We start from the raw sequence: 141,635 nt of genomic DNA, 5'->3' as shown, positions 1-141,635 counted from the left end.
CACACTCACGATGCAGGAGGCCCAGTTTTGATCCCTGGTTGGGGAACTAGATCCCACCTGCCGAAGCTGAAGGTCCTGAGTGCTGCAACTAACGTCTGGCTCCGCTAAACTAATTAATTAATTTAAACAAGTGTTTATTCCATGCAGCTCAAGCCAAAAAAAAATTATTAAAGACATTTATTTCAGAAAAGGTTTATCTCTCCAGAATGTACAACATGAGAAAAGTCACTTCTTGAGATTCTCACCAAAAAAATTTCATGAAGCAATCACCTCAGCTCTGAAATTTCACACAGTGAAACATGCCAAATACAAAAGCGTGCTGGAATGCTTTTTATTAAGAAATGGCTCCCCTTTCCTTTATCCAAAATAAAAAAATAAAAAAACGCAAAAAACTCAGCAACATGAATGATTACAATAGCTAGATCTACAGAGATAACGTTTCAACGTAGAATGTTTTCTCATCCTCTGCTGGCCACTTTCTAAATATGACAAAAGTGCTTAACAATTTCATTTATGTCTTTTCTCAACAAACATAAGATGAGCTTCCTGTCTCCAAGCAATGCCCTAACAGAAATTAAACAATGGTGTCCTAAATAGAAATTAAACAATGACAGCAAGAATGACTACTTTCCGGGTCCCTTCAAGATCTCGGGAAGTCGCAGTCTAATGGCACTCTTGAAGCACCACCCATTGGGTGGCAACTTGGCTGGGGTTTGCTCCCTGAAGATCTCCGGACTCTTGAAGTCAAAGCAAGGCAAGTAGACATGAGAGGAAGTGTCCCCAAGTTTCAGATTCCGCAAAGCAATTCCCAAATTTGTTAGCAATTCAATTCTGAAATATTTCTTCCTATCTTTATGTCAAATTCCTCTATCCCCAAAGCCATAGGTTGAGTGACAAAGACTAAACAGGCAGAAAGAAAACACATGTGCTGCAAAACACACCCTGGCATGTGTTTTGTGTATGGCTCCATCGGAAACAAACATCTATTTAATTTAAACACACTCACACATACAGGGAAAGGCAATGGCACCCCCACTCCAGTACTCTTGCCTGGAAAATCCCATGGACGGAGGAGCCTGGTAGGCTGCAGTCCATGGGGTCGCTAAGAGTCGGGCACGACTGAGCGACTTCACTTTCGCTTTTCACTTTCATGCATTGGAGAAGGAAACGGCAACCCACTCCAGTGTTCTTGCCTGGAAAAATCCCAGAGACAGAGGAGCCTAGTGGGCTCCCATCTATGGGGTCGCACAGAGTTGGACACGAATGAAGCGACTTAGCAGCAGCAGCACACACACAAGTGATAGAGACCAGAGCAGTTCTATAGAGTGATTTGAGGGGGAAAATCTCTACTACTTTAACCCTTAAATCTTGACTAGGAAGAAAAGAAAGTATTGGAATAGCAATCATGGCAAACACAAGCAAGAGTCAAGAAAACTCCAGACATATTTAGATCAGACACCCAGGAGTATTTCAGTCACCAGCCTGGTCAGCTGAGTCTGCGGCTCCTACTTGCATAATTAGGTTTCGAGGTGAATTGCTGAGGCTTCTAGTGAGCTCCACAAAACACTATGTAAGTTCCCAGACAGACTGTGGGAACACATTTCAGATGATCTCAGGGGTGGAAGATTCCATAGCGTCTATCCTGTAGACATCATACTCTCACCCCTAGCCAATGACCAATCCCCTCCTCCTACCTAAATGCAGACACTATGAAAGGCAAGAGATTGGTAAAATAGATACTGTCTATTACTACGTGTCTGACACTATATTTACATTCACTCTTGTAATGCCTTTGGTTAGTTCTAAGTAACTGAGTGATTGCCACAATTTTTTTTTTTTTTTTTAAATTAAGGGGCTGAAAGTTGACCCTGGCTAACCTCATAGTTACTAAGTGGCATGCTGCTGCTGCTGCTGCTGCTAAGTCGCTTCAGTCGATTCCGACTCTGTGCGACCCCATAGACGGCAGCCCACTAGGCTCCTCTGCCCCTGGGATTTTCCAGGCGAGAATACTGGAGTAGGTCGCCATTGCCTTCTCCGACTAAGTGGCATAGCTAAGATTTCAACCCAGACCTGCAATTTTTTTCAGTATCTTTTCTGATATAAGAAAGAGCTGATCTTTGTATGGAGTTAATTCCTTCAGAACATTTCACACATAACTTTCACCTTGACCTCATAAAATTTTATGCGGTAAACAAAAAAGTTACCATTTTCCCTTTTTTATCAAAGAGGAAATTGTCCAGATAGCAGGCGGCTTTTCCAAGGTCATACCCCAAGTTATTGGAAGAACCAGATTCTTTTGACTCCTGATCAAGGGCTTTTAAAACTACAGCTATCTGTCCCGGTCCTCCTTCCTGTCCTCATTGGAGATGTAAAAGAACTGATCACTATCTCTATCTCTCAGTAAAAAAAAAAAATTATACACATAGATATAGAGAGACAGACAGAAACAGTGATTTCAGAGATAGATGATAGATAGAGAGATCTAGGTTTAAATAATCTTTTAGAAATATACAAACTAAGTAGAATTGCCCTCAGAACTCCTTCAGTCTTCATCCTGAGTCATCTCCATGTTGTGCCCAGATGTTCAGGATCTCATTTTGACTCCAGTCTAAAATCTCTGTCCTTGGACAAAGCTCCTTCCTTACTCTGAAGCAAACTTTGCCACACCAATAACCTCCTTTCTCGAATCTTAGCCATTTGGAATTCTTCTAACTGCCAAGAAGGAACTACCTTCAGTCAGATAGGCTGACTACCAATAATGCGAAAGTGAATATTAATGGCTTGTGATTTAATCATCCCAGGTAAGTGTACATTCTAACAGGAATTTCCCAGAGGCAACCTCTCCAACTTTGGCCACCTGATATGAAGAACCGACTCATTGGAAAAGACCCTGATCCTGGGAAAGATTGAAGGCAGGAGGAAAAGGGGACGACAGTGGATGAGATGGTTGGATGGCATCACCAACTCAATGGACATGAGTTTGAGCAAGTTCCAGGAGCTGGTGATGGATAGGGACGCCCTGCAGTCCATGGGGTCAAAAAGAGTCAGACACAACTGAGCGACTGAACTGAACTAAACCTCTCCAACAGTAGGAAGTAAAGGCCCCGAGCCTGGTCAATGGGCCAAATTCTTGGGCACAAGGATGCTCTATGATCCCAACCATACCCACAGAACTACCTCCTCTGATATGTTTATGTCAGTCCTCTGTTTTCTCCAGATGCCCAGTTTTTCAAACTTTCCATCAATTTCATTGGTTCCTCTGAGCCTTGGCAAGCTTCACTAACCTCCTTTTGAATTGCATGTTTTTCTCTTTATGCATGCAGATTTCAGGCCATGGTGAGTAATGAGTGACTCACACTGAAAGGTAAACAGCAAACAGGCACGAACATGGGTTGATGGCGTCCATGCAGGCACTTGGTAGAAGTGTACCCCAAGAACCGCCGGCCTCATGAGTCACCACAAAACCAAAGAGGGAATTTACTCTGACAGAGGCAGCTGAGATAAATTCAAGAGATCATAAACATATACAAAATTTGGAAAAGAAGCCTAAGTAACTAGGTAAACCCAAACTACTGTGGCACTGAAGCACTTCTGGGACTCCATCATATAGAAGTAACTTGAAGTACAGAAAAAAAAAACATGATTTTGTAAGTTTGCTGATCGTGCTTGGATAACATACAGTAGGTGGAGCTAATGGTAAAGAATCCGGCTGCCAGTGCAGGAGACGAGAGAGACCGGGGTCCCATCCCTGGGTTGGGGAGATCCCCTGGAGTAAGAAGTAGCAACCCACTGCAGTATTCTTCCCTGGAAAGTTACATGGACAGAGGAGCCCAGCAGGCTACATCCATGGGGTCACAAAGAGTCAGACACGACTGAGCGACTGCACACGTAACTGTCAAATAATAATACAGTGCATAGTAAATTCTGATCAATCTATATAAGGGAATATTGCACAAATATTAAAAATGTTTATGAAGAGCTTTGATAATATATTAGTATGAGGTAGCAGTGTTTTGTATATATACATATATAATTTTATAATAGTAATGGGAACGTCAGTCAATAGGGTGCAACAGTCTCATGAGTTATCTTCTTTGTGAACTTTAGCTCCATTTTATTTGACATTTGGTATTCTCTTATTTATACTGTGTATATATGAAAAGAGCTGTTCACAGCTCACACATATGGAAATCATGAATATTTTCTAATATAAATAGAAAGAGGAGAATGTTTCCAAACAGATCTTCAGAAACTAAAAAAAAAAATATATGGAGGGGCTTCCCTGGTGGTTCAGTGGGAAAGAATCCGCCTGCCAATGCAGGAGACACGAGCTTGCTCCCTGACCTGGGAAGATTCCGCATGCTGCAGAGAAGCTCAGCCTGTGTGCCACAGCCATTGAGCCTGTGCTCTAGAGCCGGGGGAGCTGCAACTCCTGAGCCCACAAGCTGCAACTACTGACGTCCTCTCGCCCTGGAGCTGGCGCCCCTCAACAAGAGAAAACACCGCACTGAGAAGCCTGAGCACTGCAACAGAGTAGCCCTCGCAGCAACGAAGACCCAGCACAGCCAAAAATTAAATTAAAGATAAATAAAACTATTTTTTTTAATAGTGAGGAGTTTAAAAAAAAAAAAAAAAAAAACCCAATATGGAAACAAGCATCACCTAACTCCTAAACCTGAAACGATATGTCCGTCCTGTTCAGCTCTGAGTTCCAGAAAAGAGACACTGCTTCTCCTGTGGTCCCTTAGCTGTCACATTCTTTCTTGTTCTCTGTGCCTTTTCTCTATGTTCACTTAGGTCTTGCTGGAATGTATCTTCTCAAACTTCTGTAATGAAGATCTTTGAGTGGTGAATCGTCTTAATCTTTCCTTCCTGAAGATTCCTGGGGTGAGGACTGGTCTGCCCAGCTTGGGTCAGCTGCCTTTCCCTAATCCAATCAGCTGTGGCCAGGCCCATCTTTCAGCTCCATGTGCAGTAAACACGGAAGACGTAGGCAGTTTCTAGAAAAGTGTGGGTGGGGTGAGGGTTTATCTAGGCAAAATGATTAATAATGTAATAATAATAATAGGTGTCCAATGTATTCCTCCAACAGAAATGCAAATTGAGTCCTCAACTGATGCACCTGAGAATATCTGTTGATAAGCCAAAGCCATTATTTCCTATTTTAGCTATTGTTCAAATTGTGTCATTGTTTTCAAAACACTCACTCTCTTCTAGAGAAGCTGAAAGAGACAGCAGCCCACGCCAGTAATTTTCAACTTTACACATTAGGATTCCCAGAGAAGCTTTATTTATTTATTTTAATTGCCAGCGTCTGGATCCTACCCCAGAACCACTGAATCAGAATTTCTGACAGTAAGGCTCAAACACTAATATTTTCCCCAAAACTTTTTATTTTGAATAATTTCATTAGTACTGAAAAGTTGAAAGAATAGTACAGTGAAAACCTACATATCCTTCACTTAGATTGCACTAATTATTAACATTTAGGGGTGCGTGGGTTTTTTTTAACTCCCCAGCTGATGTTAGTATGATGGGATGGAGAACACCCCTAACTATAAAACAAAAAAGAGCACAAAATGAAGTAGATACACCAAGAAAGATAAAGATTAAAAATGGCATCCTGGCGACACTCAAGATCCTGTATTTCATACCTGGGGTTCTATGAGCCACCTTAGTATCATCATCATAAAATCACCTTCAGGGCTTAAAGTAGCATGACATAGGAGTTTGTTTATTGCTATCAAAAGAGTCAGGAATAATATTCAGAGGCAATAAAATTCTATAACCTCATCCCTAAATTAGCAACAACAACAGAGGGTTTATTGACTTGAAAGATCAAGATTACATTAAGAGGAATGTACTTTTTCTTACCAACCCAAGAATTGAACAAGGGTCTCCTGCATGGCAGGCAGATTCTATACCATCGGAGCCATCAGAGAAAGACCTTTTAAAAACCAGAAGCTGTGTATTCCCAAGAGAGTGGGATTAAAGATAATTAGACCACAGGCTATGGTTTTGTAGAAGCAGCAACCCCTAAGGTAGCCAGTTGGTGAATCACGTCAAACCTTGCACATGCCAGGTTCCATCTGAAAGGGGAGGTGTGGGGAGGAGGAGGAGAGGGAGGGGAATGGTGTGTCCCCGAGGTGACAAGTATTATATCATATCATTGATGTGGTTTAGAATCACCAAAACCTGATAATAAAAGTAGACTGAATCTAAGTTCTATTATTCTTTTCAGACATATTTAAAAATATGATTGTCTATGGATACTGCATCCCATTATTGGCTGGACCCGGGCCAACCACTTCTATTCCCAACCCCTGTGCCTCTGCACCCATGTTCAATTTTAGAAAGATCAGGCGGTCACCAAGTTTGGAGCTGTCCCCTGATTACCTCATATTCGAATGACAGCCTTGGTTTCTGTTTACAAAATATCATTTATTTTGCAAAAAGACAATGAAGCTGTAACTCGATATCATGCAAATACTGTTGGAAAGGGGTTTAGGTCTGTATGACCTTAAGATATCTCTAAAGACAGAAAATAGTTTTTGCTGTCTTTTAAGTTTTGCAGGGTTTTTTTTTTTGTTTTTTGTTTTTTTTTGTCTTTATTGAATTTGTTACAATATGGCTTCTGTTTTATGTTTTGGTTTTTTGGCCTCAGACATGTGCAATCTTAGTTCCCTGACCAGGGATAACCTTCACCCCCTGCATTGGAAGGCAAAGTTTTAACCACTGGATCACCAGGGAAGTCCCAGTTTTACAGTTTTTAAAGTTAAACATTTGCCCAGAAATGTACCTGAAATCATTCCTGTGAGCTACAAATAAACAGATTTTTCCAAACTGTAAAAGTATGAATGAACTTTCTAGGAGAAAATTTAATAAACCCAAATAATGTGAGGTCTAGTCAAGCCTCATTCTTTAATTGGCAAGTTTACTTTAGAGGGGAAAACTCATTTTGTCAAAATTCAAAGGGAAAAAAAGTTTTTAAGCAGAACTAAACTTTCAAAATTCATACTCGACAAATACAAAGAATCCTTCAGAAAAAGGAAAGAATCAAATTAAGCACCAAGTTCAACAATATTTTAAGGAGGAACATGAAAATCAATGGACGTGGAGATGTTTGGGTGTCTACCACCTCTCCTCGACCCGCCATGCAAAGAACACAAGGCAAGAGAAATCTACCCAAACTTTGTATTCCTCCTGAGAAAGTCTGATCTCAGGAAAACAGTGTTTAGGATCAGGAATTCTTATTGCCATAGGTTAGTCATTAGAAGTGCAGGATTTTTGTGTGTAAGGGTGTAAAATGATTCCTCTGTATTCAAGGAGACGTTAAGGCTGGTGATGACTTGATAATAAGCCAAAATTATAGACAAAACATTACAAAGTGTGATGAGGGAAAATCATGATTTTAAAAAAGTTAATTAGCTTCTGTATCTGTACTTAATTACTGTCAAGTCATCAAAGAAAACTTCCTTTAAAGTTTCTAGTTTCCTGGACTCTATTTGCATGGGATCAGAGAAGTGGAGAGTAATACATGAAAACAAAAATATTTTCCTACCAGATTAGTGCTCTTATTGAATTATGCCAAGTGCCCCTAGGTTACCAAATTCCTTTTTAAGACTAACTCCCTGTATACATTATTAATGAAAGTCCACACTACACAGCCTCATTGGTTGCTCATCTCTGAAATTCTCCAAAGGAAGGGCTTGGACTGAGAAGGTCATGGGGCTACTCACTGTGGCTAGCCAACGACACGGGCAAATTTGTCACTGGCAAATTCGACCTACTCCCGGCAGCTGGAGACGCAGGTGTCAAAGACTTCCCTTTGCCATATCTCACAGCAAACCAGCAAGCTGGGCTCCTGTATCTCTGAGCAGTCAATTTAGCCCTGAATGGTGGCTCCCCTGGCTAGACAGTCAGACTGGGCTCTGCCTGACAGGCAACCAGCCCCATATGCCCTGCAGCCTAACAGGCAAGTCCTGCTTGGGAGTAGCCCTTGCCGTGGGAGGGGCAGCGTGGAGGAGAATAGATGAGTCATACACTAGGTGAACACACGCAGACTCTCACAAAAGGCCAAGGCTTCTCTTTCTGGCAAAGGATCCGGGACTATAGAGATGGCACAAGATTTGTGGTATTAGGACACAGCTACTAACATCCTCACGCATCTGCCTAAGCCTGAAAATGGGATACAGGAAACACAAACGTCTGTGCTTGGAACTCTGTCTTGGGTTGGCTTTCTGGTCACAAAGATTGTGGTTGTATGGTTCACTAATTGTCTCTGGATGTCCCTAGTTCAGGTACAAGGTGGCACTGCCATTCCCAACCTCCTTGTAGTTGGATGGGGCCATACAAGTTGTTCTGCCATGGGGACCAGCAATTTAAAATGGTAGCCACTCCATCCTGAGTAACAAGTATGGGGCCTGCTGACCTGTGATGGGCATGAGTAAAAGTTGACGATTATTTCTAGTTGCTGAAATTTGTGGGCTATTTGTTACTTCAGCATAACTTAGCCTCTACTGATAGATACAAGGACCAAGGCTCTTGGAAGATGACATAGATAGTTATACATCTTTCTAACTTTGAAACCCTCACAAATCTTTTTCAAATTTTTTTTTAGCATTTATGGACTTTTTAGCTCTCCCAAGTCCATGTTCAAAAACCACACTCACATTTATCTAAGATGTGGCATTTTTTAAAATCTGTATTAAAGGGTTCTTGTAACACAGAAAGAGGCACTTATTTTTAATCCCAGAGATCCCTCATCCTCATTTTGCTTTCTGGATCTTCTTTTGCTCTGGATCTTCTAGGGAAAGAAGTCTGAGAATCCCCTTTGGGGCCAAAACCCACTCAAGTTCCACCAGCAGATGGGAAAATTCAGTATTTTCATTGTATATGTACCATACACCCGAACGTCCCCTATATTAGTGGATATATGTAAATTATGTAAATTTCACCGCTGACCTCTCAGAGCTCACCGTCTTGTTGGGGAAAAAAAAAAGAAACATAGATGTGAGACTTCCCTGGGCTAGTTGGGGAACTAGATCCCACATACCTTGGAGCAACTAATGCTGTGTGCCACAGCTACTGAGCCCGAGTGCCCTAGAGCTGTGCTTCACGACAAGAGAAGCCACTGCAATGAGAAGCCTGTGCACCTGCTCGCCACAACTAGAGAAAGCAACTAAGCACAGCAACTAAGACCCAGCACCCTTAATCAATCAATCAATAAGAGAAACATAAATGTGGAAAATGCATAAGACCAAAGCAAGGATGGGTTGATGAAGACTGGTCCAGGGTCACTTGATGCAGCCTGCAGGCCTGGAAGGGCACCTCCAGTTTATAGTGTTGGCAAAGTTGTGGCAACAGGAGAAACTGAAGCTCATAGTTCATATGCTGGGTTAACTTTTCTTGAGCATCTACTAGAGACATAGAATATGAAAGATAGAGGTGTTCTTGGGGATCATCCAAGCCCAACCTCATACTGCCCACAGGAGAAAACCAGTTCAGCTATTTCTACCAGGGACTCTCAACTTTGGAAAAGGCAAGTCTTGGCCTAAACTAAATAAAGCAGAGCTCACCAGCATGGCTTGAATCTCATCACCAGTTTCTCCCTGACTCATACATGGCACACTGGTTGAAGCTTTTCATTATGTTGTTCCAAGTCTCCAAAACGCCAAACCCACTGTCTCTTTCTTGAGGAAGTCTCCACAGCTTAAAGTGAAACTGAGTGCCCTCCTTTTGCATATAATTACCTTATCATGGCTTTTGTAATGTTGGGATTGGAATCTTCCCATCTGAAGTCATCTTCACCAGGGTTGCGACCTAACCTGTCTTGTTCGTTTCGCTCTTGCTTACAAACTGTGTCACATTCCTTTTCCTTTCCATTGGTCTCTCCTGCCACCTGAAAGGCCTCCACCCATCTCCACCCAGAGCTTCACCTGGTGACTCATTCTTATCCTCAAGTGTCTACTCCACTTTTAGACCATCCGCCACCAGCTAACCTGGCCCAGGTCCCCCTCTGCACCACCAAGATATGTGGTACACAAGATTGGCACCACTTCATCATTTAGGTTTTGGCTCAAATGTCATTTCAGAGTGGCATCCTCTGATTTGGTAGCCATTATTTACCTAGCCAAGGTCATTCTGTCTTCTTTCTTGCCAAAAATCTAGACTTGATGACTCATCATTATTTTGAACCAACAGGTGACAGTACAAGTCCTCTTACTGATCACTGAATTAGATGTAGATGGATGCCATTTGTATTCAGTGAGGTTTAGTGGGAAGTCTGCTGGGGGATAAGGGAACTTCTAGGAAGGATTTCTCCTGATAAAATGAGAGAGCTACACTAGGGGGGAAATTTATCTTGCCCCTCTTCATCTACCCTTTTCTCCCTTCTGGCTTTGGCAGCTGTAAGAGGATGTAACATCTGTAGCTATAGAAGTCATCTTGCAACTGAAAGGGAAATGTCAATATATTGAAGATGGGGAAATAGAAAAATTGAAAAAGTCTTGGTCCTTAATGATACCACTAACTTACTGAACCCACCCTGGGATTGAAAACTTCTGGACTTTTTTGATAAATAATTAGTGCTCCCAGGATTGATATGATCATAAGATTTTCTACTTTATGTTGTCAGAGTAGCTTCACTGATACTCTAGTACCCTCCCCAAAGCAGCACCCCAGTCATTGTCTATGATATTCCATGTATTTTCTTCATACATATCACCAGTGCAAATTATCATGCTTATTGAAATATTGGTTGGTTTTCTTCCCCCACTAGAAAGTAAACACCATGGAGGCAGGAGCCTGTCCAATTTTATCACTGCTGTATTTTCAGCACATAGAACAGTTGCTGGTGTCTTGTAGTAGCTCAATAAATGTGTTACTCAAGTGATTGGATGAATAAATACCTCTGGTGACAACTCTTTGATACTTAACTATCTCTCATGGCAGATTGTGAGCTCTGTTAGATCAGAGACCTAGATTTAATTATTTTTATCCCCCCACCGCCAAACTAACAGACTGCTTGGCATACAGTAGGTAATTAATAACTATCTGATGGATAGAGAATATGCACTCTGGGACCTTCCTTCAATAACCATGCCTCCATTTAGGACACAGCTCCTGAGAATCTCATATTGGACACCTTGGTGAAGGAATTCTGAACTGTCATCTCAGGACAGTTTCGCTTACAAGAGAATTTTCTGAGAGTCTTAACCTGGCATAAAATCCTTGAGATTGGACTCATAGACCAAACTTCTGATGAAGTACTTCCAGTAATCAAGAGCTGATCCCCTCAGAAGACAGTGCTTACAATCACATCGCAATTGTATTATTCCCTGGGTGGACTCAAATAGGTCTCTTTGTGACTGACAACTATTGTCTTGTCTTTGAAATCCTGAACACCTGCATGCAAGCAGCTGAACCTGGCAGAAATGGAATTACCATATTTCAGTGACTCTAAGATGCTATTGATTGAAAGATGCGGTGACTTTATGGACAGCTCAGAAATAATACAGGTAACTAAACTCTAAATCAGTGCCAGGAAACCATGGAAAAATACCAGAGGGTATTTCAATTTCAGAAGTGCATCTTAGAATTGGTAAAATACAAAATGTATTTATAACTTTAGAGTAATGTACACAGAATTCCACAGCCCCTCCAGAGGTTGATCAATTTTTCTATGATTCCTCCTGAAACTTAATGATATATACTCGTTCTCTTCAAACCATGGAGGTAACTTCCCCCGCCAGTCCTCACATTACCAACCTCATCTCACATTTCACAGAGAAAGTAAAACCAGGAGATGAGACTCCATCCACCTCTCACTTGCAAACCCTCAAACCCACCATCGCACACCCCCCAGCTGCTCTTCCTTGCCTCCTGTCTTGTTAGAAGAAGCCCCTGTCTTCCTGTCAACACTTGTCTCTTCCCAGGAGCTCTGGCCTGTCTCTTCAGCTCTTCTCCAGGGTGACGTTCTGTTAGATTTCCTACTTCCTGCCTCATCAAGCTCTCCCTCTGTGATGGATCATCCCATTAACCTTCACATATAACAAGTCTCTTCTTTCCTAAAAAACCAAAAACTAGTTTCCCATTCTCCTACTCACTCCGCCCCACCACTTCCTTCTTAGCCAAGTTTCTCCTGTGAACTTTCCACAGCTAGCTGTGTCTCCTTCCTCATACGCAGTTCTCTTTCAGTCCTGTTTGCTCCTTCAGGCCACTGCAGCCAGCTGTACACGGGCCACCAGTGCTTGCTCTCCACCTTCGTGAACCTGCGTGTTAACTCTCTGCTCTCTTCTCGCTTGCTCTCTCGCTGCTGCTGCTGCTGCTGCTAAGTCGTTTCAGTCGTGTCCGACTCTGTGCAACCCCATAGACAGCAGCCTACCAGGCTCCTCCATCCCTGGGATTCTCCAGGCAAGAACACTGGAGTGGGTTGCCATTTCCTTCTCCAATGCATGAAAGTGAAAAGTGAAAGTGAAGTCACTCAGTCGTGTCTGACTCTCCATGACCCCATGAACTGCAGCCTACCAGGCTCCTCCATCCATGGGAGTTTCCAGGCAAGAGTACTGGAGTGGGGTGCCATTGCCTTCTCCCACTTGCTCTCTTGGTAGCTCTCAACTCAGGGGACCACTTCTCCCTTGATAGAAACATCATTTTTTTTTCCTCTTTCTTTCTTGCTTTTTAAATTTTGAAAGTATGTTAATGCATTTACAAGAGACTTGGAAAACACAGAACAGATTTGCATAGTTCTACTATATTTTACCCCTTTTTAAGCAAATAAATGAAGATTTTTAGTTGAGTTTCAATATCAAACTCTCAAAAACCAATAGAATGAATATCAGAAAAGTAGAAGGAAATAGTCGACCCGAATAGTATCATAAACCAATTCAACATAATTAAGATTTACACAACCTTCACACAACAGTAGGGTACAAATTAGATTCACGTTCCCATAGACTGTAAACTAGGAGACACTGGAAAATACCCAGGGACGTGAAACAAGGTGCAAAACCTTCATGATCTAGAGGTATTGAAATCATACAGGGTCTGTTCACTTATCACTATAGAACTGTTTAGAAATCAATCAAAAACTATTTGAAAATAAGCCACACATTTTTAAGTCCAATGAAACACCATTATTTTTGTTTTGTAGCTAATCTTTATTTTATTTTGTTTCATTTGGGTATAGTTGGCATAATATTGTGTTAGATTCTGGTGCACAGCAAAGTGATTCAGTTATTCATTTCTTTGACCATTGTCTCCAAATAAGTCCCTTCATCCTTCCACCTACCAACCCTTTAATCTTAAATTGTTGCACCTTTCTTCTTTCTCTTGGTTCATTTGTTTCAGTGTGTAATCATCTGCATGCATGCCTGCTGTGTGCTCAGTCGTATCAGGTTCTTCATGACCCCATAGACTGTAGCCTGCCAGGCTCCTCTGTCCGTGGAATTTTCCAGGCATGAATACCAGTCTGGGTAGCCATTTGCTACTCCAGGGGATCTTCCCGACCCAGGGATTGAACTCACATCTCTTGCATCTTCTCGACTGGCAGGCAGATTCTTTACCTGCGTCACCTAGGAAGTCGCATAATTATCTACATATTTATTTATTTGGAAGTTGTCTGTCTTTCCCTCCTCCTCAGGAAAACAAGAGCTGGGCACACACAGTAAGTGTTTGGTTTTGAATACATTTGATAGCCACAGTTACTGCAACCATCCTTGAAAGTACAGGGCTTCACATTCATATCAATCCCTGGTAACTTTCTTCTCCCTTTTGGGGGTGGAAGAAGAGGGAAGAGGGAAGGGGGATAAGAGTTGCCACAGGACTGATACTTGAAGTAAAGCTTCTGAGATTTTTTAATTTTTCAAAATGAAAAGAACTTAAGCGTTACTAGATCCAAGATTCTTGGAAAGATAGAAATCTGAAACACAGATGGCAGCGGCGGGCTGGCACACTAAGCACGGCCGAGAGCTACCCCACATCCGAAGTCAGGGACAGTGGCCCAGAGTGCCAGGCTGCGATGGCACAGGAACGGCCGGAAGGAGCCACCCCACGTCCGAGGTCAGTGGTGGCCGGGAGGAGACTCCCCGCATCTGAGGTCAGTGGCGGCCGGGAGGAGACACCCCGCGTCCGAGGTCAGGGGCAGCAGAGAGAAGCCACCTCGCGCCCGAGGCCAGGGGCGGTGACCCTGAGGAGCCACCCCGAGCCCGAGGCCAGGGCCTGCGGCCAGGAGGAGCAACCCGAGGAGCGGTGGCTGAGCAGGCACAGGAGGGCCTAGAGGAGCTCTCCCACGTTGAAGGTCAGGAATGGCGGCGGTAAGGAGATACCCCACCCCAAGGTAAGAGAAACCCAAGTAAGATGGTAGGTGCTGCAAGAGGGCATCAGAGGGCAGACACACTGAAACCATACTCACAGAAAACTAGTCAATCTAATCACACTAGGACCACAGCCTTGTCTAACTCAATGAAACCAAGCCATGCCTGCGCTGCAGGGCAACCCAAAACAGGTGGGTCATGGTGGAGAGGTCTGGCAGAATGTGGTCCACTGCAGAAGGGAATGGCAAGCCACTTCAGTATTCTTGCCTTGAGAACCCCATGAACAGTAGGAAAAGGCAAAATGATAGGATACCGAAAGAGGAACTCCCCAGGTCATTAGGTGCCCAATATGCTACTGGAGATCAGTGGAGAAATAACTCCAGAAAGAGTGAAGGGATGGAGCCAAAGCAAAAACAATACCCAGCTGTGGATGTGACTGGTGATAGAAGCAAGATCTGATGCTGTAAAGAGCAATATTGCATAGGATCCTGGAATGTCAGGTCCATGAATCAAGGCAAATTGGAAGTGGTCAAACAAGAGATGGCAAGAGTAAACGTCGACATTCTAGGAATCAGCGAACTAAAATGGACTGGAATGGGTGAATTTAACTCAGATGACCATTATATCTACTACTGCGGGCAGGAATCCCTCAGAAGAAATGGAGTAGCCATCACGGTCAACAAAAGAGTCTGAAATGCAGAACTTGGATGCAATCTCAAAAACGACAGAATGATCTCTGTTCATCTCTAAGGCAAACCATTCAATATCACAGTTATCCAAGTCTATGCCCCAAACAGTAACGCTGAAGAAACTGAAGTTGAACAGTTTTATGAAAACCTACAAGACCTTTTAAAACTAACACCCAAAAAAGATATCCTTTTCATTATAGGGGACTGGAATGCAAAAATAGGAAGTCAAGAAACACCTGGAGTAATAGGGAAATTTGGCCTTGGAATGCAGAATGAAGCAGGGCAAAAACTAATAGAATTTTGCCAAGAAAATGCACTGGTCATAGCAAACACCCTCTTCCAACAACACAAGAGAAGATTCTACACATGGACATCACCAGATGGTCAACACCGAAATCAGAATGATTATATTCTTTGCAGCCAAAGATGGAGAAGCTCTATACAGTCAACAAAAACAAGACCAGGAGCTGACTGTGGCTCAGATCATGAATTCCTTATTACCAGATTCAGACTCAAATTGAAGAAAATAGGGAAAACCGCTAGACCATTCAGGTATGACCTAAATCAAATCCCTTATGATTATACAGTGGAAGTGAGAAATAGATTTAAGGGCCTAGATCTGATAGATAGAGTGCCTGATGAACTATGGAATGAGGTTCATGACATTGTACAGGAGACAGGGATCAAGACCATCCCCATGGAAAAGAAATGCAAAAAAGCAAAATGGCTGTCTGGGGAGGCCTTACAAATAGCTGTGAAAAGAAGAGAGGCAAAAAGCAAAGGAGACAAGGAAAGATATTCCCATCTGAACACAGAGTTCCAAAGAATAGCAAGAAGAGATAAGAAAGCCTTCTTCATCGATCAATGCAAAGAAATAGAGGAAGAAAACAGAATGGGAAGGACTAGAGATCTCTTCAAGAAAATTAGAGATACCAAGGGAACATTTCATGCAAAGATGGGCTCAGTAAACGACAGAAATGGTATGGACCTAACAGAAGCAGAAGATATTAAGAAGAGGTGGCAAGAATACACAGAAGAACTGTACAAAAAAGATCTTCACGACCCAGATAATCATGATGATGTGATCACCAATCTAGAGCCAGACATCTTGGAATGTGAAGTCAAGTGGGCCTTAGAAAGCATCACTACGAACAAAGCTAGTGGAGGTGATGGAATTCCAGTTGAGCGATTTCAAATCCTGAAAGATGATGCTGTGAAAGTGCTGCACTCAATATGCCAGCAGATTTGGAAAACTCAGCAGTGGCCACAGGACTGGAAAAGGTCACTTTTCATTCCAGTTCCAAAGAAAGGCAATGCCAAAGAATGCTCAAACTACCACACAATTGCGCTCATCTCACATGGTAGTAAAGTAATGCTCAAAATTCTCCAAGCCAGGCTTCAGCAGTACGTGAACTGTGAACTCCCTGATGTTCAAGCTGGTTTTAGAAAAGGCAGAGGAACCAGAGATCAAACTGCCAACATCCGCTGGATCATGGAAAAAGCAAGAGAGTTCCAGAAAAACATCTATTTCTGCTTTATTGACTATGCCAAAGCCTTTGACTGTGTGGATCACAATAAAGTGTGGGAAATTCTGAAAGAGATGGGAATACCAGACCACCTGACCTGCCTCTTGAGAAATCTGGATGCAGGTCAGGAAGCAATAGTTAGAATTGGACATGGAACAACAGACTGGTTCCAAATAGGAAAAGGAGTACGTCAAGGCTGTATATTGTCACCCTGCTTATTTAACTTGCATGCAGAGTACATCATGAGAAACGCTGGACTGGAAGAAACACAAGCTGGAATCAAGATTGCTGGGAGAAATATCAATAACCTCAGATATGCAGATGACACCACCCTTATGGCAGAAACTGAATCGGAGCTAAAAAGCCTCTTGATGAAAGTGAAAGAGGAGAGCGAAAAAGTTGGCTTAAAGCTCAACATTCAGAAAACTAAGATCATGGCATCCAGTCCCATCACTTCATGGGAAATAGATGGGGAAACAATGGAAACAGTGTCAGACTTTATTTTTTTGGGCTCCAAAATCACTGCAGATGGTGACTTCAGCCATGAAATTAAAAGACTTACTCCTTGGAAGATAAGTGATGACCAACCTAGATAGTATATTGAAAAGCAGAGACATTACTTTGTCGACTAAGGTCCGTGGTCATGTATGGATGTGAGAGTTGGACTGTGAAGAAGGCTGAGCCCCGAAGAACTGATGCTTTTGCACTGTGGTGTTGGAGAAGACTCTTGGGAGTCCCTTGGACTGCAAGGAGATCCAACCAGTCCATTCTGAATGAGATCAGCCCTGGGATTTCTTTGGAAGGAATGATGCTAAAGCTGAAGCTCCAGTACTTTGGCCACCTCATGCAAAGAGTTGACTCATTGGAAAAGACTCTGATTCTGGGAAGGATTGGGGGCAGGAGGAGAAAGGGACGACCAAGGATGAGATGGCTGGATGGCATCAGGGACTCAGTGGACATCAGTCTGAGTGAACTCCGGGAGATGGTGATGGACAGGAAGGCCTGGCGTGCTGCGATTCATGGGGTCGCAAAGAGTCAGACACGACTGAGCAACTGAGCTGAACTGAACTGAACTGAACAAAATGTAAAGGTAAATTGGTATGGAAAAGTGGCCTCATTTCTGACATGTTACAATAACACTTTTGTTTCATAGCTTAGAGCAACATTTCACTTTTGACAACTGCTCAAAACACCACTAGAAAACTCCATTGGTCAAGCAACTCTAAGTCCATTACACCTTTTATACATAGTAAGAGTATACCACCGTGATGGCCTTCATAAGTTTCAAAAGAAGGAGTCAGGGGAGAATATGTAAAGGGTTGTTAGGTCTTTAAAAACACTGGGGAACTGGTGGGTTGGGCAGAGTTTGTGTGTGATGGCTTGGCTAGGTGTTTAAGACCAAGGTCTTCAGCAAGTCTCAAAGAGCAAGAGGTTACTGTTGATAATAAGCTCTTTTACATAGTCCAGAGCTTATCTTCCAGGAATTAACATTTCCTGGAGAGCAAGGTCTCAATCTATTTTTGCATATTTTCTGAGTTATTTCACACTGAGACAGGAAAGAATGCTCCTTTCCAGTATTGTTTAACACAGGAAAATACACTGAATTCTCAGCCATCACAAAATCTTACTTGTAAATTTTTAATACCCACCCTCCCACTTTTCACTTACAAGCCCTCTTCTTTGCCCACCCCTCATCTTTCCTCAACTCCATTATTTAAGTGGTCAATATTCTCACTTCCGATCTTAATCATTAAATAGGATTTTAGGCTCAAATTTGATCGTCAGGCGACCTTGTAGTGCCCTTCCAGTGTTATTCTCTATCCCAGAATTAGCCAGCTGGCTAACCCTGAGTCTCGTTGCTGGAACAGACTGTGATGTTGAATGTCTCCCAGGGGCAAAGTGTTTCCTTTTCACTGTATTCATCTATTTACCTCAAGCCACTTCCCTGCTTTCTTTTATGAAGGACTGTCCTTTCAGGTGTGTTCCTGTCTTTGACGAAAATAACTAATAAACAGTCTATAATAGGAATAGAAAAGAATTTTATTTGAGCCAAACTGAAGACTATAGTCCAGGAGACACAGATTCAAGAAACACTTGAATTTTGTCCCACTTGAATTGTGTTCCAAAAAAGGTGGCGATGGGGATAGGAGGTATGCATAGGCAAAAAGCCCTCAAAGTTATATAAATAGTTTGTCAAGAATTATGATTGGAGCCAGCTAGGTGCTTGTTAAGTAAGCGTTGTTGGTGTCCAGAATGGTTGCATAGTTACAAGAAAAGAGCTTGAGAACCATGAGGCTTCCCTGGTAACTCTGTTGGTAAAGAATCCACGTGCAATGCAGGAGAGCTGGTTTGATTCCTGGGTTGGGAAGATCCACTGGAGAAGGGATAGGCTACCCACTCCAGGATTCTTGGGCTTCCCTGGTGGTTCAGCTGGTAAAGAATCCACCTGCAATGCGGAATCCTAGGTTCGATCCTTGGGTTAGGAAGATCCCCCAGAGAAGGGAACGGCTACCCACTCCGGTATTCTAGCCTGGAGAATTCCATGGACTGTATAGTCCATGGGGTTGTAAAGAGTCAGACACAACTGAGCAGCTTTCACTTTCACTTCACCTTGAGACCACAAGTTTGCACTGACGGCTGCTAGCGGACATTGTTTTGAAAACGGCTGGTGGTGTCCTTGAGTCTGATACAGTTCAGAAAATTTAAGTTCTCAGTGATGCAGGAATGTGTCTGAAATCATATGTACAATGGCCATGCGGCTCCATTTTGCCTGAACCAGTTAGTCCATTTTGATTTCTCAGTGTGTTCTCTTCTTGACTGGTTAAAGTTGCTGTACGATCCATATCTGACAGGCAGTGTGACAGGCTGTTCTACTTAACATAAAATTCAAGTCAAATCATGGCTGAGCCAGAATGACTTCCCCATACCTCAATCTGTGAATATTTCTTTCTTCACGTGTGGCTTAATATTTACTGGTCACTCCAATTCATTTCACTTACAGATGCAGACCCCAGCACCCTTATTCAGTGTGATGCTGTTGTTCTGCTGGGGTTCTGTGGATTTTGGTCTCAGGTGGAAACCTCTAGACACACCTACTTCCCTGCTTTAAGGAGTTGGTGACCTTGCAGGTGGACACCATTGACTGTAGAAGTCTTCTCCAAGCTTAGACAACAGTAACCCTCTAAAGAGGAGAAATCACCATCTGTTCATGTACGTAGCACCAAGGACAGGAAGGGATAACACGAAACACACATTAGAACAGCTCTTAAAATTCAAGTTTTTAATTTTTTGTTAAAAAAATAGATCCAAAGATGTGATGACATCTACTTAAGTTCCTTGAGATGGAAAAAGCAAGCTCAGATTAGAATCCAAATTTCAACTCCTATCTCTTCATTCAAGAATGGGGGAGGGGGGAGGGAGGAATTGGGGGGAACTACTCAGCAGTGAATGAAAACACTGAAATGCAACCTTTCCTTTGCTCTTTGTATTGCCTGTAGATGCTTGCTGGCAAAACTTTATTTTACAAGAAACAGAAGACAGTTCTTACTAAATGTTGCGCCATCAAAGCCCTCAGAAAGCTGTTTTTCTCATTCTTTAGGACCTTTGTTTCCATTAAGAATCATAATCGGTAGTTCTTACTTGCTCAAAATAAGCCCTGAGGCTTTCCCAGCTGATACCAGCCCATGTGGAAGGCTTTGCTTTTCCCCAGAGTGCCCTGTAGGGCTTTCCTGTAGGCTCAGTGGTAAATAATCCGCTTGCCAATTCAGGAGACGCAGGTTCGATCCCTGGGTGGGTAAACCCCCTCAGTTCAGTTCAGTCACTCAGTCGTGTCTGATTCAATGCAACCCCATGAATGCAGCATGCCAGGCCTCCCTGTCCATCACCAACCGCTGGAGTCTACTCAAACTCATCGAGTCGGTGATGCCATCCAGCCACTTCATCCTCTGTCATCCCCTTCTTCTCCTGCCCCCAATCCCTCCCAGCATCAGAGTCTTTTCCAATGAGTCAACTCTTCGCATGAGGTGGCCAAAGTATTGGAGTTTCAGCTTCAGCTTCAGTCCTTCCAATGAACACCCAGGACTGATCTCCTTCAGAATGGACTGGTTGGATCTCCTTGCAGTCCAAGGGACTCGCAAGAGTCTTCTCCAACACCACAGTTCAAAAGCATCAGTTCTTCGGTGCTCAGCTTTCTTCACAGTCCAACTCTCACATCCGTACATGACCATTGGAAAGACCATAGCCTTGACTAGATGGACCTTAGTCGGCAAAGTAATGTCTCTGCTTTTCAATATGCTATCTAGATTGGTCATAACTTTCCTTCCAAGGAGTAAGCATCTTTTAATTTCATGGCTGCAGTCACCATCTGCAGTGATTTTGGAGCCCAAACAAATAAAGTCTGACACTGTTTCTACTGTTTCCCCATCTATTTTCCATGAAGTGATGGGACTGGATGCCATGATCTTCATTTTCTGAATGTTGAGCTTTAAGCCAACTTTTTCACTCTCCACTTTCACTTTCATCAAGAGGCTTTTTAGTTCCTCTGTACTTTCTGCCATAAGGGTGGTGTCATCTGCCTATCTGAGGTCATTGATATTTCTCCCAGCAATCTTGATTCCAGCTTGTGCTTCTTCCAGTCCAGCGTTTCTCATGATGTACTCTGCATGCAAGTTAAATAAGCAGGGTGACAATATACAGCCTTGACGTACTCCTTTCCTATTTGAGACCAGTCTGTTGTTCCACGTCCAATTCTAACTGTTGCTTCCTGACCTACATATAGGTTTCTGAAGAGGCAGGTCAGGTGGTCTGGTATTCCAATCTCTTTCAGAATTTTCCACAGTTTATTGTGATCCACACAGTTAAAGGCTTTGGCATAGTCAATAAAGCAGAAATATATGTTTTTCTGGAACTCTCTTGCTTTTTCCATGATCCAGCAGATGTTGGCAGTTTGATCTCTGGTTCCTCTGCCTTTTCTAAAACCAGCTTGAACATCTGGAAGTTCGCGGTTCATGTATTGCTGAAGCCTGGCTTGGAGAATTTTGAGTATTACTTTACTAGCGTGGGAGACGAGTGCAATTGTGCAGTAGTTTGAGCATTCTTTGGCATTGCCCTTCTTTGGGACTGAAATGAAAAGTGACCTTTCCAGTCCTGTGGCCACTGCTGAGTTTTCCAAATCTGCTGGCATATTGAGTGCAGCACTTTCACAGCATCATCTTTCAGGAATTGAAATAGCTCAGCTGAAATTCCATCACCTTGACTGAAGCAACTTAGCTGCAGCAGCAGCCACTAGCTTTGTTCATAGTGATGCTTCCTAAGGCCCACTTGATTTCACATTCCAGGATGTCTGGCACTAGGTAAGTGATCACACCATCTTGATTATCTTGGTCGTGAAGATTTTTGTACAGTTCTGTGTATTCTTGCCACCTCTTCTTAATATCTTCAGATTCTGTTAGGTCCATACCATTTCTGTCCTTTATTGAGCCCATCTTTACATGAAGAAATGGAAACCCACTCCAGTATTCTTGCCTGGAAAATCCCATGGACAGAGGAGCCTGGCAGGCTACAATCTGTAGGGATCACAAAGAGTTGGACACTAGTGAGCGTGCACACACACACAAAGTGCTCACACACAAAGTGCACACACACAAAGTGTACACAGTGTACACACACAAAGTGCTCACACACAAAGTGCAAAGTGTATACACACAAAGTGCTCACACACAAAGTGCACAGACACAAAGTGGTCATACACAGTGCTCACACACAAAGTGCTCACACACAGTGTACACACACAAAGTGCACACACACAAAGTGCTCACACACAAAGTGCACTGCAGGGAGCCTGCCATTGTGTGACTGGTTGGTGGGAAGAGCTGTGTGATCTCCAATTCCCTCCTCCTATAATGCGTGTTCCAAAGCTTCAAGTCCCTCAGATGATCATATTCTTTCTGGGGTAGCATGGTTCTCTGCTTTTGTGATCCTGTAGGCATGTCACCAATCACAAGATGGACATTTTAACCCCCTTGTGGAGAAAAGAGTCGTTTTCTGCTTAGAATTCGAGCAGAGTCTGGATTTGTCTTTTCAGGCACAGTTATGGCCCCAAGGACTCCCCACTGACCACCTGCCCTAGGGTCAGATCTCAGCTGTATGTGAATTGTACAAAACCCCTGCAGAGAAGACAGGTGGCAAAGTGAGAGGTATTTATGAAGCCCACCACATAAGCTCACTATTGTGTGAGGGTGTTATTTACATACGTGACCATGGAAGGATTTGATCTGGTTGATATAGGTACACATTGCAAAGGGGGGAAAAATGGAGAAATGGAGCAGTTCCCAGAGAACCAAGGGCAGGAAATGGCAAATCAGCTTTGATGAAGGGCCGAGGACACTGCAGACACCTGGGGTCAAAGGAATGACCAACAGACCAGAATGGTTTTGTTGCTGCTGTTGCGATGTGATTATTCTGAGAGCAGTATATGTAAGTATGAAGCGCTCTTTTAGGAAGGGCCCTTTTCCTCGCTCTTCTCTGAGTAAATGATCACAGGGAACGACTTTTATTTTATTGAGAATTTTTGATTAGTTTCAGGTGTACAACATAGAGTCAATATTTTTATAGATTACATTCCACTTAGAGTTATAAAATACAGGCTTTATGCCCTATGCTGTACCATATATCCTCACAGCTTATTTAAAAAAAATTTTTTTAAATTTATTTAATTGAAGGATAATTGCTTTACAATATTGTGTTGGTTTCTGCCATGTGTCAACATGAGCCAGCCATATTTATATGTACATCCCCTCCTTATGTTTTTAAATATTTATTTACTTATTTAATTACTGCATCAGGTCTTAGTTGTGGTATGTGGGCTTTTTTTTGTTGCAGCACCCAGACTCAATTGCTCTGTGGCGTGTGGGATCTTAACTGAACCCACATCCCCTGCATTGCAAGGCAGAGTCTTAACCACTGTACCACCAGGGAAGTCCCAAGGGAAAGGTTTTAAATTGTAACAATGATTTTTTTTCCCCCTAGATCTCTTTTGAATCTAGGGGGAAAGGTTTGAGCGACCTGCCAAGTTCACATGGCTACTACTTGTTAGAGCCAATTTTCAAAGCCAGATCGATAGGATTCCAAAACCTCAACTCTTTGCAGTTGTCTGTCACTTGGAACTTAGCAAGGAGGAGGGCAGGCTAGGAGAGTGTAGTGGCTGTGTCCTAGTTCTGGGGGAATTCTGTTGGTTGGAGAAGTCTGTAATATTTACAGCTTCTAGCTGTATTTGTGGTTTTAAGCAAGGCACCCTTGAGAAGCTGAGCTTTATTTGATTGCCATCTAGTGGTCATTTAATCTCTGTAGGGAAGCTAAGCACTGTAGTTTTTGTTTTTCATGTCTTTGCTGAAAAGCCAATAAAATCATTTAAGTTTACAAAAATGTATATCTAGAAACAAAGAATGTTTCCCCAAATCTTAACTTACACAAGAAATCTAAGCAGAATATGAGATCACTAAAAATGGACTTTGTAAATTATTTTATCTCTTACTGATAGGAAAATTTGAGAAATATAAAAGGTTACAAAGAATGTTCTTTACACATTATGTACAGCGAGCATATAATCAAGAGCACAGGCTTCGAAATTAGCTTGCCTAGTTTTAGCTCTATCCTTCTATGCCTTGGCCAAGTTGCATAACCTGTTTCCTCAGATGTAAAAGTGTAACAGAAAACAACCTCATATGTGAAAGTGCAACAGAAGAGGTGGCAAGAATACACAGAAGAGCTATATAGAAAAGATCTTAACGACCCGGATAACCATGATGGTGTGATAACTCACCTACAGCCAGACATCCTGGAGTGCAAAGTCAACTGGGCCTTAGGAAGCATCACAACGAACAAGGCTAGTGGAGGTGATGGAATTCCAGCTGAGCTATTTAAAATCCTAAAAGATGATGCTGTTAAAAGTGCCACACTCAATATGCCAGCAAATTTGGAAAACTCAGCAGTGGCCACAGGACTGGAAAAGGTCACTTTTCATTCTGATCCCAAAGAAGGGCAATGCCAAAGAATGCTCAAACTACGGCACAATTGCACTCATCTCACACGCTAGCAAAGTAATCATCAAAACCCCTCAAGCCAGGCTTCAACAGTATGTGAACTGAGAACTTCCAAATGTACAAGCTGGATTTAGAAAAAGCAGAGGAACTAGAGATTAAACTGCCAACATCCTCTGGATCATAGAAAAAGCAAGAGAATTCCAGAAAAAACATTTTCTGCTTCATTGGCTATGCTAAAGCCTTTGACCATGTGGATCACAACAAACTGGGTAAATTCTTAAAGAAATGGGAATACCAGACCACCTTACCTGCCTCCTGAGAAACCTGTATGCAGGTCAAGAAGCAACAGTTAGAACCGGACATGGAACAACAGACTGGTTCCAAATTGGGAAAGGAGTATTTCAAGGCTGTATATTGTCACCCTGTTTATTTAACATATGCAGAGTACATCATGCGAAATGCCGGGCTGGATGAAGAAGCATAAGCTGGAACCAAGATTGCCAGAAGTATCAAATAACCTCAGATATGCTGATGACACTACCCTAATGGCAGAAAGCAAAGGGGAACTAAAGAGCCTCTTGATGAAAGTGAAAGAGGAGTGAAAAAGCTGGCTTAAAACTCAACATTCAAGAAACTAAGATCATGGCATCTGATCCCATCACTTCACAGCAAATAAAGGGGAAGAAGTGGAAGCAGTGACAGAGTTTATCTTCTTGGACTCCAAAATCACTGCAGATGGTGACTGCAGCCATGAAATTAAGACGTTGGCTCCTTGGAAGAAAAGCTTTGACAAACCTAGACAGCATATTAAAAAGCAGAGACATTATTTTGCTGACAAAAGTTCATATAGTTGAAGCTACGATTTTTCCATATCACATCCAGTTATGTATGGATGTGAGAGTTGGACCATGAAGAGGGCTGAGTGCTGAATTGATGCTTTTGAACTGTGGTGTTGGAGAAGACTCTTGAGAGTCCCTTGTACTGCAAGACCAAGCCAGTCAATCCTAAAGGAAATCAACCCTGAATATTCATTGGAAGCACTGATGCTGAAGCTGAAGCTCCAATACTTTGGACACCTGATGCGAAGAGCTGACTCATTGAAAAAGACCCTGATGCTGAAAGAGAGTGAAGGCAGGAGGAAAAGGGGACAAGAGAATGAGATGGTTGGATGGAATCACTGGACTCAATGGACATGAATATGAGCAAACTCCAGGGGATACCTGGTGTGTTGTAGTCCATGGGGTTGCAGAGCCAGAAACCCCTCTAGCTCTAACCTTTGAACTCTGTTGCCTGTGCTTAATCATGTTGGCTTTGCACCTTTTCTAACAGAATATTGCCTATAGCCTGAATATACAGGATAGCCTATTCTCAAGGCTGTGACCTTTACACTTTTCCATTAAAAATTGTAGAACAGAGAATAACATTTGTCTCAGAGGTTTATAGACTGATTGCTCACCTTTGAATCAGCCTGTTATTAGCCGATTAGCACAGAGTAGAGCAGGAGATAACTGTACTTTTATACGTTTTCTAAAACACTCCATCAGCAAACCTGCTGTCTTTTCTGGGAGCCCCTAGGTTTCCTGCCTTCGGTTAGTGGGGCTCACAGTGGTTGGCTTCTTTTTCAGTTTCACAACCACTGCCATTTGGCCACAGAGGATTCGCATCTAAGATAGTCTGATGGACATGTCTTTATTTTGTTCCAAATCTCAAAGCACTTGGGAGGTATTTTTACTATAAAATTGTTGTGGTTGTTTATTTATTTGGGAAGGATGTTTTTACCTTAAGTCTCTTTCAACCTATTAAGTCAATTTTTCATTCTTTTATTGTTTTTGGTCGGTTTCAAGGAAGAAGTTAAGAGTGAAAAATGTTATTATTCTATCATATCAGACTATATTTGCATCCTGTTAACATTTAGTAATGTTTCTAAAAATACACATGAAATATTAACACGTGATTTCCCTTATTAAAGAACTAAGTTACTCAATGCACTTAAAATATAGTTTTACTTTTCCTAGCATTATTCACACAATTTTCTAGGAATTGACATATAGCTATTAAAAACCACTTATAAACTGATATGAAAGAATACCACCCAATAGCTGCAAAACGAAAAACCATACCCGTGATAAAAAATTATTGGCTCTATACAATACTGATACTTATTTCTAAATTTATTTTCCTTTTATGTAAGCATATTCACAATAAAGTTGTAAGTGGTAAAAATAAAGGCTATAATTGTCAGGGTTCAGAAAAAAAGTTTCACACTCCAACACCACCTAGACTCTTAAACCTTGATTGGGAAATAAAGTCAAATAGAGCCATTTGAGTTAAGCTGCTGCCAGCTTTTACTTCCTAAAATGGGGCTAAATTTGATAACTTTCCCTTCAACCATCTGCACAGGTGTTAGACAATGCTTAATGTCCTTTCAAACGTTTTAACTCTATAATCCAAAATTTTACCATCATTTACACCTGCAGGGCTTAATTTATCCCATGTTTATAAAGCCCAACAAAAAGCACAAGTTATCAAACTAAAAATTTTTAAATGACTTGCTACATTTAATTTTCTATATTGCTTCATAGTAGTGTCTTAATCCTTTTCTGATTCAGATCTTTCGGATTTCCACCAAGTCTGGAGTCACAGACGTGCTCAGCAAGAGTAAACGAGTCTTCATGTCTCCTGGACAGTAGTGCCCCCTTATCTGTGGCTTTGCTCTGTGCAGTTTCCGTTACCTGCAGTCAACTGCAGTCCAAAAACCATGACAATTTCCGGAAAGAATTCATAACCTTTAAAGTGCATGTTGTTCGGAAGAGCATGACAAATCTTGCACCATCCTGGTCTGGACATTAGTCGCTTAGGAGACACAGGGATGCAGTGCTTACATTAACCAACTCTTTGCTTTATTTAATAATGTCTCCAGAGCATAAGAGTAGTGATGCTGGCAATTTAGAAATGACAAACAGTGCTTCCTTTAAGTTAAACAATGACAGCTCTTGAGAACAAGGGGAAAAAAAAAAAAATCATCTGCTGATGCTGCTAAGGTCTATGGCAAAAAAGAATCTTCTATCCACAAAACTGTGAAGAAAGCAAATTCCCGATAGTTTTGCTGTCCCATTTCAAGCTGCAAGTTAGACCCAGCCACGATGCGTGGGAAGTTCTTAGTTAAGATGAAAAAGGCATTGTATTTGTAAAGTATCTTGAGAGAGAAAGCATACTCATGTGACTTTCATTAGAGTATACTGTTATAATTGTTCCATTATTAGTTCTTAATCTCTTAACTGTGCCTCATTTCTAAACTAAACTTTATCACAGGTGCATATGTATAGGAGAAAACATAGTATAATGCAAGGTTCAATAGAACGTACCTGCTATGCATAAGGACACATGACTGTATTTTCTCTTATTTACCAGGACATCCAGTTTTGAGTTCAGAAACCCAAAAAGTTTATGTTCAAGGTTATACTTAAGCAACTAAGCTACGGGTGGGTAGCTGGGGCTTGGGAAAACTGTAGTCAGTTTTAAAATCCTTCTGTATTCTATTCTTATATCTTTATACTCTACTTTGCTCTTTCAAATCAGCTTTTTCCAGATGACAGAAAAATGTAACTGTGGAGATCTTCCATGCTGAGACTAGCTCTTTGTTTCAAACGTTTAAAATCTCAATCTCTGAGTCAATAAAAGACTTCAATTGGGCAAAGCACTCTCAGCTCCATTTTGAACAGAAGACAAATGAAAGGAGTATTTCCTCCAAAGAAAGGGATGCTGCATTCAAAAACAAGGGGAGAGGATGTACTGTGCCTTTTTCATCTGCCTAATCCCTATCATCTCCATCACTGCAAGATGTTTTTAAGAAGAGGAAATTAACCTCTCCCATTTTTAAAAATCTACCCCATGGCAAACACTCCATAAGGTACTTCATATAAATCATTTCAAATTCTCCCAGTACTAGGAGGTAGGAATTATCTCACAGTTCCAACTGAAATAAAAGACTCTCACAAAGGTTCAGGAAACATCATACAAGTCTAGAACTTTTAATGCCTTTGTATCTTCCTGTTTGCACTGCTGTATTTGGATTGCAAAGAGCTGGACACGACTGAGCGACTAAAACGGTTTTATTTGGAAAACTCAAAGTAATATAAAATAATCTTCATCATACTCTGCAATAAGCATAAGCTGAAGTTAATGAAAAAATAATAAAGACCGACACAACTGGCAACACTATTCTTTATTTTCTTTTTGAAGGAGAAGCATGCTTTTTACAGCACCTGTAAACAAGTCAGTGAAGTCTACTGTTCTGAGTTTCCCCATAAATATATATTATTATTTTTTTGGAATGTTAGAATACCACAACACCAACTGCATTACATAATAGATACTGAAGGCGAGTTAGGCTATAACAAGGGTAAAATTTTATGGCTAAAAATATTCATAGCAGCAACTTTTAAAAAGATGATTTTATTAAATCAAGTCATTGCACCTGGTCATCTTATTGCTACAGCAATACAAGGCCATTAAATTTTAACACTTCTCATTGCTGATTTGAACTGATTGTCTCATTCTAGTCATACATTTCAAGTTTAAATGCAAGCATAAAATGTTTACCAATACATCTAGAGAGCACTTGGGTTGTTGTTGTTTTTCTCTGTGATCACAGTAAGAAGCATAAAAAGAGAATCCTCTGTTACACCAGGCCCATTCTCTCTTCCTATCTTCAGACTTAGACTTTGTAGAGAGGTAATAGCTTTACAGAATGACCGAAGCCTAGTGGTCGCATACATACACACTGTACATCTAATATTAAAATATAATTCCGAAAATTAGTAATATGACGTATTTCAAAGAACAGCAAACCTGAACGACACATTCACTAACAATTTGGCAATGACAGATGCCAAGCAGTTCACCTCTCCTCTGTCATTTATACTCACTCATTATTTTTAAAAAAGAGAAAAAGATTTATCCCCAAGTAAAAGCTATTATTATTACACAGCATCTTGTGATATGAACTTTACAGGAATTAATACAATCCCTATATCAAGAGCAAATACTGGTGAATTGCTAGATTAAAGTAATCGTTTTTCCCTTTGAATTTGTAGGGTTTTCTTTGCTATTTGGTCAAGGGCAGGAAAACAGATATGCTACTTTATTAATTTTCAATTCTAACTGAGGCAAACACTTTAAATGTCTTTCTGCATTCATGACCATCTTGATCTTATGCACTGGTGAGAAAATGATCAACAAAAACTTTAAGAACAGCCTCAAATCCTCTGGAAACTTCCCCTACCCTATTATTAGGGTGGGCAGGAGTCCCTTCATAAGACTTTACAGTCATCAAGCTGAAGGATGATTTCCAGAATACACTGTTTTTATTTCTACCTAAGAACTTTCATATTAAAAGAAAATTAGATGCAATTTATTTAAGAAGAAAGAAATCATTCATTTGACAAGTCATTTAAAAACATTAGATGAGGAATAAATAATTTTGTTCAGTAGTGGCCTCATCAGAAGAGCCCAAGGACTTTAAAAAGTTAAAATGTATTCACTCAAAACACAATCAGATTTCCCCCAAAGATGAAAGTTGTGGATCTAACATGAAGTAATTATGTATTGGAGTTTCTATTATTTTCTATTTCACTCTTTTTTTATTGGAGACAACATGACAAAATTTCATTAACACAAGATTTCAGTACTGTAAGACTAAAACTTACAGGAAAAATATTGGTTTGGGGGTTTAAACAAAACCAAATAGAAGCATGATAGATGGTACTTAAAATCTGAAAGTCATTTGCTATAATAAAGCTTAAAGTCTAATCTTTTTGCAAAAAAAGAATCAAATTTTTACTTTTAATATAAACTCACATATGTTGAGGCATATTATCTGCAGATAACATTTTAAAATGCTCAAGTGTTCATAAGTGACTCTGAAGAATCTGCTCTTCATCCATTTTGTGAAAATGCATTTTGAAAATGGACAACTATATTCCGTTTTAAATAAGCTTTATGATCTACTAGATACTCTTTTTAAAGTTGGTACCTAAATGATAGCCCAAAACATCTCCACCAGTTAGTTTAGTCTAGCAGGTAAATTACACAATGTAAAACCTGAGTATATACATAATGATAGCGCATCAAAGTATGAAAATGGACACTGAAGTTCTGAAATTTTGTTTTCTACATTTCCATTATTAAAAATCAGAGGCAGGGGCACGAAGAATTAAATCACAAGAACATGAAATGAGTTAATATTTGAGCCCGTAAAATAAGCAGAGAAGTACAGCAATAAGGCTGGTGTTTGCATATTATATGTGCTGTTGTTTGTAGGCACAACAAGTTAAGGGTTAAATTGACATTTTTAGTTCCTTAGACCTCATGTAAGCTTAAAACATAGCTCACATTTTCCCCAATATATTTAACAATCTGATACATTTTAACTAAATTCCTTTTATGAATCCTATAGTGCAAGCAATATAAAATATTCCCAAAGTTGAAGAAGTTATTTTGATTATTTCATTAGTTATTACTATATGCATGGGTGAGTAATCTGGTTCATAGCTAGGAAACTCCTATTTCATCACCCAGAGTACAAACAGCACTGCAAACAAACAGGCACAACAGTGTAATCCTGGGTTAAGAAGCTAAACATGAAAAAAATATATATACAAAGTTTATATCCCTTATGTTTTATGGGAAAAGTAGTGGCTACATTTACTATAAAGCTAAACTGTCCCTCTCAAATGATATATTTTACAGATTATTTGAAAAGATACCACCATATTTATAGTATAGATCTCTTTAAAAATAATACTACAATTTTGATTTAAAAAAAAAACTATTGTGAACTTTCTTTCCTTATTATACAGATTCAGTAGTATTTTAAAGCAAACTAAACAAAAAAAGTTTGCAATCCCAGCACATAAGAAATAAGGCCTCTTTTTTTCATATTGGCAAAACAAAATATATAAAAAAAAATTCACCCTCCCACCTACAACTTTTCTATAGATATAATATACTATATTCATATAGTATATGAGTTCATATACTCATATTCTTTATCACAACATCAGCATTTGTTATTTCAGTTGAAGTTCATAGTGTTGCTTCTGAATCCCTGGAACATTGAGAACACTGGGTGCCCGTCACCTCAGGAAGACAGGAATGCTTTTTTCAGCTTCTCTATTTCCACCTAAAATACAAGACATAAATTGAGCAACAGATAAAAGTCTTTACTTTAGTAAGGTGTGTTTATTTTCATCCTAAATCGAGAAGATCTGATCATAATTTCAAGCCTCCAGATTTTGGTTTCCAATCTAAAATCCAATTTCCAATGGTGTGATAAATACTTAAAAAGTTCAACAGAAGAAAATGTCACAATGCAAGTTCCTTAGTGGTAGGTAATAACAACAACAAAAGTACCTACAGCTGCTTTTATAGAGAACAATGTTAAGTAATGTATTTGAAGATCTGTAAGAAAATCTTTAGCCCTGCAAAGAACAAGAGCATCCTCGAAACCAAATTAAGAAATATACTCGTACCTGTAATTACACAAAGTGGGCAGTACAGAATTTTTTTTTTTTTCCCAAAAAGCAGGACCAGTTTAGTTCTATGTTCTTCACTTACTGCTTAGATAATATTGGTAATTCACAACCTCACTTGGTCTCAATTTCCTCAACTGTAAACAAGTATGTTCTAGATTAAGTTGCCTTTGAAGCCCAGGAATATATATAAATTTCAGTCAATGGGTTATAAATATTTCCACCATTAGGTAGAAGACATTCTTCACTTAATAGAAATTCATGATTTAAGACACTGAAAAGAAAGTTAGAAAAATTCACAAAATTTTCACAATAACTCTAGAGTTGTTTTTAATTTTTACATAATACAAATAACTAAGTTGAGGCTAAAAGAGATTCAATACCACACTTGTGATTCCATGCAGAACTTGTACTGGTAAAGTCTAAGGCTTTAAAAGCCACAGCTTTTGTACTCTCTTCCCAATTGTATCCCCTTCATGGATCACAGCCTTGTCGTGGAGAAGGGACTTGTATAACTCAATGAAGCTATGAGCCATGCCATGCAGGGCCACCCAGGACAGACAGGTCACAGTGGAGATATTTTGATTATCTCTGACCATTCACTGCATGTAGACACATTTAGGGCCTACCTTCTCCTTACAGCATCATCCTTCTCTCCCATCATCCCTTTCCCCCATAAGGCATAAAAATAATGCATGTTATGGCTAACTTCTGACAAACAGTTCATTACTAAACGATGAGCATTTTGCAACTGTCAGAAAGTATAAATTCAATAAGCTCACCATCTCCTAAGGGATCCTAACCATTCAAGAACAGTTTGTTTATTCCAGGATATTTCCTGGTATTATTCTTTGACTAATACGATTATTAGCTAAACATGTTAGCAGCACTGAATTGAGACAAAATAGCCTCAATCTTCAGCTAGAGTTTCTCTTGTAGCATGTTTATGTTCATTACTAGATTTTTGTATAACTCCACAGTATCATTTAATACTATCTGATGTTAATGTTAGCGCTTCCCTGGTAGCTCAGTGATAAAGAATCTGCATGCCTATCTATGCAGGAGATGTGGGTTCAATCTTTGGGTCTGGAAGATCCCCTGGAGAAGGAAATGGCAACTCACTCCAGTATTCTTGCCTGGGAAATCCCACCAACAGAGGAGCCTGGCGGGCTACAGTCCATGGGGTCACAAAAGAATCGGACATAACTTAGCAACTGAACAACAACAAATGTTAATCCTATAGTAATTCAAAGTATTATTTTTAATTTGGAGGAAAACATAGTTTCTCCTTTAAAACTATGATCCTAAAACTCTATTGCCTTTATTAAAGTACACTTTTGCAAATACAAGGGTCAAATTTTTCCCATTTAAAAAAATTTATAACATGGGTCAGTAAGAAGCTAAGTAACAGCTGATTTTGCTGGGAAACAAAAATTAGATGAAATTCTTCAAAATAAGAAACAAATAATTCATTTGGCTTTTCATAATTTTTATGACAAATTAAGTCATAGGTACAAATTTAGCATTATTAGTTCATCTTGCTAACATTAATACCTTATCTCCATATACAAATATTATTATGTATAAAAATATAAGGAACAACATTTAAGAAACATTAAAAAATTTTTTTCAATGTCTACCATGCTTTACACTGGGAATTTAACATACATTTGGAAGATATTATGTATCTCCTACCATTTATTAGTGTGACAAAAATTTGTCAGCAATCTAATATGTATACAGCACTGTACTAAGAGCTATGGGCAAAGATGAAACAGAAAAAGATCCCATCTTCAACAGTACAGAAATAGGCAAAATAAGTATATAACATAAATAGCAACAAGATAGAAAATTATTACTTATTCATCTCCTATAAAACTAAACAACATGAATTTGAAATAAGAAAAACTGCTTTTAATCAGAGGACTGGTGGCCAACTCAATGAATGTCATTGTTTGAGCAGGGCCTTGAGAATTCTACAGAACTTGGGCATGAGAAGATGAGACAAAAGGGACACCCATGAAAATACAGTAGGAGCAAAAATTCAGACCAGGGAACTTCCTGGCAGTCCAGTGGTTAAGACTCTGCATTTCCACTGCACAGAAGCGAGGGTTCAATCCCTGGTCAGGGAACTAAGATCCCACACACCGCACAGCACAGCCAACAATGATAAATACTAATAAACCAGGCAAATCAACTGTAAGGGACAACTGGGGATAAGAAGCAAGTGAGCAAAGAAAGATAAACTAGGACTGGGACATAAAAGACTTCATGAGAGAAACAAACTAAACAGAAGGTAAGAGCATGAGAAATGGACAGAAATGGTAGGAATAAGGCAGGAGTTTCGGAAATAAAGCCAGGAGACCTGAAAAGTCAGTGGGATGAGAAAAGACAGAAGTCCCACGTCTGCATGACTAGAAGGGCAACAAACTTTCGACACAAACAGAAAATCAGAATCTGAACAGAAGGTATCATGGGTAACAGGGGACATGCTAAGTGGAACATTCAGGAAGACTACTAGCTGGAAACACAAGAGAGAAGCTGGGAAAAGAACTAGACTTCAGTGGAAGATGCACCACAGCTGCTCGCCATACTCCTGGGCACAGGTGAGCACCGTGGATACACAGAGCAGGGCTGAGGATAGCGCTGCAGGAGCACCTCACTTAGGTGAGGGGGGACGAGAAGTCAGACAGAAGAATGCAGGGTCACAGAACCCAGAACACACTTTGAAAAGTAGAAACCTGAAGCGCTGGGGAAACTGAAGAGACACAGGAGCTGCCTTCAGAAACCCAAAATGCAAAGGGTTAAGGACTAAATTAAAAGCGAAGACTCACTGACTACAAGTATATGCTTTTCTTGTGCTTTTGCAACAAATGAATCACGAATGAAAAGAGAAAACTACAGATCAAGAGGGTAGCAAGACCTAAAGGGGGGCTTTTTATTTTTAGAATAAAGAGGAAAATTGAGTATTTTCAGGCAAAGAAAGGAGAGTACCAATAAAGGGTACATGTCAGATAAAAACAGCAAAAACGGAGTTTTGATAATCTGCCAAATACCTTCACATATAGTATCTCAACAAGTAAAGCTAAACTAGGTAAGTGACTTCCTCATTCAAGCTGTGTAACTTAATACCTAAGAGCAAAGGTTCTGAAGTCTGGCTGCTTCTGTTAAAAAATGTTAACTCCACTGCTGACTTAACCATTCTAAACCCTAGTTTCCTCACTCTTAAAATAGGAACAATGATGCTTACAAGTTGTTATGTGTCCAATGAGACAATGTTCAGGAAGTGCTACGTCTGACATATACGCAGTTCTGAACTGAAAGTCACAAGGCTACGTCAGAAGAGGAGCTCAAGTTTTCTTTTTTAACAAGTTCCATGTTTGCTGTTCCACAGTGAGAACAAAAAGAAACAGGCTAAATAAGAAGGTAAGGTAACATAGGGAGGAGTATGCAAGACTTAAATACAAAATGGGAAGAGCCTCTTCAGAAGAGGAGGAAACACTGAGATATGCAGAAAAACACTCAAACACAAAAAAATACAAATGAAGACAGAAGTCAGTGAGGATGGAAAAAAGGGAAGATAAACAAGTGAAACTGTCAGTCATCAGCAGAGTGAAGATGATGACATTAGCTATAAAGTAAAATTAATTCAGTGAGAAAGCGAAGTCAGCAAATCTAAAACCATTTCATTGCCATTACCACTATCCCTGCCCCCAAGCAAAAAAAGGGGAAGAAAGTATAACTGGGAAGAAAGCTACAGGTCAAGAGAGAAACAGAGCAAAAGATCTAGAACTAGACACTTTCAAGAGACAAGATCGATGTCTGCTTCATTCAAGAGCGCATCCCGTGTGCCTCGTGCTTGCAAGAGTGAATGCTCAAAAACATCTGCTGAATGAATGAATGGAATGTGGCAGGGAGTCAGCAAGAGATTAATTAAATGGTGACCCATGGTAGGGAGTGTCCAACCAAAGCAAGACAGCATAATTTGTGGTGGAACCAATCGCCTGGTTGGGTTGGAAAAAACATGCCTAGTTTATGCTGACTACAATCTCAATGCTGGAAGAAATGAATTACCTCTAGATTACTTCTCATTTCCTTCTCTTCTTCCAAATCTTTTCGTAGTTTATCCAGTTCTTTCCTAAAAACAAAGTTATTTATTGCTGTTAAGTCTTTCAATTAATAAATGTATTTGACTAAGGCGAACAAATCTGTTGGCTGATATCCCAGAACATAGAAAAAATTTTGCAAAGCAAACAACCATGTTGATTAGAAAAACTTCAAATTCTCTAGCTGAAACAATTCGAAATGACAGTTAAAGCAAAAGCAGGGCAAATCTGAGAGAAGGAAATTTTTAAGTGAATACAGGTAATTTTCCATATTCAGTTATCATCCATTTTGAGGCAGGACACACAGCTCACATAAGGTGGTAAAATGAATGTGAAAATATGTCACGGGGCAAAACAAGTTATAGTTTTTAATATAATAAACCTGAATTTTACATGTCTTTCTCTCTCTTTTTTAAACTTAAATATTACATTAAACTCCGAAATCCAAACCAATAACAAAAAACTTTAGCCAGCAATTCCTCTCCCTGTAACTCGTGTTTTCATTCTTCTAGGCTTCTATCTTTTTAGATAGTCATTTTGCCTTCTATTTAATTTTCCAAGAGGAATTCAAGACTTTTAAAATAGTCTTTGGAAACACTTCTAAAAGATCTGATATATATGCTTTAAAATATAGGTCATTAATATTTTTATTCATTCTACAGCGTATTTAAGAGCATCTACGGGCAATCTGTACATGTATTTCTTAGTTCTTAACAGCACACATGGCATCAAAAATGTAAGATGTCCCAACCCATTTATTTTATAAATGACCAACTCAACCCTAGCAAAAAGTGATCCAAGTCCTCGGAGAAGAAAACCAAATATACATGCAGACATATCCCAGATCCAAAATAAGATGAATCTTATTTGCTAGCACTTTTAAGACTAATTAACCCCTATGTTTGACATTTCTAGCTTCAAATTATATTTTTCAGGCTTATCTGTGCTATAACATGCATTACCAACTCACTTCTTCTTCTGGCTGTAGCCAGGCGCTCCACCATATGGATGGACCACAGCCTGTTTCTTCATTCCTTAACTGATGGACATTTAGGTTGTTTGCACTTTGGGGCTATTATGAATAACACTATATATGGTTTTTGTTTGAACATTTGTCTTCAATTCTCTTGGACAGCATTATACCTTGGAGAGGAACTGCTGGATCATATGGGAACATGACAGTTAACTTTCTGAGTCACAGTCAGGCTGTTTTCTGGAGTGGCTGTACCATTTTACATGCCACTCGCAATGCATGAGGATTCCAATTTCTCACATCCTTGCAAACGCTTGTTATCGCTCATAGTTTTTACTATAGCCATCTGAGTGGGCACGAAATAGTATCTCTCTGTGATTTTGACTTGCGTGTGCTAATATGACCAATGGTGTTGAACATCTTCTCATGTGCCTACTGGCCATTTTTCTATAATCAAACTGCTGGAACCTAGTCTATAATCGAGCTACTACTTCCTGTTTTCACTGGTTTTCCTTTTTCATAATCAGGCTAGGTTTTCTTATTCAAGCTCTCCAATTCCTAATCGGAATAATTAGAATAACTGAGTTTCTAATTATTCTGTTTTCTAATTCCAGCTTTTTGCCAAGAGGAGACAGACACTATTAAAAAATTTCTTCGAAAACAAACTTGCTCATACTACACACGTCTTTACTTGATATAATTTGGAAGAACTCTTTACAAGTGTGTTAAGTAGTACTCAAAGAACACAAAGGCTACTTACCCATGGTCCTTTTTCAGTGCTTCCACAACATACAGCAATTCAACAATCTGAGCTTTAAGTTCATCCAAGGAATTTTCTGCTTCTACCTTTGCTTTCATTTCTAATGGAGTTAGAAAAGTAGCTGTATTTGGTTTAGAGGTACTTGAAGGTGTTGGAAGGTGCACAGGCAGCTGAAAACATAATAAACAGAAATTTTTTAATTTTATTTGCATTTATATTTAATAAGGTCAAAAGATATTTTTTACTACAAGGAGATAAATAACTGAAGTAATACTTCCAAGATAAATGATAAACCTGAAAATCAAAAAAAGCAGCTTGATGATCACAACTGGAAAAAACCACTAAATGACCAAAGAATAAACCTGTAATTACTAAGGGTTTTTTCTGAGAAATGTCAAAGGTTTCATTTAAGAAAAAAATCCATTAGATTTATCTTATGGTTGCCGAGTGGAGCATCTAGAAGCAAGAATATAAAAGCATTATTAAGGTACTACTTTGATCTTTCATATTAGTTACTGTTTAGAATATCCAAAGAGCTCCAATGCAAAGCAACTATAAAGAATGCAGTAGTCCAAAGAGGCATTAAAATGAATCCATGGCCTGATACCCTTTTCCTATTTCACTTGGGTAACAGCAGGTATTGATAAAATTTCAACAGACTGCTGTCAGCTGAGAGAATCAGACTAAGTGTATCTGATAATCTGAATGGCAGTCAGATGCCTTGCAATGAATCTGAGGAGCAGGAATAATCTTCTCAAACATAAGATGTGTGTCAGTTTTTGCAATACTATCTTAAATTAAATGGCAAGGGTCTAGAAAAGGCCCTCAACACCATGTAACAGATGGAAGAATCCAGGTCATTCCCGTGTTCATTCAGTGTTTATTATGGTGTCAAGCTCACTATGATGTAAGGAGTAAAGAACTGTTGGCTTCTGCCGAATAGCATGGGTTTTAATGGGAAATGAAACAAATGTATAGATCCACGCCTTAAAAATTATGAAACATGTAGCATCTGTGCTACTCATTTAAAATAATGTGACCCTCCTAAAAAGAGATCTGCAGGGAATAATGCAGCATCAATTTAACAGTAATCACTTTATTTTTAGTAGGCATTATTTCTTGGCTTAAGAAATAATCCTTCCTGACAGACACTTTTAAAGCCAGTAATTCTGATGTTCACAAACACTACAAATTATATAAATCTTAGACCACAATGCACCTCACCTTTGGAGAGTAGCATGAATCCTTCTTGTGTTCAGATGGCTTTAGGTTGGCACTGTCATCTTCTTTTGGTAACTTCAAGGTTTTTTCTGGGCTGTGAGTTGGCTAAATGATTTTATTTTTTAAATCAAGAAACAGAAAACACCAAAGAAAGAAAAGGTAGTAAGCATCTGCCTAATAAAGTAAGCAACTTTTATCACTGTTTTCAGCAGCTACTGTTCCAGATATCCCGTTGTTGTTAACAGGATGTTACATAATTTCATGCTGAATAACATAGTTGCATAACGTAAGCATGGAAAAACAGCTTGTCTATTAGCAGCAAAAAATTTCTCTACTTACATTAACTTAAAAGCATAATAGTGCTTAAGAGGTAATATATGAATACTTAAAGTACTACCAGTATCCCAGGCGATGTACAGAAAGCATAAAAAGAAGTTATAGGGGGTGGGGAATGCTCTTGTTTTTTCCTGAAGTGAACATGTACCACTCAATTCTAATCACTGTTGTTGGACAAGTAGATTACACAGGTCCCCTTGTCTCCTTTCGACGCTGTGCTCTATGGTTATGGTCTTAGGACAACTCCACTTCTGATTCTGTAATCTTCCATTCCACATTCTGCGGAAATGAACAGGTCTCTTTCCTCATATCTCTTAAATACAACCCTTGGCCACTTATGTATAGCTGTCTTTTCTGATTTTTTAAACTTCACTGGAACTATAAATCCTCCCTCTTTCTTATCTTCAGAAGGACTCTGGACTTGCTAAATGGTCTGTGCTTCACAACAGTAAATGTAACTCACAGAATGTCCACCATTGAAGCGGCCGGGCAGTCTTCTTCCAGGCATCTTCGGTCTATTTGCAGTGAGATGTAGTAAGTTCTCTGAGGAAGCTATGTCATCAAAATTTACAAGATCTGGAGAATAAAAGTAAACATATCTATTAAGAGATAACTGCACATTTTAAAAGGTAAAAAAGAATGTCTCTGTATTTTCAACAAACTATAAAATTAGAAAGAGTACCACTAAGACTCACAAGTTGACCTGTGCTTTTCATATGCATTTGGAAAACAACACTCACCCTCAAACACTAACATCCTCTTTACCTGATACATTTTATATATCAACAATATAAAGTTCATGTCTTCAGTAGAGACTTAGACCTCAACAAAGTTCTCACTGAAGGATATAGATCTGTATCATAAGCTGTGTGTGTGTTAGTTGCTCAGTCGTGTCCGACTCTTTGCGACCCTGTGGACTGCAGCCTGGCAGACTCCTCAGCCCACAGGATTTTCTAGGCAAGAATACTGGAGTGGATTGCCATTTCCTCCTCCACGGGATCTTCCTGACCCAGGGGCTGAATCCAGGTCTCCTGCATTGCCAGCAGGTTCTTTACCGTCTGAGCCACCAGGGAAGCCAGTAGTATGAAAAAGCCTATCTTCCCAAGTTCTCACTTATTAAAAAAAAACCTACTTCAACGCAGAATTAATTACAACATATCAAAAAATTAACTCATGGAATGTGTATTAAAGTTCAAGTAATAGCCTAATATTAAAATTTTAAAAACTCGGTTTTATCTGGAACCCTGCTGCTTTCCAACTACATTTCTTAAGGTGAAGATAAAGTGTAATTTAATGTCTTTATACATGTATGTGCGTAGTATACTGTAGCTGGGCCTTGACCTGTTTATACTCCACTGCACTTCTGTTCAGACAGCATCCATGTGTAGGAATCAGACGACAGTCATAAATCTAAGGCAGATTCAGACAGCAAAGGAAAATGCTATACACATCACCCACGTGCTTTCCCATCACCAAAGGCTGGTTGACCTTTCATTCAGTATCTTGAGTTTAAGGACAAATCTAGGTTAATTTGCATCTCTGAAACAATGGTATATAATACCTTCCCTTTTGCTAGATGGTCCAGAAAACCTTGCTTAAGGACCTGATCTTTAATTTTGAAGCCCAGATATCTGTTAGTGGTATAAGAACCCTAAGGTTAATTCCAGACACTTCCACTATTATTAAAATCTCCCTCTGGCCCAGATTCCAAACAAAGAATATTAATCGCAGCCAATATGCCATCACTCATTTCGGCAGCAAGGCATCTTTCACCTTGTCTTCCAAGTATGGAATCATTTTTCACGCTGCCATTGCCTGGAAGTTTAAAATGCTTCCTGTCAAATATTTACATGCACAAATTCAAAGAACTGTTATTTCTTAAAAGAAGTCCAAAGACAGTTATCATTATTGCCCTTAAAACTTAATCAATTTTCATATTCTAAATAATTTAGAGGAATTTTTTTTAAAAGGGATGGAAGACACAAAGGTAAAACAGGAAGAAGGTTACTACTAATCGGCAATATGCATTCTGTAACAATTGTATTTGTTGACCTCTGTTAACTCTTTTCCATCTTCATGTTCTGGGGTTGCTTTATATGTTCTATCTTGGATCTAGTCACTAGGCTAATATATCACAACAGGCAATCTAATATGCTTGGTTTGATTTCTGTCTTGAATTTTTTGGTTTTAAGTGTCCACAAATAATTATAATATACACCAAAGCATAATAAGAAACACAGCGGCTTAAACGGAAAATGCATTATATAATGTGAGAGATCTTGAGTTTAAATATATATCTAAATAATTACTACATAAACGAAGAAAACAGTATTTTAAAAGGTGTTAAAATATGCTATAGTTTGAAAGGTTAGAAATTGCTTTTTACACTGATACATACATACTGACAACCTACAAAAAAAAATCTTGAAAAGCACAATCCAGTAATTTTTGCCTATGGAGATTATTTTCAAATGCATATTTAAGCAACATGCAAAAAGAAAAAGAAATAAAACACACGAAGAGATGAAGCTAAATGAAATTAAAAAGATAAATGAAAGGAAGATTTACAAAATTATAGATCATGCTCATGTAAAATGCCTTCTATATGTCCAGTTTTGGGGCACAACACCAAGACAAGTAATTTTACTATTCTAATACTCTCTCAGGTCCTCCATTTAAGTCACTGGGTTAGTAAAATGAAATAGTGCACATTTCTGATTCATGATATGTTTGAATGTTTCTAATTTTGCCTAAGAGTGGTATCAGTGAATCTATATTTTACACATGGCATAAAAGGCACTCTTGCCATCACACGGCCACTCTGCAGTCCGTGTACACTTCTACACACTGCCGAAGACATGGAATTTTTAAAAATCAAAATGAAATATAAAATTTGGGGAGAAAATAAACTGACTTTTATGGTTGTCAATTAAAAAAAGCTTTTATCAAAAGAATATTTTAAACTAACTAATCAAGAAAAAGTTTCCAATATGAATTTCATTTTATTTTAAAATGGAAAACCAAAAGGGTTAGAATAGACAGACAAACATGTACACTTTAGTAAAATCACAAAGAAAACTCAATGTGCACCACCTATTTATAGTGAATATATTATTTTGATTTCTTTTATAAATTGTCATCTTACCAAATGGAGAAAGGTAGGATAATTTCCTGACACGTAAGAAGGGAAACATGGCAAACAGGCTAGGAAACAAAATCTGGAAAGAAAAGGCAAGGATAGGAATGTCTAGAAAAAAGACTAAACCAAAAAAATTATTTTACAAAGCAGGAAAAAGGAACAGTCGTAAATGAATAGAACCATTTCATGTTTAGCAGATATTGCAGTTTATCTAAACTTACATTAGGATGTGTATTAGATTTTAGATTTATTCTTTTGTGTTTCATAAAGAAAAACTATGATTAGTATTAATTTCAACATACATTAAACTAGAAAGAAGCCTTTTTAAAAATTACTCACTTAACACCACGACAATTTCTAAAAGGATGCTTTGGTACTTAAACTAGAGGTCAGAGTAATAAAATCAACATATTAACAACTCATTGATATATTTGCAACTGAAATTAAACCACCTTATAGTCAAGTTTTAGTCCTCAGCAGATGATAGTAGTTACAATAAGACAGGCAATTTTAATTCTGGTATAATAGAAAAAAAAAAAAAAGCCAAATATTATTTTTAAATATCTCACCATAAAAATACAACTCAATATAACACTTAAAATCTCCCACAGAAACAAAGGAAAATTCAATTGTGCCTTATGTGAAATTCTCTATAATGATATTATCACAGAAATTATTATTAGAAAATAAAAAATTTTAATTACTGCCCTTATTTCACAGGTAAATTCTACATTTTGGGGTACAGTGTTTTCTTTTGGCTTGAATCCTAGCTTAGATGCAAGTTCACTTTTTAAAGCATCTACTGCTCAACAGGCAGACATCATATTTGAAAAATCTCACCATAATTTGAATAAATATTGAGAAATTAAACAAAATATATCAATTAGTAATTAGAAGTGAAGAGAAAGAACACCATTCTACTTAACAGTGATGACTTTCAGATCAAATGATGTATATATTTCTAATATTTCTTTTAATGCAAGAAGAATTTATCACAGAAAGATAATCAAACAGGATAAAATACTATACTCTAAGAATACTTCATCAATTGTCCTTTGTCAATGAAATAGCTGTTTCCACTAAATTTTCTATCTGGAAGTTTAAAACTATTTTTATAAACCAATTTTACTTTCTGGAAAACTTACTATTTTAGAAATATTTAGACTATGTGAACTTTATAATTAACCTGTAGAAGCAGTAAGGTTATCCTAAACCAATTTTTGATGAAGTGTTGGAAAAAGAGAAGAAAAAAAAATGAAAACATGCTTTGACAGCTCTGTAATACACAGTGCAATCTTTTATCATATGAGAATATTTACGAAGAAACTTTTTAACAAACTGAAACAAATTAAGTATTCTAGGAATGTTTTTCTTACATGAATAAAAGTCAGACTCAATATTTATATACATGAATATATATGTTTATATATGGCTTTATATATAAGGAAATCAAATCAGAGAGTAGGGAAAGGAATTTACATCCTTAACAGACAAGAGTAGGTACATCAGAGATATAAGGGATCATTCAATTGTTAGATAAGTGAGAAAACTGAAGAAACATGTCAATTACCTACCAACTAATAATTTAAAAGCCACATTTTTTAACAGCAAATTCTACTATATCATTTCACCTCAAATTATTACTTTACAAAATAACTAAATTCTAAGGAGACTTTCATGTATGTTTTATACTTTCTGGAACTTATGTTAAAGGGCTAGTTTCATGTCATTTAAAAAAATTAAAACCTTACACTGCCCCATGTATGTAAACTAAATCATACCTCAATGCAAGGCCAAATTTGAGACTGTATCTGGTAACAAGCACAGTTCTTTTTGTTTTTTAAGGTGCCAACATCTCGAAGAAGAGGTAAAACAAGTACCAGGTTCATTTTATACTACAACTACTAAGAACATAATATTCTAATTAAAAAAAAAAAAAAGGAAATAAGAAGCCTCTGATCTGAGGCTTGAAACACAAGCTACTTGCTGTCAGCAGCAATGCCTTTTATCTTAGCATCCTACTTGTGCCCAAAACACTACTGCGAATACACACCTGCTCAGTAAATATTTGCTACTTAATATGAACTCAATTTCCAAAATTTATATTTTCTGAACTTCACAGTGTGTAAGTGCAATACACCAAAGGCAGTGTGACAGTGGAAGATACAGACTGCAGCTTGGAAATTAACTGTTAGTTTTTTTGACCATGTATAGTCTTCAGTTCAGTTTAGTCACTCAGTCATGTCTGACTCTTTGCGACCCCATGAATCGCAGCACGCCAGGCCTCCCTGTCCATCACCAACTTTATTCATTTCAACAAAAAAGCTAACTAGAAATCAGAACATTTCAAACCCTGTTCCACAAAGCCTCTAATTTTTAATGAAGAATAAATAATGGTTATGGATATAAGACAAGAAATAGGACCAAGAAACAAAGGGAAAAAACAGAACTTTCCAATCACCAGTAGGCACGTATGTCAAGGAAATAAAGCTTGCTAGTAACCATATATAGATAAGGTTTGGGGAAAAAAGTGAAAAATTTGTTTTAACTTACAAAAAAACTTTTTGGTAATTTCCAAGACTATGAGGAAACTAAATAGAGCAAATGTTAAAGAATGACACAAAGTAACAAAAAATACAGGCAGGAAAAAAAAAAAAAAGCTCTAAATATTATACTTTCAGCTACCAAAGAGACTTTTTAATCAAAATCCAGAACTTCTGTGATAAAAGACTGCAGAAAACTGCAGAAATTCAAAAGAATGCCAATGGATTTTTTTATATCCAGAGTTTGTGTATGATTTTTCTCTACTGTTGAAAACATATTTCTAGCTGCATTTAAAATCAAACAGAAAATGGTAAGAACTAATAGAATTATATTTTTACTACTAACCTCAATTTTTTAAAAATTAAAGGATTTTTAAAAGAATATAAAGCTGATTTTTGTTTTTATTTAACTACCAGTAAATAAGAACAATTTTTTCACCAAAAACATACTGAATATATTTCAGTGAATGTCTCTAAAATACAAACAACATCTCAATTTCCAGAAATTATTGATAAATATGACTTCATCCAGATTAGGCAGGATCCAAATACATGATGAAAGATCTATAAAACATTCTAATTAAAAAACTACAAGAGGCTATGCTAAAGTGAGAGCTTTTGTACTCTCAAACTAAAGAGAAGGAAGAAAAATACAATCACCTTAAATATAAGAAAGGAAGCACATTTTACAATACAGTGATAAAAAAAGTTTAGTGTAACTGGCCTTCAAGTTTAAATGTAAAGAAATGTTAACTTGAAGCTAAAAAATACATTAAGACATTAAAAAAAAAAATTTAAGGAAATACCAGAGAACTTTAAGGGGGTTTAAAGAGTTCTCTTCTGTTTATATGATCTTGAACATTTGCTATAACTGAAACTTACTTTGTTTAGACGCAAAATAGGGGAAAATGCCATCTGCCTCTTAAAGTCAATGTTATAAGAAAATGTGTTTAAAGTGTGAAAAAACTAAAGAACAAATGCCAACTGCTACAAAACAACCATTACCACAAAGTGATGACTGTGTGATGCTTTTAACAGTGAGACCTTTATCTAGACTTTATCTAGACTTCTCTGATGCAAAAAGAAAAAGGAAAATGACCTCTCAGTATTTCATTTTATAACTGAGTATAAAAGACCAGGAGACAAAGCGGATTAATAGGCTAAAAAATCAGTGCTAAAACTGAAGGAATAATATTTAGCTAAAGAAGTAAACCTTGCTGTATATATATATATAGAGAGAGAGAGTCATGAAAAGTCTATTTTTCAGAACTGGAAACAACAGTATTTGGAGATTTTAGTGGGAAAAGAAAAATATTGTTCTTAAATATAATCTAGCATGGCACTGAAACTCTAGTTCATTCATATCTGCCCAAGTTAGGTGGTACGGTCGTTCCACTATGAAGGGATAGAACAATAAACGGCTGATCTTTTAATATCCATCTCAGTTCTCTGACCAGTGACAAAGCTTATGTGAACCAGAAATATTTCGTCTGTTTATATTCTTTCAGTTTCATTTTCTATTTTGGCTTGAGAGATTTTAAACAAATTTTAATTAAATTCCACTATATCCATTCACAAATCTTATATTCAGTAGTTTCTAAACTGTATTTGCACTTTTATTTCTTATGCACCATCTTTCCACATGTTAACTTACCTGTTTCTTTAGAGCTTCTAACTGTAAATGAATCTAGGTCTACTGATTTTGGTCTAAGTGGTAACTGTTCAGAATCTAGCTTTGGTTTTGATACTGGCTCAGCTTCAAATTTTGATGAGCTGGTAGAAACATCTCCATTAATCCTGAAGTGAGAAAAATCAAACACATGTAAAAATCATTTGTATCTGAAGCATGACCATGTTTTTAACATTGTGATTTAACAACACTATAGATGTTATAGTGTAACACTGATTTTTCTTTTTCGTCTATAAAATTATTTCCATAAACATAAACCTCTACCCTAACACCTATCATAATAAAATAAGAAATGTAAATAAAACAGTTTAACATAAGTGTATCTGCCTACAGTGAACGTAAGATTAAAAACATTTAACACAGATTACAATCTATACGAAAAAGATGAAAAGCAAGGACTTTAAAAATAACTTTTGAGATTAAAGACAATAGAGCCAAAATTATGTCAAAAGCAAGTAAATCAAGAAACTAATTTAAAGTTAGATAAAACCTACTTGGCTACAGGAGGAGGTGGAAGAACCGGTTTCTCAGGGCGCTTTGGGTACACTGCTCCAGATCTCAATAAATTACTGGCTTTGGTGGGTGGAACAGGCTTCTTGGGTGGGACTAGTGGAGCAGCTGGTTTAGAAGGTTTCTGTTCCAGCATTGATTTTTCATCCGATTTTTCTATTATTAAAAAATATTTAGAAAGTTACTAACAATCAGAACTATTTTTAAAGCTAATGTCAGACTAGAAAGGTGTGAAACACAAAGACACTATTCGTGTATGTGTACACTGTTTCATCTGTTTTAAAGTTTTAATTTATTTACGAAGTGTTACTCGCTCAGTCATGTAGGACTCTTTGCGACCCCATGGACTGCAGTCCTCCAGGCTCTTCTGTCCATGGGATTCTCCAGGCAAGAACACGAGAGTGGGGAGCCATCCCCTTCCCTTCTCCAGGGCATCTTCCCAATTCAAGGATCGAACCTGGGTAGCCTGCACTGCAGGCAGATTCTTTACTGTCTGAGCCACTTTAAACTTAACTATCATTTTAAAAAACTCTACCCTGGTAGGAAGGGGGACCACTGATAATCTTCTGATTAACAAATAAGGCCTGCTTCTTACTGTCTTCCCACCACCCTTTGCTCTTAGGGTTGGTATTCTACTCCAATATAATCATGCATAATCTACGCTAAGCAGAAAACAACATTATCTAGACTTAAATCCAGTCCACTTTCTAAAACCGAAGTATAGGGAACTAAAAATGAGTAGAAACTCTAGTGCCATTTATTGATAAATAATCATGATAACAAAAATTTTTTTTGAAAAACTAAGGCTAGATTGATTAGTTGCAGATAAGAAAATGACAGGCTTATATTTATAATTCTTATCATTATAGTAGGAATATTATTAGTACCATTTCACTTAATAATTTTATGAGATAGTTAAGAAAATATGCTGGGGAAAAAAATTAAGAACAGTATCATGTCATGTTAATAAAAATTTTGTCACCAAAAAGGCATAGTTAATACATAATGACATACTTGTAAGTTCTTGTTCCTTATTTTATCAGTGGTCACTTGGAAATGCTTTAGAGAGAAACACAGTACTCCGCAAAAAGTAGGAAGTATATCCTTAATTGATTCTACCTTCCTAACATTTTAGAAAAGTTTAGGACCAAAAAAAAAAAAAAAAACTACCCATATTTATCTCACTGAAGTGACTCGAACTGGAACGTGATCTATTTTCAGAAGTCTAAGTTCAAAGTTCAAGGAGCTATCATCACAGGAACACATCTGAGTAACCACCACTCCAGCCAAGAACTAAGCCTCAGCCACATTAAGTTCCTTCTCTTCATGCCTCTTTCCAATCACCACCTCAATGCTCCAATCCAAAGGTGTCTTCTAACATGACAGATCACTTCTGAATATTTTAAGTTTACACCAATGAGATCATAATATGCTGCTGTGTGAAACTCTATTGTATTCATTTGTTGCTATGCTATGCCTAAAGAATCCCATGGACAGAGGAGCCTGGCAGGATACAGTCCAAGGGGTCGCAGAGTCAGACACGACTGAGTGACTAACACACACACATGCTATACTGTATCCTGGCACCTGAATGTACTTCTATTTATTTATCCATTCAACTACTGATAAGACATTTTGTGCTCCTTCCAACTGAGGGTCAATGTAAACGATGCTATGATAAACTTTGAGTCTTTTGGTGTACATATGGAACACACATTTCTTGTGAGTATACAATTAGAAATAAAAGTGCTGGGCAACAGGGTCAACTTTAGTTCTCAAGGGTAGACATAACGACTTACATTCCCACCTACCATGTATGAGTGTTTTGATAATCTGGATCCTCACCAGCATTTAGTATTGCTGCTGCTGTTGCTGCTGCTAAGTCTTTTGTAAAAAAATTCACTCATGTTGGTGAGAATCTTACTTTGGTTTAAATAAAATTACATTTCCTTGCTGAGTAATGAATTCCAGTAATTCTGTCCTGCTCTGGTAAGAATGAAGCAGGCTACTGAAAGGTATGTCCAGGAAAGTCTTCCCCCAAAGCAGGAGAAAAGCACGTGCTCCTCAGTGTTGGGATCATTACTATCCTGAGGGACAACATGTATGATGAGCACAGTACCTCTGAGAAAACAGTGAGAATGATGCTGCAGAGCAGGTTTGAGACAACCCATGCGGAGGCTTGGACAGGGAGGATTTAAACTCCACTCTTATGATCTGGAAAAGTGCCCTGTGAGATAATAGGGAGTCATCTAACAGTCAAAGTTAAGAGGTGATCTGTTGCATGTTTTCTGGGAGCTCCACTTCTATCCTCATTAATAAGGCAGGGTTTTCACAGGACATGCTCTGTGAAACGGAGATCAAGAAAGATAAAAGGAAGGAACACACGCTGGAGGAACACACTGTATCTCCTGTCAGAAGGCTAAGGTTCCTCCAAGTGGACCTAGCTATGGTTTGAAAAAGCTCTCTCTGTTGACTCTGGAACAAGAAAGAGAGATAAACTTATGTTTATTTTTTTAAAGAAATAATGTAATCTATGTCTATAATGGGCTTCCCTGGTGGCTCAGAGGTTAAAGCATCTGCCCGCAATGAGGGAGACCTGGGTTCGATCCCTGGGTCGGGAAGATCCCCTGGAGAAGGAAATGGCAACCCACTCCAGCATTCTTGCCTGGAGAATCCCATGTCTATAATAGTCAGACCCTCTGAATTGATACTGGCTCTCCCTGAATGCTAGTTAATAGGCAAAGCACTGACATTCTTCGTATTTCTTGCATCAGATTAAAGTCATGCCAGGTTAAGGAGAACATTTTCAAAATATTAAGAATTGCTTTCCTTGTTGTATTTGTCTTATTTCACTTATTTAAAAATTTCTTACATTTGTACACCTAAACTTTGAAATCAACACTTCCTGGTAAGCTTTAAAATTTTTTCAATGAAGAGTTTTGGTGGTTTTGGTAACATTTACAGATAAGGGGGGGAAGAGGTCTTTTTTATTCATTCACATAATTACCACTTCTGGCATTCATTACTCTCTGTACATCCAAATGCCAACACAGGGTCATTTTCCTTCTGCCAAAAAGAACCTCTTTAAACCGTCTCTGTGCGGTACATACAGGTCTACTGGCAAAGCATTCTCTCAGATTTTATCTCCAAGTTTTAATTTTGCCTCCACTGCCTGAAAAGTAATTTTGCTAGGTAGAGAATTCAAGGTTGACAGTTATTTTCTTTCAGGCCTTATGTTTTTCTCTTTATCACTGCTTTTCACAGAACTTATTATGATGTGCCTTAAGGTGATATGCTTTCTGTTTTTTTTCTGCTTGGAGTTCACTGAGCAGCTTGGATTTGTGGGCTTCAAGTTTCTCCCAAATCTGAAGATTTTTCAACCATTATTTCTTCACATATTTTTTTTCTGTCCGTTCTCTCTCTCATTTCCTCAGGGACTCCATTCACACATAAGCAAATCCGTTTTCCTTCTGCTGCCTGAAAACTGCTTCTAGACAATAAGCTGGGGGTAACTTTAGGGTTTGCCTCACTGGCTTCAGTGATAACTTCCCTCAGTGATAACAGCCCTGTGTTACCTGTTGTCCAATGTCTGAAACCACTGTTAAATATATTTTACCCAGCTTCCTAGTTGTCTAACTCAAGAGGGCAAATTCAGTCCCTGTCACTTCCTCATGACAAGGATTTTGAAAAAATAAATGTAATAAAAATGTGTTACCTCCCATTTTGTTTATAAGATCAACTGACTGATTTCAGGAAATACAGAAAGTCACTACCTTATTTTAACAAAACCCTACCTACTTGATAAAGGGGACTACAAAAGAAATAACATAATGAAAATAATTTAGTAACAAACTTCTTACATGTGTATGTATGTGTATATATATGTCTCTATGATGATTCTATATATCTTTGTATGGTTAGTTTTTCATGTAGGACAGATATTATAACCAAGTACCAAAATAAACTGATCCAAGATGTAGACCTAACAATAGCTATTCAGTTCGGTTCAGTCGCTCAGTCATGTCCGACTCTTTGCGACCCCATGAATCGCAGCACGCCAGGCCTCCCTGTCCATCACCAACTCCCGGAGTTCACTCAGATTCACGTCCATCGAGTCAGTGATGCCATCCAGCCATCTCATCCTCTGTCGTCCCCTTCTCCTCCTGCCCCCTATCCCTCCCAACATCAAAGTCTTTTCCAATGAGTCAATTCGCATAAGGTGGCCAAAGTATTGGAGTTTCAGCTTTAGCATCATTCCTTCCAAAGAAATCCCAGGGCTGATCTATCACAAGACTAATCAAGAAATATCTTTGCATCTAAATTTTAAAATCTCAAATGTAAAAAAAGGAGAGTTGAGGATATAAAAACTTTCCATGGTGAGCCCAGACAGTGAGAAAGAGATAAAGCTATGAAGGTGTATGACATTTAGAGTCAGAGTGTGGTTGCTACATTTAGTGAATAAAGTAGAAGATAATACCAAAAACGTAATCTGGGATCATTTCCTAACAACACTAAATGCGGACCAGGATGTGGAGCAACAGGAACTCTCATTCATTGCTGGGGGGAATGCAAAATGGTGCAGACGCTACGAAAGACAATTTAACAATTTCTTACAAAACTAAGCATGCTCTTACCATATGAACAAGCAATTACACCCTGTGGTATTTACCTAAGCGAACTGAAAACTTATGGACACACAAAAAGACTGCACAAATTTTACAGCAGCATTATTCATAACTGCCAAAACCTGAAACCAACTTCAGTAGGTGAATGGATAAACTGTGCTACATCCAGACACTGGAATATTAATCAACACTGAAAAGAAATGAGCTATTAAGCCATGAAAGGACATCGATAAACCTTAAATGAATATTACAAAGTGAAGACAATGTGAAAAGGCTACGTAGTGTATGAGTCCAATTATATGACATTCTGAAAACCACAAAACTAGGGAGAAAATTAACAGATGGGCAGCTTCAAGGGTTGAGGGAAGGGAGGGATGAAAAGCACAGAACACAGAGGAATTTTAAAGAGGTGAGACTGTCCTGTATGACAGCACAGTTATACATTTGTCCAAACTCATAAGATGCACAATGCCAGAGGTGACCCCCCAGTGTAAACCATGGACTTTAGACGATCCTGTGTCAGTGGAGGTGCACTGACTGTAACAAGGGAACCACTGTGGGGTGCACTGATGGAGGGGAAGGCCGTGCATGCCTAGGGCAGGGGGGATACGGGAACTCTGTGCTTTCTGCTCAATTCTGCTGTGATTCTGAAACTTCTAAATAAAAAAAAAAAAAAAAAAAAAACCTTAAAAAATTAATCTGGTAACAATGTGAAACAGAAGCCAGACTAGGGACTGAAATAAGAGAAATCATTAAGTTAAGAGAATACACTAACACTTTAAGCAAGAGATAAGAACAGGAAGTAGAATCAACACTGGCAGTAGACACAAAAGTATTCGGCAACAGTGACAAGTTTTTTGCAAGTGTATATAACCTACTCTGCTAGACAGGACCACTGCAGATCTTGTGTACAAGAGGCAGGTACTAACAATAACAAAACATGTGATATTTTCAAACAAAATACATATCTTGGAATACCTTTCCAAGTTTACATGATAAATATACACAGTGAAAGTCAAACAATACATGATAAATCACTTCCATGTTTTAGGTAAGACCTTACTCTTATACCTAAGAAAAAAATTTTTTGATATATTTCAACTGGGACACTATGAAAATAATAAGAGTATAACTGTTTAATGTTTGGTTTTCGCACACATTATTAGAAATAACTGATTAAATGCTACATCCTTACTGAAGTGATGGTATAACTTTCTCATGACTGTAAATTGGTATCAGTTTGAGTAAAATCTTAATTTCCTATTGATCTGGACAAACTCCCTCCCAGAAAACCCCAAGAATTTCATAATACATAATGAACACCTGTTAAAAATCAGTGTCAGTGACTCAATGTGGAGATACATTTTTCTCTACACTGATAAAGAATAATTATTTTTCTGATACTGGAAGAAATCACCTCACCTTTTTCCTCAGGCTTTGTAGGAAAATACTTCTTCTCGGTACCTACCAGCTCAGGCTTTGAAACTAAAAGGGGGAATAAAGTTAATACTTTTAAAAAAAGATAGTTTTAGAGCACAAAGATAATTATACTACTAAAAAGCAAAAGTTGAAAAAATAACGTAAGATGAAAACATGGTTTAACAGAATGAACAATAAACTGCAATCACTCTGTGTCTAACCCTGAGACTGCCACTAACACCCTGAGTAAGGGACAGCACTGTGGACTGAGTTCCTACTCGTTCAAGTGAAGACTTCACATCCTCTGCAACACCACTGCTCAGGAGAACTTCCTGTAATGATGGAAATACTGTTTTTGTATGGTCCAATACTGACCACTGAGACCTGAAATGCTGCTACTGCAACCAATTAACTTTTAAATTTTATTTAATTTTAATTAATTTTAAAAGCCCAGTATGACTAGTAGCTAAAAACTCTCCAATGCCAGCTTCTACAAAAATTACCTTTAAGGTATCCTTGCTCTGAGATAAGGTTAGCAAACAGAAAGCTGAAACTATGGAGGAGGGAAGGACTTGTGTTACTCAAAAAAAAAAAAAAAGCAAATCTTTCAAGGAAAAAAAATTGGACTGCACATTTTAAAAATCAGAAATTATGGGTTAGAACTTAAAGAAATAGAGTCAGATTATAAAACATTAACTCTAGAAAATACTTCTAAGTACTCATCTTTTATGCAACTGTTTAAAAAGGAAAAACAAAAACTCTTCCAGTTTGCTTAAGCATTATCATACTCCTTGAAGAATATATAAATAAATCACTACTAGTTTGTGACACTGAAAAATGGATTACATCTGAAAACTTATCAGCTAGGTAAATATTTAAGATTTAAGCTTAGTCAATTTTCTTAACTCAAAATGTCATAAAATATCCAAATTATTTTCAAAATTCTAATTTTATATGGTTTATACTTTAAAAAAATACTGAGATATTAATACACATGAACACTCAATATTTATGTATTTAAAAAAATTATATATAGTGTCATAGCATTTAATTTTTGCTAACAAAAATAAATGATTTACAGAAGACCCAATTTCATCATTTTAGAACTTAAAACTATAAAATGCAGAAAACTGAATAATCTGTTTCTTACTTACTTGGACCCTTAGCAGGTGGTGGTGGTTTCTTTGGTTTCTATTAAAATAATAATTGTGAAAACAGTAAAACACTTACATATTAAATATTTATAGTTAAACTCTGATCATAAATAATCTAAGTTACATAAATACCTCTCCTTATCCCATCCCTGCTAGAAATTATAAAATGATAAGATCCAAACAAGATCAAAGACAAAAAATTTATCCTATAAGAACAAATGCCTCTTTGATCAAAATTAAAATATTTCAAAAATTATCACTGACTTAAACTTAAAAAAGCTTAATGATGAGCAGAAACATTCTTCCCTATCTCCCCTATTTTAAGATTTCTATGCACCATTTTTACCTCTCTTTACCTGGCAGGGAAAGAAAGACACTTTATTTTAAAAGAAGAAGAATACCTAATAAATATATAGAGGTTTCACTTTTGATTATTCAGGACTCTCAAAAAGAACATAAAGGCAAAGGTCTATTTTTTAATTTATTAAAATTCTCTTGGGTTTACAAGTATTCATTCATTTTTGCCTTAAAAAACTTGAAACACATTTCTAAGTTTGTGAATTTGGTTTTTCCAAATTAAAAATAACTGATAACCAATACTCCATGAACATCTAATAAAAGTCAAAAAAAGAACATGAGTACATTAACAAGAGTATAAAGTGTGTAAAAATAAAGTGTACCTGAAGCCTGCTGAATTAATAATGAATGAAATTTAGCAAAGGAAGAATCTCAGACAGTGTAAGCCTTCATACATTATCCTTTTGTAATTTACTTTAAATAAAAGATTTCAAAGGTTAGAGATTGCTGCACTGGCTTAAATTAAATATGGCAGACTGCCTTGCTGGGGTTTGCCAGCTCTCTGTGTAAATCTTTTCCTCTTGTTTAAAAATTCATTAATCCCTCCATAGGCGGAAAAAAGGGGATCAAACTGTAGAAAAGCAAAAGATCACTGACTCAGTCTCACTTTATTCACTGTGAGAAGTGAGATCGATAAATTAAATCCTGTAAGGAGGCTAAATAAAGCCTTCTCACTGTCCCAAAAATGCAGTGACAGAGTAACAGCAACCAACAGTACCTTAAAATAAAAATTTTCAACAAAATTAAATATACTGACTTACAGTCAAGTGCTAACTTGTCTGAATAGTACAGCCAGTCTTTTATCTTTTAATCATAATAAAGTAATAAAGTCTAAGTTAATTTTTAGTCAAAGGAAAAGAAAAACAGGAAGTGATAAACACAGAAGTGATACACTGTTTTATTCTACCTTAATTCAAATAATTTTTACCTGATTATATCAATCTGAAATTCATGGAAAATTTACTCAGTAACTATGTAAAAAACTTGTTTCTTTAAGAAATATTAGCAAAAGGTTTTTTAACTTATCATCATCACTGAAAAAGAAAAGCTTACAGGAAAGTCCTTATCCAGTTCATTTATCTGAACAGCAAAATTGTCTGGAAATACTCCTTCTTTACCATTCAGTTCACCCTTCCACCAGCCAGTTTCTCCAGTCTCCTAAACCGCAAAATGAAGAATAAGGATAATAGTGGTTATATCTAAATAAGAAAAAAGTTAGCGACAAAATAAGAAAACACTGAATCCCATTATTTTTATAAGGAAAAAATAAAGACTTTAAGCAGACTTTGAGATCCTACTAAAAAAATATATTTCTCCACAACATGAGGGTAAAAATAATTTCTAAAACATCAATTATAACAATAATAGACAATAAACATTTGCTTTAAAAAAATCTTTCTGATCACTTACTATACTCCAGGTTCTGAGGTCACAGCAATAAACATGGCAAAGCCCAGGTCTTTCATAGCTTACCTTCTAGTGTGAATGCAAGACTACTGAAAAAATACTTCTATGAATAAGTTAAGTTATTCACTGAAAAGCCTGAGAAGTATCTTACCTTGCTTATCAACTGTATTATCTCCCCCTCTTTAAAAGTCAGTTCATCTTCATTAGTACCTTCATAGGCAAATAGCGTTCTACAGTATTCCTTAGCTAAAATGAAAAACATAAATAAAGTTTATATATAAATTACTTCTTTCAACAAATACTTATTAAGCCTCCATTTTGTCTAAAGAAATGAACACTAGCTTTCAGAGATGATTTCAATAATTTAAGCCAATTTACTTCATGCTGAATTAAATAACGAGTTTCATTGATCATTCATTCATTCAAATAGTTACTACATGCCTACCTGTTCCAGGCACAGTTCTAACTGTACTGGATACATCAAGGAACAAAAAACATCCAAAAATCTATGACCTCATGGTGTTCACATCTAGGAGGATTTAATACTCTGATGAAGCAGTACAATGTAACAAGTGTCTTCAACAAATCTAATAATATATTTGAGCATGCTTCACTCAACATGAACATTTCATTAAAAAACTTACCTTTAATTTTACCTTCAGTGTCTGTTTTTGTTATCTCCACACTCTGAGTTTTGGATCCTAGTGACTGTGTGATTAAAGGCTAGAATAGAAAGGATAGTATCGTCTATTTTAAGTTGTAACAAAGCTAATAATGTCAAACAAAATTTCCATTAACAATTATCTAGTTTTCCCTAACAGTACTTATAGCCAGGTTAGTAATATAACTGAAAACTGTGCCATGAAATGATAAATATCTGGAAAGCTATTTAAATGGTAGCCTAGAACTTCTGGTTTTAAAACACTCTGTCTTAAGGATAACAAACATACTCTGATACCCAAAATGCTGTGATTTATTTTAGAACCTCCAAAACAAATAAAAATAGCATTTGAAAATGTACCATGTACCAATCTCTGAGCTAATAAGCACTTTGCTGCTGCTGCTGCTAAGGCACTTCAGTCGTGTCCGACTCTGCGCGACCCCATAGACGGCAGCCCACCAGGCTCCCCCGTCCCTGGGATTCTCCAGGCAAGAACACTGGAGTGGGGTGCCATTGCCTTCTCCGATAAGCACTTTACACGTCATGTAATTTAATCCTCAGAACAATCAGAATAAAGTAGGCACTATTAGTCACTCTTTTTATAGTTAGAAAGCAGTTAAATAACTTGACCACAATAAAAATAATTTAGCAGTGCAGCCCAGATTTGAACCTTGAAAGTTCGACTCTAGAAGGTGGGCTCTTAAACGACAGAACTGAACTTCCTTACAATAAGACAGAGAAGAAAAGAAAGTTTTTATACTTACTTCAATGCTGCTACCAGAATGAAAGCATTTAGGTAATGTTACAACCCTTGTAACTATATGGTCTAGTAGACAGTTTTCCATTGTAATCAACTACAGTAAGCCTTTCATCATGTCTTAGTGTTTCCTTAAGTTCTCTTCTCTGAAGTAACACTACATTTGACCTTAGATTTCATTAGTTAAAAATCTGAGCATACTGCTAACTGGTAATATCATTGTGCATTCTATTTATCTTTTAAAATACTCACTTTAGTTTCTCCTAACTTTTCTCCATTATATCTTCCAATCTGGTGTTGCCTACAAACACAGCAAATGTGCTCCCTACTTTATCAATTCCTAGGTCAGTGATCAAATCAAGTCTTGGAAGGCCATCTTACATGGTAATCCTGAGAGTGCTCTCACTTACAACAACTCTTTACTGAACATTATCAATGGCAAAGGAGGGGCTTCCTTGGTGGTTCAGTGTTGAAGAATCTGCCTTCCAATGCAGGGGATACGGGTTCAATCCCTGGTCCGGGAAGATCCCACGTGCCATGGAGCAACTAAGCCCGTGCTCCACAACTACTGAGCCCACGTGTTGTAACTTCTGAAGCCTGCACTCCTCAAGCCTGTGCTCCGCAACAAGAGAAGCCACTACAACGAGAAGCCTGTGCACCACAACTAGAGAGTAGCCCCTGTTCACCCCAAGTAGCGAAAAGCCCACGTCAATGAGGGCCTAGCACAGCCAGCCAGAAATTTAAAAAAAAAATGGCAAAGGAAAGATTACCAGTGTAATCAATAATCAGATAAAGTTATTCAACATAACCATAAGCTTTAGAGTTAGAAAGGAACCCCAGATCATCTAGCCTACTATCCCTCATAATGCAGACACTGCTTCTAGACATTCCTAGCTGTTACAGGACTATACAGCACCATCCCAACAAGAATTCTGATCTGTACCTTTAAAACCAAGAACGAACTGGGCCCATAATCCTAATGTCAGACAGTCACACAGCTAGGAGAGGGCAGAAGAGAAAGTGTAAGCTCTCTTTCCCAAACCTAACTTATTATTATATAAGAAAATATGTGACAGGCTGGGAAAGGAAGGGAAAAAAAGTTGAAACTAACCATTTTAGGAGAAAATTTCAGAATATATTTCACCAACCAAAACAGTCTTAATAGTGAAATGTAACTAAAAAGACAAGTAAATACTAAAACATTTTCAAATGTTATGAGTTAAATAAGACATAACAAAGGAGAACCAGAAGGGAAACAATACTTTAAAAGTCAAGGGACAAGCCTCCTCAAGTAAGTACTCAAACTAATCTCCAAGGTGTTAACACCAGAAACAAGACCTGAAATGAACATCCTAAAGACTGTAGCTATTTCCCCCCAAAGTAAACATTTAATGATTTATTTTAAAATCTCTTATTAGATGGTACATTCTCTTTATTTCACAATGCCAGTGAAATGCTAGTAAAACATAAAGTGCTCCATACACCTAGGGCTAATGATTGGTAGAGTTCACCACTACTAACAATCCAGAGAAAAATTAAGCAAGGCCTAATTTAACTTAATATCCCACTGTGAATTCATTTTAAAATGGCCCATTTTAGAGCTACTTCAAACTGAGAGGCAAAACATAATTTTAGATTTAAAAGGAAGACAAAAATGTATTTGCCTTTTATATTTTTACACTATAATAAAACTTTAAAATTTCCACTAAGAAAAGTCTGTGTTAAATTTACTGGCTCCCCCATCCAATTTTATAAGAATCAAATGTAAACATTAACGGAAGTCACTTAAGCTTAAAAAGTTTCTCACAGTCTTCTCATTCATAACCCATCACCAGCAATCTCCAAAAAAAAAAAAAGAAAAAGGTAGCAGAGTTGCAAACTAATTGTGACATTTTAAAAATTGTTTAATGAGAGAATGAAGAGGGTGAATCTAAGGAAAGCTCATCACTACTACCTTCTCTGGTTTTTTCTCCTCTGTTTCACTACTGGATGTTCTTGTCCTCAGTTTCACAGAGCCTTCTTTGAAAATATCTCCGAATCCAATTCCTCGGATTTTCTTTGGCTGGGTAACTGATCCAGGTGCATTTTCAGTCCCATTCCCCAGAGAGAGGGGTAAAGGTGAGGTAGGCCCAGTCAGAACAGCTTCTGAAAGGATAACTGGTTTTTAAAGAATGACACCTAAAATCACAAAAACCTTGACATTCCACTTCCACAGTATTTATATCCTATAACTCCTAATAAAAAAATGGTAGAATAAAAATAAAATTGCTGAGTAGTAAAATATCCTAAGCACTTTATACTGATTTTTTTCCCCAATATTTAGAAACAATTTTAGGTATTTCTAATCTGTAAAAGACCAATCAGAAATGCAGGAAATCATTGTATATCAGTTTCTTAAGAAGAGTATGTCAAAATTTACAGCTCCTTTACAAAGGTGACACGGGACAGAAACAGCAAGCGTGCACAATATGCTCAATGAGCATTCAATGCACTGAGCGAACAAATATATAAATGTTGACTTAATTAAATAATAACATTTATATTTAGAATTTCCCTTTACTCACTTCAGTGTTTAAATTTCAGATTTGGGAATACACTGGATCCATGGGAAATGCCATCAAACTCTTATATCACTGCTCATATTTCTCACAGGGGTGAAAGTACATGAAAAGACAGTTTTACAGGCAAGACAAAAGGACACTCTAAACAACAAAGGCTAAGAATATTTGACAAAATGAAAGGGCAGTCACTTCATTATAAAAACTGAAATATAACACTTCCCTAGAGAAGCAATGCTTTTCCTGAAATTGACTACTAAAAAGATATTAATCTTGAGATTTATATATAGAAATCACTAAGTAATAGAACAGATTATAAATTTACCATATTCCTATTAAAAAATATAAAAAGGGGCTTTCTTATAGCTTTTATTCCACAGTTCTTCAATGAAAACAGAGGGCATGAAAATAAGTTACTCATAAAGGCTCAGGTAATACTGTCTACCTACTGTCTAGAGTCAGAATTATCTTCTTAGCAGTAATAGCCAGAGTTTAACTGGTCAAACCATGAACACATCCCATATATTTCATTCTATCTATTAAAAGAAGGAGTGTAAGAAGAAAGTAAAATAAATGCAGTGGATATGGCATTCCAATACTATAAACAAAACAAAAAAAAAGAACACATTTTAAAATGAACAGTTGGTAATTCCTGTAACAGTTATCTGAAATAGATGCTATTATACTGACTAAAGAAGACTGTCAAAACATTAGTTAACACAAAAGATGTTATATTTCATTCTCTAAGACCCAATGTGTAAGATATCAAATGCTTAAATTAACACTCAAAGGACACCATGTCTTCACTAAAGTTCTAAAGACCTTATAAAGTGTTCACTTCTTGGCACTTACATCAATATGCAAAATCTTTCTGCCTGAAAATTCGAGTTTAAAAAAAAAGGGAAATTACAGTGTACTTCAACCACTGACTTCCCACCCCATAATCACAAAGCTCCACATTTAGAATGCACTGTTATTGTAAAGGGGTTAAGCAAGCAAGGAAGTACATTTTTAACAGATTATGATTCTGCAAGGTTACTAAAATTCAAATAAGGCTGAACAGTGCAAGGAAATGCCCAAAGTATTATAATTATGAAGTAATGAACTATATCCAAATTTAAATTCAATTTCTTTTGCTACTGATCCCTTATGGACTTTGAATTTCATACAGTATTTTAAGGGCTCAGTTTATATGGCATCATAAAGACTATTTCACTCTACACTTTAATTCACACTAAATTTTAATGTTAAAAATAAACATCAATAGATTCAGTATCTATGACACTTAATATCAATTTATGCCTGAAGTAATTCAGGGGACAGTGTGCAAAGTAGTAATTGTCCCTGCAACATTCCTATGTTGAAATCCTAGCTCCCCAAGTGAAGAGGTGGCCCTTCAGAGAGGTGATTAGGTCATGAGGGCAGAGCCCTCAGGAATGGGATTAGTGTCTTACAAAGAGGCTGCAGACAGCTCCCCTGTCTCTTCCAACTTGTGAGGACAAAGTGAGAAGTCAGCAACTATGCACCAGAAAGGAGCAGAACTGTGAAAAATAAATCTCTGTTGTTTTTATGCTACCTAGATTGTGGTAGTTTATTACAGCAGCTCTAATGGCCTAAAACAATAGTCTTCGTATCTTGACTCCACACTGTCTTTGAAATAAAAAAGCAATATCAACAATCTTAAGGTTGTATGTCTATATCTCATTATCTATGAATCTATGTAACCATTATAAAACTGCCAAATAACACAAGTGTACAAGTGTTAATCCCTGAACATGTTCACTACATACTTTTCCATAAAGAAAAATATCTACTTATCCCTATGCCACCACTTATGAATTTAATGTCTCTTAAAAAAAAAAATCTCTCCTAAATCCCTCAGCGGTTCACAGATGTAATTCCAAGTTTTGGGATAAAGCTTTTTCAATTATACTTCTGAATGGTGAGCAAATTTAAGAATAATTTATAGGTGAGTCTCTAAATGACAGAGATCACAAAATAGTTAAATTACATTCTGGCTACACACGGAAAACAAAATCTATTATGTGAATACAGAAACTCAGAGGAAGAGTCTTTTGAACTTCTAATATTTCTTAAGTAGTCAGGCCATTTGCAAACTCTGATCACAACTGTATATAAGTAGACCTTAAGTGGGAAGAAATCAGGTAACGTAAGCAGTATCATTTCTAATAAGGGTACTATAAGTTTACTTTGGGTTGAAGAAGACATCAGAAGGGAAAACAGTAAATTACCTAGAAGGGAATAGCTACCCACTCCAGTATTCTTGCCTGGAGAACCCCATGGACAGAGGAGCCTGGCGGGTACAGTCCATGGGGTTGCAGAGTCAGACACTACTGAGAGACTAACATTTTCACTTTAAGTCCTTGTCATAAGTTGCTTTTTTTTAAAGTGGATAAACTACAGCTCATAGTTCAAAAAGACAAGAGACTAAAAATATACAAAATGAACACTAGTCATATACAAAATTGGTGTAAATCTATTCAAATTTTTAAAATAATCTACCTGAATCTTCCTGGGCTTCGTGAGTTTCAACATCATCTGTTACCTCTAATTCTTTCACAAAATTGGAGGGAAACAGTCCCAACTTGTTGTTCAGGGTTCCACTCCACCAGCCTTCTTCTACCTGAAAGAGTTCACAACTCAAAAATAATAATAGTTTGTCTTAAGTTTTCACTTCCCCAACAGAAAACCTGAGCTACAGAAATGAACAGGCACAAAGTTAGTGGTACAAAATAATCCCTTTAAATCTATAAGAAAAAACAAACGGGGAAAAAATTTTAAGTAGATTAAATCTATGTGGATTGAATTAATCATACACGGATTAATCAATAGCACCTTGCAACCCTTCCACAATGAGATCTTATAATAAATCACAGAACAGAAATAAGCCATCCAATCTGAATTCTGGACACACGTAACTAACAAACCTAACAAAACAGTGTTCTCTGCCACAAAATTTGGAATGCTGTGTCCTGCAACAACAGGAGATAAGCCAATCCCTTATCTGCTGTGATTCCATCTTGTTTGTAAAATGGGGATAAAAATTCCTATCTCCTTAGGTTGTTCAGAAACTTAAATGAAATAATAAGTTTGAAACACTCAGAATGGTGTGTCAGGCATAATGTGACCTTGATGAACACTGCTATTATTGCCACCTGGTAGACATAAACCAGAACTGCCTTTTACATAAACACATTGGAATTTAACAAAAACTAACGATAAATTACATGTTATCAAACAAAATCAGTTACAGTGGCAATACTTGATATCAAAATACATACTCTGAAAATGGCATCTTTAGCTGCTAAATAACACTTTGATATTCCTTTAATGATAAAAGTAGATATATGAAAAGCTATTTTTGAAATATTTAAAAATCTTATTCTAAGATATTAAAATGAGGCCAAGTGTTTTGGGGTTAATATTTGAACGTGATAATTCAAACAAAACAAAGCTTTTGCATTCTGCTTGCAAACATCTCTGCTGTGCAAAAGGTAAAAATCTTTCTATTTTTATGGCTTGTGTCTAAAGTGAATTCAGAATCAAAGAAAGGTTTATATGCTTAGCTACTTAGATTACATCAATTTTAGCTTAAAAAAAGAGCTTATTTTACTTTTAAAGTCAAAGATACAAATTCAGTACACAAATATTAGGCATTGCAAGGATGAATAAAGCTTTATTTCTACAGTTAAAAAACCTTCCTTTAGGTCATTAAAGATCCACTTTAAAATAGGTATCTTAAAATTTAAAAAAAAACTGGCAAAATAAATTTAAAAAATTAATATTCTTACAAAGCATTTTTCTAATACCCAGAGCATTAATTCTAATTGCTGCTTTATCTCTAACATGTGTTTTTACTTACCTCTTCACTAATATCAATAATATCTCCCACTTTAAGCTCCAGTTCATCCTCATTTTGTGGAATGTATTCAAAGAGAACTTTACACTGACGCTTCTTGGTCTCTATAGGAAGTCACATAAAAAAATTAACAAAGATCTTTAAAACAAACAGTAGCACGTTTATTTACATAACATGTTTATTGTCAAAGGATTTGTATGTATGAATAAAAACAGAGCATGGAAGCATTCTGAACAGCTAACCATAATCTGTGCCGTCTGGCTTTCCACCTTGCCCCCACCCTAGAAGCTCTTCCTTCATCCTAAAATAAATTCAAGCCAACTGCAAATAAGGTAGGCTCTCAGAAATGAAATCAGATCCAACTGATTATACAAAAGTAAAATTTCCACTGCCAATTTGGAAACTAGAAACACAGACTTAAGACACTATTGGCATAACAAATTTATAACAAATTTATCAGACAAGTCCTTCAAACTAGTGATTTTCACACTGCTTCTTGATCAAAATCTAGGAATACTTTAAAGGCACTAAGTCAAGAGTATCTGTGCTTAAAAAAAAAGAGAAAATGCACAAATCTAAAATGTATTTTATCTTATTTAATAATTTTTCTGACAGATAAAAACACAAGTGAAGACAAAAATAGTTTCACTTTAGTGTTTTAAACAAGCCTCATTTATTCAGAAAAGTAATGATTATATAATGTAGGACTTCAAAAGATGTAACTTGATTCTTTTTAATGAATATCAGTATCTTTTTAAATAATTTAAAGTCAATAAAGAGTATTAATTAGCCCCTCTGCCCCTAAGCACATATGTCAATTAACTTCAAGCAACCTAGTGATATTTTAATCAAAAGCTTTGTTTTTATCTTGTCTTTCACAGTAGCATAATTCTCCAATTTTTTTTCTAAGAGAGTATGCAAAATTATTTGCAAAGGAACTCATTTTTAAAAGGAAAATCCACACTGGATAAAAATATCTAAATAGCCCCTACCATTGCCACAAAATGTGAGTCATTTATTTTAAAAAGAAAAATTTTTGTATGATTCTATATTTTTATACAGCTTACTCTTATGTTAGAATGACTGCCTACACTGAACTTTTCTATTAGTTGGTAGCACAAGTTAAGAAATTTGGAGATCCTTCACATTTCAAATGGCACATACAATGTCTACCCATACATATTGGTCAATAAATATTTACTGACTTTCTAAAATGCATCAGAACCTTTGGTAAGCACAGAAGAAAATGAAATTAAAGAGTAAAACTGTCAATAAAAGGATGTGTAGCAGTCAGTCGATTTTTTAACTATAGTATTTTCTTAACATAAGTAGCTTCCATACAGCTTTTCAGAACTACAAAGAATAAAATATTTCTTTAAATCAGTATTTTATAAGTAAAGCTATTAATAAGAAACCAAATAAAGAAGTGTAACAACAAAGGCAGTGACAAATTTTTTATTACTCCAAGTCCTTCATAAACACTTCCCACACAAAAGAGCATAAACACTTGCTAAGACATATTGTATCAAGGAGAAACAGGAACCCCTTCCCACTGCATCAGGCTGCTTTCTTCACAGATCAGAGTGCTTTACCATAACTCATGTACCCTAGTCATGTTAGATCCTTACTCTCTGAAAATACCATAGACTTGCTTATCTTCATGGGTCTTTCAAAGGCTGCAATTCTAACTGCAACGCCATACTCTCCAATTTTTATGTAAATGATATGTCCTACTTAAAGAGCTTAATGACACTTTACTTGATGACTCTTGTATAGAACTGCCCTTTCATTTGAATCTCAACTGCACATTTTGTATGTTTCTAGTCATCAAGCAAAGAGCCAACTCATTGGAAAAGATACTGATGCTGGGAAAGATTGAAAGCAAAAAGAGAAAAGGGCAGAGGAGGATGAGATGATTAGACAGCATCACCAACTCAATGGACATGAATCTAAGCAAACTTGGAAATAGTGAAAGACAGGGAAGCCTGGCGTGCTACAGTTCATGGAGTGGCAAAGAGTCAGACATGACTTAGTGACTGAACAACAACAAGAAGTATGGTTCTTAATAGGATTCTGCTGCTGCTAAGTCGCTTCAGTCATGTCCAACTCTGTGCGACCCCATAGATGGCAGCCCATCAGGCTCCCCCGTCACTGGGATTCTCCAGACAAGAACACTGGAGTGGGTTGCCATTTCCTTCTCCAATGCATGAAAGTGAAAAGTGAAAGTGAAGTAGCTCAGTCGTGTCCGACTCTTAGCGGCTCCTCTGTTCATGGGATTTTCCAGGCAAGAGTGCTGGACTGGGGTGTCATTGCCTTCTCCACTTAATAGTATAAAATACTGCAATAACAAGTACAGACATTTACAGAGCATTTCTTATAATATTTACTTAACATGTTAATACTTTGAAAACCCTATAAGGTAATTATTACTATCATCCTTGTGTTAGAGTAACTTGGTATTTTCCTCTGTTAAACTGTGACTTATGAATCATTATCCATATCCAGTTTTTATTTGGCAGATTTGACTGTCCACATTAACACTGCTCTTACGGTCTTCATACCCACAGGTGTTACAGTATTCATCACATAAATGTCAAATAATTTCAGAAAAACCTTTTAAAAATATTTTGTATTTTCAAATATAAGTCATCACAAATGGGAAGTATACCATGGTTCTTAAAAAAAGATCTAAATATTCAGGTCAAACAGAGTTCTTAAGTATTTCTTATATTATTTCTTATTTAATAACACTGTTTTAATTTTTTCCATCAAATGCTAAAATGAAGAGCATATCATACTCAGAACTTAGGAGGCTGAATTCCAAAATTTCAGAGATAGCAACAAAAAGATTCCCAATCTACTTTTAGTTCCATTTAGTTCTGGAAAGTAAATCGTCAAACTTTATTACAGCATTTTCTAATGTAAAAAAAAATTTTTTTTATCAATTTCTTTCTCTAGTAAGCAAAGGTAATCATCAAAAGTAAAGAAACATCAAGACTGAGCCATTTGCTACATGGCTGAATCTTTAAAATTTTTTTCTTATCAGCAGCAATAAAAAAATCATATTAAGCCAGTAAGTGAAAAATTTAAGCTATTCAAGATTCTAGCTATACTGCTGAGATACACACTTAAGATCATCAAAATCTTAGAAAACATCATCATCACCACTATCATGAAGAAAAAAACTCATGTACTTAGGGATGAAGTATCACGTCTAACCACATATTTTCAACAGATATATAAAGCCAATATAACAAAGCAAGCTTAGGCGAAGAATATACCATGTTTAGCAGACAATTATTATTTCAACTTCTCTCTAAGACTAAATTTTTCAAAATAAAACAAAAAATCAAAAAACCTTACTCCATTCATATGAGAGGTTGCAGCCAGGGAGCAGTCATTAGAATGAGGTTTTATTCCCTTTCTTGGAGAAGGAAATGGCAACCCACTCCAGTATTCTTGCCTGGAGAATCCCATGGACGGAGAAGCCTGGTGGGCTACAGTCCACGGGGTCGCAAAGAGTCGGACACGACTGAGCGACTTCACTTTCACTTTATTCCCCTTCTAAGTCAGAATATTTCAATGTCAAAGGGCAGAGCCTGCACTACTAATATGCCCCTTCTTTTTCACATGTATGCTGCAAAGATGTATATAATCAGTGACCATACTTTGATGAGATTCAGAAATTTATCTTCTTCAGTACTGAGTCAAAGTTGGGAGGCATGTTACCAAGCGTTGTCTGAGAATGAAACACTATGTGGATTATATTCTAGTCAACCAAATTTTAATGTATTTATTTCTGTACAACTACCAATGATTTATCAATCTCAATCTCAATGCATCTTTTGTATTTCAAAATAACTAGATGGAAAATCACTTCTGTAGCATGAATTCCCACTAATAAGGAATACAATATGCCATGAGTGGATTCATATCTGGTATCACGGTTTTCCAAATACAAAGTGGAATATCCACTACTATGCCACACTGCACACTATATACAATTGTGACGCTGAAAGACGTCAATTCTTTACTCCAAGTAAAAATATTCTACACCATTATCTCTGTGCCCGATTTTACAAGGGTCTCAGCAGTCATGCCATTTGTACATGTTTTTGCTATAAAAGTGTAAATTGGTTCTATTCTATAATTTAGCAACTTTTTACAATCAACTTTGTCCTGGAAAATTTTTTGTGCTCAATCTAAAAAATAACTGTCTGTCTTGCTTAATTTACATACAATAGCAAAAGTTTCAATGGTTTCATGACCAGACTTTGTACACACAAAAAAAAGCCAACGCTTTTTGGCTTTGGAGATAAAAATAGCTAACAATTCCAGTCTCCAGATACCTATCATATTAACTATGTGAACTTTTCCTTGAGGTTGCTTAGTCAAAATTCGGCACACATGCAGATTCGTTTGTCTTGGCAGAGCTTTGAACTGAACCTTCACAATGCAGTGCTTACCATTATCAACCTTTACAATGGTTTGGGGTTTTTTTATATTAACAGTATGGATTAAAAGGGTATATACTACTATTTAACATTACAATGAACCACTTTTGAATAACTGATCTATTTCATTAACCAAGGAAATGATGCAAACTAACGGTAACAAAAAAAATCTGATTAAAAAAAAATTAGCTGCTTTTCCTGGAAAAGTAATCTGAAAGCAAAAACAACCTGCATCCTGTTTTAAATGTTACTTAGCACACCAAGTGACTAATTTAGTCTTTGCAGCACATTAAAAACAAGTGAAAAAGCCTAAGCTTCTTAGCAACAACTATATAATGATTTCTCTTTCTTACAAGAAAAATGATGGACAGTGTTCTCAAAGAAGGTAAAGTTTAGTGTCCTTTCCTATTAGGAGACAAAATAAACTTGAAGCCCTTTGTCTAGCCTCTACTTAAGAAGAAGTGTGTTCCTTTATAGCTCACTAGAGCTAAAGAAAGTAGCACATGTATCTCACAACAGACAGAGATCATGAATAACTCTTTCATGGGTCTAAAATTCTCCTTGTGCACAGAAATTCTACGTAGAGATTCCCGTATAGGATGGGGAAATAACTCCGCTATCTATTCCCCAATCTCCAAAAGGAACAGTTTCAGAATCCGGGACAACTAGAACTACTAAACAGTCAGCCTTCGGGCAGAAGACTGAAGGCAATGTGGGTGACATCTAAACATTGTCTGTACACCGCATTTACTGGGAGAAAAGAAGAACAAGTAGTACCTTGTAACTGGTCTGTCTCTGTGTCATGAAACCTGTTCATTTTTATGAAAACCTGTTTTTATTTTATGAAAATAATCAAGAGTGATGTAATCTAGAAAGTAGAGATTTCCCCTAACTTCACAGACAGTAGCACAGAAAGTAACAGGTATGAGACTATAAAAATAAAAAATAATCTTACATTTATGAAACATATATAAACAAAATTTCTTTATATTATAGGCTACTTGGTACACAAGGTAGCAACCAGCATCAAACACAACAGACCCCAACATCAAAGAGACTGATGTGGGGAGTGGCGAGGGAGGGAGAGGAGGTGGGTTTAAGAAAAAGAATGATCGAAGATGATAGTGGATAAATACTCATTTATAACTTATCAAATCAAACTGAACATAGTATTCAATCTCTAATGGGGCCTCAGGTTTACTATGGTAAAACACTATCTGCTCCCAGACTTGAAGTACTTCTTTGAGTAGCAGTCTTTCCAAAGACTAAGTTTTTGACAACAGCAGTATTATTTATTTTTTTAAACCACTTTTCCACCAGCAGTACAATAAAACTCAAGAGTCTAAATGATCTAAGGTCATAAGACAGATTCAAACTAATGTCTGATTTTAAATGTGGCACTCTCCCTCTATATTAAACTCTTAACATATTTACACCAAATACTTCAAAGGCACTCTGCTAGGCCAACCACCTTGGAAAACTGAACATTCATGTTCAGATGGCTAACCAGTAAAGAAAATGCATTATCAAATGCTTGCATCTATACTGCTTAAGGATGAGCAGACATTTTAGCATCCCATTTAACATTTAATAAAAAATATTCAAGTAAATTTAAGGCAAAGGATTAACTACCCAACAGAGCCTGTAAGACTAACAAGAAAACAAAGTTTTCTATCTTAATTTACAATTCCTACAGACAGCTCATGCTGGATTACCAAATGAAGACTGATAACATGGGCCCATAACTAGTAACGGAAGAATAAGCAGGAAGTTTCTGTAGTCTGCTACAAAAGGTTGATTTTTCTTAACACAACTTATGATATGAAGTTAGTTATAAAACAAACTTCTATTTTGATTTAAATGAAGAAGAAAAAATTATTTACATACTCTTCTTAATGTTTTTGGTTTGTGGAAGTGGCTGAATTCCTCCAGGCAGAAGTCCATAGGTGCTTATTCGTTGTACGAGATTTGCTACATTCCCGTGCCTTTCCCGCCTGATGGGCAAACTGTCATCCTTGGATTCTGTCTCTTTCTTAATTTCCTACAAAAGGGGAAATCAGCAAATAGGCAAATTAAGCTGTATTTCATTAAATTAAATCCTCAAATGCAAAATACAAAACCAGGTACATTGATTATTATATAAAACAAAGTATCAACAGTTTGCAACCTTTTCCTCTGCCCACACATATCTAAAGACTATCACACACTTTGGTTACAGCTCCAACAAAATTTTATTTATGGACACTAAACTTTCAACTTCATATAATTTTTACATGTCATGAAATACTGCTCCTCATTTCACTTTTTCCAACTATTTATATAACTCTTAGCTGGCATTCTCAGTTCAGCGACACTATAAATAAACAGGTGGTATTTAGATTTGGCCCATGGGCTGTTGTCTGATAAACCCTGTTCTAAGTTACAGGTCTAAGAGAAGATAGGTAAATCTTCACGAAAAGAAGTATGAAGTTTTACTGGAAGACATAAAAGAAGACACAGGAAAGAAAAGTCATGCCATGTTCAGATGTTGAAAACTCATTATCATAAAGATAGCATTTTTCTCCTAAAATTGATGCAATGCAATTGAATAGATATGTCACAGCTTTGGGAGAGCAATTAAACTAGTTCTAAATTTGTAGAGAAGAACAAATGACCAAGAACAGCCAAAATACTTCAATGAAAAGAAAGTGAGGGGATTTTTCTTTAAACTAAGAAATAAAGAAAAACCATACGATACTACAAATCAGTGTGTATTGGCACAAAAATCCATAAACAGAAAAATGATTTACAACAGGTAAAAAGGGAGGGGAAAATATTAATCTCAAAATATATGGTGCATGCAGTGTTTCACATTTAGGCAGCAGGGAATGAAACTGGATTCCTGCCTCACACATTTAATATTAAAATTAACAGTTTCTGTTCATAAAAAGTAACCACAAGAAAACAGTAAATCCCTAACCAGAAGGTATTTTTCACATATAAAGTTAACAAAGAATCTATATCTCCAGGTGTTTATGTCTACTGCAATGTTAACTTGTTACTCTAGCTGGTAGGATTTCAGATTATTATGTTTGATGCTTGCTTTTTTGTGTTACTTTAACAAGCCGTATCATTTTGCAAACAGAAAATTTTTTCATTTTGGAATAACTGTTAAAATGATGAGAAACCATGAAAACTATTAAAGTATAAATCATAGAAGACACACAAAATATTTCACACTGTAGTGGCTGCTTCATTTTTACTGGTAACGTATGTAAGGAAAACTACTTCAATTGCTACTAATAATAAATGACACACCATATGAAAACTTCAGTTTTCAGACCACATTAAGTATTCTTCAAACTAATAAAAATATGAAATCTAGGCAAAAACTAGTAGCTGCAACCTCAACATGCCAAAGAGTATTAATTTTGGATTCTCCTGAACGTCTCATGAGTTACCTACATTTTAAAAAGACAAACATCGTATGTCTGAAAACTACTGTTTCCTCTCTGGTACAAGAGACCAAGAACTTAGCTTGATATTCAAATCTTATTCCTCTAAGAAAATAATTCCAGGTTGACCCAATGTGAGACAGGAGACAGATTCAGGAGAATATATCCTGGGTATAAATTTTATATCCTGGGTATAAATTTTCATTCTATCCTGTTCAAAGGCTAAATAGATACTTGTGTTACCTTTTAATAAAAATTAACCTTATAAACAGGTATGATATACAAGACAATAACAATGTCTACCATTTCTAAAAATATAAATTTACAACATATTGCTCAAGATCTAGAAACATTTTGAGGACCTTCAATATTCACTGAGAAATCAAACCCATGAATATTAGATATAATACATCTTCTGAGAACAAAAGACACAAAAAGAGGAGGAAAACAAAAAAAAATATATATATATATAAACAATCTACAGTGCCTAAGGAAAACTCAGGATTACAGCCTTACACATACACAGTGCCAACTAAGCCATTATCAAAAGTATCAAGTGAGTTTAGGGTCTAAGCAAAATTACAGATAAGGTAAGGTCCACTTTAGGCTCCACCCCACTCCATCTCTGGAACCTCTTCCTGCTACAGTTTACTACCACCAGACATACAATCTCTTTCTCTCTCTCGCTCTCGCTCTCGCTCTCTCTCTCCAATCTCTCTCCCCCTTTATCTCCCCCTTCTCTCTCCCTCTCTCTCTCTACTCTAGTCCCCCATTCCTGGACACACAGTGCCTCCAAATTATTCTTCAGCTATCATCTTAAATAGCAATTTTATTGAGCACCTATGAAGGGTTGTTAGTAAGGCTTCTACTGTTTCTTCCTTCTGCCCTTTATTTTGATGCTACACAAGTGCTGCACTCAACGTGCCAGCAAATTTGGAAAACTCAGCAGTGGCCACAAGACTGGAAAAGGTCAGTTTTCAGTTCAATCCCAAAGAAAGGCAATACCAATGAATGCCCAAACTACCAATGAATGCCCAAACTACTGTACAACTGCACTCATCTCAGACGCTAGCAAAGTAATGTGCAAAATTCTCCAAGCCAGGCTTCAACAGTACATGAACTGTGAACTTCCAGATGTTCAAGCTGGATTTAGAAAAGACAGAGGAACCAGAGATCAAATTGCCAACATCCACTGGATCATGGAAAAAGCAAGAGAGTTCCAGAAAAACATCTACTTCTGCTTTATTGACTATGCCAAAGCCTTTGACTGTGTGGATCACGATAAACTGTGGAAAATTCTGAAAGAGATGGGAATACCAGACCACCTGACCTGCCTTCTGAGAAATCTGTATGCAGGTCAAGAAGCAAGTTAGAATTGGACATGGAACAACATACTGGTTCCAAATCAGGAAAGGAGTATATCAAGGCTGTATATTGACACCCTGCTTATTTAACTTATATGCAGAGTACATCAGAGAAATGCTGGACTGGATGAAGCACAAGCTGGAATCAAGACTGCCAGGAGAAATATCAATAACCTCAGATATGCAGATGACACCACCCTTATGGCAGAAAGTGAAGGGGAGCTAAAGAGCCTCCTGATAAGCATGAAAGATGAGTGAAAACGCTAACTTAAAACTCAACATTCAGAAAACTAAGATCATGGCATCTGGTCCCATCACTTCATGGCAAATAGATGGGGAAACAGTGGAAAGAGTGTCAGACTTTATTTTTGGGGGCTCCAAAATCACTGCAGATGGTGACTGCAGCCATGAAATTAAAAGGCACTTGCTCCTTGAAAGAAAAGCTATGACAAACCTAGACAGTATATTAAAAAGCAGAGACATTACTTTGCCAACAAAGGTCCATCTAGTCAAAGCTATGGTTTCTCCAGTAGTCATGTATGGATGTGAGAGTTGGACTATATAGAAAACTGAGCGCCGAAGAATTGATGTTTTTGAACTGAGGTGTTGGAGAAGACTCTGGAGAGTCCCTTGGACTGCAAGGAGTTCCAACCAGTCAATCCTAAAGGAAATCAGTCCTGAATATTCACTGGAAGGACTGATGCTGAAGCTGAAACTCCCATACTTTGGCCACCTAATGTGAAGAACTGGCTCATTTAAAAAGACCCTGATGCTGGGAAAGACTGAAGGTGGGAGGAGAAGGGGATGACAGACGATGAGTGGATGACATCACTGACTCAATGAACATGAGTTTGAGTAAACTCCGGGAGTTGGTGATGGACAGGGAGGCCTGGTGTGCTGCAGTCCATGGGGGTCGCAAAGAGTCGGACACAACTGAGCTACTGAACTGAGACTGAGAATCAGCCAGTAAATAAAATACTGACATATTAACACTGTAACATCTCTTTCCTACAAATTTCGCTTCCTTTACTGACTTTGAAAATGACTCCAGAGATGCAGTAAGAATAAGCCCTCACTTAAAACAGGATCATGTACTGACAAAGCAAAGTCAGAAAACTAAACCTCACTGCACAAATAAGGGAAGTCTCCTACACAACAGGTAATGTCAATACAGAACCAGTCAAGGAAAAAATACAGCGTGGATGATTGCGATATAGATAAGAATGTAGTACACATTGATTTGCTTGTTTTCATAAGGATAAGAAAGTAGGGTAAGGAGTAGGAAGTAATAAATTAAAGGAAAAGATGAAAAATATAAGCAAGTAAGAAGCAGCTTTAAAAAGGTGGAAAGGATAGTTACTCTTGATCTGAGGTAAAGAAGAAAACTTAATTCCAATCACATTAATTAAAAAAAGATAGAAGGTTCATCAATAAAATTCATGAACCACTCCATCATGTTGAAATATACCTATTTTATAATTTGATTATCTAATCATGGCCAGTGAACGACCATGATCTGAAAATAGAAAGCAATTACCTCTAGAATATTAGAAGCAAAGGTCACAAAGAATAATAAAAACCAGATCAGATGGCAGGAGCATTCTTTTACTTCTCAGATGAAAGAGGCAGATAACTTAACCAACAAATCTCTAAATAGAGTTACAGTTCTGCTTATGCTAATTAAAATCTGAGGAATACAGTAGTCCCTCCTCATTCATAGGGTCCCAAGACCCCCAGTGGATGCTTGAAAATGCAGCAAACTGAGTCTTACACATACTATATTTGTTTTCTCCTATGTACACATACCTAAGATAAAGTTTAATTTATAAATTCAACACAGTAAGAGATTAACAACTGATAATAAAACAATTATAACAATATACTCTAATAAAAAGTTACACGAATGTGGTTTCCATCTTTCAAAATAACTTACAGATATAATACCTTTTGCATCTTAACTATGCGCTTATCACATACTGTGGCAGTAACTTTTCCAGTCTGAGGTAAGACAGCAAAACTAGTATGAATTCCTTTTCTCTTCTTCACAATTTCACAGACAGAAGATTCATTCCTACCGTAGATTTTAGCAACCTCAGCCGACGACTTTTTCTTGTTTATTAAGCTTTCACACCTTTTCACTCATATGCTTTCTACTAGCATATCCGAGTGGTCAGCATCACTACTCTTGCACTTTGGGGCCATTATTAAATAAAATAAGGGTTACTCACCCACAAACACTGGGATACTGAGACAACTGATCTGATAATCAAGAGGGCTACTCCTAAGCGACTAATGGGTAGGAGACGCTGGACAAAGGGATGATTCACATCCCAGGCAGAAGGGTGCACAGTTTAAAACATGACTTATTTCTGGAATTTTCTGCTTAAGTATTTTCAGACCACACTTGACTGTGGGTAACTAAGGCTTCAGAAGGCAAAACCAAGGAGGAGGGGACTACACTTAATTACTTTTAACATTCAGGATTTCCAAAAGTATTACCTAAAACTAGTACCTTCAACTTTATAGAAGTATAAGTCAGAAGATATGAAGTGATATTACTAAAGAAAAGAAAAATAAGCAAGATTACATGTTTATTTGATACACATCCACTGTTAAAGGTCACATAAAATCAAACCGTCATTTATTTCATTCAAATAATAATTCTTCCTATGGAAATACTGGAATAAGATTTTAAAACTAAATCAAAATGTGATATTTAAAAAACAAACAAAAAAATCACTGAAACTCTTTCAAAGTATCCACCTCATCATCATCTTATTTCCCATATTGCTACTTCACTTTTTTTTAAAAGCAGTTTTAAAAAGATGTGAATAAAGATTTAATGTCCACTTAGCCATTTAACTTATGAAATCTAGGAATAAAATGAAAACAAACGTTTTTGAAGGCAAGATAAGTTGTCACACTACATAATATTTAAGAAAAAAGCAGGTGCAGTGATTTGAATATTTTTTTCTAAACCAGAAAAAAAAAATTGTTCAGAAATTTAGGTCTAAACAAGAGTAAACAGCTGAATGATTTTTACTTACTTACCGGCTAAAGTGTGAATAACTTCTGTTTCCTTGTTCCTTATTATACCAGAAAGTCTAAAACATTATTATCAAGCTCTGAGAACTCTTCAAAAGGGACAAAAATCCCACTTTATATAAAAAATATAAAGAACAGCAATTCACTTACCAGCTCTGAAACATCTTCTGTGGACATACTCATTTATTTTTTAAAGCACTAAGGTAAAAACCGTATTACTAACAGATCTTAGAATAACCTGTAGCACCTCCACGGTATAAGTATAGTGCTCACAGGAAAGCTGCTTCAAAGCTCGAACATTAGCATCTCCTACCACAAATACTCTCGGGCTAATACTCAAGTCCAACTAATAAAAATAATTTCTTTTCACCTCCTTTATATCTTATTACATTGGTATTTCTCTGGTTCCTCCGTACTGCCCCGTGTTTCAACACTGGTCAAACTTTCAAGTGTACCTTGAATAGTAATGCACCTCCCACTCTCCTGCCCAACCTCCTCTGACTCACTCTCAGTGAATCAGACCATGGCCTCTGCCATACCCGACACTCCTCAGTGAACAGAGTCCACTAACGCTTAGTAAATGCATACAACTAGTCAGCTGCACTATTAGCTACTCTCGTGGTTATCTTAACCTTCAGAAAAAGTGAAAATTGCTCAGTCATGTCCAACTCTTCGTGACCCCATGAACTATACAGTCCATGGAATTCTCCAGGCCAGAATCCTGGAGAGAGTAGCCACTGTTCCCTTCTCCAGGGGATCTTCCCAACCCAGGGATAGAACTCAGGTCTCCTGCATTGCAGGTGGATTCTTTACCAGCTGAGCCACTAGGAAGCCCTAACCTTCAGAAGAAAGGTATAACTTAAAGGGTATCAAATATGCTTATTACCTTTTTACTGAACACTAATCTACTCTTATGTTAAAGGTAACTAATATTATATTTTTCTGAACACTAGCTTTATAACCACAGCTTAAGGTAAAAACAGCTATTCCAACACCACTTCTAAAAGGAGAAACATCTATATTGTGTGAGTTTTTACACTGTTAAAAACATGCATTATAATCTCTATTAAAATGCATCACCATCTAGATTATCTTGTGGAAAGATGGAATACATACACTTTTCCCTACCTCTCTCACTAACCACAGTTTAAATTCGGAACATTACATAGACATAGAATACAGAATAAAGAAGAAAATTTGATAGCATCAAATGTTAATGAGAACATTAAAGAAAAACACTCATTACACCACTGGTAGGAGTTTAAATTAGCATATTTATTTAGTGAGAAACCTGACAGTTGATGCAGCAAATTCTTAGCTATGCACATAATCTACAAAGGGATGTTCATTGCAGCACTGTTTTTAATAGCTAAAAATTAGAATATAGCTAAATATTCATAAAATATGCTAAAGACATAAAATGGAACACTATATGGCTATTACAAATTGAATCCTAAAGGAAATGAACCCTGAATAATCACTGGAAGGACCGATGCTAAAGCTGAGGTTTTACTATTTTGACCACATGATGTGAAGAGCCAACTCATTGGAAAAGACCCTGATACTGGGAAAGACTGAAGGCAAAAGGAGGTGACAGAGAATGAGGTGGTTAGACAGCATTACCAATTCAATGGACATGCATCTGAGCAAACTCTAGGAGACAGTAACAGTGTGCTGTAATCCATGAGGTGGCAAAGAACTCGACACAACTTAGCGACTGAACAACAAAGGAACTTCTGGCATATGTGCTGCTGCTGCTGCTGCTGCTAAAGCACTTCAGTCGTGTCCGACTCTGTGCGACCCCATAGACGGCAGCCCACCAGGCTCCGCCGTCCCTGGGATTCTCCAGGCAAGAACACTGGAGTGGGTTGCCATTTCCTTCTCCAATGCATGAAAGTGAAAAGTGAAAGTGAAGTCACTGAGTCATGTCCAACTCTCAGCGACCCCATGGACTGCAGCCTACCAGGCTCCTCCGTCCATGGGATTTTCCAGGCAAGAGTACTGGAGTAAGGTGCCATTGCCTTCTCCGTATTTATGCACAGGTAAATACATATAAAACTGTGTTAGAAGGATACACACAGCTTCAGAACACGGGCAACTGGGAGAAAGAGAAATGAGAAGAGGGTAACAAGAAAAAAACTCAGTGTTATATGTCATGTTCTCTTTATTATAAAGTTAACGCTCTGAAGCAGAAAATAACAAAGTGACAACACTCTTACATTAAGTTCACAGATTCTTGTCCTACAGTTTTTGTAAAATATTTTCTAAATCATATATACAGATGAACTAACATTGCAAAGAGACACTGAAAACAGACATGTCAGCCACACACACAAAATTTACAGTATCTATCATGTTTCATAACAGGCTACAAACATGATGTGACCTTTCTATCCATCTTCCAGCCCTATTTAAATGCTGCTTTTCAGTACAGTTATTCAAAACAATAACAGCAGCATGAGTTTTCTGCAGGAAGCCTCATTGTACCGTCGACACCACAGTTCTGTGTTTACAAAGCACCATACTACTGTCCCACTGAAAGCTTATTTTCCAGTAGACAAAAAAATTACAATTTTTCCCTGAAACTTCTAATGCGCATCTGAAATGATAAAGCCAACTACCTTACTAAACTGTGGACTCTACACTGTTGTTCATTACCTGTGGTTAACTTTTTGATAAAAATTCTGCTTTCAGCCTCTTCAATAAATGGGGTTGGGAAAACTAGACAAGTATATGTAACAAATGAAATTAGAACACTTCCTAACACCATACACAAAGATAAACTCAAAATGGATTAAAGACCTAAACGTAAGACCAAAAACTATAAAACTCAGAGGAAAACATAGGCAGAACGGTCAATGACATAAATTAAAGCAAGATTCTCTATGACCCACCTCCTAGAGTAATAGAAATAAAAACAAAAGTAAACAAGTGGGACCTGATTAAACTTAAAAGCTTTTGCACAGCAAAGGAAACTATAAGCAAGGTAAAAAGACAGCCCTCAGAATGGGAGAATATGATAGCAAACGAAACAACTGACAAAGGACTGGCTTCCAAAATATACAAGCAAATCATACAACTCAATACCAGAGAAACAAACAACACACCCAACACATGGGGAAAAGACCTAAACAGACATTTCTCCAAAGAAGGCATACAGACGGCCAACACACACAGGAAAAGATGCTCTACACTGCTCATTATTAGAGAAACACAAATCAAAACTACTATGAGATATATCACCTCACACCAGTCAGAATGGCCATCATCAAAAAGTCTACAAACAATAAATGCTGGAGAGGGTGTGGAGAAAAAGGAATGCTCTTACACTGTTACCGGAAATGTAAACTGATACTGCCACTATGGAGGACAGTATAGATTCCTTAAAAAACTAGGAATAAATTCATCATATGACCCAGCAATCCCACTCCTAGGCATATGCCCTGAGGAAACCAAAACTGAAAAAGACACAGGTACTCCACTATTCACTGCAGCACTACTTACAATAGCTCTAACACGGAAGCAGCCTAGATGCCCATCAACAGACGAATGGATAGAGAAGTTATGGTACATATACACACTGGAATATTACTCAGCCATCAAAGGAGCACATTTGAGTCAGTTCTAATGAGGTGGATGAACCTAGAATCTATTATACAGAGTGAAGTGGGTCAGAAAGAGAAAGATAAATATTGTATTCTAAAGCATATATATGGAATCTAGAAAAATGATACTGAAGAATTTATTTACAGGGCAGTTAAGTGAAGAAGAACTAAAGAGCCTCTTGATGAAAGAGAAAGAGGAGAGTGAAAAAGTTGGCTTAAAGCTCAACATTCAGAAAACTAAGATCATGGCATCCAGTCCCATCACCTCATGGCAAATAGATGGGGAAACAGTGGAAACAATGGCTGACTTTTATTTTTCTGAGCTCCCAAATCACTACAGATGGTGACTGCAGCCATGAAATTAAAAGATGCTTACTCCTTGGAAGAAAAGTTATGACCAACCTAAATAGCATATTAAAAAGCAAAGACATTACTTTGCAAACAAAGGTCCGTCTAGTCAAGGCTATGGTTTTTCCAGTGGTCATGGATGGATGTGAGAGTTGGACTATAAACAAAGCTGAGCGCCAAAGAATTGATGCTTTTGAACTGTGGTGTTGGAGAAGACTCTTGCGAGTCCCTTGGACTGCAAGGAGATCCAACCAGTTCATTCTAAAGGAGATCAGTCCTGGGTGTTCATTGGAAGGACTGATGTTGAAGCTGAAACTCCAATATTTTGGCCACCTGATTCGAAGAGCTGACTCATTTGAAAAGACCCTGATGCTGGGAAAAATGGAGGGCAGGAAGAGAAGGGGATGACAGAGGATGAGATGGTTGGATGGCATCAATGGACATGGGTTTGGGTGGACTCTGGGAGTTGGTGATGGACAGGGAGGCCTGGCGTGGTGTGGTTCATGGGGTCGCAAAGAGTTGGACATGACTGAGCAACTGAACTGAACTGAATGAAGAAACAGACATAGAGAACAGACTCATGGACATGGGGTGGGGGGAGAAGGTGAGATGTATGGAAAGAATAACATGGAAACTTACATTACCATATGTAAAATAGATAGCCAATGGGAATTTGCTGTATGGCTCAGGAAACTCAAACAGAGGCTCTGTATTAATCCAGAGGGGTGGGATGGGGAGGGAGATGGGAGGGAGGTTCAAACAGGAGGTGATATATGCTGCGTGGGTGCAGGAGGGCCTAGAGGAGCTATTCCACGTTCAAGGTCAGGAGGGGCAGCGGTGAGGAGATACCTCTGGTCCAAGTTAAGGAGCAGCGGCTGCGCTTTGCTGGAGCAGCCATGAAGAGATACCCCACATCCAAGGTAAGAGAAACCCAAGTAAGACAGTAGGTGTTACAAGTGGACATCGGAGGGCAGACACACTGAAACCATACTCACAGAAAACTAGTCAATCTAATCACAAAAAGACCACAGCCTTGTCTAACTCAATGAAACTAAGCCATGCCCGAGGGGCCACCCAAGATGGGCGGGTCATGGTGGAGAGGTCTGACAGAATGTGGTCCACTGGAGAAGGGAATGGCAAACCACTTCAGTATTCTTGCCTTGAGAAGCCCATGAACAGTATGAAAAGGCAAAATGATACTAAAAGAGGAACTCCCCAGGTCAGTAGATGCCCAATATGCTACTGGAGATCAGTGGAGAAATAACTCCAGAAAGAAAGAAGGGATGGAGCCAAAGCAAAAACAATACCCAACTGTGGATGGGACTGGTGATAGAAGCAAGGTCCGATGCTGTAAAGAGCAATATTGCATAGGAACCTGGAATGTCAGGTCCATGAATCAAGGCAAATTGGAAGTGGTCAAACAGGAGATGGCAAGAGTGAATCAGCGAACTAAAATGGACTGGAATGGGTAAATTTAATTCAGAGGACCATTATATCTACTACTGCAGGCAGGAATCCCTTAGAAGAAATGAAGTTGCCATCATGGTCAACAAAAGAGTCCAAAATGCAGTACCTGGATGCAGTCTCAAAAATGACAGAATGATCTCTCTTCGTCTCCAAGGCAAACCATTCAATATCACGGTTATCCAAGTCTATGCCCCAACCAGTAACACTGAAGAAGCTGAAGTTGAATGGTTCTTTGAAGACCTACAAGACCTTTTAGAACTAACACCCAAAAAAGATGTCCTTTTCATTACAGGGTACTGGAATGCAAAAGTAGGAAATCAAGAAACACCTGGAGTAACAGGCAAATTTGGCCTTGGAATGCGGAATGAAGCAGGGCAAAGACTAATAGAGTTTTGCCAAGAAAATGCACTGGTCATAGCAAACACCCTCTTCCAACAACACAAGAGAAGATTCTACACATGGACATCACCAGATGGTCAACACCGAAATCAGATTGATTATATTCTTTGCAGCCAAAGATGGAGAAGCTCTATACAGTCAACAAAAACAAGACCAGAAGCTGACTGTGGCTCAGATCATGAACTCCTTACTGCCAAATTCAGACTGAAATACAAGAAAGTAGGGAAAACCGCTAGACCATTCAGGTATGACCTAAATCAAATCCCTTATGATTATACAGTGGAAGTGAGAAATAGATTTAAGGGCCTAGATCTGATAAATAGAGTGCCTGATGAACTATGGAATGAGGTTTGTGACATTGTACAGGAGACAGGAATCAAGACCATCCCCATGGAAAAGAAATGCAAAAAAGCAAAATGGCTGTCTGGGGAGGCCTTGCAAATAGCTGTGAAAAGAACAGAAGCGAAAAGCAAAGGAGAAAAGGAAAGATATTCCCATCTGAATGCAGAGTTCCAAAGAAGAGATAAGAAAGCCTTCCTCAGTGATCAATGCAAAGAAATAGAGGGAAAAAAACAGAATGGGAAAGACAAGAGATCTCTTCAAGAAAATTAGAGATACCAAGGGAACATTTCGTGCAAAGATGGGCTCGATAAAGGACAGAAATGGTCTGGACCTAACAGAAGCAGAAGATATTAAGAAGAGGTGGCAAGAATACACAGAAGAAAAAAGATCTGTACAAAAAAGATCTTCAACCAAGATAATCACGATGGTATGATTGCTCACCTAGAGCCAGACATCCTGGAATGTGAAGTCAAGTGGGCCTTAGAAAGCATCACTACAAACAAAGCTGGTGGAGGTGATGGAATTCCAGTGGAGCTATTTCAAATCCTGAAAGATGATACTGTGAAAGTGCTGCACTCAATATGCCAGCAAATTTGGAAAACTAAGCAGTGGCCACAAGACTGGAAAAGGTCAGTTTTCATTCCAATCCCAAAGAAAGGCAATGCCAAAGAATGCTCAAACTACCACACAATTGAACTCATATCACACGCTAGTAAAGTAATGCTCAAAATTCTCCAAGCCAGGCTTCAGCAATATGTGAACCATGAACTTCCAGATGTTCAAGTTGGTTTTAGAACAGGCAGAGGACCCAGAGATCAAATTGCCAACATCCACTGGATCATGGAAAAAGCAACAGAGTTCTAGAAAAACATCTATTTCTGCTTTATTGACCATGACAAAGCCTTTGTGTGGAATAAACTGTGGAAAATTCTGAAAGAGATGGGAATACCTGACCACCTAACCTGCCTCTTCAGAAACCTATATGCAGGTCAGGAAGCAACAGTTAGAACTGGACATGGAACAACAGACTAGTTCCAAATAGGAAAAGGAGTATGTCAAAGCTGTATATTGTCACCCTGCTTATTTAACTTCTATGCAGAGTATATCTTGAGAAACACTGGGCTGGAAGGAGCACAAGCTGGAATTAAGATTGCCGGGAGAAATATCAGTAACCTCAGATATGCAGATGACACCACCCTTATGGCAGAAAGTGAAGACGAACTAAAAAGCCTCTTGATGAAAGTGAAAGAGGAGAGTGAAAAAGTTGGCTTAAAGCTCAACATTCAGAAAACGAAGATCACGGCATCCGGTCCCATCATTTCATGGGAAATAGATGGGGAAACAGTGGAAAAAGTGTCAGACTTTATATTTTGGGGCTCCAAAATCACTGCAGATGGTGACTGCAGCCATGAATTTAAAAGACACTTACTCCTTGGAAGAAAAGTTATGACCAACCTAGATAGCATATTGAAAAGCAGAGACATTACTTTGCCAACTAAGGGTCATCTAGTCAAGGCTATGGTTTTTCCAGTGGTCATGCATGGATGTGAGAGTTGGACTGTGAAGAAGGCTGAGCGCAGAAGAACTGATGCTTTTGAACTGTGGTGTTGGAGAAGACTCTTGGAGTCCCTTGGACTGCAAGGAGATCCAACCAGTCCATTCTGAAGGAGATCAACCCTGGGATTTCTTTGGAAGGAATGATGCTGAAGCTGAAACTCCAGTCTTTTGGCCACCTCAGGCGAAGAGTTGACTCATTGGAAAAGACTCTGATGCTGGGAGGGACTGGGGGCAGGAGGAGAAGGGGACGACAGAGGATGAGATGACTGGATGGCATCACGGACTCGATGGACGTGAGTTTGAGTGAACTCTGGGAGTTAGTGATGGACAGGGAGGCCTGGCGTGCTGCGGTTCATGGGGCCGCAGAGTCGGACACGACTGAGCGACTGAACTGAACTGATGGCTGATTCATGTTGAGGTTTGACAGAAAACAACAAAATTCTATAAAGCAATTATCCTTTAATAAAAAATAAATTAATCATAAATAAATATATGGCTAAAGGAAAATTTTAAAAAATTCTGTTTTGTAATAATTTTATGTTTACAGTAAAGTTGCCAAGGTACTGCCCTCAGTTCCCATATATCTCCCATATATATGCCACATTGATACCTGGCCTAACTGTATTATACTTGTCAAAACTAAGAAATTAACACTAGTACATGACTACTAGCAGAACCACTGACTTATACAGATTTCACAGGTTTCCCCTAACATCCTGTCTGCTCCAGCAGCCAAGCCGGGACACCACAATGCATGTGTCACTATGGTCCTCAGTCTCTTTTCAACATCAGTCTCTCAGGCCTTCCTTGTTTTTTAATGACCTTTAAATTTTTGAAAAGTACTGATCAGATAGTTGTGAAATGTTCCTTAACTTGGGTCAGTCTGATTTTTTTTCTCACAAATGGACTGCAATGATAGGTTTGGGAGAAGAATAAATACCAGAGGCTCAGTAGATACATGGTATCAGCATAATTTATTACTGATGATGTTAGCCTTGATCACTTGGTAAAGGCAGTATTTGCTGAATTTCTCCACTGTAAAGTTGCCATTTTTCTCTTTCATCTATTCTTTAGTCCAACCTACACTTGAAGGATACTTGGGGGTGGGGACAGTATTTACCAATATTATTTGGAATAATTCTGTAAGATTTATCCTTTCTGTTCCATTACTTACGTAACAATCTATTTATATCAGCATTCATTTATTTAGACTCGTGCGTTATCTATCTGCTCTTCAAATACTACGTTATTTTGATGTTCAACCAGCTTTCCAGTTGGCACCTATGTTGCCTTGACATGGCCCATCATTTTGTTTTTTTCCAAATTCTTACTCTTGGCACTACTAGCTGCTCCAGGCTCATCCTGTGAACATCGTGTTGCAGCCACAGGATCAGCCATAGGATCACTCCTCCCAGGAGCCTCCTTTTACTGGAAAATGATATTCTGAAACCAAGATCTGAGTACCGAGCGTACTCACTGGTACTGGTGTGTCACTGCTTCCAGGCCCTCAGTGGAAGAAATGAGGAATATATATATGCCTGTGTACTGACCGGCGTATAAACACACACATATAGAATTATTTCTGTATGTATCTGTATATATTTTAAATTAAACATGAGTTCATGCTAATGTCTCCCAACTCTAGTCCACCCTGTGGTTCATTTTAATCCCAGATTAAGCTTCCCTCCATCTCCAAGCAAACACAAACAGCATCCTCTACTAGCAGGCAGTTCATTAAATCCAAGTTCTACAATTAGCTGAACTGTAACAGGACAGGAAAATATATGTTAAGATGGGAGTCCCATGACAGGTCATCTCCACTACTGTGACCACATGTCAGCACAGGGACTACCTATCAGCACACAATTCAAAAGAGAACCACAGTAATACTTCTGACTAAGTTCCTTTTTTTTTTTAACCACTGTTGTATTACTTCAATATATTTTTCCTGAAAAGCCACTTTCCCCACTCACCCCAAAAAAAAGAGAGAGAGAGATGAGAGGCCAACGTTGCAGCTTACTATAGACAGACTAGACTAAAGACAGGCCACTTTAAAAGGAAGAAAACAAAACCATTATGTGATTTTCCTTGTATCATTCTACCAACAAAGGCAGATTTAATTTGACTGTGTTTAAATGCAGTTATTCTACTTCAATTTTGACAGCATCTGCTTTACACTCCATTTTAGATTAGAAGAAAGTCAATTTGTAAAGTAAAAAATAAACAAAAGAGCTCAATTTCTACTACAGCTTTTCTCAGGTCTTTTGAGAGGTAAAATGTAGTTAGTTCACCTTCTCTAAAATCAATTAACAAAGTATGTGTTCATACTTAGTAAAACCGCAGCTGAGCAAATATTTACGAAGCATTCACACTGCACAGACATTCTAACAACTACTCTGTAAGTTGGACAAACCAAATGAACGATAGACTCGAGCCTTCCCAGAAGAGCTCACAGCCATAAATTCATGAGAAGAGGGATGTGGCTGAATGTAAGAAAACTAATCTAGAAAATAAAGACAACTATAGCAGTGTTAGTTGCTCAGTCGTGTCCAACTCTTTGCAATCCTACGATCTGCCCATGGAATTCCCTAGGCAAGAATATGGCGTGGGTTGCCATTCCCTTCTCCAGGGGATCTTCCCAACCCAGGAATTGAACTGGGATCTCCTGCATTGCAGGCAGATTCTTTACTGTCTGAGCTACCAAGGAAGCTCTGGGTTAAGACTATTATAAATGGTGTGTAAATACACAGATATCTTTTACTTCTTTTTTCCTCCTCTAAACTTCTGAGAACATTTTTAGTTTGTAATATATTTAAAAATTATGATTGTTTTCTGGCAGAAGTGACTAGAACATTATTTAAAAAGGAATGACCGCTGCAATGCTAAAACTTATAAATAAGAATACAAGATTCTCAAAGGGGTTAGAAAAGTAACAAAACCCAGTAAGTGTTTTTACTCACACTTGAGTAAAGAGGCAACTATCTCAGATTTCAGTTCAGATTCTGTTTTATTAGCTAACCAACACCATTTAACCTCTCAACCTACATGTCATTGATTTAAAATGGGGCTATCATCTGCCCTACTTCCTCCACAGGACATTTAGGATTAAATGGAAATGTAGATAGCAAAACTCTTTGCAAATTACAAAGTGCTACCTAAATTACAGGTAGACAGGTGCGTGCACACACACACACACACACACACACACACACACACACACAGAGTTTTATAATCCCCCAGGACACCAGGCAACAATAACATTCATTACAATGATACCTGAGTCTCCAGTTATTTTAATTCCTCAGATGAAAAATTTATCTAAAATATTTTTGTGTTAAAAATGTGTCTGCATTTCTTCAAGATTAAATCCTACGGAGCAACAGCAAGGAATTAACCGAGAACGCTTACCTTAACAAAATTATCAGGGAACATTCCTCTCCTCCCGTTCAGCTCCCCTTCCAGCCATCCTTCCTCCTGTAGCTTCCTCACGTTCCTGATGACTTCCCCAACTCGGATCGTTAACTCATCATCATGGATAGCATCGTAGTCATACTCCACAATATAGTCAACTAAAAAAACAGAAACAAACACCTAAAAAACTTAACTCATGAAATACTACTAACCATATTAATAAACTTAAAACTAAGGAACCTATTTAGCAATGATTAATACAACAAAGATACCATCAAGGCTTACCTCAGTTTTTAATATTTGGCTACATCCGCAAATTTCTTTTTTGCCTAACTATAATGCACAGTACCAGTGTTAAGGAGAAACCTCAACACAACGTACAATTTATCTTGTCAGTTATTCTGCCCATCAGCTATACATTCTTTGTGACAAACTCTAAGGTGGTCCCCACGATACCCATCTCTTGATATTCATGCCCTTGTGTAATCCTCTCTCCTTCAGTGTGAATGTGATCTATGACTGACTTCTAATCAACAGAATATGACAAAGATGATGGATTGTATGTGACGACATAAGGCTGTAATATTCCCTTGCTAGGAAACTCTGTAACTTCTGGCTTTGAAGTCGCAAGTTGTTTTGTTGAGCTGGCCTATGGAGAGGGCCACGTGCAAGTAACTGAGGAAGTCTCTGGATGAGAGCCCACAAACAACTGAGGCCCTCAGTCCAACTGCCCACAGGGAGCTGAATAATGCCAGCAGCCTCGTAAGCCTGAAAGCAGATCCTTCCCCAGCTGAGAAGCTGGCCATGAGCAATACACTGATTGCAGCCCTGCAGAGGACGCAGCCATGCCCGGACTGAAGAAACCACAAAAACCGTGAGATAAAAAATGTGTATTATTTTTATCTGCTAAGTTTGTGGCGATATTTTTCACAGAAGCGTAGAAAATGAATACACCCTGAAATGAAAGCTGTTAAGGATTTTAAGGTTATAGGACAGCATATAAGCATACTATTAACATTTTAACTAGTTATACCACCATTACCTTTTCTTCCTCCTATAAGAACGATTAAGAAAAAAGAACACATATACACAACTACACCAAAAAAGGAAAAAAAAAAGGAAAGGGAGTATAGGCAGACACTGTTGGCTACCAAACAAACAGCCATTCCCACACCGACTCCTCCTCCTTCTTCCTTTCTCACTGAACCCTGATTTTGTTCAGGTATTCTGGAACCCTGTACTTTTACAAGTGAAGCTTCTCTCAGGCTCAAAGGGTTAAACCCAGAGGGTTAAACTATTGTAGATCAGTACTTCTCAAACACTAACGTACAATCAGGTCATCTTGTTGACTTTGGGAATCTTGCTTAAGCGCAGACTGAGTAGGTCCCAGGACACCTAACATTTCTGGTCAAGGAGACAAAGGTCTGAAGAGAACTGATTTATAGCAGGTCCTCCCTAGGTGGCTCAGTGGTAAAGGATCCACCTGCCAATGCAGGAGATGCAGGGACACAGGGGATGCAGATTCAATCCCTGGGTCAGGAAGATTCCCGGGAGAAGGAAATAGCAACCCACTCCAGTATTCTTCCCTGGGAAATCCCAATGACAGAGGAGCCTGGTGGGCTAAAGTCCACTGGGTTGCAAAGTATCAGACACGACTGAGCATGCACACAGATCACACACAGATTTATGGTAATCTCATTCATATTCTCTATCACACACACACACACACACACACACACACACACAGACTGGTTTTCAAATACAGGTATGATGGATCGATTCAGACCAATACAATGTAAGTAGGGGTTCTTGAAAGGTTTTATTTGACCTTATAAACAAAACGCAAGGAAAGAGTGTTCTCCTACAGACTTTGGATATTCTTCATTGAAAATGTAATGGCCAAAACTGCTACAACTGGATTAGACAAGAAAACCGCAGATAAGCTTAGAATACAAGAAAGGAAAGATGAAAATGGCTTGGATCTTTACTAGATTGATCCAACTGCTAAGCTAACCAGCCCTGTAACTTTTAGATTTCTTGTTACAGAAGCAGTTTTTTTGCTTAACTTTTAAGTAAATTCTAGACGAGATTTGTATTTGCAGCTGAAAACATACCAATCTGAGAAGGGAATTAGCAAGAAACTTTAAATTCCTGAAAATGGATCCATAAATGATAAAGCCAGAGCTCAGAAAACTTAAGGAAACTATAACTGAGACATCAAACTGTTCTGTAGAACCCCAGAAAGGCCAGAAATTAAGAAAAGGAGCGCTCATGGGAAAAACAGAACTGAAAATAGGGAAATTAACATCTCATGGAAGAGCTGAGACCCAGTATTAACCACAACAGTTCTGAGACAACAATGGTAGATAGGCAGGTTATTTTTCTTCAAAGGTAAAATACTAACGGGTTAATCTCAGAAACACACACACACACGCACACACACTAGTCTGGGGGAACTAGTAAAGCTACTATGGATGAGTGATGGTTTCCTAGAAAAATGACTTCTGATAACCCAGAATTTAGAGGTCTCCAGAGCAATGGGTGGTTTCCAACCTACTAACTCTAAAATAAAATTTAAAAGTCATATCCATATAAAGAGTTCCCAGTCGGCTTTTTGCTTTTCATTTATTCATAAATATGAATAGTAGATAACAGTTAACCATGAAAGATGATGATACATTGAAAAACTACTCCTGGATGAAGCACACAGCAACCTCTCCCCTTCCAGAATGATTCAGTACTAAAGTCATTAGGTATAGAAAAGCATAGTAGGGGGAAGGGAGACCAAGGAGGCGAAGGAGTCTGAGAAGGTGTGAGAAGACAGGGATCAGCAAGAGTAGAGAAGGTATCCAAAGCTAGGGCAGGGGTGGCAGCGACGCCATCAGAGCCAAATAGGGTGAGAAGGGTGTCCGTCTGTGGCGGTTCCCCAAGTGCAGCCTATCACAACTCGAAGGTAGGGTGAGGAAGGTGTCCATGCAGAGGCGACATGATATGGTATGCCAGGCCCCAATCACAGTGGGGAGGGCATCCAGGCTGATGGGTAGCTTGGTGGGGAATATCAGAAGCCACACTGTATTGGGGGTAGGGCCAGATCACCATGCAGAGGAAAGGTAACCTAGACGGAGGGTGGAGGTCACCTAGAACGAGGTCGAACAGCCCATGCCAGAGAAGAGGGTGTCCATGTAAGGGTGGGGAATGACTGGTTACCTCTAGGAGAGTTCATCAAATAAATTAAGGACAATGGAAGCCAAGTTTCTCTGTGAAAGGAAGGGAGTTACAAACATAATGGGAAAAGACTTCACTTAACCCTATGATACTAGATAGGAATGAGAAGTATCACCATGAACTCATGGTTTTCAATACATAGACATTCACATACACATAAAACACAATATACCACACAGGCATACAAGCTCTATCCACTGAAAGGGCCTGAAACCACAACCTCTCAATGAGCAAACCTAATACTGAGATCTTATAAAAACCACTTTCTATTGAAACAAACCAGGAATCCTTGGGAAGATATGCAATTCTAGGGCTTAGGCAGGAAAAGTACAAGATAAACCTGGAACATGGTGTTATGCCAGAAAGCAAGAAAGTTCTCAAAGAAAGATAAGCTGATGTCCAAGGACACGGAGAAGTAGTATCAGAACAGATCCTACTGGCCAAGTCAAGACAATCTGAGCGTCAAAATAAATGATGAAAAAACTAAAATAAAATACATGATAGTGTAACAATATACCCCACTGAATAAAGCAAAAAAAAAAAAAAAAAATGAGTCCACACATATACAAATAAATGTTTATTTCTTACATTTTATAATTGAACTGTGATTAAGTAAAAGATCCTGATCTGTAGAAAACACTAAAATATTCAGGAGAAAAGCATCAGTCAGGAAAAAACTCTTTGTATTGGACTTTAAAAATTTCTACAACTTAATGTCTAAAAATTTTAAAAGATTTAACCTGTACAGATTTTTACCCTCAAGAGATGTAATAAAGTTCCTAAAATCAGAACAGAATGTTATTTAAAAAAAGAAATATGAAAAAGCATTTGGCAATATATCTTCCAACAAGTCGTATTAATTTTTTTTTGCAAAGGTAGAGACAAAACCAAGAAAATTTTATCAAAACAGGTAGAGAGACATAAAGAAAATATAAAAGAACAGACAAGACACAGATAATCAATTCAACACGCAAATAACGGTTCTAGGGAAAAAAAGAGAAAACAGAGAATAGGTAATGAAATAATAGAAGAAAATATTCCAAAGCTATATGAAACAAATCTTCAAATAGAAAGGGGTCTGTGAGAGTCCAGTACAACAGAAAAATTAAAAAGTAACTTCTTGGGAGTGGGGGGCGGTGAACTCAGAGATTGGGACTGACATATACACACTACTGATACTATATACAAAATAGATAACTAACGAAAACCTACTGTATAGCTCAGGGAACCCTACTCAATGCTCTCTGCTATGCTGTGTTTAGTTGCTCAGTCATGTCCGACTCTTTGCAAACCCATGGACTGTAGCCCACCAGGTTCCTCTGTCCGTGGAATTCTCCAAGCAAGAATACTGCAGTGGGTTGCCATGCCCTCCTTCAGGGGATCTTCCCAACCCAGGGATCGACCCAATGCTCTATGGTAACATAAATAGAAGGAAATCCAAAAAAAGAGGAGATGTGTATGCATACACATACAGCTGATTCATTTTGCTATATGGTAGACACTAACACAACATTGTGAAGTAACTATATTCCAATTAAAAATTAATTTTAAAAACATATCCTAGAAATTTCTCTGAGAAGAAATAAAAGGTTCATATACAAAAGAATGAAAATCATATTCATTAGGAGACTTCTCACTGGCAACACCAGATTCCAAAAAAGAAAATAAAAAGGCAAAGCCACCTAAGTACTGAAGAAAAATGTATTCCATATTCAAGATATAACATTTTCAGACAGACAAGGACAAAGAAAATTAATTCCTACATATGCAATTTGGCCACCTGATGCAAAGAGCCGCCAACTCAATGGAAAAGACCAATGTTGGAGAAGACTGAAGGCAAAAGGAGAACAGGGCAGCAGAGGATGAGATGGCTAGATAGCATCACTGACTCAATGGACATGAATCTGAGCAAACTCCAGGAGACAGTAGAGGAGAGAGAAAACTGGCGGGCTGTAGACCACAGGGTCGCACAGTCAGACACAACTCAGCAACTGAACAACACAATACATAGGCAATTACATGTATTATCCGACAAAATAAGAACCAAAAGAGAGGGTACAAAATTCAAGAACCAGTGAAGCCAGTTTTAGAATAAGAAAAGTTCTAAGACAGTAACTGTGCAACAGATCTAAGAAACAGTCTAGATTAAGCAGGAGACAGAAAGTTGAGGAAGTATTTGGGGGCAAAAAAGAAGCGAGAGCCAGACTGTGAAACTGTATACTATCCTTAAGAATCTGGAATTCAAAGAGACAATAAAACTATAAGGAGAAGAAAAACTAAAGAGACTAGAAACTTCTGAAAAGGCAAAGAGCTATACAGTGTTGACAATATAACCATCATATACACTACTTGGCTGCAAAATTACAAGTATTTACATGGTCATAACAACAGAGACTAGTTATTAATTTTAACATTGAAAACCAACCTGTAACAAAACAAGAAGACTATGTTATGGTTACAGAACAAAATGTAAATATTAACAAGACTTCACATTATAGGATAAAGTAAATATTGAGGAGGTTGATAAAGAGAAAGGTAAATCTTCATCATACAAACTTCTAAATCCAGAAATAATGTGTTAGTTGCTGAAAAAGAAATAGAAGTATAACTATAAAACTCAGAATTCAGAAAGGTCTCCAAGAGAGAAATAAAACCGTATCGGGATAAACAAAGACCAGAAGTGAGATTACAAGTAAGCCAAATCTTTACCTATCATATCAGAAGGTTAAAAAACGCAAGTATCCAATCAGAGACAGCTACATAAACTTGTTATTTAGAAATACAAAAGCCAAAAAAATCAAAACTGAAAGATTAGATAGTTCTAAGTTGTTTCCCTCCGGAGAATGAGAACAGAGGAAGAGAACAGTAAGGCAAGGAAATACTGCTTTTCCATTGTTGTTGTTCAGTCGCTAAGTCATATCCAACTCTTGGTGACCCCATAAACTGTAGCATGCCAGGCTCCTCTGTTTTTATAGCATATGCAGGTATTACTTCCATAAGATTTTTTTTTTAAGAAAGCACTAAGTATTAAAGGCAGCTTGTCCAATATTAAAGATGTTTATAATTCATGATTCTATGTTTCATAATTTAAAAGTTTATTGAGTCAAAGATAATTTATTTCTCCTAAAGAAAACACCATATGGTAAATAAGGTTAAATTCTTGCCCTTTTATTTTAACGTCTGGCCACACCACGCAGCAGCACGTGGGATCTCAGTTCCCCAACTAGGGGCTGAACCCATGGGTTCATTGGGAGCACAGAGTCTTAACCACTGGACTGCCAGGAAGTCCTTCTTGCCCTTTTAAACATCTTTAATTAGGCTTGTAATATCATTCTAAATAATAAAGGTTATAAAACAAAGGTACTATAATAACTTATTTTTGTAAAAAGGGAAGAAACAAACATATGCACAGAAAAATATAAAGAGTTACATTCCAAAATGTTAACAGATGCCTGAAGGGATCTAAGATGCTGTTTGTTATCTCTTTTTAATATAATATTTCACCTTTAGTAAAGAATTAAGACTGAGGCGGCAGATTGGGATTTTGGGGTTGACACGTACTCATTGCTTTATTTAGAAGAGATAATCAATGAGGACCTACTATATAACAGCAGGAAACTCTGCTTGGTATTTATTCCGTAACAACTAAAAGAATCTGAAAAAGAATAGATACATGTAGATGTATAACTGAATCATTTTGCTGTTCACCTGAAACTAAAACAACATTGTTAATCAACTATACTCCAATTTAAAAAAAAAATTAATCTCATCCAAAAGAGAGGATAGGACTTGGCCTCATCCTGATCTCTAGGAAGAGTTTTTTTGTTTATTGAGGGATTCTGAAGTTCCTCAGACACCTTTGTTACCTGAAGACTTTACCATACAATGTCATTATGGTTGGGGCTTCAAACCCTGTTGCAGCTGTTCTACCTCTGGAAGAGCTAGACACTAAAAAGGTCAGTTACCTGGGCAGTCAACTATATCTTTCCAACAAAACTCTGGACACTAAGACTCAAGTGAGTTTCCGTAGTTGGCAATACTCTCCATGTTGTCACACATCCTCACCAGGACTTAACGCCATCCAAGACTTTAGAGAGAGAGACTGACATGTCGGGTACCTTCCTGAAATCTGCCCCAGGCTTCCGTCCCCTTGGCCAACCTTAATCTGTGTCCTTTTACAATAGAATACCATCCCCAAGAGTATAACAGCTTTCAATGAGTTCTGCAAACCCAACCAACCAACTGTCAAATGAGAAGGCAGTTGTGGGAATCCCCAAAGTCTGCAGTTGTCATAAGTGAGAGCATTCTTAGAAACAGTAGTAACCCATTGAAATACTGAAAAATCCTGAAATGATTTTTCTACAATAAACATACACTAGTTAGGTAAAAACAAGTTACTAGAAACACTAATGCTCCCTAGACAGTATGTAACAATGATACGTGCAGAAAAGTTGAAACAGTTTAAATACAACTTCATTTAATTCACAAGTCTGCTATACCAAGAATCAGTATCCTCCATATTGTGGAAACTCAAAAAATTCATTATTTTAAATTTCAAATTAAACAAAACTCTTTCACCACTTAGAACAATTGAATTTGACTGACTAAATTTATTTCTTCACTTTAAATGGTTGCTTAAAGTGAAGAAATACATGTTGACTAAAAACATTTGGAAGGAAAAAAATAAAAGGAAGAGAACATAGATATCCTGAAAAACACTCCAGGATTACGAAAGGTATACAGACCCTGTCTGTCACTGATGCTCTTCCCCGTGACCTACCCTCCCACAAAACCAATCATTTAAGATGACACTTTCTGGTTGCGGATTATTCATTGTTCATTTCAATTGTGACTGCTTCTGAAAGAGAATGTAAAATTTAAATTTGGCTATGTAACAGTTTCTTTTTAAACCGTGAAGAAAGCTATCCAATTTAAGCAGATATGACATTTTAGCATTTATCTGATCACTAGGGTAATAAAGATTTTAAAACACAGCAACAAAAGACTCAAAATAAAAGAACACTAGATAATCTGCACCAAATCTCACAGGATGAAATATAAAAACCCTGGATGAAATATAAAAATCACCTTCTTAGGAAGATTAAACGACTAAAAACATAGCAATTTTATCAGATGAAATTGAAGTGAGCACTGGAAATCTACACACACAGTTTGAGACAGGACCCAAATAAATGCACCCAAGCACTGAACCCCAGTTTAACGTTATGTGGGTGACTCAGGAAACCTCACACCAAGACAAAAGAGAAGAAACCAGAACCCTCTACAACATCCAGAGACAAGGAAATATAAGCTGGCATGTAAAGCAAAAAAAAAAAAAAAGACTAAAATAAGTACCTAGGGAAACAAGAAATAACAAACATTTCAATGAATTCCAAATACTGAACGCATCACATACAGACTTTAAAATGATGGCATTTACCATGTTCAGAGATATAAATTACAGCTTGGAAAAACTGACACAAAGCTGAATAGCACAGATGGTGAGAAAATCAACTTGAACCACAAAAGTATTCTAGAATTGAGAAAGACAATAACCAAAACTAGGAACTCAAGGATAAATTTTAAAGTATATTAAACAAGGCTGCAGAAAACTAGCTGAAAGGCAGACAGGTAAATAGAAACTAACCAAAATTAAGCCAAGGACAAAAATATAGAAAATAGAGATGAGAATGTAACAGAAACAGATGATATAGTAAACCAGTATAACATATTTAATTGGCGTCCCAGAGGAAGAAAAAAAAACTATCTGAAAAGTTAATAGCTATGAACTCACCAAACTGATAAAAGATATCAAACCACAGAGTCAAGAAGTCTAAGCAATTCCAAATGGAATAAACAAAAAGAAACCTGCAACTCAACACAGTAAATCTGCCAAATAGCACAGAGGAAAAAGAAAAAAATTCTCAGAAGAGACAAATTTTAAAAGGTTACCAAGGAAGCAACACTTAAAATGGGCTTCTCAGGAGCAACAGTGGAAGCCAGAAAGCAGCAGTTTCATATTTCCAAAATGCAGAAAGAAAATAGCTACAAATCGTAAAATCTGAACCAGAGGAGAAAACTCCTTCAAAACACAAGAACAGACAAGCAAAAACGGAGTTTGCCACCCTGAAAGAAACTCTGAAGGTGTTCTCTGAGCACATCAGGAAAAGAGGAACACAGCCAATATCCAGAGAGAGATTCACTAAGTGAAGGGAGAGTGGTGAACACATAGGCAGATAAACACCGAGTAAAATAAAAACCTGACTCAGAATGGACTGAAGACTTACAACCTGAAACCATGAAACTCCTCACAGAAAGCACAGGCTGTAGGCTCCTTGTCCTCAGTCCTGGGGAAGATTTTTTGGATATGACATCAGAAAGCAAAGGCAACGAGAGGAGAACCAAACACGTGGAGCTGTATCAACCTAAGAGCTCCAGCACAGAAAGGAACTCGTCAGCAAAGTAAAAAGACAACCTACAGAATGGGAGAAAAGTATCTGTAAATCATGTGTATTGAAAGGGATTAATAAGAACTCATACAACTTAAAAGCAAAGACACAAAAAGAAAAAGCTAACCAAAAAAAATCTGATTTAAAAATGGACAGAGAATCGGAAGAAACATTTTTCCAAAGAAGCCATACATACAGTCAACAGATCCAAGAAAAGGTACTCAACATCAGTAATCATCAGAGAAATTAAAATAAAAACTTCCAACTATAAAATAAGTAAGTCCTGGGAATGTAATGCACAGCATAGTGACTTTAATAAAACTATACTGCATATTTCAAAGTTGCTAAGAGAGTAAACCTTTTACAAGTTCCCATCACAAGAAAAAAAACTTTGTAACTATGTATGGTGACAGATCTTAGCTAGACTTACTCTGATGATCATTTCTCAAAACATATAAATATCAAATCATTATGTTGTACACCTGAAATGCACTGTTATATGACAGTTATACCCCAACAAAAAGCCTAAATAAGAAGCAGAAAACGGAGGAGGGAGGCTGATGAGGAAATTTAAAATATAGGAAGATTAAAATAATAACAGCTGTATAAATCAGGAGTTAAAGCAGCCTAAGACTCTTGCATGATACAAATGGAGAGTAAAAGCAATAATTAACATTAGATATTTAAAAGATAAACACGCATGTGTTAATCACTAAAATAATACAGTATAAAATGCCAGATCCCCACCCCACCAAAACGAAAAAACAAAAAAACTCGGCTTGCGATTTTAGTTTCAACATGAAAGAAGCTCGGAGACTGTCACACTCACCCTTACGAGAAAAAATTTAAACAAGCTAAACAATCAATGACTTTCCGTGGGCCCATCAGAGAAGTGAGGACAGGGGGCAAACCACCATCTCAAGATACAGAGACAGAGGCACCTCCAGAGTCACAGCTAAGGTCTGCTAGATCATTCCAAGCAGAAAACACTGGCGTCATCAACTGGTATGAATACTGTATTAGTTTCCCAGGGCTAACATAGAAACTATCACAAGATAGGTGACTTCAAACAATAAAACTTTTAAAATTCTTTCACGGTTACATTTTTGATGGCTGGAATACAAAATCAAGGTATCATCAGGGTTGGATCTTTCTGAAGACTGATGAAGAATTGCTCCATGCTCCTCTCTTGGCTTTTAGGGGCTGCCAGCAATCTCTGGCATTTCTTGGCTGGCATAATTCCAATCTCCGTTTCCATGGCCCTCCCCTTCTGTGTCTCTGTCTCAAATCTGCTTCTCCTTACTCTTAATAAGGATTCCAGTCACTGGATTTATGGCCAACCCTAAATCTAGGATATCATCTTAAGATCCATAGTTACCAGGGCAGGACTTAGACATAACATTTTGGGGAAAAAAAGTCAATCTACTACAAAAATTTAAAACACAAACTTTGATGAATTTCTGGAGGCCAAGTGTGAAACAGCCTAAGAGCAGAAAACTCCTAGGGACCACAGTATCAGCAGGCCCCCACCTTTTGTGGGTTTTACCTCCAGGAACCCCATCGGGTTCTCACAGTGAAGAATCTATAAAGATCTCCTTGTGGTTCTGGCAAGGAGGAAAGGAAAAGCAGTCACTGTGAAATAACCACTAACCCAAACAAAGACCTGCTCTCCAGGAAAAGGACTTCACCAGGTCCTGAGTCCACCACTGGAAAGGGTATAACAGCATTTCTCTGATTCCAGTCCCCTCTTTCCTTTCTGTCTCACACGGAGAAGCGGGGAGATAAGACATCACAGACCCAGGACAAAGACCCACCAAAAGTTTCATTTTAAGATTATAGGATGCTTCCTCTCCCCAGCACCTTACAACTACACTGATGGGGCTCCATTAATACAAGAGTTAATCTCCACTGAAAGCGTTTACATGATGCAGAGTCTACCTGAGAAGGAGTGCTTAGGGAAACCCAAGAGGGGGGCAAAAACAAGGCCACGAAAGGAATCTGATGCCTCTGGCACCTACCAGGTGGAACGACGTTAAAGAGTACACTCCTTGACAGACTACTATAAAACCTCACACAAAAGACCTATTAACCTCAGCTCCTTTTATCTAATACAGCATGTCCAACTTTCAACAAAAAACTACACATCATTCACTCAGAAGGTAAGAAAAACACAAAGACAAAGCAAGAGTTAAAGCCAGACTCAAGTATAACAAATTTTTTGAAATCAGATAATTTTAAATATGTTAAGGGTGATAATGGAAAAAAAAAAAAAAAAGGAGGTAAGCAAAGATGAGTAAGGTAAGCAGATAAAGACCCTAAGATAAGCAATCAAAAGGAAATGATAGAAATCAAAAAAACACTGTAATAGAAATAAAGGATGCCACTGGTGGGTTCATCTACCAACTAGACACCACCACTAACAGAATCAAGATGTTTGAAGGCAGATCAACAGAAACTTCTTGAACTAAAACATAAAAATAATATTCTTTTACAAAACAGAACATCCAAGTTCTGTTTCACCCAACAATTTCAAAAGATAATAACATATGCATAACTGGAATATAAGAAAAGGAAAAAAGAAGAAACAAGACAAAAGAAATAAATGAAGTAATAATGGTGGAGAAGTTTCCAAAATTAGTAACCTATACCAGTGCCAAACCATACATCCAAGAAACTCAAAGGACAAAAAGAAAAGGGAAAAGCCTACACTTAAGTGTACCATATTCAAATCAAAGACCCAGAAAATCTTGAAAAAAGCCATAAGGAAAAAACACCTGAACGACAGAGGAACAGAGGAAAGCATCACAGCAGGATTCTCTCAGCAATGCTCAAGCAAGAAAGGAGTGGAGCAAACTATTTAAACTGTTGAAAGAAAAAAACTGCCATCTTAGAATTCTATATTTAGTGAAATTATCTTTCAAAAGAAAAGGATAAAGACTGTCTCACACAAACAAAAATAACAGACCTGCCATGAAAATGTTAACAGAAGTTCTTCAAATAGAAGGAAAATTATACAGGTCAAAAACTTGAATCTATAAATAAAGAGTAAAGGCAAAGGAATAAGTGAAGTAAAATAAAATCTTTTACTTTTCTTATTCTTAATTTATCTAAAAGATTAGTTTAAATTGGTAACAGTAACAACGTACTGGGTGATTTTTAGCATATGGATAAATGAATGACGGCAATATCATAAAGGACACAGGAGTGGGGAATACTCTGGGATCTGCATTTGACATGAAGTGGGACAGTGCTATTTAAAGGTGAACTTAGATTAGCAATCAACATATACTGTAAACTCTAGAGCAACTACACTAAAAAAAAATTTTAAGTATAAAAGGACATAAATTTGAATAATATAAAATGTTCAACTGAAACCAGAGAAACAGAAAAATAGGGAAAAAACAATGAAATCAAAATTGGTTATTTGAAAAGGTCAATAAAACTGATAAATCTCTAAGAAGAATGATCAAGGGAAAAAAAGAGAGAGAAGACCCAGACTACCAATATTAAGAATTAAAAGGAGTATCACCAGAGACTTCACATTAATTTTTTAAATAATAAAACTATAAACAAGACACTGCTGTCTATGGGGTCGCACAGAGTCGGACACGACTGAAGTGACTTAGCAGCAGCAGCAGCAGCATAAGCAAGACACACATGAATCCGCAAAACTTTAGTAGTTTGAGAGAGTCTGAATAACTATTTTTAAATTGAGTCTGTAGTTAAAAGCCTTCTAAAAAAAGAAATCCCAAAAAAAAAAAAAAAGAAAGAAATCCCGAGAGCCAGACGGCTTCCCCGGCAAAATTTAAAGAAGAAATCTCCCAATTCTACACCATGAGATACTGCTACACACCTATCAGAATGGCTAACATAAAAAAAAAAAAACACACAAAGACATGAAGCAATTGATACTCTAATACACTGCTGGTGCCAATACACACACACACACACACACACACACAAAGGTATATACGCTCAGGAAGAATTTGGAAGTTTCACATAAATAGACACTTACCATATGACTCCAAACTATACATACTCTGAAGAAGTAAAACTTATGTTGACATAAAAATCTATAAACAAATGTTTATAACAGCTCTGTTCTTAACTGCCACAAACTAGAAAAATCCCAAATGCTCTTCAATAGACAAATGGACTAAAAAAAAACTGGTACGGTCATCCAGTGAAATACCACTGTGATACAAAGTGCCTCTACTGATGCTGGAAATGATCCCAAGAAACAGAAAAGTTGTGACGCAAAAAAAAGTTGAATTATTTGATATGCGTCAGATTGAGATCTATAGCTACAATTGATCACTATTTCAAGATAAACAAATTCAGGGTAAGGACTATTATTAAATTAAAAAAATAAAAGACAGGAAATTTGTGAAGCTGTCACTCACTGCAGCTGTCCCAGACTGTGAAAACTTTGCCCTTTTTACTCATATTGAAAATGCAACTTTTAATTCAGGATTGCTATAAGAAAGGCATACTGACAGACTCTAGTACGATTCAAGAAAAACACCAAAATCATTGCCTGAAAACTTAAAGCAAGAGGAAGATGAAGAATGAGAAGCTGGGAGAATTTAATGCCAGCAAAGGATAGTTTGATAATTTTAGAAAAAGGTTTGGCTTTAAAAATGTCAAGATAATTGGAGAAACAGCTTCTGCTGACCAAGAGACAGCAGCAGAGTTCTCACATGCCATTAAGAAAATCACTGAGGAGAAATGATATCTGTCTGAAAAGGTTTTTACTGCACACAAAGGTGCCCTATTTTGGGGCGGGGGCAGAGGGCAGTCAAAAGAATATTTATTAGTGTAAAAAAAAGAGAGAGAGAGAGGGAGGAAGATAAAGAAGCAAACACCAGGATTTAAGAGAGGAAGAGACTGGCTAACACCGTTTTGTGCAAATGCAGTTGGGTTTATGGTCCGGACTGCCCTCCTCTATAAAGCTACTAATTCTTGAGCCTTGAGGGAAAAGATAAACATCAGTTGCCAATCTTTTGGTCATAAAACAAGAAGGTCTGGATGAGAATCCAATCCAGAAAAAGGACTGGTTCCACTGACATATTCTCTAAGTCAGGAAGTATTTGGCCAGTGAAGAACTACTTTTTAAAGTTCTTCTGTTATTGGACAATGTCCCCTGGCCATTGTTACTGAACAACGACCCCATGAGTTCAATAATGAAGGCGTTAGTTACCTATCTGCCCTCATACACAATGTCTCTAATTCAGCCTCTAGATCAGGGGGTCAAAGGACCTTTAAGGCTCATCATACATTAGGCTACAGAATAGGCTGGCAATACTTACAGAAGAGGACCCTGACAGAGAGATCATGAAGGTCTGGAAGGATTACACCACTCAAGATGCCACTGTTGTAACTTTTTTAAAAGCCATGAAAGCCATCAATCCTGAAACAAAAAATTCCCAGTGGGGAAAACCATGTCCAGATGTTGTACATGACTTAACAGCATTTACAACAGAGCCAGTCAAGGAAACCATGAGAGAGTATAGATATTGGAAAAAAAAAAAAAAAATGTGGAGGATAAAGGGTTTCAAGACAGGGATCTTGCAGAAATTCAAGAGCTAACAGACAATATGCAACAGGAATTAATGGCAATGCTTCCAAAGATGACATAGAAACAGCAGTGCCAGAAACAGACTGACAGGAGATAATCTCGCAGAAGGGTGCTGATTATTCAAGACAGCTTTTGACTTCTTTTACGAGGTGGATCCTTCTATAATACAGGCAGTGAAACTAAACCAAGCTGTGAAAGGATTGGTAACTACAGAAATGTTTTTAGAAAATGAAAAAGCAAAAAGAGTCAGACAAAAATTTTATCTCCGTAATGTTACACCAAGCAGGCCTGCCTCTCAGTACAACGAATTTCTCATTAAATTACTCTTTATTTTTGTCATCTTGCAGAATAAGAGTTGACTTTCCTATATTTTAGCCACTTAAAACCTTTATTCAAAAGTCCAACTTACAACAATCCATGTTTTTTCCAGTAAAATTAACTTAATTCATTAAAAATCAGTTTGTCATATACATGTTAAAGTAGCATTCTATTTTTAATTTTTCTCAGATAATCAAACTATATTTAAAAAAAAAAAAACTAGCATCTCACTTATTAGAGCTAAGTGAACCAGATCTTTCTGAAGTCAGTAAACTTCAAAATAAATTCATCCTAGATATCTGGGTATATTTTTTTGCCAATATACGAATAGCCCTTCTAACATCTAATATCGAAAATATGCATATTTAACTGGTGCATTCCACCAAGTGATCTCAAACGGCACTAGCACTGTTCTGGTTAACCCATCCAGCAATCCATTTCCAAAGCATCTCAAAAGATTGAATACCTCAAAGAAGCCTATCAGGATGAGCAATGAAAAATAAACCGGAGCCACAAGAGATTACAGAACACACAAAGAGATCTGCCAATTCAACACTCTAAAAAGAGATGCTGCAGAGTTGGGCCAGACTCAGCAGTCCAGTGGGATGTGAGAACTTAACCAAACTAGGCTTGTTCTTGGATATGCTATAAAAGTTCCAAGCCTAAAAATCTCAATGAAATGGATAAATTTCTATTTTAAAGAAAAACTAGTTACTCAAGAAATTTTTAGAAATCAACAGATCAATCCAGGAATAAAATCAGAAAGTGGTCTTAAAAAATGACTTCAGAAAAAGTTACTAAAGAAAGAAAAAAAAACTTGTTTTAAAGGCTTTTGCAAAACTTCTATAGAACACAAAGTACGTCTACAAATCTTCATTATTTAAAAATAATCAGTATTTGAAATAATTTGAATGTTATTCAGACCAAAGACTGCACCCAAAAATGTACTCTCTCAAACAGAAATGGTTCTAAATAAAATATCAACAAAGGGAATTCAAATGCATAATTAGATAATTGGCTATTACAACTAAGCAAGGTCTATCATGGGATAGGTTTAATCCTGGAAAATCTAATTTGTCATATAAATAGATGTAATATGAAAAACCACATGATCTACAGATTCTAAAATAAGCATTAAATAAAAATTCGCCTTTGTGTATTAGTCTATGTGAACCTGATACCCCTGGCCGCAGTAAAAAGTCCACTGTGTGAGGTCTTAACCTCAAGCTTTGCCCCAGAAAACATAAGTTTGGGGCTAAAACAGCAAGTCAGTGTCTCTCAGGACAACTAGATTTAGAACATATAAATTCAGAACTAATTTATATTAGGGCAATGGTTCTCAACCAAGATAATTCTGCCCCATAGGGGACACTTTGGAATGTCTGGAGACATTTTTGGTGGTTAAAACTCAGGGAATTCTACTGGCATCTACTGGGTAGAGGCTAGGGATGCTGCTAAGCACCCATCAAAACACAGGATAGCCTCTCACCAAGTAGTTTCTGGCCCCAAATGTCAACACAAAACCGCCACAAAACTGTGTATAAGGGTAACACACTACATACAGATTTTCATCTCATACCATATCCCACAGTTCTAACTGAGTAAAAGAGAACTCTTCACACACACACACTCAAACAAAAGGAAGTAGACAGGCAGGAGAGAAGAAAATGGAAGCAAATATCAAAATTATAGAGAAAGAAGAAATTTCTAAACTAAAGCAAACAAACTGAAAACTGGGAAGACTAATAATTGAAAGTATTTATAAGAACCAAAAAGACAACTATGAAAACCCAGAATGAAAATGAAGTAAAAGAAAGTGAAGTATTTAAAAAGTACACTAAACCACTCTAAGAATTTAATCCTCAAAAAAATTTTTTTATATAACAACTTGATTGCAAGAAGAAATGAGGTGGGGGGTAGTTCTGGTGGAATATGTTTTAAACACTTAAGTTAAAAATATTGATATTTTTAAAACAAAAATATCTGAAAACTAAGCTTAAAACTCTTAAAAATCCCTAATTTTTTAAAAGATCATGCACAGAAATATTTAAGATAATAACACTATAAAAGCTGTGACTGTTCTGCACTAATAATTCCATATTTTTTTGATAATGAAATACCATCTAATGAAGAAATAATGTAACAATTCACACAAATTCCAAATAGGTTTGAGTAGTACAAGCATTCACTAGGGAATGTTTACTTTGGTTTGGATTAATAAAATACAGATAAATAGCACAACAGCATCATCTAACTGGGTATGTCAAATTAACCTTATTTACATTATAACACCTATATAATTATAGGACCTAACTTTATTTATATTATAGCAACTATTATAGTAATAACCTTTATTATAGAAAAGTCAAAATATAGAAAGTTACACAAAAATGAACAGAAACATACTTCCCTATAAGCTTTATTGCCAAAGAAGTATCTGTATGATAAAAAATACTTAAACGGTTCCAACTCTTATTTCCTACTCATTTTTAGTATTTTCAGTTATTTTCAGGGTTAATTTTTTTTTAACCATAAACCAAACATCTTTACCAGAAATTTATTTCCAGGACTATCTTCACCATAAATGGAGAAATGAAAAAACTACTGTCCTACTCTATGTGACATTATGAACTGCAGCATAACAGGCTTCCCTGTCCTTCACTATCTCCTGGAGTTTGTTCCAACTCAAGTCCTTTGAATCAGTGATGCCATCCAACATCTCATCCTCTGTCGTCCCCTTCCCCTGTTGCCCTCAATCTTTCCCAGCATTAGAGTTTTATCCAGTGAGTCAGCTCTTTGCATCAGGTGGCCAAAGTACTGGAGCTTCAGTATTAGTCCTTCCAATGAATATTCAGCGTTCATTTCCTTTAGGATTGACTGGTTGGAGCTCCTTGCTATCCAAGGGACTCTCAAGAGTCTTCTCATCATCACAATTCAAAAGCATCAATTCCTCAGCATTCAGCCTTCTTTATGGTCCAACTCTCACATCTGTACATGACTACTGGAAAAACCGTAGATTTGACTATATGGATATTTGTCAGCAAAGTGATGTCTCTGCTTAATATGCTGTCTAGGTTTGTCTTAGCTTTTCTTCCAAGGAGCAAATGTCTTTTAATTTCATGGCTGTAATCACTGTCCACAGTGATTCTGGAGCCCAAGAAAGTAAAGTTTGTCACTGTTTCCATTGTTTCCCCATCTATTTGCCATGAAGTGATAGGACTGGATGCCATGATCTTAGTTTTCTGAAAGCTGAGTTTTAAGCCAGCTTTTTCACTCTCCTCTTTCACCCTCATCAAGAGGCTCTTAGTTCCTCTTCACTTTCCACCATCAGAGTGGTATCATCTGCATATCTGAGGTTGTTGATATTTCTCCTGGCAATCTACATTCCACCTTGTGATTCATCTAGTCTGGCATTTTGCAACCTTTTAGCTATATGCATAATATTAGAATTTCTATAATTTACTTCCTCAAGCTTGTTAAACACAGAACTGATAATCAGCATTTCTTAGAGCAGATAAATAAATGCTGTCATTCTTCAGATATCACACACAAAACCCATCTCTCCTTTCTGTATTTCACATAGAGTGTGAAAAGTATGCAAAGTATCATATACTTTTACCATACAGTAAAAGAGAAGAAAAGAAAATGTGGTATAAAGAAGCTTTTACATAGCACTGCATTCCTTTAAACACTACTAAATCAGATCAATAGGTGACAGACACCCAAAAAACAACCTTAAGCAAAGTTTAAAAACAAAAAAGGATTTCACTCTCACAAAAATTAAGAATTAGCCCCAAACAAATTATCATGTGCATGTGATGTCTCCTCCCAAAATAATAAATCCTAAAAATAACAAACCTACAAAATCTATCTAAAAAGCAAATAAGTTGGAAAATTCAATTAAATATTCTTCATATTTTTAATCCACTATTAACTCTGAAAAAACACTAGAAATTAATTTTAAGCACATTTGAAGCCAGATTTTTTAAAATACCAATAAATTTTTGTCGAGAAATTTTGTAGAACTCACCCTCTCAAAAAAAATAAATAAATAAATCCTATGATTCCCCTATTATTGACGGATAAATGAGTAAAAGACCAAGGTGTAATACAGTTAAAATGTAAGTCTTTTGAGAGAAAATATTAACCCAAATACATGAACAATGTTTAAATTAATTCACAATTTTTAGGTAATAATATTTAAATTTGTTCATTTTTAAACCACATTAGGGGGTTTCCATGAGAATTTATACTTATTTAATCAAAAATAATTAAATATCTAATAAAAAACTAATTGGTAAAGGCCAAAAATGGTTTATTTACATAAACCCTACAATAGTTCAATTCCTTACATAACTATTTATAATTGCATAGTACTTATAAAATGTTTTCACATACACTCTCACTAGATTCACAAAAGCCTTTAAGATTTACATTCTAAAACTGCATCATCTAGTCAGTAACCACTAGCCACAGGTAATATGAAGCACTTGAATCATGGCTAGTCCAAACTGAGATAAATGTGTGATACATACTAGATTCCAAAGACAAAAAAAAGTATACAAATTAATGACTTTTATATTGAACATGTAGAAAAAAACATATCCAAAACATTTAATTTCACCTTTCCTGTATTTTCTAACACAGCGACTAGAAAAATTTTAATTATATATGTAATGTATCAATTTAGTATGCCTCAAAGAATGTATGTATAGCTGCTTCATAATACCCATTTAAGATGATATAATTTTATAGTTCAACAACATTGTTCAAGTTAAACAAACTTTTTGAAGCAAATTAAGCCTTTATACCTAAATTTATTTAACAGGATAAACTGGAGAATCATAAAGAAATATCTCTCAACTGAAAAACAGGCAATTTCCCCTTTATTTAGTAGAAATATGTTACCTCACTGTAACATTCATGGAGTAGGCAAGCTGCAGACCCACCTGACAAGATGTTTAATATCCTTGATTACTGATTCTCTACTAAAGGGACTTAAAGAGTCTCAGTGAGTCATACAGGAAAGATTAAAGAGTTCACAGTTGACCCCTGAACAACACAGGGGTTAGGAGTGCCAATCTTCCTCACAGTTGAAAATTTAAATATAATTTTTAGTCAGCTCTTTGGACCAGCAGTTCTGCATTCACAAATTCAACCAACCGCAGATCCTATAGTACTGAGACATTTACTACTGAAAAAATCTATATATAAGTGGACCTGGGAAGCTCAAACCAACGGTCAACTGTTTTTTAAAAACAAAGTGAGACCTCATCCACTCCAATTACTCCAAATTAAAACACTACTGAATCACAAACTTGGTGAACACACAGCAAGCTCCCAATTTTCTGCGAGTTACTAAGAGTATTACATTTTTTTAATAGTATAAAATAAGTTGGCGGCTCACGTGAGCAGGTCTGGGGCGGGATGAACATGGCGGCGCGTCGGGGCCAGGGGTTCCCGGTTGTGCTCTCAGGGCTCGCCATCGCAGCTGGGAATGCTCGTTTCGTGGGCTCCTGGGTCCCCGTCGATCGGCATCCAGCGAGCAGAGCGGAGGGCTGTGGACCACAGAACTTGGGCTCTGGAGCATGCAAACTTCAAGAGTTGTTCAAGGGCTTCGTTGCCCCTGGGCCTGTGAAATCTTCTACACAGGAATTGAACCCGTGTTCCCTGCATCGGCATTCTGAATTGGGATCCTTCTTGGGGGCACACGCATCACTCAGCCGAGATGGATTCCAGCGAAGTGGATCCTGGGAGTAGGTCATCCAGAGGACCCAAGACATGGTGGTTACTAACAGACTTCCCACAGTACTTCTTCATTCCACGTGGACTCCTTCAAGGGCAGTGAGCATCGCAGCTTCCCTTGAACTTCGTCTGGATTGAATGACAACAGGCTCAACTTTTCATTCACTTGTATGACTATGAGCAGTTTGACCAAGTTGAAGAAGATGACTCATTTGTAGTCTTCCTCATCAGCTCATTCCATCTACTGGCTTTAAAATCATTTAGTACAGAGCTCACCGTCTAGGTGTTCATCCAGTGTTTTGTTTGCTTATCATGCAGGATCATTTTAAAAGGAAAAGCATGTGTGTATGAGTTAGAGCTCTGATCCCAAGAGTCCATGTAGAAGCTTCCCCTGAGAAATGTATCGTTTTGGCACCAATGCTACTGAAATGTGTGAATGTGGCCTACCACGCGTCCCAATAAGTGTAAACAGCTTCACATGCTACTTATTCGAAACGACCAGTACTCATGACATTCCATTCATCTGAGGACTCAATATGGCCAACTTAGGCTGTGTTTGCCAAACAGACTTGGAAGCATTCTTCACAGTCCTTCATCGACGCCAGTTTTCAGATCGAAGAAACCCTTGCTCCGTGAAGTTTGTGAACACATACACTCATGCTTTGTTTGAGATTTTAAAGTCATTCTTCAGTTTTGTTGGAGGAATGGTTCTGTATATGCCCCGTGGATCTCCAAATCCACTGATGTTCATGTGTCTTGAGGCTTCCCAGGTGGTTCCAGTGGTAAAGAACATGCGGAACATACCCATGCAGGAGACATAGGAGATATGGATTCGATCCCTGGGGCAGGAAGATCTCCTGAGGGAGAGCATGGCAACCCACTCCAGTATCCTTGCCTAGAGAATCTCATGGAGAGAGGAGCCTGGTGGGGCCTAGTCCATATGATCCCAAAGAGTTGGACACAATGTAAGTGACTTAGCACAGCACATGATTCATTGTCAGAGCTAATATAATGGCGATGACATAAAAAGAAGCACCAGCAGGCTAAAGTCAATATCCATCACTTTTCAACTTTGGAATGTATTGTGATATTTTACGTCCATATTTGTATGACTTGATAGTTGGCGAATCGATGCGTATGAAGGCCTAATTGTGTTATATGTATGTTGAGGGAAGATATATTTTTATGTGGTTTGACATATGGGTCCCATTTCATTCATAGACATCTGCATACTCATCCCTTATCATCATTTGTTTTGAAAAGACCATTGTTTGGAAAGGTTGTTGTCTAACCATGAAAGATGCTTGAATTCTTGGGCTCCTTAGAGGAAGAATTCAACCCGGGGCCAGTGATGAGGCTTGATCACTCAGAGCTTTTGTGTCGCAACGTTTTATTAAAGTAGAAAAGAGAGAAAGCTTCTGACATAGACATCAGAAGGGGGCAGAAAGAGTGCCCCCTACTCATCTTTAGCTGGATGTTATCTAGCTACTAGCAGTCTACTCATTAGAGAAAGGAATGGCAGCAGACCCCTCACCCACAAGACATATGGAGATGACCGTGGCACCAGGTGAGTCACCCTGGGCCATAAAACGATTGATATGAGCAAATAGATAGCTTCATTCACATAGATCAGGAGAACCGTGTATGAGTAAAGCATATTGGTTTGTCAAGTCAGTTCTGAGCCTTTGGGCAGAACCTACTTGAAGATAGAGTCTAGGGTAAATACATAGTACATTCACATAGCTTAAGGCAAACCTTTCCATAAGAAAAATGCCTTGGTCAGCTCAAAGTATGAGAAAAGTGAAGTTCAGGTGGAACCAGGTGTCATTATAGCAACACAGAATTGTGAGAGAAAATCTCTTTTTAAATTTGTATCGAGAAGGGGAAAGAAGAGAACAGCTTGTTTCCTCCTGCCTCGGAAGTGACAGATAACAACTGTCTGACACTTGCACCCCGTCTCCTCCCTTTGGAGACCCCTGGCCTTCCTGGCGCTTACCCTCTCAGTTTCATTCATTGAGTGTTTTCTGCCTTGTGAAACATTGGGCATAGCAGTATATGTTTATTTACGGGCATTTCATCCAATTTCATGTAAATGCATATGTGAATTAGAAAGTTTGACATGCTGTTGCTCTGTATACCGATTGGGAAATGTGAGCCTCCAGGTTTAATTTAGTTTTTCATGTTCATTTTAGGGGTACAAAGAAAAATAATATGACTGCTAAGATCAGCTTTCGTATTTTTTGCCAAATATGAATTGAGATCACATCGATCGGAGATAAATCTGTGCATGAAAGCCCTAATAACTAATGTTAATTGACTTCACTACCATGGGATGTTTTCCTATCTATTGAGGATTTACTTCATGTATTTCGATTTTAACTTTCTGTCTTACAGCCTTGTTTGTAGATCAAAGCTATTTGAAATTGTCATCTGGTTTTCAATGGCTTGTGAGGTTATTCATGAGTGGTTTATGAAACCGAATGGAGTGTACGTAGCCATACTTTGTTGTCATTCTATGAATTTGAAGAATGTCTGAAGAATGTCTGCAGTTATGCCTTAAAGATTCATTCAATTGATGTCCAATATTTATCTCAATAGACTTGCTTTCAATGTGTAGTGTCCTATGCGTACGTCTCTCCTTATGGATTTGGGTAGAACTTGTATTGGAACACTGAAAAATCTGTGATATCAACCGTGCTGACCTTCTTTCTGGTGGTCATCATTAAGATTTTCACGCTCACTGTCACTTTGTGCAATGCGATGGATCCTAGTGGAAACAGGTGCTGTTCATCCTACTTTTGTGAAGATTGAACTCATCGTAGAAAGTGGAATGTGTTGAAATATTTATGGTATGAATATATCTTGTGTATATAATTACTCAGAAAAAATAAAAAATAAATAAAATAAAATAAGTTATGGGGTCTCTGGCATACATAAGCTCCAGGCAAGTAATATTATTACATATAAAAGAGAGTAATAATATAGGAATTTTTATTTAGGCTTTAAACTGTGAGGTTCTAATCATAAGTTCAGCTGGGTTGCATAGCTGTGAGGTTCTAACAGTAAATTCAGTTGGGTTGCATAGAATATAAGAAATTTAGGCAATTTTTGCGGGAAAGAGGTTACCTAGAAATTTAAAATATAGCCTTTACATTTCCATGACATTCATTCTGAAAATTCATCGACAGATTTGTTTTCATCATGTCAGGTAATTTTTTTAACTGCTTCAAAAAAGTGTGCTTGATTAAAAATGGTCTAATTAAGAGGTAAGGAAAAAATGGAGTCTTCATCTTAAATACCTCAAACACATGCACACTCCAAAGCAGCAAGGTGCAATACTCATCAGGCTACATTCTGCTGCAGCAGAGCTGGAGCTTTAATTAAAGTCTAATTAAAAAAAAAAAAAACAACATCCTAACTATTAAGTCTAACAACAATTAGGAAAAAAACGTAGAAGAGTATACATTTGAAAGTGTGTTAGTTGCTCAGTCGTGACCGACTCTTTGTGAACCCATGGACTGCAGTCTGCCAGGCTCCTCTGCCCATGGAATTCTCCAGCCAAGAATATTGGAGTGGGCTGCCACGCCCTCCTCCAGGGGATCTTCCTGACCCAGGGATTGAATCTGGGTCTCCTACATTGCAGGCAGATACTTTACCATCTGAGCCACTAGGGAAGCCCATACATTTGAAAGACCAACTTTAAATATGTTTCCTAAAATCATTACACGCTGCTACAAATATATGAAATTTGATACTTATAAACCAAACAACTTGGCATTTGATTATTTTAACAATCAAGATAAATACATATACTGTAAGAATAGAACTCTGATAATTAACAAAGTCAGCCTAGATGTTAAGTAAATTCTGACCTTCTCAGTACCGGGGGCACTGATAGACACTAAGGTTAGTACAGTTTTAGTACTTCAGGTAGAAGGATCTTGAAGAAAACAGTTCGAATGAAGGTGTGCTTCACTCTAAAGGTTCAGTACCAGGAGGAGAGAAAAAAATATCCTGGCTACTGTCAAGGACTCACTACATCATTGGTCAAATGAGCAGAAATGAACAAATCCTATTTGCCTTCCAATGCAGGAATCTATATCCTGATTTTCCTTACACTTCTATTATATTTTGACATTTCTGACACTGATACTTTCTTAATGTACGAAATTCCCTTTCTAAATGGATTTCTGGTGATCTGTGAGCTAAGTTTTATTCCTATTATGATGTCTTATTCCTTTCACAACACTCAGCCATCCCAACCCACTGATAACACTCATCCTATCACAACACTCAGGTATCCCAACCCACTGATGACACTCATCCTATCACAACACTCAGGCATCCCAACCCACTGATGACACTCATCCTATCACAACACTCAGGTATCCCAACCCACTGATGACACTCATCCTATCACAACACTCAGGTATCCCAACCCACTGATGACACTCATCAACAACTGGAGGGAAGGAGACATGGGAGCATTTACATCAGAATCTCCTGTGTGAAATTTTTTAAATCCAAACGGCTTCAATAATATGCCCAACCTCTAACACTGCTGTAAACCACTATATGTGTACGTGTCCCAATATTCCTAGCATCGAACATGCCATTAATCACATTCCTCTCATTAAGACAGATACTTCTGGATTTATCTCTCACTGAAAGCTCTTTTCTTTGACAAAATATGGCCTTGAGACAGAACCTTTCTCTTAATGTTGGTGGTAACTGTTACTGTTACCACACTTAAAGTATTTTTCCACTGGGAACTCCTAGTGATCAGATGTCACAGTCACTCCCTAAGAATTACCTGGACACTGGGTCATCAAAAAGAACCAGAGCTACGTGGCACTAAAACAGTCACTGGAATTCAGGGTCCTGTGTTAGTCATCTCTGCTTTGAAACTTAGTTGAGAAATAAAATGTGATCATGAAGGCAAGTGGAATAAGGAAACAACATTTTAAAGATTAAAAACACAAGTCTACTGGAGGCAATGGAAAAGAATGATGTGGTATAACGAGATTCCAGGAAAGAGTCCATAAAACTGCCATGTCTGACACTAGATCAACATTTTAAGCTAGATATCATTTTAGAATAATGAATACTTAAACAGTAGAGTTACTTGTAAGAGTAAGAGCTCCTTTAAATACAAACAACCAGTAAACATGCTTTCAGTTGAAATAAAAGAATCAAAGAATAGAACATTCAGGCAACTGAGGTCTTCAGAAACTATCAAACAAAACCCAAGAAACAGAAAAGAGGTAATGTCATTTAGTCCAAAAGAAGACACATTTAGACCCTAGAAAGAAAATACCTAACTCACCTGGGGCTAAAACCAAGTAATTATAACTAAAAACTGAAAGTATAGCACAGCCTTGGGTCAGAGAAGCCCTAGTAGGATTATGAAGGGAACTCTATACGCTTACTAGTAGTGATAAAAGACTGTCAACTATTATGAGCATCTATCCAGTATAAACAAACCTAAAAGAAAGCTGTGGATAACATGGAGTGGGGGAGTACGAGGGAGGGCTGAAAAGGGCAGATATACCCTACTAAAAAACAAAGCAAAACCAAGAAAGGTCGTTCTAATAACTAACCTAATACCACTTCGGTGAAATTGTTCAGGAATAAACAATTAGTAGTACTTTCAAGTTTCTTACGGCTTACTCTATTATTTATTATTATATTGGCAGCTAAAACTACTTAAAACTGTTAAGCGCTATGCACTTGTTTCTCAAACAGAAGGGTATGCTGAAATTTTGTAATCTGCTTTGTCTTGGGTGAGAAAGGAGAGGAACAGGTGAAAAAAGCAGCCTCCCCCCCCCAAAAAAAGCAGATGTATCAAATCCCTGAGACCAACTAAATAGAGGAAGTGCTAAACTGTGGGCAAGAAATATCCTCAAGCACTGAGACAGAAAATCTCCTTTCATCCCGGTTACCCAGAACAACTTGTAACACACACAGATTCAGCTACTGATGCAGCGCCAAGCAGAAAATAAGTAAGATCAACAGTTTAAGAGTTCAGTTACCTTGTCAATATTACTGCCTGGCTCATCCTAAACAATCCAATAACCAAGCTCCTACTTTTGTTCCCAGGAACAAATAGCTTATCTTGTATCTCTCATAAGAAATCTGAACCTTGACTGGTTTTGTCTCTCCCGTGCTAGCTCTCTAAAGCCTACTGCTAAAACCCATTTCCTCCCTTTTCCAGGACACCAGTCTGAACCTCTCCAGGGTGCCTGCTGCTCACCACCATGCCAAGCCGGCCACCTCCACCTGTCTGTGCACTGGCTTTTGCTACACTGTATCCCCCGTGCTGAGAGGCTAACTATAGGCCTACATGGACCTTCACCCAGATTTCCAAGGCCAGTGTTCTGGCCTCTCCATTGAGAAAGAACTAATTCCGCTTGAGGTAAACCTGCCTAATAGTTGGGTATCAAATTTTACAGTTAATGAAGTCACAGACCCATCATAATGGTTACCAATTTATCTAAATTTCAATCACATCATATTAGGTTTTATTCTTCTTTCTTTTTTGAACACAAACTCCAAAAGCTTTCAGATCTTTCACAACTTGCACCAGTTTACAGCTTCTGCAGCTGTCCTGCTCCCACCCATATCAAGAATCTTCACCTTTCTTTGCCTCTCTTCAACCTCTTGACATGACACCACTTTTAAAACACACTAAAAATGGTATCATACTTAAAAGGTATCTCAGAGAGGATATTCCAAGACACAGAAGAGGAGGGAAAAAAAAAATCACAGATTGGATTACTTACAAATAAAAATTTGAAGGTATTTTCGATTGACAATATGGAATGAACCAAAAGCACTTCACGTTTTATCTTTATCTTAAATGTCCTAAAATTTAGATCATCTTATTAAGTTAATAAGACATCATCTTACTTGTCCAACCCCTCATTTAGAGAGATACATGGCAAACTTCAAGCTGGTTTTTATGGAAAAACATATTATGAATGTGTATTTTCATCCTAAATGTGATTTTATGGAATTATATCTATCCGAATTTGAAGCACTTAAGACAAATCTGATTACAAGTACTTACTAATTAAAGAATACAACTGATTATTTACTAGGATTCACGTTTGAAACAAAATTTCCTAATATTCCACTTTCGTATTCTGGATTAGTTTAATTGAAGTAAATCCTGAAATTAAAAGGTGAGCTACTAGCAGGCAATTTCTAGTTGCCCTTACTTATCTGGGTGAATCAAGATTTTCTTCAAACACTGAGCCAAAGAAATACATCACTGTATTATAGAAATGCACATATTATCTCTACACCAACTGTGTATTTCTGTCCATTAACTGCCTCATAATTTAAACATATTGACTTGTTATATGTCATATGTGAAAAGTTCATAAATTTATTTAAAATTAAGAAATATCAAGTCCTTAAAATCCACTTATTTTTTCAAAAATAAGAAGTTACATATAGTAACACTTTGTGCCAATTGCTGTCTTATTCCACTCCAAAATGCAGATCTGTACTTTTCCAATAAGAAATATAAGTATTGTCTTTCCATCTCGCTAACACTCTCCCCAAATTCTTTCCCATAGAATGCCTCAAATTTCCTTATAAGCTTTCTTCCACATTTAACCAAATGCAGAAACTAAAAACAGTGCTTAAGTTTAAGATAAAATTCAAGTAAGTCTCTATGAGCACTCATCCCACTTAGTTTTCCCTACTCTACTAACCTTACTACCAACACTGGACTTTCTCGAAGTATATACTGAATGTTGAAGGTTACCTATTTCTGCATTGGTACAAAATCATTTCATCCCACTGATCTTTAAAGATAATAATATGCTTAAAAAAAAGGTCAAACATTGAGCATTATTTTTTTCAAGTTGGTGCAAGAATTGGGAAAACTTTTTTGAAAATTTTTATTTTATTCATTTATTTCATTATTTGAAAATGAAAATCACAGCAACCAACACTGGCACTGTTCTAAGCATTTTACAAGTATTAACTCACTCAATCCTCCTAATAACCTGAGGTTGATAGTTTTATCGCATTTATAGATTAAGAAACTAAAGCTCAGTCACAACAGCTCGTAGACAGAAGAGCAAAGATTTGACTTTAAACTGTCCCAGTTCAGAGCCCATGCTTTTAACTCTAGCTGTACCACCTAAATGTCAAGAACCATCACTTCACAGGTGTCCAAGTTACTTCAAAGTGAAGAAATTACAGATTTTTGATTTTGTGATAAATTAGATAAAACACCATGTAAATATTTTAAGCTATCATCTTTTTTTTTTCCTGGCCATGCTGCAGGGCTTGTAGGATTTTTACTCCCTGACCAGGGACTGAACCAGGGCCCTTGGCAGTGAGGCTCAGATCCCTAACCACTGGACCACCAGGGAACCCCTTAAACTGTCATCTTAAGCCATAAGAAATTAAGACTTATGACAGCAAAATCAAGCACCTTAGACTTATATTAAAGAAAAAACTCCTTAAATGATTTTGATAGTTTTATTATGAATATATGACCAATAAATTTAAAGTATACATTCATCTGACAATATCTGACAAATACCTTTCAAAAATTAACTGCACATGCCCCCAAGTAACCAAACTTTAAAACACATTCTGGACAGTCCAGTTGAGTACGCAAACATCACACTGTACTAAGATAATATGGCAGAACTCACCTAAGCAGAACATAGCAAAGTCACTGAGTGAAGGCCTCTAGACAACCAAAATAGACACTCCAATGTGCAAGGATGGACACTCACTATTCTCAAAAGATCTCACACACTAAACAAGGGTCAACTCATTTTTTCCCTTCGCAGAATTACAAATTTGATTTCTGTAGGAAAAAAATGGTGTAGAAAAACTGGTGGAGATGGTGAAGGGGGACCCTGATCACAGTAATAAGCACATCCAACAGCAAAGCACGAAAAATACTTACTAACTCCAAAATGCAAAGAAATCTGATCAGGAGTCCTATATACAATCCAACAGATAGATCCTCAACAAACCACAGTAACTGAAGGTCACAAATGATAACCGTAGGTCATCAAAAGATTTAATTATACTCGCATCCTATTTAAAACAGAAAAGAATTACACATTTAATTTTAGTATGATCTGCACTCAAAGTGGTTTTATAATTTGAAGCTTAAAGGATAAACCCTTAATTACCCAGTAAGCTCAACTAATCAATTAGAAATTCACTGGAAAGTCCCAAGTAACAAAGGTTTTACTGTTTCTCAGTTTAAGAGCACTTTGTGCACAAAAGTTACCTGAAAGCAAAAGGGAGGCATTATAAAAGTATAAAGTCTAGGAAAACACAGAAGAGCTACTGCAACTGTCTATAAACACTATGCTTAAAGCATTTCCCACAAGACAATGTGTGGGCAGTAGGTGCCACATCAGCAGTCCTGTGTTTGTCCTGCTTCTAAATCATTTGTTAGTCTCATGAATTATTAATTTCAGTTAATAGTTTGTTGAGATGAAGCAGTACCAACTCCTTCCTGAACTGCAAAAAGTGAGAGCGTCCTTCTGACTACAGAACCAACGCTGGGATTACTCTTACAGAGCATGCATATGCCTTATGGTGACAAAGCTTGATTTTTTTTAAAGTTCTCTTTTAAACTGCTATTTCATTTTCAAAGGATTGCGGCAGATAGCGCCTAGCCCACATCGAACTTTTGTTATCAAAATAATTGTTACACTACTCAACAAAACTCCCTTTCAAACCAGACTGCAACACATTCCTTCTCTAGCTCCAAACAAAACTTTAAAGCACACTGTAAATAACATATAAGGCCTTGTACTTTTCTCCCCTTCTAGCGAGGAAGTCTAACTCCAAACAGGAAACTGCTTCTCAAAGGGTTCAACGCAGAAATCCTACTAAACTCCAATCCAGTTCTCAGGAAGAGATTTAATATTTAAGTACCAACACATTTGCCTGGGTAGAAACGGAGCAAATACTCAAGCTTTCCTGCCCTTGAGATACCCCTTGAAAGTTTCAGGCTTGGGGGGGCGGGGGTAGAATGCCTTTTCTAACAAACCAAAAAAGTGCTTTAAAAGGCCAATCTCTAAAAAGGTTCGCAGAAGATAGAGAAGTTGAAAGTGCTACGCGGTCAAGTTTTTCGATCATCCTTCCCCCATCCCACCAGGATCTGGGACCAAAGGGGCTGGGTAAGGAGGGAAGTTCGGTGCTGAGTGGAGCTGGGCGGGGGGCGAAGTGATCGGACCGCCCCCCACCCATCCCCTCACCTTTCCCGAGACCAGGAAAAGAGGTGGCGGAAAAGCACGAGCCGGGAAAAGCACCCTGGGGCCCCGCAACCAGCTCCTCCGCGAGATGAGCCAGGTGGAAGGCAGAGCGAGAGGGGACACAGGGAGCGGGCCGTCTGGCAGCGCAGGGACCGACCCCCACCCCCACTCCCGACCCCTCCCCGCCGAAATCGAGAAAGGGAGCCGCCTCCCCGAATCCGGAAAGTCGGAGCGGATGGCGAGGAGCGCACTCGAGTCCCTTACCCATGCTGGGGGCTCCGGCGGGGAGCAGCCCGGCGCCCGCTGCTCCTCCTCCTCCCGCTGCTCGCGCGGCCGCTCCGGCGGCAGGAGGCGGGCCCTCCCCTCGGCTCTAGCCCGGCTGAGCTCAGGCGGGACAAGGAGGAGCCGCCATCCGCCCGCGGCGCTCCCCGGCCAGTCCGGTCCCCACGGCCCGCAAGGAACAGGCGGAGGCTGCGGCTCCTCACTCGTGGCGGCCGGAGGGCCCTCCCCCGCCCGCCCAGCCGGCGGTTTTCCCACCCCCGGTCGCTCCTGCCACGGGGCGGGACCTGCTGGTTCGTCCTGGCCGTCGGCTACAACGCAGAGCGCCAGCCCAGCCCCAGAGCCCGCCCCTGGCAGCTCCGTCGGCGCCCGCCGTCCTCGAACGCGACGCCAAAGAGTGAGGTGGAGACCGGGACAGAGGCCGGGAAGGTGCCGGGAGCAGGGCCGGGAGGAGGAAAATCTCGCGAGACTCCCCAGGCCGCCCTGCCCCGCCCCCGTGCGTTCCGACTCACCGCCCGGCTGGGGCTGCTGCCAGGTGCGGTGACGTCACGGCCGGGGCTCTCACGCCGCCCGCGTCCAGGTGCGCAGAGCGGATGAGGGAGACAGGCGGCGGAGCTGCGGTCACTTCTCTGCCTTGAGGTTCGAAGCAGCTGGGTCGGGAGTTTTGTGTGGTTTGTCGCCTCCGATGGATTCAAAAAGGTTTTGCTGATTGGCAAAGTGAGCCTGGGCTGCCCCACTTTGCACTGTATTTTTTTTTTTTTTTTTTTTGCAGTACGGCAGGCTTCGGGGGACCTGAAAGAGACCGCGAAAGAGACGTGCAAGAGTACAGAGAAAGAGAGAACCCACTTTCTTTCGACCTTTAGAGACCCAGCTGCAAACAGGACCTGCGGTTTACCTTGCAAAGTGCTGTATGAATTAGAAGCATTTCTTCATCGAAAAAAAAAAAAATCATAGGCACAGAATAAATTCTTTTACAGGATTCAATTTGTGGGTTCCTTTAGTTTCTGTTTGCTGAAGGCAACTTTCTAAATACCCTTTTCTGTTTTGAAAATATAAATTGCTACCTGATAGGGAGCAGGGCGGGATAGTCATAATTTGAAATATTGGCTGGTATTTTTTTTTCTAGCCGCAATATGAAGAAGAGCATAGGACTTATTGTAATCAGACGTTAAAACGGAGTACAACCCTATGGTCCTTGACCCCCACCCCGAACCCCGGAAACCATGTCCTCTGCCTACCTTTTGTCTGGGGAAAACTTTAGTCAAAGAATAAGTTTAATCAGAGAAGTGAGAAACACAGAAACAAAACCGCCAAAGGAGACTAAATAATGTAGTTATTAGGCATAGTCAAGGACCTTTAATTCTTCCTCAAGAGCTATAGATAATATTTTGAGCTATATCCTGTGAGCCATGTTATAGATACGAGAACATCAGGCGGAGAAGTGAATTGCATGATGACCAGAATGTGTGTATATATATATACAGTCAGCCAACTTTTTTCTCCTACTGTTGAAGCAAACCCAATCCTCAGACAGCAACATTTGTTGAATGCCAACTCTTGTCTAGTGACTTTTAAAACAATTGTGTTATTTTAAGTCTCACAATCATCCGGGCAAACCTGGATTTCTGAAACTCAGCACAGCCATTCATTTTCTATGGGACTTTGGTTAAATTAACCTTGCTGGATTTCAGTTTCTTGAGTCTGTTGAAAGAAATCTTTACAGTGCAAAGCACAGTGTCTGGCTGATAGTAGCAACCTTGTAAATATCCATTTCCACTTATCTCCTATAAGCCTGCATTTGACATCCTTTAATCTTTTACTTCTAAAAAGACTGCATAGCATGCCTTTAGAACAAAAAGTGTCTGTTACGGTCAGAGACCAATAAGGAAAAAAGAAAAAAAATTAATAAGCATGCCTAAAAAAGATGTACATATTGGTTGTGTTGTATTGAAACCATGAAACAGTGTGACTTTCTTCAATCAACAAATATTTATTGAGTATTGTGTTCACCCTCCCCTTGCAAGCAAACAAATAAATAAACCAAAAAACCTGAAGTCCAGCCCTTATCCTCAAAGATTTGCAGTGTAACCAGGAAGAGACATGAACAAATAGTTGACAATATGAGGTGTGTGTGTGTAGCTATGGGCAAGGCAAGCTTCCCAGGTGGCTCAGGGGTAAAGAATCTGCCTGCAATGCAGGAGAGGTGGGTTCAGTTCCTGGGTTGGGAAGATCCCCTGGAGAAGGAAATGGTAACCCAATCCAGTATTCTTGCCTGGGAAATCCCATTGACAGAGGAACCTAGCAGGTTACAGATCATGGGGTCTCAAAAGAATCTAACACTAAGTAACAACAATAAAGGCGAGCTTCAGGAGGAGGGTATAAATTGAGCTAAGGCTTGGAGGATGGCAGTAATTACAACCTGAAGGAATCCTAGAAGAGGTGAAAGTGGAAATGCAAGGGAAATATCCTGAAATCTGTCTGATTGCTTCAAGCCATAAGAAGTTCAGTTCAGTTCTGTTGCTCAGTCATGTCCGACTCTTTGCGACCCCACAGACAGTAGCACACCAGGCCTCCCTGTCTATCACCAACTCCCGGAGTATACTCAGACTCACGTCCATTGAGTCGGTGATGCCATCCAACCATCTCATCCTCTGTCGTCCGCTTCTCCTCCTGCCTTCAATCTTTCACAGCATCAAGGGCTTTTCCAATGAGTCAGTTCTTCGCATCAGGAGGCCAGAGTATTGGAGTTTCAGTTTCAGCATCAGTCCATCCAATGAATATTCAGGACTAATTTCCTTTAGGATGGACTGGTTGGACCTCCTTGCAGTGCAAGGGACTCTCAAGAGTCTTCTCCAACACCACAGTTCAAAAGCATCAATTCTTCGGTGTTCAGCTTTCTTTATAGTCCAACTCTCACATCCATACATGACTACTGGAAAAACCATAGCTTTGACAAGATGGAACTTTTTTGGCAAAGCAATGTCTTGGTTTTTTAATATGCTATCTAGGTTGATCATAACTTTTCTTCCAAGGAGTAAGCGTCTTTTAATTTCATGGCTGCAATCACCATCTGCAGTGATTTTGGAGCCCCAAAAAATATAGTCTGTCACTGTTTCCACTGTTTCCCCATCTATTTGCCATGAAGTGATGAGACCAGATGCCATGATCTTAGTTTTCTGAATTTTGAGTTTTATGCAACCTATAAAAATGCAAACCATTTAAACTTTGAATGAATGAGGCTGATGAGAGGCAAAAGAGGACTCATACAAGGAAACAAAGAAAAATATAAGATATTATAGGAAGAGAACTAAATACCTTAGTCTCCAGGATCCTAGATATTTTAAGAAGAAAGACCGATGAATAGAAATGAAGAGAGGGTCAGGAAAACAAACAGAAGGAGTGGAAAAAAGAACACTGGATTTGACAATAAGTTTACCTTTGAAACTGTAACTTAAGAATATACATAACAGAATACGTAATATATATAGCTGCATATATTCAGCACATATAGAACAGAAAAGCTAGAAGTCAGTTAAAGGTTTCAATGACTAAATAAGTGAAAAAGAAGTGAGGCCATAAGATGAACATATTTTCTTAACCAGAAGTCAGGTCGCATAATCTGATAAGGTAAAAAATCTGCGATCAGTTCTACCCTAGAAATCTCAAGATCTGTAGTGTTTTCATCGGAAACCACATATTTTAGAAGTTTGAAAATTGAAATAGGCAAAATCACTCTATCAATTCAGAAGGCAAAATCTGGTTGAGGTGATATTGACATACTGGATCATAAAACAAATTGGAAGGATCAGGGAGTAGGACCATAAGGATGAGAAAACTGAAGTAAAGCGAAGAACCATCCCAGAGTTAATGCTATCTTTTTTCTTTTTTAATAATATCTTGTTTTTCTCTGTTTGGCAGCTCTGGGTCTTTGTGTGGCATACAGGATCTTTAGTTGCAGCATGTGGGATCTAGTTTCCTGACCAGGGATTGAACCTGAGACCCCTGCATTGGGAGCTCAGGGTCTTAGCCACTGGACCACCAGGGAAGTCCCGATGCTGTCTTCAAGAGGAGAAGAAGCCAATGGAAATCCCAATAGAAGAACAAAATTAGAAATATATTTTTTAAACTTAGAAAATGGTATGTGAAACTATGTTCTCAAGTTGTGAGTACTAATAAGCAAATGTTTTTAGCTATTAATTACTACATGGAGCTCTTTTCATCTTATAAGTCTTATCACCACCCCCCAGGAGACTTTCAACCTGTGGTACTTTATTTTAAACATTTTTATACAGCTAGCACATTGCTCAGCTCAAAACAATGCTTTCCTCAACAGTAACTATTAGTTGGATGATAGAAAATATGATGAGATGATAATCTCATCATATATTTAGATTTAACCTCAAATACCTTTCAGCTAAGAACAAATTACCTTTTCTTTTTGCCCTTATGTCCTTTAGCTTATTATGAGTTAGGTTTTGTCTGACCTTACCCTTTTTTGTATTCCCAGACAAATGAACTAATACCATTCTAGTTATTCCCTCTTTTTTTTTCCTGCTGAATATTGACCTGATATGAAAGAGAATATTACAATTTCTGTGAGAATGACAATTTCAACCAGTCTAATTCATGCCAAACTGCTATCATTTTTCCCCAATGTTTTCTTAAGAGTTTATCAGAAGATATCTGTATTGAAAAACCCATCTATCTCCTTTCCTTCTGGTGTAAACTATTCTACCCAGGAAGATTATTCTGAAAAAAATTAAATTCTAACTCGATTGTGTTATTTTTAAAACACTCATTTAGCTCAGATGTTAAAGGCAACAAATTTTTGTTTCTTTATTCTTAGTTCCAAAGGACTAGATTTCCTGGCCAGCTTTCTTATTGTTATCTTGTTTTGCCTGAGCTAGTTTGTTGTATACTTGAGCACAAATTGCATCAATGTATAACCTCAATTAAAAAAAAAAAAATCATTCTTTAGAAAATAATTGTAGGAAATAATAATCTCAAACACAATACCTATACTGTGAAGTCAGTGAAGCTGAAAAATGTCCCTGCCCAAACTGGTGACCCATCAGCTTCTGACAAATCCTGCTACTCTGTTGGTACTTTGGGGGATGTACTCAAATATATGATGGCTCTAAGCACTTTTCATTATTGCACATTAAGAAAAAGTTTAATTAAAAATATGATGAACCTGTCCAAATGAATTATCACCTTGCAAGCTGAAAAGGGCCTTTTTAGTAATGTTATTTGAACTTTATTCAGATGGTGAAAGTGAAAGTGTGAAAGTTAATCCCTCAGCCCTGTCCGACTCTTTGCAACTCCATGGGCTGTAGCCCACCAGGCTCCTCTGTCCACTGGATTTCCCAGGCAAGAATACTGGAGTGGGTTGCCATTCCCTTCTCCAGGGGATCTTCCTGACCCAGGGATCAAAGCTGGGTCTCTTTCATTGGGTCTCTTGCATTGTAGGCAGATTTTTCAACTGTCTGAGCCACAAGGAAAGAAACTCAAAATAGGCCCTTTTATCTCCTGACTGAGGAAATGAACCCCAGTCTCCTGTGTGACAGTCAGGGATACTCACCACTATACTAATGAGGAGAGCCTTGTCATAGATCCCCAATAATAGACTCTTTCAAGAAGCATTACTTTTTCAAAATGTTAAAGCTAGTCTCTTTTGAAGGATTAGATATTTTAAACAATCCCAAATGACAAATATTATACATTTCCATTTCTCAAATATCAGGCAATTCAATTATACACACAATATCCCATGAAGAATTTCTGGCTATGAGTACAGATTCATTCAACTCAACAGACATTTTTAGGGATCACCCATTATAGATCAGCACCTGCTCTGTCTTAAATTTAGAGGTAGAAAATATAGTCTCTGCTCTTAAAAGTGCAAATGCTGGGGAGCTTTGGGGGATACATTGAAGTTGCCCAATAAGGGCAAGAAAGTGTATTTGGACAGCTAGGACAAGAAGTAGGTATACTATTGAAAGTCCAGGATAGCTTTTAGGGGGAGCCAGGCTGGGAGAAGGAAAATGGCAACCCACTCCAGTACTCTTGCCTGGAGAATCCCATGGACGGAGGAGCCTGGTGGGCTACAGTCAATGGGGTTGCGAAGAGTCGGACACGACTGAGCGACTTCACTTTCACTTTTCACGTTCATGCACTGGAGAAGGAAATGGCAACCCACTCCAGTATTCTTGCCTGGAGAATCCCCAGGACAGAGGAGCCTGGTGGGCTGCCCTCTATGGCGTTAACCACAGTCAGACATGACTGACGCGACTTAGCAGCAGCAGCAGCAGCAGGCTGGGGGAACCATAGTCAAACACAGAGAGTTCATGTGTGATGGAGATGATAGTGAGGTCTTATCCTAGAAGTTACAGGTAGTTAATGATGAACTTGAAGTGGGTAATTGCTTTGCTCTTTCAGCCAGAGAAAAAAATTTTCACATTTTAAAAAATCAAGTATAAAATATTTGGTTCTATAAGCATTGATTATGCCCCACTACCCTTGATCAGTTAATAAATATGTTTTTCACTTATACTAAAAAAACTAAATTAATTAAACTAACAAAATATACAAGGCACTGTGGATGCTGGGCACCGTGAAAGATGCAGTGTAGCAAACATCAACTCTGCCTTTAAGGATTGTGATTTCCGTCAGACAGAGAAAGACAAATATCATCTGATATCACTTATATGTGGAATCTACAAAAAGGATACAAATGAACGTATCTATAAGTTACAAATGTAGAAAATAAACTTATGGTTACCCGGGGGTAAGGAGAGGTAGGGAGGGATAAATTGGAAGACTGAGATTGACATATACACACTACTATATATAAAATAAATAACTAATAAGGACCCACTGTATAGCAAAGGGAACGCTACTCAGTACTCTGTAATGGCCTATATGGGGAAAGAATTTAAAAAAGAATGGGGATGTATGAATATGTATAACAGATTCACTATGCTGTACACCTGAAAGTAATGCAACATTGTAAATCAACTATAACCCAACAAAAACTTTAAAAAATGAAACATTGTAAAACAACTATACTCCAATAAAAATTAAAAAACAAACAAACAAAGGAATGTGATTTCCAGCTCAGACATCTATAAGATATGCTTAACTGCTGTGAACTTTACCTCTTTTCAGAGAATCTACGTTTAGAATTATCACGGCAAAAACCAATAGACTGGGTACCTTCTCGTTTTAGTCATGAATTTAGTAATGAATTAGTATTCTTATTTAGATCTCTTTGCAAATTCTAAGCAATAAATACAAGTGACCTGTTGACCCCCAACTCAGAAAATATCTATACATATCACGTTACTGTATCACAAGTTTCAAAAAAGAGTTGATATTCTGAAAACAAAAATATGAGTGATCTGTGCTTTCTTCGCTTGTGAGCTTTTATAAATGACAAAGAAGGGATTTTTTTTTTTTTAATAACCTAAGAGAATTCTCAGCAGAGGATTCCATCTATAATCATCATCCCCTGGTCAATACCATTTCTGTGTCTGCCTAAAAGGCACTCATCAAATTATCAAAGTGTTATATTTCTATGCTTCTGCTCATCTAGCCATGAATGGTTTCTAAAACAAGAAGTAGAAACCTTATTTCAAATCTCTACTTAACCTCCTTAATGGCATAGATGACAACAAGGTTATGTCCCATCTGAGACTGGCGTTTAAACTGCTTGCTCTGACATTATTCTGATGTCTGGGGTTAAATGCCTGCCAAAGCAAAAGAAGCTCATGAACCAAGACATTCCTCTCTGCCTGTTCCTGAGAATTCACATGCTGCTCTGCCGGTTTCTGAGCCACTCCCTCAACTCTGGCAGATTCTATACGTGGCTCCTAAGCCGATCTCCTCCATCTCCTGCGGTCAGCCCACATCACCTCGCCCAGCGTTTGCCTTTCCTCACATCACATCCATCCCTCCAGTTTATAACCGGGGAACCTGAGTCATTCTAAATGATCTCCTGCACATCCTGCCCACCTCCTTCACTCTAGAATTGATGCTTTAACAGGACCCTGTCCCCCTCTTTTCTCTCAACAGTCATATCACTGCTGGGCACTCTCATAATTTTATATTTGAGCTACTTTTTCTTCACCCTTAATTTCCTAGACTAAATACCCCTCCTTTTTTTCATTGTTCCTTCCCTTCTCTTTCTGTCTTACAACATATCTCTTCTAATTCCTTTTCCTCTGATTGCCAATCCAGTCTGTCCGGTCTAGTCAACTTTACATAGGAAGCCTCCCTGATCTCCTAACCCTCTCTGGTCACCAAATATCTTTTCACAGAGCAATCTTAGACCTTACTGAGACTTATTGTTGTGGTTTTAACATAACAAAGTTTTTATGCATTAATAGCATGTAATCTCAATGTATTCCTTAAAATAAATCAGTGAAATAATTTCTTGTTTTGCAATATTAGTAACAAAGGCAACATTGATAACAACTGAGAGCATCTCAGATCAGTTCAGTCGCTCAGTCGTGTCCAACTCTTTGTGACCCCATGAACCGCAGCACGCCAGGCCTCCCTGTCCATCACCAATTCCCCCAGTCCACCCAAACCCATATCCATTTAGTCGGTGATGCCATCCAACCATCTCATCCTCTGTCGTCCCATTCTCCTCCTGCCCTCAATCTTTCCCAGCAACAGGGTCTTTTCCAATCAGTCAGCTCTTCACATCAGGTGGCCAAAGTATTGAAGCTTCAGCTTCAACATCAGTCCTTCCAATGAACACCCAGGACTGATCTCCTTCAGAATGGACTGGGTGGATCTCCTTGCAGTCCAAGGGACTCTCAAGAGTCTTCTCCAACACCACAGTTCAAAAGCATCAATTCTTCGGTGTTCAGCTTTCTTTATAGTCCAACTCTCACATCCATACATGACCACTGGAAAAACCATAGCCTTGACTAGACGGACCTTTGTTGACAAAGAGTGTCTAACCATTTTTAAGTCTCGGGCACTGACCCACACACCTTATACCTCTCATCTGATACAGCCGTTATTATAATGCTATGGATTATTGTATAATCATCCCCATTTTAACGAGCTGGAAACTGAGACCAGTAATTCTGTTGCATAAGATCACATAACTATTAATAGCAGTGCCTATGCTTGCACACAGAGCTAATTTCACAGCTAATGTTTCAGTTGATCTCAATTTGACCCCTAAGTCGTGATTTTTTGTTTGTTTGTTTAAAGAGAAGGAGAATAAATAAATAAATAAATAGGAGAAGGAAGAGAGAGAGAAAGGAATAGGACAAGGATCTTAAAGGAATCCTCCTTCCATACTTTTTTCTTTTAAATTGTAGTATAATTGCTTTACAATGTTGCGTTAGTTTCTGCTGTACAAAAACATGAATCAGCTATATGCATACATATATTAGGGCTTCCCTCATAGCTCAGTTGGTAAAGAATCCTCCTGCGATGCAGGTGACCTGGGTTCGATCCCTGAGTCGGGAAGATCCCCTGGAGAAGGGGAAGGCCACCCACTCCAGTATTCTGAGCTGGAGAATTACATGGACGGTATAGTCCATGGGGTCACAAAGAGTCAGACACGACTGAACCAATTCCACTTTCAGTTCACTTTCATACCTATATTGCCTCGCTTTTGAGCCTCTCTCCCACCCACCCCCGATCCCACTGCTCTAAGTTGTCAGGAAACTCAGAGCTGAGCCCTGTGCTGTGTAGCAGCTTCCCACTAGCTACCTAATTTATGCATGGCAGTGGGCCGCAGTCCATGGGGTCGCTAAGAGTTGGAACTGACTGAGCGACTTCCCAATCACTTTTCACTTTCATGCATTGGAGAAGGACATGGCAACCCACTCCAGTGTTCTTGCCTGGAGAATCCCAGGGACGGGGGAGCCTGGTGGACTGCCCTCTATGGGGTCACACAGAGTTGGACACGACTGAAGTGACTTAGCAGCAGCAGCAGCAGTGTATGTATGTCAACGCTTCCCTCTCAACTCGTCGTACCCTCTCCTTCCCTTGCTGTGTCCACAAGTCCATTCTGCACGTCTGCCTCTCTGTTCTTGTCCCAGAAACAGATAGAAAGGGTTCCTCCTTCAGGAGTCTGTTATACAGATCAACCAAGAAAGGGCCTGGGACAGAATAGGCACTTAATGCTAATTTCTCTTCCTACTTTTACACATTCTTTGAGGACCTACTCAGTGCCGGGAGGTGCACAAGGTGCTTGAAAGATGGATGTAGAGAAGTGATAACGGAGATGTGGACCCAACCCTCATGGAGCTTGCGGTCTAGGGGAAGAAGCTGCGGTTCCCAAGTGCACGGTATAAATCATCTACACTATTTCTCACGTGCCACCTCCAACACCACCCCTGCTTTCTCAAAGTATTCTCTCCTTCCTCAGAAACAGTCTGCTTATGCCTCTCCTAGAACACTTGGCGTATTTCCTTTTGCAGACAGCTATTATCCTTCAATTTGCATTTCCTGTTTGAGGGTAATGGTCTTGAGACTGGGTCTTTTTTCTTCCTATCTTTGCATTCTTGCCAGCCATTAAAAAAAAAAAAGGCTTTGCTGTGTGGCATGTGGGCATGTGGGATCTTTGTTCTCCCCAACCAGGGCTTGAACCCGTTCCCCTAGCATTGGAAGTGTGGGGTCTTAACCACTGGATGGCCAACAAAGTACCCTTGCCTGCCATTAATGCAAAGAGGCCTAAATTCAACAGAAAGATACTGGAAAACTATGTCTCTACCTCCTGAATGTTTCAAATCAAGGCAGTATGACTTCACTGATTCAGTCATATTCTTCTTACAAATGCTATCTTATCAGTGATTTATCTGCCACTCTGTGGCAAACTTTTCCTGGACATGATTAGTCAAGAAGTCATTACTTAGGCACATGCGTGACTAAGTGATCCTTTATCTTTTGCAGTAAAGACAGTTCCTTTTAAACAATTGTCATAAATTTCAGTTAATTTTTACATACTAGAATTTTGGTAGAAATAATACTTTTTAAAAAACTGAAGAAATATATTCAGAATATAATGCATTCTACTTATTACAAAGTCATAGTTCTTTTTTCCTAAGAGTTATGGGGAGGGAGGAAGGAGTGAAATAAATGCTGGCTGTGTGAGATACATGCTAGAAAAATCTTAACTACCCTGTGGCATGCATCAGAGCAGCCACTCCTGCAGGTGAAGTCTCATTAGACTCACCTTTTCACAGAAGTATATTTGTGTTTACATGCATGCGGTATTCACTTTTCAGCAGGGGACCATCACTTTCCTCTTCAAAGCTTACCTCTAACCTCTAAAAAGCATACAAAGAATGAAGAAATCCGAGCTATGACGTCACTACAAGATTGTGCTCAAACGTTAGTCATGCCCTGCTGATTAAGAAATTAGTCACCTCCCCAGTGCAGTGTCCTCTCAGATCTGGAGGAAATGAGAGCCCAGGAGTGGGAGATGTGCTCAGTGTTTCTGAATCTGATTAAACAATTCAGTAGACATTTTACAAAACAGAAAGATGTTGCGATCACCACACAGTAGAGTTTTGTTAAAAGACCATCAATTCTCAAGGACCCAGGAAAATGATATTTTATGCCATGAGAAAGAGCTTTAGAGGAATTCCCATTTCTGGTTAAGTTCACCTAAGGATCTCTCTTCCCAAATGAAAGTGTTAGAGGCTCTATTTGAATAGTACTTAAACTAAAATGAAACGGAAAGGAAATTCATGACAGACACCTTGTAGAGATAGGAATTGAAAGCCCAAGAGGACATTTTCATTTGTAGGAAAAGGACCCTGAGAAAGAGGAACTCTCTAAACAAATTTATTTAGAGAGACAGACAGACAGAGACAGAAATATCGGGCAAAAAAAGCCTGAAGAGAAAATCTCTCTTAATTACTCATTTCTTCATTCATCTGTTCAGTTTTAGAGGAGAATGCTTCAATCATGATTCATGATTTCTTAATGTGATAAATTTAACGTGACAAAGTGAAGTCAAATTTATCCAGTGTAAATAAAAACTTGGCCTGCTCTTAAATCCATATATTAATTACTTCCACATTTTTATGCTTCTCTTCTGTTATGTAAAGAATGCTTGTTGTACAAAATTCAGAAATAAAAAGAAATATGTACTGTATTCTTGGTTATCAAAATACTCATAGCTTTAGGACTTTGAAATGGTAAATATTCATGATGTGTGAAACAGCATGATACATAACTGTACGGTCTTAATTACATAAAAATGCATGCTCAGTTGTGAAAATACACAAATGAGACCTAGAAGGACAAGTCAAATGGTAAACTGCTTGTGATTATGAATGGCTTCGTTTTTTGCTTCTTGTGCTTTTTGGTTTCCTATTATGCACATGTTAACTTTTAAGAAATAAATGTTATTTTAAAACCTTAAAAAAAAAGAAATATGTAAAGTAAAGGGTGAGGCCTGGCGTGCTGCAATTCATGGGGTCGCAAAGAGTCGGACACACCTGAGCAATGAACTGAAAAGGTAAAAGTCCCCCAAAATCCCATGTTTCAGAATAACCACTCTTAACAGTTTATATTAACCAGATTTGTATTCATGTTCTAACATGCAAATTGCTTATAATCTTACATGTAACTGCTTATAATTTACTACAGTGTAGTATAGTATAATAATAGTGTCCTATGCTGCACTAGGTATATCACACTTCATACATTGCTTGCAACTGTAATTTTTCCACCTAATTTCACTGTATTTATTTCCAAACCAAGTCATCACTTCAAATGGTACATTCTATTGTTTTATTGAATCATGACCAATCTTACATTAATGATCATTTGGAGTGCTTCCAGAATTTTGTATTTCGGGATGCCATAAATCTGCCTCAGTGAACTTCTTTGTATGTAAATTTTTACACATCAGTGTGCAATTTTTCATAGAAGTGCAGTTGCTAGATCAAAACTCATCCAAAAATATTGTGCCATTGACATTTCTTCAACAATGTATATGGTCACCAAACCTGAGTATTTAACGATCTTTTGAGTTTAGTCCATATGGTAGGAGAAATGTTAAAGCTCGTTGTTTGAATTTACATTAAAGAGGCTGAGAATCTTTGTAGATTGACTACTTTTATTTCTTTGTTTAAAATTGCCCACCTCCAGCCCATATCTTTGACTCATTTCTTATTTTGGTTTATTATTTTCTCATGGCTTTCTAAGAACTCTTTATTCTAGAGATCTTCGTCACTAGGTATCCAGGTATCCATTTGCCCTTAGATCTAGTTATCTTTCTCCCCTATGGGTGTGTGGGGGACGGGGACGGTGCTGATCTCTGCATACCACTTCCCCAGTCAGCTGTTTTCCAGCTGAGGATAGAAGGTTGGAAGGTGTGGAAGGAAGAATAATACCTTTCAAAGATGTCTTAGTTCCCAAGTCTTCCTTGGTACAATGGCTAAGATTCTGCACACTCAATGGCAGGGGCCTGGATTTGATCCCTGGTCAGGGAGCTAGGGGTTTCCCTGGTGGCTCAGATGGTAAAGAATCTCTACAATACAAGAGACTGGGTTCCAACCCTGGGTTGGGGAGATCCCCTGAAGAGGGCATGGCAACCCTCTCCGGTATTCTGGCCTGGAGAATCCCCACGGACAGAGGAACGTGGTGGGGCTAGAGTCCATGGTGTCACTAAGAGTCAGACACAATTGAGTGACTAAGCACGCACAGTACACGGAACTAGATCCACAGACGGCAACTTAACCAAGACCCAGTACAGCCCAATAAATACGTTTTTTTCCTAAAAAATAATTTGAAAAAAATGTCTAGGTCCTAACCCCTGGAAACTGTGAACATGTTATGTTATTTCAATTCAGTTCAGTTGCTCAGTCATGTCCAACTCTTTGCGACCCCATGGACTGCAGCACGCTAGGCTTCCCTATCCATCGCCAACTCCTGGAGCTTTCTCAAACTCAAGTCCATTGAGTCAGTGATGCTATCATCTTCTGTCATCCCCTTCTCCCACATTCAATCTTTCCCAGCATCAGGGTCTTTTACACTCAGTCAGTTCTTCACATCACGTGGCCAAAGTATTGGAGTTTCAGCTTCAGCATCAGTCCTTCCAATCAATACCCAGGACTGATCTCCTTTAGGATGGACTGGTTGGATCTCCTTGCAGTCCAAGGGACTCTCAAGAGTCTTCTCCAACACCACAGTTCAAAAGCATCAATTCTTTGGTGCTCAGGTTTGTTTATAGTCCAACTCTCACATCCATACATGACTACTGGAAAAAACCATAGCCTAGACTAGACAGGCCTTTGTTGACAAAGTAATGTCTCTGCTTTTTAATATGCTGCCTAGGTTGGTCATAACTTTTCTTCCAAGGAGCAAGCATCTCTTAATTTCATGGCTGCAGTCACCATGTGATTTTGGAGCCCAAGAAAGTAAAGTCTGTCACTGTTTCCATTGATTCCCCATCTATTTGCCATGAAGTGATAGGACCAACTGGATGCCATGATCTTAGTTTTCTGAATGTTGAGTTTTAAGCCTACTTTTTCACTCTCCTCTTTTCACTTTCATCAAGAGGCTCTTCAGTTCTTCTTCACTTTCTGCCATAAGGGTGGTGTCATCTGCATATCTGAGGTTGTTGATATTTCTCCCAGAAATCTTGATCCCAGGTTGTGCTTCAAGTTATGTTACTTGGCAAAAGGCAATTGAGTTGCAGCATTATGTTTGGGAAATCAGTTGACCTTAAAAGAAGGAGAGCATGCCACATCAATCCAGGTGGGTTTAAGGATCCTGAAAAGTGGAAGAGTGAGTCAGGAGACCTGGAGAGATGGTCATATCAAGAGGACATGAGCAGTCATTGCTGGCTTCAAAGATAGGGACAGGGCCATGACCCAAGGATGGTAGCCTCTAGGAGCTGGAAAAGCCAAGGAAACACATTCTCCTCGAGAGCCTCCAGAAAAAGATGCAGCTCTGCTGAATCTTGTTTTTAGCTCCCTGAGGCCTGTTTCAGACTTCTGAACACCAGAACTGTAAAATTAAGAGTGCATGAAGGGCACTCAGTTGTGTCCGACTCTTTGTGACCCCATGGACTGTAGCCTGCCAAGCTCATCTGTCCATGGAATTCTCCAGGCCAGAATACTGGAGTGGGTAGCTGTTCCTTTCTTCAGAGGATCTTCCCAACCCAGGGGTTGAACCCAGGTCTCCACATCACAGGCCGATTCTTTACTGTCTGAGTCAACAGGGAAGCCCTGTAAAAGTTTGTGTAATTTTAAAAAACATTTTTACTTTATTTATTTAGACTGTGCTGGGTCTTCATTGTGGTGTATAGGCTTCTCTAGTTGCAGTGTGAGGGCGGCATGTGGGATCTAGTTCCCTGAACAGGGATTGAATCTGGATCCCCTGCATTGGGAGCACAGAGTCTTAGCTAATGGACCACCAGGGAAGCCCCTAAGTTTGCGTAATTCTAAGCCACATAATTTGCACTGATGTGTTACAGTGGCAATAGGAAACTAATACAGAGGGCCAGGGAAAGAAATAAACCACCCCTCTCCCCTACTTCAAACAGCATCTCCAGCACCCACTACTGTCCTCTGGAATGATTTTGGCTTCAGCTAGCTTCAAGAACTCTGGTTATAACAGAGTCTGGAAGCTTGTATTTTTAGCTTTCTAGCCTCTGTAACACAGGAAGGATTTCTAGTAGGAGGCTGAGAATGGACATTAAAGAAATTAAGCAATCTCTCTGCTAGAAACACTGATGGTATGTTTCTGGAAGGAAATAAAAGAAACTAGTGCAGTGGTTGCCACTGGGGAGCTAAACTGAACAGCTGAAGGACGCGAAGGGAAGGACAGTTTATTGTCATTGCATAATGCTTTGTAACTATTGTGTGTTTTGTTTGTTTGTTGTTGTTGTTTTGGCTACATTGAGCAGCATGTGGGCTCTTAGTTCTCCAATTATAGTGCAAGCATGGAGTCTTAACAAATGGACCACCTGCAAAGGCCCAGTTTGTAACTATTTAAATTGATACTTTGCACATGTAAAACTAAATGTTTTTTTTTTAATAGAATAAGGCAAAACAAAACCAAGTAAACTAAAATCAATATTTAAAAGATCTCCAATGATTCTGATAGAGCTGATCCACAGACCAAGATAACCACATCAATTCATACTCTTTGAAATAAATGTGTTTTCTATTTGGTCTAGCTGAGGAAGAACATAGGTGAAACAGTAGTTGATAATTGTTGGAATTTAGTTTTATACTACTTTTATTATTTTTGATATCACTTACGTGTTAAAAAATATTTCCTGTTACTTAGATATTGTCTTAACATTGCATTTTGCACTCATTTGCTGCTTTCCCATTTCCCAGTGTGACTAGTTGTATCTAATATATACACAGAATCGGAGAAGGCAATGGCACCGCACTCCAGTACTCGTGCCTAGAAAATCCCATGGGCGGAGGAGCCTGGTAGGCTGCAGTCCATGGCGTTGCTAAGAGTCAGACATGACTGAGCGACTTCCCTTTCACTTTTCACTTTCACGCATTGGAGAAGGAAATGGCAACCCACTCCAGTGTTCTTGCCTGGAGAATCCCAGGGAAAGGGGAGCCTGGTGGGCTGCCGTCTATGGGGTCGCACAGAGTCGGACACGACTGAAGTGACTTAGCAGCAGCAGCAATAGCAGCATACACAGAAGACTGACTTTCAATTATCCATCACTTGGGTCAGGCTGATCAGTTAGCCCCAATTCCATAGCCGGAATCACAATTCCCTGTTGGCACCTGCAAATTGCAAGCATGATTCCAAAAAAAGAACAGTTCTTAGGGTTCAGTTCAGTTCAGTCACTCAGTTGTATCCAACTGTTTGCGACCCCATGGACTGCAGCACGCTAGGCCTCCCTGTCCATCACCAACTCCCAGAGTTTACTCAAACTCATGTCCATTGAGTCAGTGATGCCATCCAACCATCTCATCCTCTGTCATTCCCACCTTCAATCTTTCCCAGCATCAGGGTCTTTTCCAACGAGTCAGTTGTTCGCATCAGGTGGCCAAAGTATTGAAGTTTCAGCTTCAGCATCAGTCCTTCCAGTGAACACCCAGGACTGATCTCCTTCAGAATGGACTGGTTGGATCTCCTTGCAGTCCAAGGGACTCTCAAGAGTCTTCTCCAACACCACAGTTCAAAAGCATCAATTCTTCAGCACTCAGCTTTGTTTATAGTCCAACTCTCACAACCATACATGACTACTGGAAAAACCATAGCCTTGACTAGACAGAACTTTGTTGGCAAAGTAATGTCTCTGCTTTTTAATATGCTGTCTAGGTTGGTCATCAATTGATGCTTTTGAACTGTGGTGTTGGAGAAGATTCTTGGGAGTCCCTTGGACTGCAAGGAGATCCAACCAGTCCATTCTGAAGGAGATCAGCCCTGGGATTTGTTTGGAAGGAATGATGCTAAAGCTGAAACTCCAGTACTTTGGCCACCTCACGAGAAGAGTTGACTCATTGGAAAAGACTCTGATGCTGGGAGGGATTGGGGGCAGGAGGAGAAAGGGACAACAGAGGATGAGATGGCTGGATGGCATCACTGACTCGATGGACGTGAGTCTGAGTGAACTCCGGGAGTTGGTGATGGACATGGAGGCCTGGCATGCTTCGATTCATGGGGTCGCAAAGAGTCGGACATCACTGAGCGACTGAACTGAACTGAACTGAACTGAGGTTGGTCATAACTTTTCTTCCAAGGAGCAAGCGTCTTTTAATTTCATGGCTGCAGTTATCATCTGCAGTGATTCTGAAGCCCCTCAAAATAAAGTCTGTCACTGTTTCCATTGTTTCTATAAGGTAGTCTTGCAAAAATCAAACCTATTAAGCTATGAAAATATTTTGATGAGTAAATTAAATATAATGCTGAGCTCGAGAGACCAGAAAAAGGAATTGTGTAAAGAAACGGGGACATAAATGGGGAATCCAGAGGAAGTGGTATTCGACTGGGGAAGATAAGTCGGTTTACAAAGCATGTGGGTCATTAGTCGGACAAGTCCTTTCAAACAGCAGAAACTGAGCAATTAGTCGAAATGAGGAACCAAAATTTATGAGAAGGCAAGTCTGCTGAATATATGCATTTAAAAATCATCAAACATATAAAACCTTGATTATAAATACAGGTCTTAACAAAACCTGCTTTCGTTGGTTGGTTGGTTAGTCATTAAGTTGTGTCTGACTCTTCTGTGACCCCATGGACTGTATGTAGCCTGCCAGTCTCCTCTGCCCAAGGGATTCTCCAGGCAAGAATACAGGAGTGGGTTGCCATTTCCTTTACCACAGGCTTAAACCATAAGGTTTCCAATGTACATAGTGAATGAGTCTCAATCTTAGTAATATGAAAAGAAACCTACTAGCAGGAATTGAATAGAAGTGGTAATCCAAGGCTTTCTCACTGAGAAATGTGTATACAGCTCTCAGTACAATCAGGCTGCTGATTTCTCTGGGCATGTCACTGAACTGGCTTGTGGATTCCCAGAGGTTAAAGAACTTAAGTGGAAACGGTTTAGTTAACTATGAAGAAGTGAAGTGAAAGCTGCTCAGTTGTGTCTGACACTTTGTGACCCCCTGGACTATATAATCCATGGACTTCTCCAGGCCAGAATTCTGGAGTGGATAGCCATTCCCTTCTCCAGGGGATCTTCCCAACCCAGGGATCGAACCTAGGTCTCCCGCTTTGCAGGCCGATTCTTTACCAGCTGAGCCACAAGGGAAGCCCCTAGTCAACCATAGGGGACCACAGTAGTGATCTGGGAGAAAACAAGCTGATTTCCCTTTTATAGCAATTGAGAAATTTCTGAGAGAAAAGGGCTTTATTCCCCACCACTGCCCCCACACAAGTTTAGGGAGATATAATTAGTGTACAAAAAACTGGACCATAACCTATGAATAATATTTGGTGATTTGGGGACTTATGAATAAAACCTTGTTACCATCTCTGTAGTTCAGGTAATAAAGATACTGATCACCTCCCAAAGCTTCTTTACATACCCTCCAACCCTTTTTCTCCTGTGGTCACATGAGATGTACCTTCTCAACAGTTTTTAAATTTAACTTTTAAATTAATTTTTATTGAAGTGTAGTTGCTTTACAATGTTGTGTCCGTTTCCGCTGTACAGCAAAGCAAATCAGCTATGTGTTTACAGATCTCCCCTCTTTCTTGGATTTTCCTCTCATTTAGGTCACTATCAACCAATTTTTAAGTATATAACCCACCTGCAATGCAAGGTTCGATCCTTGGGTTGGGAAGATCCCCTGGAAATGGAAGTGGAAACCCACTCCAGTATTCTTGCCTGAAGAATCCTGTGGTCGGGGGAGCCTGATGGACTACAGGTCCTGGAGTCGCAAAGAGTTGGACACGACTGAAGCAACTGAGCAAATCTCCGGAACATAGTCATAGCAATCACAACAGACTCAACAAAAGTCACAACACTTTGGAATTGGGCCAGGGCTTGATCAGGAAAAGCGGCATGTAACTTGGTGTGGAATCACTTTAAACAGGTGCTCCATGTCACTCACACACACTAGAAGAATTGCCTTCAAAAGTTAATCACTAACTAGAACCAAGAAGAGCATTCCCGGCTGCTCTCAATACCAACAGGGGCCTGCAGAAATCGCCGTAAACCCGCATAATTCCCTGGGGAATTCACTGGGTGTGGAGGAAGAAACTGCTTCAAGCAGTGATCTGACCCATGACCAGAAATCTGATTTCATCGAAGGACAACATTGACCGGCACTTGGTTAGATGCAATCTCAGCCATTTAGCAGGAAGAACTGAGGGAGGCTGAAAAGCCAACTGCCTGGGGCCAAGGGAGGCGTCCAGACCCCCAGAGGTTTCAGACCTTTGCTGAGGGGAACTGTAAGAAAGCTGCATGGCTGGTCACTTTCCTGTTCTGGTCATGCCCAGCAGAAATGGTCATGCCCATTCTTTGTCAAGAATGTTTGAGGCCAAGATACCGGGAAATGGGGCTGCTGGCACCAGGTATCTGGCACAGTGGTAAAGAATCCGCCGGCCAATGCAGGAAACGCAGGAGATGCGGGTTGGATCCCTGGATTGGGAAGATCCCTGGATTGGGAAGATCCCTTGGAGGAGGAAATGGCAACCCGCTCCAGTATTCTTGCTTGGAGCATTCCATGGACAGAGGAGCCTGGCGGGCTACAGTCCATGGGATCGCAAAGAGTCGGACACGACTGAGCCTGCTCACACACATCAAATAGAATAATTCTGGGAATGCCCTGGTGGTCCAGTGATTAGGACTTGGTGCTCTCACGACTGGGACTGAGTTCAGGCCCTGGTTGGGGGAACTAAGATCCTGCTTGCTGTGTGGTGTGGCAATTTAAAACAAATAAAAGAATAATCCTGTTGTCAAGACGTTCACCTCTGCAGTGTAATTTCACCTTGCTGAGAGGCTCAAAGTATCTGCTCAAAATTACTATCTGGATCTCCTCTGGAAGTTCTTTGATCACAGAGGTGTTCTGCCCATTTTGTGAATCCCTAAGTGCTTTCTTATCCAGAAACAGGTGGATGGGATGTGTCCCATGGTGGGCAGGGCAGGGAAGGAGAGCCAGAAAGTGACTAGAGCAATGGGTCCATTTATTATTATTTTAAGCAACAGACTCTCCTTTATTTTCCCAAATGAAGTTTTATGCACAACCCTGACCTAGAGAAGGAGACTTTTGGGATTTGAGGCTAGATGGTTGGGATTTAGGTCCTTCCTGCTGGACACCGCCACCCCCTCAACCACCACCATTTGACCCTTCTAAATTTTGAAAATTATTACAACTGAGATAAATTCCTTGAACATAGTGAATGTTCTCTTTGGATCTGTCAAAACCCACGCAGTGATGACTAGGTTAAGCCATAATCTGATTTAATAATCCTTGGTATGAGTTAGTTTAAATCAGATTTCTGGTTCTTTTCCTAGAAACTGGGCTAAAACAAATACACCAGAGAATGCTAATTTTAATAAAACAGAGGGAAAATGAGTTTTCAAGCATTTGGCTAATATGAGGTGGGGTAGACATGATGGAATCCCTCAAGAGGGACTCGGCACTGGATTTGGTTAGAAGAGACAAAAGGTAGGATATGGTGACTGGGAGGAGTGACCTACTGGCACCTTATGTGTTACTTAAGCCATTTACTGACTGTATGACCCTGGGCAAGTTACTTGACCTCTCCGTGCCCTGGGCTCTTCATTATAACATAGCCCTGATAGTAGCACATATCTTACAGTGTTGTTTTGAGATCAAACGAGTTGATATTTTCTAAGCCTTAGAACACTGTCTGAAGCACGGAGAGCCCTCTTCCTATTTTTTTGGCCACACCACGTGACTTGTGGGATCTTAGTTTCCTGACTGGGGTACTATGCCAGTGATTGAGAAATTGGTCAAAGATTTAGAGATACTGTGTAAACTCACTGCTTCGGATTAGCATGATTATGTTGGCTGCTACTCTCCTTTTAACTCTCCCTGTGATTCTGTAGGAGAAATGTGGAAGTACAGCGTCATACTGCGAAACGAGGCCAGAAAAGGCATTGAGTCAGTCCAACCACTTGTCTGGTCCTGAGGGTATCCTTGCCAAATAGAATTCAGTCTATGATTCAACCCTACATTTTTTTTTGGTGGGGGGGGGCAATCTTTTTAAATTGAGGGATAATTGCTTTAGAATGTGTTGGTTCCTGCCAAATAATAACATGAATCAGCCATAAGCATACAGTGAAATGACAGAAAGATATGTTACAGAAGAAGGTAAAAACCTACAAGACCAAATAAATGAAGAGGAAATAGGCAACCTATCTGAAAAAGAATTTAGAGTAATGACACTGAAGAGCCTTACCTTTTCAACTGAGAGTCAGCTACTGAAAGGTAACTGACATAGCACACCAGAAAAAAGATGTAGTAAGCCTGTTCTGAATGTCAAGGTCTTGACTTTGTGTGTGTGCTAAGTTGCTTCAGTCATGTCGGACTCTGCAACCATATGAACCATAGCCTGCCAGACTTCTCTATTCATGGGATCCTCCAGGCAAAAATAGTGACCCAGGGATCAAACCCTCATCTCTTGCATCTCCTGCATTGGCAGGCAAGTTCTTTAGCACTAATGCCACCTGGGAAGCCTTGAATACAGTCTCAATGAAACTAAAAGACATCATGGGACAGTCAGGTAT

The 141,635-nt window shown here is 38.4% G+C and overlaps 1 protein-coding gene across 1 annotated transcript; it reads right to left on the bottom strand.

Annotated features, from left to right (window-relative positions):
* Nucleotides 1–28,807: 28,807 nt before the first annotated feature.
* On the bottom strand, nucleotides 28,808–108,679 carry CD2AP (CD2 associated protein). The gene is made up of 18 exons (XM_068994152.1): nucleotides 108,601–108,679; nucleotides 87,621–87,781; nucleotides 70,539–70,692; nucleotides 64,201–64,301; nucleotides 62,841–62,961; nucleotides 59,714–59,904; nucleotides 56,986–57,064; nucleotides 56,493–56,587; nucleotides 55,988–56,092; nucleotides 54,578–54,614; nucleotides 53,427–53,489; nucleotides 47,364–47,535; nucleotides 46,834–46,976; nucleotides 39,961–40,073; nucleotides 39,165–39,266; nucleotides 37,941–38,110; nucleotides 36,176–36,239; nucleotides 28,808–31,752 (listed from the first exon to the last, which is right to left on the bottom strand). Exons 1-18 carry the CDS (start codon nucleotides 108,677–108,679, stop codon nucleotides 31,711–31,713), a joined length of 1,992 nt encoding a protein of 663 aa, XP_068850253.1. The 3' UTR covers nucleotides 28,808–31,710.
* Between the last annotated feature and the right edge of the window lie 32,956 nt (nucleotides 108,680–141,635).

This window comes from Capricornis sumatraensis, chromosome 22, assembly GCF_032405125.1.
Source record: "Capricornis sumatraensis isolate serow.1 chromosome 22, serow.2, whole genome shotgun sequence".
Classification (NCBI taxonomy): domain Eukaryota; kingdom Metazoa; phylum Chordata; class Mammalia; order Artiodactyla; family Bovidae; genus Capricornis; species Capricornis sumatraensis.
The sequence above is the reverse complement of the archived record's forward strand: the minus strand, read 5'-3'. Positions and strand labels throughout refer to the sequence as shown.

Excerpts from the sequence above, each read along its gene's own strand:
- CD2AP (XM_068994152.1), bottom strand. The coding sequence starts at position 108,679 with ATGGCGAGCCCTGAGAGCACAACCGGGAACCCCTGGCCCCGACGCGCC. Across the intron at positions 56,588-56,985 it reads CACTGAAGGTAAAATTAAAG|CTAAGGAATACTGTAGAACG; the intron begins GTAAGTTTTTTA and ends TTTTCATTTTAG. Across the intron at positions 36,240-37,940 it reads GCACTGAAAAAGGACCATGG|GAAAGAACTGGATAAACTAC; the intron begins GTAAGTAGCCTT and ends CTTTGTTTTTAG.